The sequence below is a fragment of the Pelecanus crispus genome, chromosome Z, assembly GCF_030463565.1.
Source record: "Pelecanus crispus isolate bPelCri1 chromosome Z, bPelCri1.pri, whole genome shotgun sequence".
Taxonomy (NCBI): Eukaryota; Metazoa; Chordata; class Aves; order Pelecaniformes; family Pelecanidae; genus Pelecanus; species Pelecanus crispus.
The window spans coordinates 45057113-45201291 of NC_134676.1; the positions used below are offsets into that span (position 1 = coordinate 45057113).

The window sequence follows — 144179 nt, forward strand, 5'->3', positions numbered from 1 at the left end:
TCACTTTGATCCTCAGCAGCTTTCTCTGCTCCTAACAGAAAATAAGTAACTTTGCTTTAACGAATGACCAGTACTAAGGGTACTACTGGTTGCTATTGAGACTTGGGTTGTTTCTGTGGAACAGCCCATCTTAACAGAAAAGCAGGGGCAAAGTGCAGTTGCAGTTCTGTTTGAACTAGGCCATATTCAGCCTATGAGATGATAAAACCTGGTCTTAATGAGTGCAATAGCACCTAGCTCAATGAGTACTCAAACTCCACTAGGAATCCTGGACATAGTTTGTAATAGATCGCTCTCTTCTAAGTTCCGATCAGCTTTTTTTCCTTTTGCACTCCTGCAGACAAAAGCCAGCAAAAATGAGCACAGAAGATCAAACAGACAGCAAACATGGATGTATTGCAAGACACTACCTAAATGTGAAATGGGTACATTTAATATATTGTACAGTCTCTCAAGGTGCATGCTCCTAAATAAACCAACTTTTTCCCTATGGATGCAATTCGCAGTGGGTTGTGATGTATTTAAAAATTAATAAATGGTAGCAACTCTCAAAGGGTTTACATGTGGACATACACTGTAATCACACGAGAAGAAAGTGATGCCAGCAATTAGCAGGTACCCGAAATGCTGATTCTACTGTATGTCCAGCACTTAAGCCCTTCAACAGCTCACCTGTACCTAAGTGTGCACATGCACCCTCTGCAAAATCCCCTCTTTGCCTTCTATTTGAGATATAACCCATCTTCCTATTTTCTCAGCAGGTAGTGCACAGTACTGCCAGACTGGTGAAGGTTTCAAATCTATTCGTTCATTTGAAAAGTTTGTGAATTTGTTTATATTTGGGGACGGGCTATATATGGAGCCTATGAGTAAAATGTGTCTTCCTGAAAATGCTGCCTCTTCATGTACATACACACACACAGAGAAACCAAACCCAAAACAAAACAAAAAAAGCATGCATAGCTGCACAGGTCCAACACCCAAGGCCCACGTTTATCACAAAGGAAACCTCAGCTACAGAGGAAACTGATACATGGCAGCACAGCTCCAGTGGACACCCATGGGGCCATGTACAGCTGAGGTAAGGTCAACAGAAAAAGCAAAGGCATGGGGAGGAAAAATGCATTTTTGTTGTAAAGCAAAATAATCAAGATGCAGTAGACTAAAACACACACATAGAGAAATGCACAAATTTCCAATACAAAGCTAAGAATTGCAGAAATACGTACAACTTGCACAGACTATTCTCCTGCTGTGCCATCCTAAAAGGAGCGCCTGAGAAGTACAGAGCCACCTCACCTTACAGAGATTCTACAAGACACAGTGCATCATGCCAAGTGTTACTTGAATGTACTCAATGCACTCAATGTGTGCTTGCAGCCCAGAAAGCCAACCATATCCTGGGCTGCATCAAAAGAAGCGTGGCCAGCAGGTCGAGGGAGGGGATTCTGTCCATCTACTCTGCTCTGGTGAGACCTCACCTGGAGTGCTGCATCCAGCTCTGGGGACCTCAGCACAAGAAGGATGTGGACCTGTTGGAGCCGGTCCAGAGGAGGCCACAAAAATGATCCAAGGGCTGGAGCACCTCTCCTAGCAAGGACAGGCTGAGGGAGTTGGAGTTGTTCAGCCTAGAGAAGAGAAGGCTGCAGGGAGACCTTATTGCGGCCTTTCAGGACTTAAAGGGAGCCTATAGGTAGGATGAGAACAATCTTTTTAACAAGGCCTGTTGTGACAGGACAAGGAGTAATGGATTTAAACTAAAGAAGAATAGATTTAGACTGGATCTAAGGAAGAAATTTTTCACAATGAGGGTGGTGAAGCACTGGAACAGGTTGCCCAGAGAGGTAGTGGATGCCCCAACCCTAGAAACATTGAAGGTCAGGTTGGATGGGGCTCTGAGCAACCTGATGTAGTTAAAGCTGTCCCTGCTCACTGCAGGGGGGTTGGGCTAGATGACCTCTAAATGTCCCTTCCAACCCAAAGCATTCTATGATTCTATGAATAAAATAATTGGTATTTTCCTCCTAGCAGTCAAAAATAGAGAAAGTAGTCCATGTTACCAGCAGCAACAACTCGCACTGGAATTTAACTACTGGATAAATATATGGAACCAGCTGTTTAGCTCAAAAAATTTCAGAGGCAAACTAACTACATTGTTCAAAGGAAGAAGGATTAGTTCACCGTGCAGCAGAAAACACAGGGGCAACACCATGTTAAAGGAATGCTGATACATGTACTGAGTACACAAATCCAGCTGCCTCAGTGACTCTTCTGTTTTCAGCTATTAAAAACAAGCAGGCAAGAAAGCTTTGATTTCACTAAAGCACATTTGACCTGTTCTCTCTAGAAAATCCAGTGTTGTTTGCCTCTAAATAATTTATGTTAATTGGGAATATATTTTTATACTCAACAGAAAGAAAGGCAAAAGGAAGAGGAAAGAGACAAAACACAAGAAGCATCTTCCATCTGAACAGCACAGACCCAAAACATTACCTCAGTTGCAATACTGATATTCTCTGTCTCATCAGTTTAAAAATAAAAACTGTTTAACTTTCTATCATTGATACACACATGCATTTTGGAGAAGGGATAAGCAAATCAGCTTAGTAAGCACATTTACATGGAAATGTATTTGTACATGCCATTTTCCAGGAAACATCTGGTTTGGCACAGTTATCTGAGTTGAAAATAAAATATGTTTCTGATTTTATGGGTAAGAAAGTGATTTTACTAAACATGAAGGAATCCATCTTTCATGAATGTTTACTACAGATGTGAAAATGAGATGCTGTATCAAGTGCATAATGCTCTACATTTAGTAGAGCATAAAATTCCTGACTTCTGAACAGCAGATTTCATCCTTCTGCTTTGCCAACCTAGCAGCGCTTCATCGAGACAGAGATGCTTTAGACTCTGAGATGTTCAAGCAAATTAATATATAGCATACTTTTATTTCCCATATTAATATACTACCAGTCTGAGCGATTCCTTCTTTTACTGTACTCAGCCGAAGTAGGATAGGTGGTATCCTGCAATCTTCCACTACAAATAATTACAACCGCGCCCACGAAGTCTCAAGACTAAGACATTAAGAGGCAAAGATAGAGCAAAACTTGTGCATTTCAGGCTCCCAGAAGGAAAGCCAAGACTCTCCGTTCACAAGGTCCAGCTCTGTGTATCTGCATGAGACCTGCTGAGCAGAACAAGCAGAACAGATGAAGAATTCAATAAAAGCAGCGCACAGCTGCGGGAAAGCAAAAGGAGTCCCTTATCCCCTGCCTACCTACCAACTGCTTCCTCCAGCACCCAGCCACCGCATGGTGCAAAGCCAGCATAAGCCACAGCAGCACGCGAAAACCATGTGCAGCTGGAGCAACCACTGAAAAGTGAAAGGCACATCTTACCTGGAGGTCTGCACCTCCAAGTAAGGACAGAGCCTTAGGAAAACCGCTTTGGAAAGGCAGGGCCATAACCAGGGACAAAAAGGAGGATGAAAACTGACAATGACCGGGGGGCTACCAGACAGCACTGAGAGGACACACAACCCCATCCCAGCAGTACTGGCCAACAGGCGACTGCTCTTGCCCAGGCTGGGGAAACCTCCTCCCATTAAGAGACCCCTGCAGACAGACAATGGTGCTATCCCCACCTTCTGCAGGTTGCTCCCCAATTTCTCATTGAGGTTCTGGAAGAAATTACCTGTTTTTTTCAGATATTGCCATGAAATTCCTATGTCTGACTGCCTGAATAAAAATGTACCAGCTGAACCAAGCAAGCTAATCAAAACCTCTTCACTGACAACCGTTATTTAGTTATACCCAGACATGACCAAATCAGACTAAAAGGTACTAGAAATCGGCTTTCATTACAACAACAACAAAAACTTTTAAAAAAATAATAAAAAAAGGTGAATCAGAGAACAAACATCGGCGCACCCAGTCTTCCAAAAAAAGGTGATGGTTTGGGGGTGGGTGGAAATGGAGAGGTGACAAAAATGAATCAAAACCTTTCATTTTTAGTTTTATAGATGGTTAACATACGGTAGTGATCATCCTTGAAAGATAAATCCAGTTGTTGGTTCTCACTCACAGCTGGATGTCAGCCAGAAGTACCACCATTCACAGTCACACAGCGCGAACCAGTTACAGCCAGCAGCAACCCTGACGCTTTCAAGGGCACACTGACTGCCTACAGTGGCAGTAGGGTCTAATACACTGTCACAAAACACAGCACACAGATTTCTTACCATCCCCTGCAGCAACACTGTTTGGGGGTGGTTTTTTCAAGTTTGCAAGTCAAAAGAGGTCAAACAAACGTTCTTCCAAAGGAGATTTACAGTTTATACAATGAACTCAAGCCTGCTGACTGCAAACTTTCAAAATACCTTTCACAGGAATCCACAAACTGCAGACTGAAAGAAATAAAAACCAAAGCTGAAACATTCAGCAAAAGCCACTTTCAAACTTCTGTACTTTGGACAATTGGCTCACTTCAAAGTGGCAACCACCCAAAAAGCAATAAAATTCAAACACCAATGCTGCAGATGTCGTTGAGTCACCATTTGCCCAAGTTATCAAGTTACACTTTTTACTGGAACAGGAAGGGGAGAAGCATTTACGGCACAACATTCAGCAACTGCACTCTCATCCTTCTCAGGGATAACCATAATTTGATACTCAATTCAGATCTTAGGTCTTCCTTCTCTAATGCATTTTAAACTACAAGTAACAGATTAGAAGAGCATGAAAATACTGGAGAAGAGTTATCTGTTCAGTGGGAGGGTGACTGTTACCACCTCTCCACTGATTCCTTTTCAAACCGGGAAGTGTATCTTTCAAATTACTGCGGTACAAGAAGCTAATAACCAATCACCCACAATGTCCTGCTCTTTATCTGATTAAAGAGAAATCCCAAATAGGTGTCTAGCTAAAAAGATGTCACAGGTTAAGGTAGGTATCTATTCTAACAAAGGAAGTTAGGTAATCAAAGGTAACTTGACAAAATCTTCTAAAATACCCACACAGTTTCTGGACATGCTCTCTAGGTGTACTTGTAGACAAGAACAAGTACTGAAAGCACTGTGTATGAAAACAAAATTGAAAAAGCAAACTTATACACCAGAAGGATCTCAACAGTTAGTCAGACTGGTGATGTCTTTTTAGGAAAACAGTTTCTTGTGGTATTCTTCCCATACAACACAAACTACCTTGTTAGGATCACAATTAATAGGACACCCACTTGATCTTAAAAAAAGACATTAGGAAACAGTACTCTAAGTTTAGATATCGGGTGAGAAAACCACAAAATTGCTACCATCCCCCCATCCCTGTAACACTACATATATGGTTTCGCTGTAAATCATGCAAACCTCCCCCTAGGAAAAAAAAAAAAAAAAAATCAACATTGCAAATAGTTCTTTATAAGCAAAGTGCTGTTAAGATGAAGGGCCATTTAAGAAGACTCAACCCAAGAGCGAGGTGTTGTGGTTCAACCTGGCAGGCAGCTAAACACCACGCAGCCACTCGCCTACTCCCCCTCTCCCCAGTGGGATGAGGGAGAGAATTGGGGGGGGGGGGGGGGGGGGGAAGTAAAATTCATGGGTTGAGACAAAGTCAGTTTAATAGGACAGAAATGGAAGGGAAAATAATAATAATAATTAATAATAATGATGATAAAAGAATATACAGAGTAAGTGATACATAATGCAATTTCTCACCACCTGCGGACCAATGCCCAGGCAGTTCCTGAGCAGTGGTACCACCTGCCCCAGTCAGCTCCCCCCAGTTTCTATACTGAGCATGATGTCATATGGTATGGAATAGCCCTTTGGCCAGTTTGGGTCAGCTGTCCCAGCTGTGCCCCCTCCCAGCTTCTTGCTGGCAGGGCGTGAGAAGCGAAAAGTCCTTGACTGGTGTAAGCACTACTTAGCAATAACTAAAACATCAGTGTGTTATTAACATCATTCTCATCCTCAATCCAAACCACAGCACTATGCCAGCTACTGAAGAAGGTAAAAAAAAGAAATTAACTCTAGCCCAGCCAAAACCAGGACACAAGGTTAATTAAAAACCAGATCAACTACTCCCACCTTCAACTTGACAAAGGAATACAATAAAGCAAAGCAAGGTAAACCTCCTGGGTACAAGAAAGTAACCCAGTATTTATTGTGTACCCAACAGCTGAACTGAAATTTCCGATGAGGTGGGGGAAACACTTTGCCAAGTAGAAGCAGGAAGGCCTCTGGAGGCACGAACTTGCGAAAAGCCATCAGCCACCCCAGCAAGGATCAGAAGAAGAGAGACCTCTGCAGCTCTGCCTGCGGGGAGGGAAAGCAGGGAGCCGGCTGAAGCCTGGCTGGCTCAGAAGATGGAGGAGGGCGAAGAGTTTCAGGGCACAGCCCTGGTTGGAAGGGACCTCGAAAGACCATCTGGCCCGATCTTTCCCGGGAAGGGGAGCCTGGAGTTTCTCTCACACCCTGCCTTATTATGGCCCTTTCTGATTTCTAACATCATAATTATTTCCACCTCCACTGTGAACATCCAGAGCTGTTTCGCACTCAACAGACTTCTCTCTGTGCAAAAGACCCAAGGAGGGAAGACTGACAGCGGAAAAAAGAAGTAGTGCAATGAAACGCTGTAAGTGTCGGGCATGCACGCAAGCTGAGCCCAGACGAAGCGCCCCGGTACCTCCGCTGGCCCCTACCCGCGGCGAGTGGGAAGTTCCCGGGGGGACGGAGCCCGCCCGGGGGCACGGAGCCCGCCCGGGCCGCACTTGGCCGCCCGCTCCGCCGGCCTCACCGCCCGCCTCCCCCCGACACCAGCGGCTGCCGCCCCCCCCACCCCGCCCCAAAACCCGCGCCGGAGCCGCCGCTCGCCTCTCCCCGCCGGCCAGCGGCTGCTGGAGCCGGGCGAGAGGAGCCCGGCGGGGCAGAGCCGGCCAAGCGGCGGCAGGCCGCGGCCCGGGGTCCCTCACGCCGCGCCGCCCACTGCCGCCCGGCCCGGGCCGGCCCGCCTCCGCCGCCGCAGAGGCCGCCGTGCGGGGGGCCGGGACTCCCGGCAGGCCCGGCCGCGGCAGCCCCCAGCCCAGCCCATCGCCGCGGGCAGCGGCGGGGGCCGCGGCCGCCCCCCTCACCTTGCCGTGCCGCTGGCGGCGCCTCCCGCCGAGCAAGGAAGGAGGCGGCCGCTGCCGCGCCTCCCGCAGCCCCCGGCGCCCGCTACGAGGCAGAACGGCGGCGGCAGGAGGCACGGCGGGCAGGGCAGGAAGGGCGGGGCGCGGAGGAAGTCTGGCGGCCGCAGGGGCAGCGAGCGCTGCCGGGCAGCCCCCGCCCAGCCCCGCCGGCGCCCCCGCCCGGGCCCGGGCTGGGGAGGGGCCGTCGGGAGGGGACTTCGGGAGAGGCCCTCGGGAGGGGACTTCGGGAGAGGCCCTCGGGAGGGCACTTCGGGAGAGGCCCTCGGGAGGGGCCCTCCCGGCGGCTGCCGCCGCCCGCGCCCCGTCCCACCGGCGCCTCCGCCCGAGGAGCGCCCGGGCTCTGCAGCGGGGTCGCGGCCGCGGCAGCGCCGTCCGTCCCCCCCGCCGGCCCGGGGCAGAGCGGCGGGCAGCAGCGTCCCCTGTCCGCCCCTCCCGCCCGAGGGGCTGCGGCGGAGCCCCCCGCCGGCGCCTCAGCCGAGCGCCGAATTCCCAGTCCCGACCACGGGCGCTGGAGCTTCGGGACAGCGGCGTGAGGGAAAAGCTGAACGTCCGAAATCGCAGACGAGTGAAATAAAGCTCAGGAAGGCTGTTTTAATACTTATCTTTGACAGCCAAATGGATGAGGCGGGTATTCTCTTCGTTCAAAGCAAAAGGAAAAAAAAAAAAAAAAAAAAAGTTAGGCGACGCGTTTCTTCCGTGGTTATTAACTCAGCTGGGCACTTTTCACCTTCGAGGTCTGCACGTCGTTTCTGCGTGTTAGCTTTGGCAAGTGGAAGATAATCAGAGTGAAAGAGTATAAAAACTGCTGCCACAGTAGTTGTCGGCTATGAAGAACTCAGAAGAATGTATTAATCTTTGGCAGAAGTTCTTATTTCGAGATCAGTTTCCTTAATGGCACTGTAGATTTAACAAAAAAAAAAAAGAAAATTCTAACTGAACGAAGAGCACAACCTTGACAAAAGTGATCTTCCACGTGACAGAAGATAATGCCAAATATGAACCTTTCTTCCAGTCCTCGAAGACCATTTAAAATTTCATCAGTGTTAAGAACTGCATTTTAGCTTTTTCATGGGAGAGAACAATTTTTTTTTTTAATAATACAATAGCTTTGTCTGTCTCAGAAACAGAAATTTTTCTTACAAGTTCAAAGCCATGTTGGATCACATCCTTCTAGTTGGGGAGATACGTGATTTTCCAAGTGGGAGCTTTTTTTCCTTCAATTTTTAAGGAAAAGTGGGTCCTTCTTTAGCAGCCCAGCACAGCCAAAGTCTAGAGTTATCATTTGACTAAAACCAGCTTTTCAAATGTTTAGGGAACTGAACAGTTTGTTGAGATTCATTAAAACACACTGAGACTCAGAAAATAGCTCATTCGTCTTTGTCAGTAAGACAAGATGCCATGAAAAATGAAATAATATTCATTAGGAATAACTGTGCAAGCAGAAAAAAATGAGGACTGTCTGCAGCTGGGACCACTGGTTGACTAATTTTGCACTGCTTGCTTATAGGCAGCTAAAAATTCTGGCTATATAACCCCATTATTTTTCCTGTCTCATGAGGTTGTCTTGAGGAGAGGCAGTTCTGTCGAGAAGATCGGGTGGGGGAAGAAGGAAAAAAATCATTTAGATACAGAAATGACTGACAAATCTCAAAAGCTTATTGACTATTAAGCCTATCTTTCATAGGGAGAGCAAAGGTTTGATTAAGTCCAGCACTGTCTGCAGTATGGATCCAGTGAGAAGAAATTAAGTTAATTGAGTTAAAAAAATACAGCACTATGCAGTTTGCAAAAAGTGGTTCAAGAACATTTAAACACATTGATGGTGACAGAACTAGTTCAAAATGTTTATCAGCAGTCATCACTTACTAGTGCTTCAGAAAATACCGGTAACTGATACTGGCAGAGAGGAGGTTGTGAAAAGCTCAGATGTTGCAGAGCAATGGTTCTTACATACAAAACCCAGCTGCTCTATTTAATGTTCATAGCCATCATTTCTTTCACTATTAATTAATACTTTAAACTACAACTGTAACCAACCTTGCACAAAAATTAGACCATGCAACATTAATAATAATGTATCTTTATTTAAATAATTAATAGCAGCCATGTATTTTAACAGAGAACTAACAAAAATACTAGTCTTGTCTTTAAACATAATCATGGTAAAGCAAAGAATTCTTGAAAGCAAGCCACTCATTTTGGTTTGGAAAAACAAAATGGATGCCGTATAGCAGCCAGACCACTCAGCATAGTTTCCTGTTTGCTACATATTCACAATCCTACAATGGTCTTTCAGAACTATATCCCAACACTGCTTTGAAGCTAGTAGGAACACACATCTACGTACGTTGAACTGCGGAAAAGTTGAGGATGTCAACAAGATCTCTTGGGTCTGGTACTAGAAGCAATACACTTGATACGGAATTGTTTAGATGGTCTTCACAAGACAGTGTGACCCTCAACCCAGGACAGAGCTGGCCTTGAGAAGGAAGCCAGGTTTGTACGGAAAAACGCTACGTACTACAACTGAGTGTTAGTGACTTACTGCTGCCAAAATACTGTGTCTGAAGAGCGTGGTCTAGAAGCAAAGCAATTTGCAGAAGGCAGCTGGAGGTGGATCGCCTGCCTAATTTGTATCTGTTCCAGAGGTATTTGTGAAAATCAAAACTGTTTAAACTGAAGTAAGAAAATTAGACATGCTTTGAGAAAGAGGGATTAAAAGCACCCAAATCTGTATAATAATGGTTATTTATCATTAGATTAACTGGAAACACAGCAGCAGATGTGTGACCATTGACATGTACATATATAGAGCTGGCATAGCACTGAAACTAGGATGCATTCACGTGCAAAAATTGGAAGTCAGCAAATTAGTCAATGGTAAAGAAACAAATGTTGGTTTATCTATGCCAGAAACATTACAACTGATGGTGGTGCACATTTTTTTAACAGTGAGAGGTATCCCATGAAAGATGACGGTAGCCAGCAGATGCCTTTATTATATGAGTTTTGTCATGTTGCTAGGACTCTGCACAGAAACTTTGTTATAAGCAGTAGGTTTTAGTAGGTGTTAAAATGTCCCTAAAAAGAAAACACCTGAGGTACAAAGCACTTCACAGTTGGTGCTATGGAAGTAGTACATCTGGTTTTTCTTGATCTCCTGGACAAATAAATCAGGAGAGTTAATCCATGTGAAAGATTGTTCTGAAGTGTGGGTGTATATGTTTCCGGGGGGAGCTGGCATGTAATTGCTTGACATGTGCAATCTACAGTTTTTAGATATTACCAGCCCAGTGTTATGTGTCTGTGCTTTATGTGGTGTTTCTGATATCTCCATGAATGAACAAAAGTAATGCTAAAACCCCCCAATACCTCTTGCTCTTTTCTATTTTAGAAAATATATTCTAGTTTTGCATTGTGCTTTTTTCATTAACTGGAGTACAAGGATGCTAATTATTTAGCTTTCTAACATATAGGGAAAGAGCTATAGCATTTTTAAGTGCCATGTTGTGACTATTAAGAAGGGATCGGTCAAGCCCTGCTGAATAAGCCCTGCTTGATTAGTTCAGGCCCCTCTGAAAGTTTCATAGTTAATTAAGATGTATTATTACCTCAGTGGCTTGGACACAGAGTACATCTCAGACACAAAAAGTGTTTTCCACGATTCCATGCAATCTTGTATGTTACCTGAATTCCTGAGTGCCTGTAAAATGGATTGTAACTGTAATCATAAGAGCTGTTGATCGTGTTAGCAGCTGATCTCTTCTTTGACCTGCACTGTTCAAACACATGTGAGAGATGTGGATGTAGCCTTTACTTCAAATTCCATAGTTTTCTGCCTACTTGTGAGGAAGTGCATTTTTTAAGTCACACTGCCTTGCAGTCAGAAGAGAAAAAGGAATGTCTTACTATTCCTTGCAAAACCAGCAGCTTAGTAATCTTGATCCTGAGGAGTTCACTCACAAATTAATTGGGTTTTTTTCCTGACTTTCCCTATGGTCATTTGCACATACATACAAATGCACAGGTAATCCATAACTGCTGTAACCAAATTTCACCATGTACACTAGAGCATTCCTATTTGAATACATGTACTCCCACAGACTGTTAAGATGTGAGCTCTACCTCTCGTCACCTCTCCAATACTACAGAAACACTGCCTCTTCATCTTTAAAAAATACTAAAAGTTTTGTTCTAACCACATTGGTCAGGCAAGAAAGCATTGGTCTAGCAGAGAGAGAATAGATTTTAAGAACTTTGATTCGAATCCTGTCCCTGCCATTGGTTTCCATGCAGCCTCAGGCAAGTCGTTTAAAATCTTAGGTTTGAAAAATGAGTATCTGTCTCATAGCCAGGAAGATGTTACGGAGCTGGTGTAGAGTGAGTTTTGGTTTCATTTTTTTATATATATTACTAGTACCCCTGGATATTTTTAAAGTGAAATTAAAAATCAAATGCTTACATACCATGTTAACTATTTCCCTTACTACAATGTAGCTCATGTGTATCCTACCTTTTAAAACTCCTTGAACTGGTAGTCTTTCAGATGATATTTCATGTCTGTACTGGAACAAAAGGATTGACAAGGATTTGTTTTTTATGGAAGCTTTCACAGCACTACTGATTGAAACTTTGGATTCTTTCTTCTCATAATGAAAACACAATACGTATGTATAAAAAGATCTGTCATGCGAGCTAATGAGAAAAGACAGAGTCTTACAGTGATTTCTAAATGCTGAAGAACTGTAAATATAATTCCCAGCTGCTCGCATAGATGAAGCAAGATTTAGGGCATGGTTTTTAACTCACCTTTTTGGTCACACAGAGTAGCATCATAACAATAGAATTGTTCTGACTGTCCAGGTTGCACAGCCCTCCCCCTGCCCCTCTCCCCATCCCTCCACCGCCCTAAAAAAAAAAAAAGAAAAAGGATTATGTTGCAGAGGAAGAAAATGTAAGAGCAATTGTGTTGAAGTAGACCCTCATCTTTAGACCCTACACTCATGCTGAAATTTAACATAAACTATGATGTTAGCTGTGCTTACCTTTCCATCAGTAAAATCCTGTCCCTCCCAAAGCCAAAAAAGTGTAGTCACTCACTGGTGAAAGGCCAAGATTTTATCTTGCGTCTTTTCTAGTCAGAACATCTTTTCAGGATCAATGGGGAAAAAAATCCTAAAAGACTAAGCATAAAAAACCGTGCTTCACTGTGTTAAAAGTGCTGATTGCACTTTTTTTGACACCAGCAGACTTGTTGCTGTACTCCTCACTTCTTTCTCTCCAAAGCAAACCAAAAAAGACGGACTTTACATCAACAAAACAAACTACACACATATATGTTTTACCTAAAAGTTTACTACCATCTAATAGTAACTAAAATAGATCTGACTTCTTCAGACTTCCTTATCAGTCCTACATCCCAGACTCTTTTCTGTTTGATCCTCGAGGATCTTTTGGTTTTTGTATGTTTTTTAGCTTTCCTATCACATGACAGAGAAGGACCAACTCTCAAAACTTTGCAGAGAAATAGATTACCTTGAGCTATTTTTTATTTCCTAACATGCTTTTTCTGCTAAATGATAAGCTAAAACAATCGAACTCTAATTATGCTTTCACTAAAAAACCCCAATCAAACCAGAAGAATCCAAAACATCATTCTGCTTCTTCAAAGCTACTGAAAACTTTCTGGTAGAACAAGTGTCAAAACCAATTATGAGATCACCCTCTGGACACCCATAGTTAAAGTAATATCAGAAGATTAGTATTAGCCAGCAGAGGCACAAAAATTCAAACTACTGGAGAAAGTCATTAACCATGTATTAGTGAGAGTAAGGTTAACTGTTTTACTGTACTATTACTCCTTAAGATCCTAAGCAACAGGACTGTAACTCCGCACAGCATCCAATGAAGTTAAAGGTTTAACACATTCCCTTTTTTCCATATACCATTAACTTAAATAGTAGCCAGACATTTTTCTCGACTCTTGACAAGTCTCATCTGTGCAATGTCATGCATTGTAGAGTTTGAGGATCCTACCTTTGAAGGTGTGATTCTCTTGAACATCTGATCTAACCTGAAGAAATGAAGTTTTGTAGTCTAAGCATCCAAAAGGTTTATAAAATTACCAAAAAGAATTAACATGAAAACACAACAGGGTCTCTTTTTTTTTTTTTTTTTTAATTCCATTAAGTCAGGACTATACCAGAGAGGGCTGAGATGCTGAAGGCAGCTGCTGGGAGATGGATGATCTCCCGTGCCTCCTGTCTCCTGCTATCAAGGGAGGGCATCTTAAATCCATGTTACAGGGTATGAAAGACCACATTTGCAACACATTTCTCAATGGCATACAAAAAAGTAATAAGAACCCTGTCTTTTCTTCTGCACAATACTTGTGCATTTATTTTTTGTAAGTGCATACTGACATGCAAATTCAGGGTCTGATCTTTTATCAAAAAAGCTTATGGGCTGTTCAATCACTGGATGTCATTCTATGGCCAGCACTTTACACCTTAATGATGTCATTTGGCTTTGAAAAAATATATATCCAATGAATCTTCAACTAAAGTGGCTGCAGGCTGAAACATTGAATAAAAACTAACACTTTCACAAACCAATGAATCTACCTAAGCTTTGAAATTCACTTACGAAGTGAGAATTTTCTAGTATATATACTGCAAAAATTAACATTACTATTCACTACTTAAGTCAAACAGCATGCCTAGTGTTATGCATGTTTTAATATTCTTACTCTTTAGGACTAGATTTATGTACAGTGCTTTGTATTGAGCTGGAATTCAGTTGCTAGTTGGAAATGGGAGTAATTATTTGCTTATATAGGAATTAGTATTAGGTGGTATTTTCTACTTCCATTTTAAAATAAATTATTCTGAGAGGTTCATCTGGATTCCAACTCACATGTGTGTTTCCAGAGATAGAAACCTTCTATTTAGGTAATCACTTTGTCTTGTTAAATCAAAACAAGGCATTCACAAACAAAACAAGCAATAAATAGGAAGCAGAGAACAGTTCATATGGCTCTACAATGGTTCTCAGAAGAAACTGTCATCTGAAACCTCACTGCAGTCTTGCCTTACCAAAGCACAGACATGTTATCATGGATTAATGATAAGGGGTTTTCTTTGCCTTTCCCAGCTTTCGTATGCTCTCTCTGAGTAACCCAGGATGCTGGCCTGGGGCATAGCTTCTGTAAATGGCAGCATCATTCTGGCTTCATCAGCTCTGCAGAGTTTGCCTCAAAGTATCAGCTCTCTTGCTTAATTGCACAACCTCTTGTAAAGAAAATGCCCTGTATGCTCTGATACGAGAACGTACAGCTTCATGGGAAATCCAGGCTAACTAAAAATTGCAGTTAGGCAGACTGGTCTTGCTAGAACAAAATCAATATCTACTTATCATTTGAAAAGACAGTAAAATGCTGCATTAGCAAAGAACATGTTGGCTTGGAGAGCTGGATATGTCTGTCCAGGATCCTTACCAGATGTCGTGGTTTAGCCCCAGCCAGCAACTAAGCACCACGCAGCCGCTTGCTCACTCCCCCTGCCCCGCTGGGACAGGGGAAAGAATCGGAGGAGTAAGAGTGAGAAACACTCCTGGGTTGAGCTCAGAACAGTTTAATAGTTGAAATAAAGTAAAATAGTAATGATAATAATAACAATATAATAATAGTAGTAATAATACTATACAAAGCAAGCAATGCACAATGCAATTGCTCTCCACCCGCTGACCGATACCCAGACAGTTCCCGAGCAGCGATCGCTGCTCCCCAGCCAACCCCCCCCAGTTTCTATACTGAGCGTGATGCCCTATGGTATGGAATAGCCCTTTGGTCAGTTTGGATCAAGTATTCTGGCTGTGCCCCCTCCCAGTTTCTTGTGCACCTGGCAGAGCATGGGAAGCTGAAAAGTCCTTGACTAGTATAAGCAGTACTTAGCAACAACTAAAAACATCAGCGTGTTATCAACATTCTTCTCCTACTAAATCCAAAACACAGCACTATGCCTGCTATTAGGAAGAAAATTAACTCTATCCCAGCCGAAACCAGGACAACAGATTATCTGTCAGCTTCACGGTGTGACTTCTTTCTGTTCACCTTAATTCTGTGCCTTTGTTATGTTGACAGCTCCCTTGTCCTGCTCTGGGAAATAGGTTTTTCATTCATAGAATATCTCTGAAGGTTGCTTCAGAAGGTTCATTGATTAATGTTACCCTTCAGTATTGGTTGCTGCCATTTTCTTGGGAAAAGTAGTACCTGCAGGCAATGGCTGTATTCACTCTTAATGGTTCACCTTGGATACCTATATAGCCAGAATCAAGTAATTCTTTTGTTTTCCAAATATATGAAAGACTGAGTCCCTTATTTTCAACCTTTTTAGCTTCCATATATGTAAGCCAGTAAGAGGAATGGAACACATTCTTTTCTATGGATGTTATACTGATGGACTGATTTCCATGATACCAATTGCATATGCAATAAAGGATGCCAGATTTGCAAGCATTTGCTGCAGCCTTGTGCATATATGTACAGTCACATGAACAGATCACAGGCTGAACCTGTTTTTCCTAGAACATGGGCTGCCATTTGCAAAACTTAGGCCTGTTTGACTGAAATTCAGAAAGTGCAGGTTCAAGCCTGACCTCTCCTGTGCACAGTTAAAATACAAGTCAATCTTCTCTGTTCCTCAATAAGTCAGAACAATAATGCTTTTTCTATCTAATGAGGGCACTGAGAGATGTAATTTACTAGGGACAGCACATGGCTAGTCCAATATAAATACATGAAACAGGGTAAAAGTTACAAAAACTCTCTCCAGATCTTGAATGTCCACCTGGGAAACAATGGTCTTGGTCCATATCTTCTAGAAAACCTGTCAGTGACACAAAGGTACAATTCTGCAGGGAAAGGCAATGGTAACTAATATGGTAACTATGTACAGTTTTGGCTAACTTGCCTCACTTCAGCTTATAGGAAGCTAGAACATTTATCACATCTTCGTGCCAGGGTTCACGCTAGGTAGTGGGATATGGTAATGTATGATAGACTGCCTGTGTAATTACCTGTCAGCCACAGTATTTAGCTCTGATGGTGCATCTTGGTAGAGGGTTCTGGTCTCTATAAAGCACAGGCTGATTTACACCTCTTTACATTAATTCTGCACTACCTTGTATGCAATATATGTACTGCATATGCAGGTGTAGGGCAAAAAGGGAAACAATAGTAGAGGTCACATGGGAACTGCTAGCAGGACTTTGGAAATGCAGGTGGGAAAGTGAGGATTATCCAGCAAGGCAGTCTATCTATAAATGCAGGAGTAAGACAAAAGTAGCCAGACAAAAGAAGAAGTATTTTCTGTTGAATTTACAGAGGTTCGAAGCACAAGTTTCATACAGTGATATTTGTTTATGTGAAGGCAATGCTGTTTTCTGGGACTGGTGCCCATGAGGCACAAGTGCCTGCCTGTGAACCTGATTTGCCATCTCACGGGTCACAACAGGGAGCTAACAGAGAATGACAGCCTTACCAGTGATTTAGCACCAGATAAAGCAAAGCATTTCCACCACGGCTGCTAGCTAATTGTCCACACTTGGGCTGAGACTGCTGCCAGCATTAACTCACTGGCTGCATGAGTCAAATCTCCCTTTGCCATCAGCAGTTCAACGACAGTGTGTATAGGATGCCACTGAAATTGAGCAAATGGTGTTTCTACACTCTCAACATAGCAGCAGTGATAAAAATGCATCACCTTTGGAATGTGTCATGTCAACAGCATTTCCAGCTTTTGCACTGTAAAAATATGGGTACCACAGCAAAGTCAGAAGGTTCGGATTAGACACAGCCTCTGTGACAGACCGTTGCTCCTGCAAACCTGCAGGAACTGATACTGCACAACAGGCACATCGTTTAAAAAAAATCCATTAATTTTGCATCACTGTGATTTGAAGGGACAGAAATAATTAGCAAATAAAAATGTAGTGTATGGAGATAGCCACCAGATGGTAGCAACCACAGAGTGTGGGTATCTTGAATTTTCTCAGTTCTACTGCATTTCTTGAAACCATGAACACTTGTGCATGTGTTTATACACACAGGCTCAACAGGCTGATCTGTAAAAATACCACATAAATTGTGGACAACTGCTCACACTCTCCTACATCAAAAAACACCAATAAGAAGCATCCTCCGTGGTCACTTTGCTCCTTTTAGCAGAACACATCCTTTACGTTCCTTCTGACAAAGAGGTGAGACAAAATTAGCATGTTTGCAAAAATCAGCAATATGGTCAACAGTAGTCTTCAGTCAACTGGTTGTTACATTGTCAAATTCAATTCTCAATCTAAAGTTAAGAAGCCTCTACTTGCTTACTAAACTCCTTTGTCTCATAACTTCTGCATAAAGGTTGTAAAAGTGAATAGTGTGCAGTGGAAGGAACTTTTTCAGACTATTCATCCACTACTGTATGCTAATACCATCTGCTCACCAAAGCAATAGTGAGACCATGGCCTCTAGACTGTTCTAGGCAAACATAAAAATCTGCCCTGTCCCATAGAAAAATAAATACAGAACTCCTAATCAAATACTGTGTTTTCCTATGTTTCTGCTGACCCTGATTTACACAGCTACAGGGACTGCATCAGTCTTCCATAGTCACAATCTCCCCATATATCAGAACAATGTAACATTTAGGAAGCAAGGCTTTTCAGAACAGTGTGTGTATAAGGGAGAGTGCATCAGGCCTTGTGGGAGCTTTCTCCACCCTTTTGTTTCTGGGTGAAGTGCAAAAGCTTACATCTGCATGGGTTGTCACCATCAGCTGGCAAACAACAACCAACCCAAAAAGTCTTGCCAGCACTCGAATCCTATGCCATCACCACCCTAAGAATTACTATTATTTTGTTTCTAGACCTTCCTGACTTAAGAGTTGAGGTGTTGACAGGAAAGAACGTGCTAGGTTTTGAAGAGTTCACAAAGTCTCTGCCAGCTCTGCACAACGATGGCAATGCTACTTTGCTTGACAAGTGGCCCATGCCTCTATAAGATTGACATTTTACATCAGAAGTATGAGATATCATTTTGGATCCTTTGCTTTTGAAGTATGTAGAAACAACAGTTTTGGTTTCTATACTTAGGGGTAAATTGCCGTAAATTGCCTGTCTCCAAGTTCTTTTTGGTCCTCATGCTCTTTTGGGTCTCATCTCTACCTCTTCCCTTGATACTGTAGTGGCAGCCAGTAGAGCTGTTGTGGAAATATGTATCCTCCATGACAAGATCCCATCAGAGCCTCCACATTAAATGCTTTGTCTGGATTGCTTTGTTGTTTTCTGAACAATGATCATAGTAGTGGAAGTTGGAAAGATACAGACTTTATTATAGACAATCCAGAAGCTCCAGCTTCTGTCATCTTCTTTGTCATGACAGAAGTTAAGGCATATCTGCAGTTGTCTTCTTCTCTTCACCAGTGGATATAGTTCCCATAGAGAAGAGGTATTGTTTAGTGTTATGTTCCATCTTTCCCCTAGAAGATTAGATGGGACTACTGATACAAACAGAAGCAGTGGTGGAAAGTATAATGCTAGCAGTGGTAAGCGTATCATTGAATTTGTATAGGAAACAGCCAGCAAAAGATTATTTGGAGCAGCAGTGACGAGTATATCATGCACGGCACAGAAATGTGATCCTGCTGCTCTATCTTGAAAGAGGAAGTAGCGCAACAGTTGAAACACAACTATGCATAGGGGCTGTGCTACCTTTTGCCTGCTTATGGCATGCTAAGGCTAATTCCTGAAGTCAATTCACACTCCTTTGCGCAGTCATGGACTGCCTTAGGTCCAACAATAAACTGCACATAAGCACCTTTCATGAGCTAGCTGCCCTGCAGCACAGAAAAGCACAGCTGGCCCAAAATAGTCCAGGAGCTCATCAGATCTGCATGTCATTCACTGCACTACCCTGAATAGCTCTTTGTGACCACCCCTTTTAGAAGTGCAGTCAGAGCTGGCCCTGATCCAACATCCATAGGCCTTTATAGACTTGAAGGCTCTAAAAGTAATGCATTTGAAATAATATACTCAAAGCAAGAATGTGACAGCCCACTGGAGCATAGCTCAGCACAGAATGTCTCTCTTGGTGCCTGAGGAGCAGTCAAGTGGGGACTAATTGCATTGATCGTTTCTCTTCTCTGATTGTATGAACGTGATTTTTAAGAGTCTGGGATCAGCTGCAAGTACAAGCAATTACAGACCTGAGAAGCGTTTCCCAAGCTATTGCTGCCAACAGACCTGTGCCTGCTCCAGAATACTCCAGGACATAGGGAGAGTGCAAAAATGTTCTCACTTTTTTTGCAATGACTGCTCAGCAGTTCTCCAGGTCAGCAGACCTACTGTTGGGCATGATCTGTGTGCCACTCACCCTGCTTATATTATTCTCCCATCTCACAAAGACGGAACTTTTCAAAATCTTCCCTTATAACAAAACAACCTGAGCAGGAAAAAAAAAAAACACCAAAACCCAAAAAACAAAACCCCCAAACATGAAAGAAAACAGGGGGTTCCTGGCTAGACCTGTAATACTTTCCTATGTCTGCTCTCTGAGTGATTGCCATTTCACGTGGGAAAGAGGATCCAGGTTGTCTTTAGGTGTCTCCATTCAAATTTAATTATCTCCCTTCTCTGTATAGAAGGCAACCCCATGAAGCAACTGGAAGAAGAGCCTAGCAGCTGTTCTTTTGCAAATCTTAGTCTACCTGCTGTGATTTGTGCCACATCTCCAACCCTTGCCATGCTTCAGGCTTTAGCATTTTTTTTTTTTTCAAAATGCAGCCTCTTACCCTTATTCTCTGCAGTCCCTCAAGAAACCACAGACAGGGCATTGCACCTGCATTATATAGAATTTATAACTGTTAGTTGTGACAATCATTTATGTGTAGCCCTGTTCATGCTGCTCTGGCAACGCACAGGGACATCTGTAATCAAGAGAAGCATAATTTATAACTGCTTTGGGGCAGTGCATAATTTTCAAGGTATAATAAAAGAGGCTAAAGACTCCTGAATATTATTTCCAGCTGTGATGCTTTGTGTGATCTTGGGAGACCAGACTCTATATTTAAATTTCCATGCATGTGTTTGTTCCTTATAGTGGCTCTAATGCTTTTTAGGTAGTGAGGTCAGTAGTTGAGTGTGTATATGTGCACCATGTGTATAACACAACAGAAATGTTAAGCTAGGACTCACACAAAACAAAACAAGTACATTAACAAGCTAAAACTAACAAGACAGAAATATTTAGTTGTACACTGGAAAAACAACAAAAACAAGGATACTACTTTGTAAAAGTTTTTGAAACTTTCCCTTACACTGCCCTTTTCATGCTCACAGTTTGAGTCACCAAGTGCCTGTTTCTGAGAGCCTGGGGACAGCCAGGGAAATCCCCACAGAGATTTCTAAGTGGGTGCATGAATGTGGGAGAACACTGCCACTGTCACTGTCAATCATTACTTAAAAAACAAACAATCACACAAACTAACAAACAGTGGAAACTTGTTACACATTAGAACAAATTGTTGTGTGTTGTAACTTATTAGATATTATAGCAAATCTGTACAAGGCAAATAGTTACTCCACTGCTTAACAGAGGGGAACTTCTGCTGCATCATGCCACCACTGCATGTTACTCTTAAAACATAATGTTAAAGCAAGATTTCAGTGAGGATTATAAAGTTCTGGTGGGGATGGACCACTTCTTTCCAGTGTAAGAAATGTCCCTGGTTCTTCGTGTTTTATACATAATTCACAGAAGAGCCTGGTCTTCTGTCCCTCTACGATGTAATTGTATGGTGAAGCTGTGCTTCAGATGTGGGAAAAACCAAAGCACTGTGACATAGCCATTCCTAAATACACAAGCTGTTACAGTACTGATCACAGAGCAAAGAAAACTGCTGTTGCCGCATTTTTAGATCAGAGACAGAAGCACCCTTAATAGGACAAAAAAACTGCTTTTTGTTTTATGTATCTTATTTGTTGCATGAAAACCCACACTGTGTTTTTAAGCCTGAAATGTCAGAGAGCTAAAGAAAACTTGACTAGAGTGACTTGGGGGTAAAGAGGGAAGAGAGGGGAGAGGTTTAAGATCAGCTTGAAAGATGTAACTTCAAATTATCTTGCTGCATAGCAGAATTCAAAGACCCACATTAGACAGCGAGGCTTCCCCTGCAGTGCGCAGGCAGAGTGCGGTGAGCCAGCTCCAACACCCTGCATGGAATAAAGCACTTCAGAATTAAACATCCAACATCACAGACATCCTTGGAAGTTAGACTTTTACGTCTTTTAATAAAGGTAGCTACAGGTGAGGGGTAACAGCTCAAATTACTCCTCAAAAGGTGTAGCAGATACTGAAAGCTTGGAAAAATAGTCTGTTTCTCCTACATAGCTTTTCGTTACTCAGTTTCAGCAATGATGTTAGAATAATTTGTATTAAACTCTTCACACTTGACAACTACTACATCAATAAAAACATTGATACAGAACACCAGTTGGAGCACCTTCCTCCTTGTCATTTGCTTTCCCTCCACAGGCTTCTCCAAAGACTCTTAAGCAATTTTACTTCTTTTAGCTTGTCTGTGAATCTTAAGCATCATAAATAAAGACAGCCTAAGCTGACCTCCTGGACATTATGCACTCTTTGTTTTATACTAGGAAATCTGTCTTTCCTGCAAATTACAGACAGTGAACAATTATGGTAGTGCTACAGCTGAAACACAAGCACTAGTTTCCTTCTGTTTTATAGGGACTTGTTCTAAGACCTACACAAGGTTTAATTTGCGTTACATATTCTACTCCAGCAGTATGAATTCATCTAAATAGAGGTAAGATTCACATTTTGAATGTGTTTCTATGCACAGAAGGAATCAGAGGTGTAGAGTCTGCTTTATCATTCTGTAGATCACTTTGTGAGGGAAGGACAGTCTGCAGTGTGACACCACCATCAGGCTGTAATGCAAGAGTCTCCAGGAGCTAAGGCACAGTCTTGCCTTTCGGCTGCATTAAAACACCTCCCCTTTTTTAAAGGAATCATTTCTATATCAAATTTATATTATCCTCCTTCAGCTAGAACCCTTTTGCACACTGATTTTCAGAGGCAGTGCTTTCTCCCGGCAGTACATGTCTGGGGAACCAAGCTACGTGTCCTTTCAAACTAAAATTCTAAAGCAGGGACAGCTATTATAGCCAGGATACTCACTGAATAGTTATCTTTCTTATATCAGAAGAAATCCATTTCACACTTTATGGTCCTAACCCAAAGTTCACTGAAGCCTGGGGGTTTTCATTAATTTTGATGGATCTCAGATCAGATTATTGAAAAAAAAAAAGCAACCACACAAAGTACTACTTCACCACCTAGCTGCCAGCCTCTGTGTGGGGCTACAATTAAAAGTGAGCAAAGTAGAACCCAGCTGAGGTTTTCACTTGTCTCTTTCCCACACCCTTTATGCACCTGAGAAGAATACTTTACAGCTTTAGGATCAATCTGAAATTCTTACATAGTTCTCACCCAGTGGGATTTCTGAGAGAATGACTCGTGGTGGGTAGCTAAGGCAGCTTCGGCACTCTTTCTTCAGGTATCTTCATAATCACCACCTGGTGCAGCGGGACTGCACCCATGCTTGGTATCTCATCCTTGAAGAAATTACTGTTTTCATCTGCTGTGTTTAACAGTCACATGTGTCTCCAGGGAATAACTTACTTGCGTGGTGAAGACAGAGCACAGTTACCAGGCAGCAACCAGCAGTGGAGACCTCTGAACAGCTTGAAGAGAATGGTTGTGGCTGTTCTGGGCACCTGGAAAGAAGGGAGTCTTTTTGGTGAGGCAACACCACTGGACTGACTGATTAGCAATGACAACCAGGAAAGCCAAAGAGGTTGCTAACAGTTTGAGGCAAGGTTGTGGGTCTGGCAGAGAGATCTCCTTTCTAACCAGGACTGAGGGAGTCCAGTCTTAAAACAGGAGAGTCTGATGGGTCAAAGGAGAATGGAAGAGGAGGGAGAAGTACAATTGGGAAATTTATCCCTGAAACAAAACAAACTGAAAGAGGGGCTGTTCTCTGGGCATTTGGAAGAAAGACTGCTTCATGACTGACAAGAGTAGACTCTGAGAGAAAAGATGATTAAAAAAACCCAAGGCGTTGTTTGGAAAGAGGGTAGAAGACAATGGAGAAATATGCATAGAGAGATGAATATACAAAAATAAGGATAGAGAGAGAAATAAAAGGATGAGAGAGGAGGAAGGACCAACTTGAGTTCCTTAGGCTTGGCAGGGCACAACCTGGTTAGGTAAGTGGGCTGATTAACCCCAAATATGCTTCATCTGAGGATCACATCTGACCAAGGAATATCTCATACAGCAGTTAACTAAGCCAAGCTCTCTAGACTGGGAATTGCATTACATTACTGGGAATTAGAGACACCTACTTTTTTATATATAAACAGCAACTTACTATCTTCTTGCAGAGACAAAGAAATACATGTACTTTGTCTGAAGGCTTATGTTTCCCCCCAGTTGCTCCACATCTGAGGAACAGTAAAACGTTTGGGAGAAAGAGTCATTTTGTTCTGCTGTGTTTGTACAGCATGAGGAGGTTATGCTCCAGGCTCAATTTCAAGCTACTACTACAGCCTGAAAAATAATTAAAAATAATGATAACTTTTTAATTGCCTACAGCACTTACAGTTTTATTTGCTTTCTCTGCTGAACTGCAGTCATTCCCATTTAAATTCATGACACAGAACAGGATATGCAGGATAAACAGAGAAAATTATTGAATCCTTAAAAAATCAAAGGGAGGACATAGTGTGCCTTCTGAGTTGTTCCCTCTAGTATCTTGAAAGGTCTGTAATTTGCTTCTCTTAAAAAATTTTGGAACAGCTCTTTCCTCTTCACAGTGCCTTTATACAATTCCCATTGCAGTCCCCTCAGATTGTGGAAGATCACATGTAGTATTTCTGACACTGGCGAAGAAGTATGTATTATGTTAACACAGATGTAATAAAACTTTTTCTCTAAAATAAGTGGAAGTATACCATAACAAGGCAGAAAACTGACCTCTGCATGCTATAATTAAACTGATGTTCAGGACACAACTCTTGCAGTGAGCTATCCACACTGATAAATGCCTACATTGCTTATTGTTGTTTTTTAGAAAAAAATATAGGCCTAGTTCTGTTTCCGTTGAGATGAGTAGAGAGATTTTTACAGCTTACAAAGTCAAGAGGAAAAATAATTCACATCATCATCACTGTTTGGCACTCGTATCACCAGTCTCAGTCACTACGCTGAAAAATGACTGATGTCAACACTTAACAATTGCACGCTCTCACAGATGTGGGCTGCTGGCAGTTCAGAGAAGACAGGTTTGCTGCCCATGTTGCATCTGCTATTTGAAGTAAAAAACAGATCTTAGTTCAGTTTGTTTCATTCTCTCCCCATGTTAAAGCCTCCTTGGTCATCTAGGCATGGATTTCGTTGCTGTTGGCCTCTGAGGAACATCTTGGCAGAGGCAGCATGAGAACCAATTGAAACTAGCTGCCTAAACAGTTGTCAGCTTCTTGAGGGCCGTAAGGAAGTGGATGCTATGGCAGTCTTCGGGTGCAGACTCATTTACCCAAAAGTATTGTAACAGTGGAAAACATATAGTCTCCACGAAATTGTTCCTTGGGGATTTGAGGTTGCATCTGAGAATCCAGAAGCTATAAAAATTGGTTTAATTTTCCCCCAGTTATGCAGGAATGCCACTTAGAGCCATTAACTGGTGCTTTGCTTAGATGTGTGTGTGCACACGCACACAAACACACACAAACAAACACACACAGGGAGTAATATATAAAAAATTCATATGAAGCCCTAAAGTGCTTTGCAGTCATGAAGATGGGGAGGAGGGGAGAAATATGGAAAGTGTTGCTTTGGCACAGATTCTCCCCTCTGTTGTTCAAGTGGGATCAAAGATGCTCTAGTGTGGTAGCCTCTCCATACAGAATGGTCACAGTGCATGCAAGCCATTAGCTACAGCAGATCCATAAAAGAGCCTGTTAATACACTTCAGAGCAGATGCAGAGTTAAAAAAACAAGGTGTCATTCATTTGAGAATCCAGTGCTTTGCTCAAATTAAAAGAAAATTGTTTACGTGAATCCAACTCCCACTGAAATCCAAGCCAAGTTTCCCACTGAATTCAATGTCAGGAGCAACTAACAAACTTGTAAGAATTAACTACCTCTGTGTATGAGGGCCAAATGTAACACAACATGGATCTGAGAGAGTTCCCAAATGCCTGCCATGATTTTGTATATGTTTTTGATATTTCTTGCAGGCTTTTGTAGAAAAATAAATGTTTGATGTAAATAAATGCAGCAGATAGTTTGCCTACTTTTGCTTTGGCAAACATCTTTTTCCATGTCCCAGATACTCATGTTTCTGTTATTTGGAAATGATTTCAGGGTGTTTTCAGAGACCTGTGTTCTTATATTCAGGAGCTGTCTCTTGAAATTCAGGCTCAATTATTTTCCTTCTTTTAATTTTTGTTCTGTTGTTCCTGGCTAATCCCATTTGTGCTATTCTGAGAGATCCATAAATAATTATCAGTACAGACTGCTCACCATCAGAAGTGTGGTGAGTAGAATGTAGAAATGGAGGAAGTCTTGAATGTTGGCTGGAGCCCTTTCTCTTTCCTGAAATGTTGTATCTTGCATAGTATCTTCCCATGAAAACATTTGTCTTGGATCAAAGAAACTGGCATAGGAAGGCAATTTTTGGTGGAAAACACATAAGGGAGTGTAAGTTTTTGCAGTGGGTCACAAGCATCAGCTTTTTTTGTGTCCTCCAGCAACAGATATTTTTGACTTTGACAGCTGTTTGACATCTTCAGATATGAAACTGTCTGGGATTCTCATTCCTGTTCTTGGTGATTCAGCATTTTTCTTTGCAACATCTATTTGTGAACAACTGCTACTAACAGATTCATTAGAAAGAAAGCTGTGTTTGTTACATGCTGCAGCATCCCAATTGTTAGATCTTGCTGCTGACTGTATAGTATAGAAGAGAGAGTGTGTGCTTGCTCCAAAAGTGATAGCTACTTTTGCTGGTCATTTTTAGTATTTGTGAGGGATGACAACAATTCTGATACCTGAAAAGAATACAGGAAATTTTTCACATTAATGGCACACAACCATAAAAATAAATTCTATGGGTGACTATGAAGCTTTCTTTTATTAATGTTATTATTGCTTAAATTTTTTAAAGACTAGAAGTTTTGATAAGAGTCATGGTTTGGTAGCCATTGATCTTCATACAGTACAAAAAAATCATCCTTGCCATAAAAATCTTACAATCTAAATATAGTAAAAAAGTAATCAAGGTCTATGTATGAAGATGATCACATAAAAGATGATGAACCATGTTCCCAGCACTCTACAATAATGACAGAATACATTCCCTTTGTATTGATTTGTAACATTATGTATGTCTTTCATAATGTTTATAACAGACTGTAGATGTCAACTGCTCTGTGAAAAAATCTCTTAATTTTCCACATCATGCCCTGATTAATAAAATTGTCCAAAACTAGTTTAAAAATGTAGTTTGTCTGGAACAATGTGTAAGGATACATGTACAAAACAGGTCACTAGGCAGGAGAAAGTGAACCTAAGGAAGCTGTAACATTGTGTATACCTCTGCTTAGCTTATGTTCAGCACCCAGTGCCAGACAATCTCTTATTAGGAAGCTGCGAAGATGATGCACCAAACCATGAGAGGGATGTGCTCTTTGTTTGCTGTCCTAGACTATTAAGTACTGGATCCAAATATTATGCATTAAAAATCATTTTATTTTACTGAAAACTCAGGAGCAACTGACCATTTTATATAGATGTAAGCAGCATTGCTTAGACTAGAAACTAGTCCAGGCAGAATGCCTGTTGTTGGGATTGCAGTGGCTCTTTAGTTTATTCAAAGAGTACTCAAAGTTTATGAAAGAAAGCAGGTGATCTGTTTTCATTAAGATAAATGACTATTTAAGGCCACACAATCCAAGGGACAAAGCAGAATCAGATACCTGTCTCTTACTGATCTTCTGACCAAGTGTACTGATACATACAGCACCACTGAGAAACAAAATCATCTTTTGATTTATGCCATGAAGATAAGACAATTTTTTTTTTTTTTCTTTCAGAATAGGGAAAATTATAGTAACTGAAATTCTGTGCTCATAAATACTGACCTTGAAATGTTCAGCTGCTGTAAATTCTGGAATCAATTCTTTTTTCACTACAAAAATTCAGTACAAACTCATGAAAAGGGAAATTTTGACCACAGGTTAACCTCTGTGTGTGTGTGTGACTCAGAACTGTCTGTCTGTGCCTGGGCAATTTGCTTTAGAGCTGGTTTTTGGTCTGTCTGTCTCTATGCGTGTGATTTGATTTAAAGCCCATCTGTGTGTGCAACCCTACTGTAAGTTTTGGGTGATCCTTGCCATTCCTGAATCTTTACCTAAGTTGCTATTTTGATTGTAACAAATTCCATTGAATCGCTCTGTTAAATTGGCTGATACTTAAGTGCTGTTAAGAATTATACAACCTAATTCTGTGACCTATCTCAAAAATGTTAATAAATCCTAAATTGCTGCTAAACGAAAGCCATTTAAAGAATCATACTCGTGACAATACTAAATATTTGACCTCATGTGAAAAATTCCTGGTTTTCTGTCTATTTTTATTCTCCTTTCACCTCCTGCCTAAAAGGCCACTTTCTTGGAATAAAAGTACCATGGTCTGTGGTGGACTTGCTTTAAACAGTGGGTGACTACAAGGGAAGCTTCTTGAGCAGGCAGGGCCAGAGGTATCAAGCAGAGCAGAAACAAAGCCACAACCTTCGCAGTGCACCAAAGCTTCCTCTGGGCAAAGCTCAGTGCTGGCAGGTTCCCACCAGAGTGCTGTTTTCCAGGAAATATTTTTCCAATTCATAATAAACCAAGCCTTCCATTTTTAGAACTGCGCACATGCAAAAGCCTCTTTATTGCAACATGTGGGCCTAATAATAATGCAGGGCTGCTTTAACTGGTTTAAGTACAGCCCTGGCAGCACAGATTTCAGTAGGACCCAGGATGGCAAATGTGTAGATCTAACGTCAATAGTTTTCTTTGAAAGCACACAAACCTGCAGTTCAAAACCATTTTTCTGAGTCTTTTTGTACTGCTTCACAGTTCCACAGTGGGCCATGTCCATCAAATGGGAATGGCAAAGATCCATGTTACATGTTTAACAAGCTTTGGGTTTAAGGGCTGCAAGAGCATTTTAATGTTCTAAATTACTTATAGAAACCAGAGGTTCTTCATGAGAAGAATATTGTGGGAGGCAACTTACGATATCCTTGCAGCAGGTATTTCAGGGTCCCTAAGACATGGCCAGATGATCTCTAGTTCTTCTTGATAGGGTTAAGTAAACTACACTCCCTATACAACTACTTATCACTTTGCTGGGGTTTTCCCACATATCAGCAAGAGTAAACAGGTTCCTTTCTTGGAGCAACTAAGTGCACAGTGCAACACGTTAATGTAAACTCACCCTCAATCATTGAGGCTCAGGCACTTGTTTCACAAATCTGCCATAGGAGTGGCAGCCTCAAACAGAGGGGACAAGTACACAGGAACTTCCTCAAACCAATTCAGCAAGATTTGCCAGTGGTTTTTTTGTTGAATCTCAGTTCATAGCTCAAATAGTAAAAGCAGAAATTCAGAAGATGCATCTCAAGGAGAAGCAATATGATTTCTCTTCTCAACAAAGTTTGCAAACAGCAGTTGTACATTATCACTTTTTATACGCAAGTATTGGATTTTCTATTTATTTATTTTGGGACAGTATGCATTAGATAGTCACTGGAAATAAACATTGACAATACAGCTAGTTCTCATTTGCAAATGCAAGGACCACACTCTGCAAATCTCTTGTGAAAACAGAGATTGACAGGAGGGACTGGTTCCCATTCCCTACCACCTATGTGCTTCATAAAATCCCACAACATTACATTCATTAGCACCTTGCCTTTTCCCCTTATTTGAACGCTTGCTTGCATTAAGCTTCTTATGTGAAACAAGCACAAGGAAGGAAATAATATTAGTAACAGCAAAGCAATCTAATTTAAACACAGTTTTGCCACACTCCATACAATGATTTAGTATTTAATCAGAAGGACTACTGTGATTAGGAGTGAAAGGTCTATGTGAGTGACTCACTGTGAACAAATTAAAGATTAAAACACATGATTGAAAAAGGAAGTGGCTGGCTGCAAAACCGCTGTATGAATTGGATTCTGCTACTCTGGTTATTTCAAGTTTTTGGAGGCTGTCTTGTTTCATGAGCTAGTAAGAGGTACTTATTCCTGCTGTCTGGACTTAGTTTCAGTTAGCTACAGAAGGAATTTTTCATTAAAATCATGAATAAAATCATTATGCAATCAGTACAAAAAACCAGATATGTAAGGTGTAGGGGATGAGAGTCTTGAATGGAGACGATACTGTTTCATGAGATTCTTTGTCCCACTGGACTGTACCATCCCAGCAAGGAACTTCTGTTGCCGTAGGGGTTCAAGGTAACAGTCAGAAACAAATCTGCAATAATTTGCAACTGGACACAACATTAATGAGGTCCGTTAACACACTACTAGCAAGGGGAGGAATGGTGAAAAAAACAGTGCTTCAATAGCCAAAGCTGGTCAGCCAGCCACGCTCCGCTTCTCTGCGCACCGGGAGCTCTGAAGTGATCTGGCATTTTGCATTTCTGCAAGCCATCTGCCATCCTTCAGGAACGGGTGAAAAGCATAGAACAGAACACAAGAAGGACAAACAGCAGAGCTGAGCAATAGTTTTCACCGGCATAAGCAGAAGGACTGCGGTATTAAGGAAATGCAACATGAAACACGGGTGTCGGGGAAGAGGCGATTTGCCTTTTGGAAGGCGTGGACTGGAAACTTGCTGCCACCCCGTGGCAGTGGGTCTCTGTTCCCACGCCCGGGCATTTCGAGTCGAGTCTGGGGAGAGGAGCAGGGGTGAGGACCCTGCCCCCAGACAGAGGTGGCCTGGGAGCCCTGGGCTGCACCGTGTGAGGGGCTCCGGGAGCACTGCTGCCAGCCGCGAGGCACACAGGCTGGCAGGGCAGGCCCCCTGACAGGGAGCATAAAAGGTGAGGGTGAAGGTCTTGCTTAAATTCAGCAGTTAATCTCCCCTTACCGTCTCTGTCTTCAAGAAAAACGCCAGGTATCGCATACAGGAATTGCTATTGAAACGCGGCTCAAGCCCACACGTACGTGGAGTTGTGCTAAGTACTTGCATTTTTGCTCACCATGCTGAAGCAGCCCATCTCACCTACATTAAAAGTGGCGGTAAAGAAAGAAGTAGGCCAAGCCACTCACTGTCTGGCAGATGGCTTTACAGACACAGAGCTGTGCTGGTCATGACAAAAAGTAATCTTTCAAGTACTCTTTTGAGGACTTTTGGGATGAACACAGAGGTGCACACTCTGCCACCTTAGACAACTATGGAATTCTTCTGTCAGAAGAGACTGCAAAATTTTATCATCATAAAATTTTATCTAATAAATGGCCAGGCAGCCAGTGTAAGCATAATAGTGCTATAATTGGAGATTTTTTCCCACTAGTGAAGGCACTGATTTAAATAAACGGGGAGAATAATAATTACAGTAAAAACCCCCGAACAACAGAAGCAACCGCCAGCAGATAGGATTTAACTCAAAAAAAACCCCAAAACCCCACCAAAAAAAACAAAACGAAAAACCCCCAAACAAACAAACAAGTATGTTTCCTTGACATTAAATTTCACAGTCCCATTACTTGCATCTCATTTTTTATTTTGGAGTTCAAATTCATTTTGTCCCATCACCTGTTGTCAGGATGGCTCGCATATTGAGCTGCTCAGTGTTTTCCCAAACAAGTTGTTCTTCCTGAGCCGCTATTCAAAGAGAGCCATAAAAAGGGGTGGATCAGGAATACTGACTTGCTAGTGCAAGCAAGTGGTTTTTCACAAGTTCCATAAGCAATCCAACAGAAAGGTAACTGTTGCGTTTCCAGGCTCCTGACTGTATGGAGGATTTGGTTCTCTCTCTGAATATGCGACTGTATCAACAGTCTCTAGCATTTTTCCAAAATTCCTTACTTCACTCCCTATCATTCAGAATCTTCACGTAACAGGAAAAGGAAACCTAGCTTTAGAGGCAGAAAGACTATAATAAAAGATACCTAAGAGAAAACCCCAAATGTATCATAAACAGAGTACACTATGGTGTATCAGTGCCATTACACAGCACTGAAGCGGAATAGCCAGGAATGCCCATTGACTCTCAAATTGCCTAGCCAATTAAAAACCTTTATGTCAACAGTTACTTTGATCAAAATCATTATCCTGCATTAAAGCATACCACAATGACTTCTTGGCATGCAGAAGCCTTCAAAATAAGCATCTTGCTTGTTAAGAATTTTTACCCAGAGAACAGTGTGTCACAAAGTTTAAGTCTACACATTAACAGTCCACCTTTCTGGTATGTGTAAATACCTCTCTGTACATAGTCAATTAATTTACCATATGTTTCTATGCTATTCCAATGCTTTCAACATTTGGACATGTTTTAACATTTGGACATGTTTTAACATTTCTAAGAAACATTAACTCAGGTAACAGTAGTATTTTATCTACTTTGTAATCCCAGCATACAAACCTATTCTCCCCCTTGCCCCAGTGCTTGTTTATTATTGTGAACAGAATCACTCAAGATAGGAATATTTCCTGTTTACCAATAGACAATATTTATTATTATAACTCAGAACTCTACATACAGTATTGCACAAAATTATAGTGGACCAATCAACAAAACCATGTTCCTATGTAACTGCAAATAGCACTTTAACAGAAGTTTAACACATTGTGCGTTAGGTGTCCTAGTAAAGTGACAATTTAGATGATCATTTCATGGGCATACGAAAGTGCAAACTTTCATTCAAGGCATATACACAAACACATGAAAAGGATTGCTATACGTGCCACAGGTCTAAAAAAAAAAAACAAACCCACCCCCCAAAACCCCAAACCACCCCCCCTGCAACACACCAAAACAAGGTAAAGGAATAAGTACTAGCACTCTTAGCAACCACCAGTGCTACCACATTCGAAGTCTTATCCTCTAGCAAGAGCCAGGGAAATGCAATCTGAAGAAACACCCTTAGCTTGGAGTTTTAGACATATTAACGCAGCTGCATCACATTAACTGCATTTTTTTTTGTTTGGCAAGACTGAAAGACTTACAGCACTATAAATGCACCTAGCCAGTGTATTACCAGTGATTCCTGAATCATTACATAAAGTAACTGCGTACAACAGTTGACTGTTGAAGGAAATAGCGTTTTTAATCAAGAGGTGATGTGGTGTACAACCAAAATTCAAGTATTTAATATTGAACTACAGGCCTGGAAATTCTGACCTTCTGTTCCTGTGCACCACATGAAACAGATCAAGAATTATTTTTTCATTTTTATTCTTCCCTCTACACCTTTCCCCAAGCCGTTTGGGGAAAGGTGTAGAGGGAACATAGCTGCAGTCCTGTGTCTTCAGCACATTACTATTCCCAAGTTGTTGACAGAGACGTGGGTGCAACAACTGTCCAGATCAACGCAACCTTTGGATTTTCAACATGCAGCCTTAACGCTCTCCGTTCTCTCCCATCTCAACACCTTCTTGTCCTTGACTGCAAGATCCCCGTCCCTGTTGTCCCCTACTTTTATGTGCACCCTTGTAACCAGCTGTTCCAATCAGTTGCCCAGGCAGACACATTACCTCCCCTTCTCCACAAGTGAGCAGCTTAGCTGCGTAACGTCCTCTTTGGACAATCAGGGAAACATGGAGATAAAAGGATGGAGCGGTACTTCTCTCATACCAGCTTTTGGGAAGGCCTGGAGAGACATTTATATTTCTGCCTGAGCACCAGCAAAGAAGTGCTGAAGACTTTGTAAGCTTGGAAAACACTGGTTTACAAAAACAAAATTCTGATTAGGAGAAAGTAAGTTTAAATTCCAAAGAAAAAAACCAGCCTCCTATAAACATAGTATTTTAATTACTGTCTGGAGTAATTTAAACCAATTATGAAATACTAGGGTTTTTTAAATTATAAATGCTTTTCTCCTGTTACCAAGTTAACCTCAAGACACACGTTAAATAGAAGTTACCATAAGCTTTGGTGAAAAACCCTAGTGCCTACACAGTTACAAAACAGAGCTCAAGCTGTAACAAAACTAGTAGCAGACATGACAAAAAAAAAAAAAGGTAATGAAAAGTGTAAAATTTCTCTCTCAGAAAAAATGTTCATAGCTTTTGGTGCACAGACAGCACATTCTGTGAGCACGGGGAAACAGAATCTGGAGGCAGTTTTATCAACTTTGCAATTTAAGTCAAGAAAGATAAACAACAGAAATGTGAGAAAGGAGGCCTGTGTGTATCCTGCTTTAGTACTCCAGTGCCTGAATATATTTCATGCTCTTGAAAATGACTAAGTACAGCAGAGACTGTGCATTCAACAAGGAAAAGAACAGAATTAAAATTGGGTTAGCCCATTTTGAAGTATTTCTACAAGCAGTGCTATGGCAGCCTACCACTGTATCAATACCTGAACTTGTTTTTGGACTTCCCCAGATGTATGGGAAAATAAACCACCAGAAAACCCACACATAAAAAGATGAAAGCATCAAAAAGCTACGAAAACAAAGCAAGCATCTACATAATCATCGTGAACTCTGAAGCTGAGGGCTGCATGCCTGTGTATATAAATTTTTATAAACAAACACATATAAATGGTTGGGGTTTTTTGTTTTTTTCCCCCCAAATCAAAGCAGAACATATAGGCAATATATTCTTTCAAATGGGTTTTGGGTGCAGTAGAGTGGACAAAGAAAATGACAAGGGGAAAGAACAGTGAGATTTTATTTCCTTGGCATGTGAAAGTACAGAGATGTTGCTACAGCACTTACTGTTCTTACCTTTTGGATCCCAACTCATCACAAATTACAGCATAACTACATCAGTGGTGGAATTTAACACAGTTTACATTTTCAGAATTATTTAACTTTATTTTTCTTAACAGTATCCACACTTTACGCAGCCTACGAACCTGAAGAAAATGCATTTGCTTCCAAAAGCTGTAATAGTGTGTGTTTTGGGGTGTTCAAAGTCAAAGTAGTAGTCCTGAGATTTCAGATGTTAAAGCTTTCTCCACAGCCACATGTTCCTTTGATGTTTGGATTATTGAAGACAAATTCACTGGACAGTTTGTCTTCTACATAGTCCATTTCAGTTCCTAGAAGCGTCAGCTGTGCCTTCTTCTCAATAAACACTCTAACCCCTTGAAGACAAAGAAAAAAATTACATACAGCAAAATCATCAGTCATTTTAAAATTCTCTTTTGACCAGTAATAAAAACCAGAAACTAAATATGAAGACTACCAGTATAACTTGGTTTGCCTGGCCTAACACAGGGCACTTTCATCACTGTTTTTACTCTACCTATAAAACTCTAGCAACAGTCTAGCACTGTCTTCCATGCTTGCACATGAATGTATGTATTTGGGGGGAGGGGCGGGGGGGGTGGGGGTGTGCATATGTTTTAAAAATGTGATACCCAGGGAAATAAGCTGTAGAACTTGGGAACGAATCTCAGCTTCAATACTTAACTCCCATACATTACAGTTAGTAACCCATTTCCTGCCATTCTTAAAAGTCTGTGCATCCAACAAGATGCCCCAAAACCTTGAAAAACCAAACATTCCTCTCTCAAAATGATTATTTTTTGCTCTGGCAAAACTACTGGGTCTACATTAAGTATTAACAATACTGAATCCTATAAGGCGGCAAATGTGTGAACTTTCAAAGATATCACAACCTCTACAGATTAAGAATTACTAGTTCATCTCAGGAGCTAGAAAGAGCTCCTTTTCTGAAGTATACAAAGTATCTACCTCTCTGGAAAGCTACTGAACTTTAAAATTGCAAATCTGTCAAAAAGCTGTGAGTGTGCTGCTTTAGCTGTCCACAGACTAGGAAATAAGAAAAATAAAAATGTAAAATCGTATCAGTAAACAGCAACAAGAACTCACTAAGTTATATGAGATTGCTGGAAAGCTGTTTCATCAATAGTAGACATTGAGACAAAACATATTACCAACACAACCCAAGTCTGTGGGCAACTGAGTTGAATCTACACATTTTAGGGTCAATTTGGATAGTAACTGACAGCGAAGGCTAAACCTAATGAAAGAGTTTATGGATCTGATCCCCAAAGCAGTCACGTACTACCTAAAAGCCAAAAAATTTGTGCTGGGATCCAAAGCCACCAGCTCAGTGAGCACAGAGCTATATTAAAGTCAGAGCCTTCACTGGAAATCTGTCTAGAAGCAAGCAAAACAAAACAGAAAGCACACAGGCACACCTGAAATGCTGCCTGGCTTTGGAACTTAAGGTCTCTGACCTGACTGAGGGAAACTGCTTTTATCTTCCTCAAGATCCAAACCAGCAAATGCCTGCCAAAACACATGTGTTTTCAGCCCTGCAAAGCTAGAGGAGCTCCGAGTCAAGCAGAAGAGGTAACTCCAGAAGCCAGCTGAATCTGAAATCAAGAGGCCCCTGCAGAATTAGGTGGCAGTCCCTATCTCACATACTCTGGTTCAATGTAATGATTTGCTGAAGTTCCAACTAATGCTCTGTTTAAGAGAACAAAATCTACAAGTTGGACACAGGTATTTTCAAAATAGAGAGAGCTGGAAGATGGGCTCTGCCTAGCAGCATAGCTTCTGTGAGAAAATAGTTGTGCTATCCCACTTATATTCAAATCTCTTACTTTGCCACCAAATTAAAAGTAATATTCCTGAACATAGTATAACTGAGTTCAGTAATGCCTAAAAAACCCCAAAACCACCCCCACAGAAGGAATTTTAGGAACTTCTAGAAAAAGAACAGAAACCAAAACAAGCACTATTATGCTTCTGTAAAAAATCCGTATTTGACAAAATGACCACTGACAGAAATTTTTGTAAAAATTGGAAAGAAGTATAGAACTCTGCTGGTTTTGGCTGGGACAGAGTTAAATTTCTTCATATAACTAGTATGGGGCTCTGTTTTGGATTTGGGCTGGAAACAGTATTGACAACACAGGGATGTTTTAGTTATTGCTGAGCAGTGCTTACACAGAGTCAAGGCCTCTTCTGCCTCTCACACCACCCCACCAGTGAGCAGGCTGGGGGTGCACAAGAAGTTGGGAGGGGACACAGCTGGGACAGCTGACCCCAGCTGACCAAAGGGATATTCCATGCCATATTACCTCATGCTCAGCATATAAAGCTGTGGGAAGAAGAATGAAGGGGGGATTTTTGGAGTGATGGCGTTTGTGTTCCCAAGCAACTGTTACGTGATGGGGCCCTGCTTTCCTGGAGATGGCTGAACACCTGCCTGCCGATGGGAAGTAGGGAATGGACTCCTTGTTTTGCTTTGCTTGCATGGCTTTTGTTTTACTTATTAAATTGCCTTTATCTCAACCCATGAGTTTTCTCACTTTTACTCTTCTGATTCTCTCCCCCATCCCACGGTGGGAGAGTGAGTGGCTCTGTGGGGCTTTGCTGCCGGCTGGGGTTAAGCCACGACAGGAACTTTAGCAATAGACCTATCATGGGATGCTCAATGAAATTATCAGGCAGAAAGCTTAAATACCAGCATATGAAAACAATTTTAAAAATACTCTTAAAATCATCAGAAGTGTTGTTACAAATGTAAAGGTCAAAAGCATAAAGAGGTTAAAAACAAATTAACAAATCAATGAAGAGTAACACTAGTTAGAGAAGATAACTGGGGAAATCCCTTGCAAATAAAATCTTTACTTTGGCAAGCCTTGTTTTAGGCATGCTGATACAGTATTCCTTTATATATGCATTGTTCTGTATTTTTCTCTAAATGTCTGCTATTAGCCACCTTCGAAGACATGAACGATGGAGTAGACAATTCTGGTGGAGCAGTCTCTGACGCAGAGACTGCAAAGCTGCACATTTTAAGTAACTGGTTACTTCAAAACAGAAACTAAGGTGACAACAATTCCTGTAACAGAAAAGTAGGACCTCTTGCTATAACTCGTTACTTCAAGTAATGTTCTAACCTGTACCTTGACAAACCTGTAGTAAGTTATTCTTCACTACCACCACAGAAGTTTGCTGCATCAGAAACTCACCGTCTTGAACTACTTCTTCATCAGAGTCTCCTTTCGATTTTGTATATTCTAACGTGTAAGAAAGTCCATTGCATCCTCTTGTACGAACACCTACTTTCACACCTACCTAAAAAAAAAACAAACCAAGCCCACATTCATGACTTTCTTAAAACTTATCCTGGAACACCAAGATGAAAAGTACACAGAACAACAAAATGTTAACATGTATTATTTTCCACTGCCTCAAAGCAGAAGTGAATTAGCTTAAGCAGATTAAAAGGTAACATTTTTCTCCTTTTACAGAATTGACTGCCAAGGTAAAAGCAAACATCAGATGTTTGCTACTGTGGATCAAGCCCTAAAGTATGTTAAAGTTTTGAAGTAATAAGCTGTGAAGTAATAAACTGTTGGTGCTCCTGTAGGTGCCTGGTCTCATAAAGACAGTCAAATTTCAAAGACAGATATTTTTGTGACTTCAAACTAAAGTTCACTCAGATGCTAATTCAGGTGCTATGTTAAGCTTATTGACAGTAATGTAATTATGAAGCTGTGAGGCCAAGACAAGGGCAGTTACTAGATTTTCATAGAACTCTTGTAATGACACCATCAGAACACTTTCTTCAAATCAAAGTTTTGAAAAATGTACTTTGGTTTCATTACCTCTATCACCAGCCTCACTGGAAAAGCAATCCCCTCCTTAAATCAAGTATGTTTATTTGCTTACTGTTTTAACCGACCTTAAAAGCCAATCTAGTCAACATGTTTGTAACATCCACAGTAACCAACAAGTCTGGCAAAAAGAACACCTGTGTCAGTAAAGAACTGAGGAAAGGTTTTCAAGAAACAGAAAACTATTTGTGCACAACGATCTTTCAAAAGTATCTGTACCACTTTCCACACACCAATGCTTCATAATTGGAAAGTATATTGTCTACACCAGTAATCAATGTTACAATACAAATGTATCAAAATATATCACTCGTTCTCAAGTGGGATCTCAGACAAACAGCATTTGACTGTTTCAGACTAAATATCTTTCTCTACCGGAACTGCTGCAAATAATGGGCTGGAAAATGCAATGTATAGCAAGGGGATGACCAACCAGCTAAGCTGTAAGCTTAGGGCTTCCTTAGGATGGTTTAAAACATTAAAACAAAGAGTCTAGTTAGTTGCAGGTGTGCAGGAAGCAAAAGAAACAATGGGCCTTGTATGAAAGTTAAGAGAGACATATTCTTCTTGAAATAATACTTACTGTATAGAAGAAAATCTAATGGTTGTTTTTATAATGGATAGAAAGACAGACTCTGGGTGTTTTTCCCCAAGAAGAAAAGACGACAAGCTCAGTCAGTTATTTGGAGAAAGACCAATTACTTAAAAAAAATACATGGTCTGGGAAGTTTCCCAAGAATTAGAAGTTTTCCAATGGGTATGAATCTAACTTTATTATTATATACTTCAAAATGAGAATTCCTACAAGTATTTTGAAGCTTAAAATTTTTTCAACTTTATGTATCTCAAAAGTAACTGTACAGTGAAATGTCCTATTTCTTGCATTTTGTTTTATAAAGAAACAAAGCCTGATATATAAACAAGCTTACGCATTCCCCTCCAAAAAAAAAAAGATACCAACATCTCTAATAACCACCTCAGAGTTTATTTCAAACTTCTAAGCCAGAAATGCTTTGCGATCATGAGCTGTGCTAACACCTTAGCACAATCTACAGGTTGGCCCTGTTTATACTTACATGCTCAGGTTTATCTTTAAGAAGCTGTTTTATCTTCTGAACAGCTGATGGGGTCTGAAAAACAAAAACATATACATCTAAATCTAAAATGTTTTTTTCTGTTTATTTGCAGTGACTGCTAGCACATACTAAAGCACGCAATGTACTTAGTTGTACTATAAAAAATTTCTATTCCAACTCTTGTGCACTCAGATTTTCTTAGTTTACATTTGTCTCCTATCTGCAAAGACCACCTTCAGCATCAGCCACCCATCAGTATCGGCTAGCCTGTGTTCTACTTGGAACTGATGTCTGATCTGAAGGTACCCACTCTGTTGTAAAACAGACGGTCGCTGTATCTAATCCATGCAGAACACAACACCTCTTCAATCCCCTCCTCACCCACACTGCCAGCACACAGACAGGTCAAGAACTTCAGTCCCTAATATTAGGGTGTTTGGGTCCCTCCCCACCCCCAAAATCACTACCACAATCCAATTAAGTAGTTCTGCTCTTGTGAAACTTTTGTCACATACACATTACAAAAATCAATTAGGTACAGACGTGTTTATTGCCTACTTCTCTCTTCCCACTCAGTTAGAATCACAGAATTGTTTAGGTTGGAAAAGACCTTTAAGATCATCCAGTCCAACCTTTAACCTACACTACCAAGTCTACACTAAACCAATCAAGGGTAGACTAGACTAAACCATGTCCCAGAGTGCCACATCTACCCGTTTTTTGAACACTTCCAGGGATGGTGACTCCACCACCTCTCTGGGCAGCCTGTTCCAATGCTTGAGGGGAACTGTGACTTTACAGCAGATAAATTCACTGTTCGTGCAGATCTAGTGGTTGCAGAAATGCAAGAACACAACACAAAAACTTCCATTGCATGCTTACGGGTTTCTAAAACACTGAGAAAACAAAAAGCATTAGTTCTTAAATGAAGTTCTTACCATAAGCAGACTTAAACACACAAAGCAAACTACCGGTTAGACTTACAGTGGAAAACCTTTTCTAATTACCGCTGCTGATGTTCGTTACAGAATCACCACTGAACAGGAACCACTCGCCCTGACAAACGACTGAACTATACGCACTGAATCTGCTCCTGTTCGCGCAGGGAACCGACTGTTCTTTCCTCTGCAGAAATCCCTCTCGGCAGCACAGACTCCCCAATACTGCCGCTAGTAGCGAATGCGCTTCCTCCATTAACGAAAGGCTACAAAGCCTCCTTGGAAACAACCTACTCGTCAGCCTCTGTAGATAACGCATTTCCCTTTTTTTTTTTTTTTTTAAATAAAAACACTTCTTCGGGTGACTCTGCAAAAAGGCCCCCCCGCTTGAAGGGCCCGCAGCGACGTCCCGCCTCCTCCCGCTGCCGGCCCCCCGCGGCCCTGCCCTCCGCCAAGGCCGCCCGCACAGGGGGCAGCGGGCGCCGGGCCGCCTCCCCCGCGGGTCAGCAGCTCCCGCCCCGTAAACCCCCGAGGGCGCAGAGGCCCCGCCAGCCTCCCCGCGGCCCCCTCCCACCGAGCCCGGCCGCAGCGCACAGCCGGCAACCCGCCGGGGCGGGCGGGCCGGGGGAGGCCCGGCGGCCGGGCCGGGCCCGTGGCGCAGTTCCCGCAGCCGTGAGCAGGGCGGGAGGCGGGGGCCGGGCCCTGCCCGCCCGCGGCACTGACCAGCGTGAGGGCGGCGCGCGTGGCCTGGATCTTCCGCTTGCTGACGGCGCGCACGGTGGCCCGCACCACCGAGGAGGCCATCGCCCCCGCCGCCCCGTCCTCTACCCTCTGCCATGGGCACCGCCGACGTCACGCCGTGACGCCACGGCGCACGGCGCGCTTCCGGCGCCCGCCCCCATTGGGCAGGCGGCGGCGGCGGCGGCGGGCCCGCCCCCCCTCGCCGCCGTGGGGCCGCGCCCGCGGCAGGGCTGTTGGCGGAGATAAGCGGCGGGCTGGGCCGGGGCCGCGGCGGCGGCAGGCTCGTCCCGGGAGGCCCCGTAGTCCCCGTCTACGGCAAACACGGGCAAAGAACGTGGATATTCGCGGATGGTCGCGCAGACGCGCATTGGAACGCGACTTTGCGTGAGGGTCTCCGACAGGCAGCGTCGGCACGGCAGGCCGCGCCGTGTGCGGAGCGCTCCGGTTGGGACCAAGCCCTCAGCGAAGGGTGCGGAACGCGGGGAGGGTGGCGGGCCCGCCCCCCCCCCCCGCCGCCGGCCCTGAGCCCAGCGCGGCGGTGCTCGCCCAGCTGCGCCTGGCCACGGCCGTGGCGGGGTGGGGGGCGGCCTGGGAGCTGCTGGCGGCACCGCACGGCCCTTCCCCGGCTGCTGGTGAGGAACCCCGGCAGCCTCGGCCCAAGGAGACTAATCCCACTGCTTTAAATTGAATGACGGCTGTGCCAGAAGGAAGACAAGTACCCATTTTTAATTTCCTCTGACAGCGTCCTTAAATACGCTGAATAACACTTTTAAACCTGTATTTACAAAGTCCAAGCGCAAGCAACACGCCTACATCCCACCACCGCATCTACTTTGGGCACCGGATCGTGGGCTCAGCCGTTTGAAGAGCTGGACAGTAAATGTGCAGATGTTTTTTCTTTTTTTTACATACATCATTATGCCACTACTCTTTAATGAGGCACAGTACTTACACCTCAAATATAAAGACAGCAAGGGTATAAAAAAAAAGTTGTATTTACTTTAGCTACAGAAAATGCTTCTTTCACACACAGTTCGCACAACTTTGGCACACGTCCTCAACTAAAACACACCCACTTAGGGGTGGGGGGGCTTAAGTGCACTACCAGCCTGAAGCTGAAGTCAGTAATAAATATTCTTGGAGGGAGGAAGTTTGTGTATGGATGCGACTAATACCTTCTTCATCACCCACAGTCTACCATGCAGTCATAAAGAGCTTCACCTTCTTGTACTGCCTTAGGATACTTCCAGTCACTACTCTTCAGTCACCCATCTGCTGAATGAATCTCAGCATGGAAGACTTGAGCATGGGCTAGAACAGCAGCCTTTTTCTAAGGTGCCTTCCATCTTCAGTACATTAACCAAAAGAAGATAAAAGCAAAAGTCAGTATTAAAATCTAAATAGTTCAAGTGAGTAACAAGAAATACTGATAACTTTATTAGTATAGGAGAAAAAAATATTTTCTTTGCTAGCAAGCTCCCATTCTAAGTAGCTATTTCAGGCCCCACAAAGTTACTAGAGAAGATAATTTTTGATGTGGCTTCTGCATGAGGTTTCAAAATGTGATAAGGTTTATAAAAGAAATCATTGTGTATTAAATACATTTAAATAAAATTTTTAAGGGATGAGAAACCGGTTTTAAATATAGCTATGAAACAAACCCCACCAGAAGAATTAAATTAGGGGAGATGGACGTGTGCTAATCTCGTAGTTATATAGCTAACTGAGATTAAATTGCCAGTTTAAGACAATTAACTGTGCTGCATTACCTGAAAAAGAATGTTGTCCTCCTTTTTTCAGCACTGATACCTAAGTACTCATAGCACAAGACATTTCCAGCTTTGGAAACAGGGACATTAAAAGCATGTGAAATTCCTGTGAAGTATGATAATCATGCTTTTTTTTGCAGCACAAATAAACAGTGCTAGCAAGTGTCTCTCCATATCATTAGAGGGACAGAGTATACAGGTAGCTCAGAAGAGGTCTTTTAAACTATTAGTTTACTAGTATGTATTATTACATTTTATTAGTATGAATTTAGTTGTAAACTATTATTTTAGTTTATTACTATTAGTTCTGATACTGTTCTTTTTCTAGAAACTTTATTAATGCAGTGTGTCCTTTCAGAGTTTTTCTTTGTATGCGGATAGTTGCTTCCCTTGAGAACAGACTCCCACAAGGCAAGCAGGATCTTGGATGTCAAGAATTGTTATGAAGAACTTACTTTTCTTCCATTTTAATTTTCAATCTATTTACTAGATTTTACAACAAATTAATCCAGCAGATACGTAAGCCTCCTCAACTGTGTTTATTCTGTGTCACGTATCATTCTGTAAGTTATGACTATGCTCTTTAACTACTCTTTAAGCAAACAAAGGATTTATTAGTTACTGGTTTAATGCTCGTAATAGCTAACCCAAGTGTGGGGGTTTTATTTTAGGGCTATGAGATTAGCAACTATATAGAATTTGTAGTTGCATAAGGAAGCAGCAGCTTCAAGTGAGAAGACTGGTGCACCTGCAGAATGAAGTTCTCATTCAGATGTGAGCTGAGAAATTTCACAGTTGAAGACTTCACTGCTAAACTACAAAGTATCATGCACAGAAGAGGGCAAGTATGCATAAATCTGATTTTTTTTTTTAGAATAACTTCTATCTTTGAAATTATGACATAGTCCCTTAGAGGCTTTTAATATTTCATTCCCGTCAGCACAACTGAAAGTAACTCTGAATAGAGGGCTAAATATGGCATATAGAAGGCATGCCAGCCTTTCTTTTTTGGGGGGAATATGAATGAAAAACTACTAGAATGAACCTATTTTTGGGGGAAGAACTGACTTAATTGCATACGCTGAAATATGCTATGGAAGACAAAGTTGGAATTATTTTCTGTTTGTTGCTAGCTACTATTTTGCTTGAAAATATATGGAGGAAAGAATATAAAAAGAATTTTTTGCCAAAGTTGCACATCTAGAAGTTTACAGATAGCTGGCTACAGGTGGATGAAAACCAAAACCGGAGTTAGGAGCCCAGTTCCCTAAGGCCACTTTGGCAACTCTAGCTTTCACCTTTAATAAAAATAGATGGGTAAGGAAAAAAATTAAACATGACATTTCTAAACCCAAATAATTCTAATAAGTTATCATTAATTCAACCTTTAAATCAGGAATACTGAAAACTACAGCCTAAGAAGAAATACAGAAACTTAAGTCTGATTTTTGTAATGTTTTTTTTTTTTAAATTTATTTCAAAGTCATAAATAACAGTGGTTTCAGTTTTACCATGTAACTAATTATTTCCTGAACAAGATAAGACGGTACATTACCAGCTCTGGAAGGACTTCAAGTAAAGCTCAAGTTCATACTACTAATGAAATTCTTGGCTGGTACAAGGATCCTCTTCACATTTTATAAAAATGGACATGTGTTTTCCCCAGTTGTCAAATATAATACCTCTATTCCTTAAAGCATTTTTGTCTGTATCCCCAAGGCTGTGAAAAAGATTCTTAGCAGCATCAAACAGGTCTGACCTGTTTCTTTGTCTGTCTGTCTTCTTGTACACAAGCACAGCAGCAAATGAACTCCCATAAATCACAGAACAGAAAAAAACCTAAGAAATCTCAATGGCACTGCTTGTCCAGAGATTGTTTTACACATCTTTACTAGTGTCTATGTCTTCAGTTCTCTACAGGAAAAAAAAATAATGTAGCAGTCTACAAACATTTCAAACACTTTTACACAAGAATTCAGTAAACAATCAACATTAATAAATATTATTTGCCCCTTCAAAAAATCAATTTTTGAAGAAAATATAATGTATTTGGCTTGCACACAATTTTAGTGCATTTTAAAATGGTCAGGTGGAACAACAAAACCTTGAAAACGGTCCATTTTTAGTACCTGCCCTTTTCTATACGATTTACCTAGTAAACAAATAAAAAACATCATGGCTTTCTATTAAAATGCTCAAACAATCTATTTAAGAGCAGGGGTCTGTATTAAAATCCACAGTTGCTTGTACCAGTAATCTAAAATAAAACATCCATATTTCATTAAACTTAAGTCAAAGGTTGTCTGTGCTGCTGTCCTGTGAATCAAGATGCTTTAGCCAAAGAAAATTTTTTAAATGAATGAAGGGCCTGTATTGCAATTTAACAGTGCTTAATATCCCTCATGATTCTTGGTGGGTCCTCTTCTGTGAGGCTTTTCCCTGAGTCATGTATTTATTGGAAAGGCTGCCTAAGATTGGGAGGAAGAAAGCATCACACTTTAAAAGTTTAAAAAAAAAAAAAAAAGACACAGACATAAAACAACTGAAACAATCAGACAGATGAAATTAGTGTTAAGTCAGACTATAATGAAAGCATACACAGATCAACTTGAGATCATTACCTGCTGGAGGACAGTAGGAAATACTAAAATGCAAAATTGAAAACTAGCATTTTTTTCAACACCTAATGACATATCACTTTGTTTTTAAAATCCCCAAACTTAGATTTGAAAAAGCCTTGCAGTGAAAACAGAAAATACCGTGTCTTCTCAACAAAACTGAGAATTTAATTTGACATACTTAAATGCAGTTTAGTTTTTGCAAAGTTTGTAAAGACTCCTTAGGTCCTCTTTCAGGTGCCCCGAAAGACTTATATATTTTATTGAAAACACCCACGCTGCTAAAAGGTTTGCAGAGTTGCACTAGAAACTCTAATTAAAAAAAAAAAAAAAAAAAAAGCAGTTGCTTTTAAAATCTTCATTGTACCTGTTAATAAGTGTGTGAAATTACTGTAAGGAAGCTGCATTTGTAACCATGCATCTAACACAAAACATCTCCGATCCAGACAGAGTACATAAAGGCCTTTCTATTATCATCTGACTGCTACTTATAACTGTAGTTTTAACTTCCTTGAATTTTGGCAGCTCAGACCAAGGATGTGCTCTGATAGTCTGTAAGTTAGTTGATCATGTGGAACTCTAGACAATTACTCTGAGGAAGCCTCACAAGAAAGTGCTCCACATGTCACCCCTGGAGAAACACAGAACCCCATGTATGCTGAAACAGGAGAGGAAGAGAGATTGATAAAAACCCACCATATCCTTCCGCAAAATAAATCTACCAGAGTTAAAGAAAAAATGCACAGAACTGACATGCCTGTTTTGCTTCCAAAACAAAACTGAAAAAAATTGCACACTTTCCCAGTAAAAAAATACAGCTTCACTTCAGGATTATCTAGCAACCTGTCCAGACTGCTGCTGTGTTCAGCAAATAAGGCAGAGTTCCCATAAGGACTGACAAGGAAAGCAAGTTAAAAATACATGCCTTTACACAGAATTTCTGAATTGAAATGAAGATATACAAACCTGACTGGGGACTCAAAAATACTTTTCCTTTTTGTTTCTTTTTTTCTTCATGTATAAGCATTCCCTGTAAACAACATACACACATTGATGAACCAACAAGATTGAATTATGGCATTCCACAATAAAAACCATAAAATATTCTCCTTGAAAGCTTAAGTAAAGTTACTTTAAACGGACTTTAGAACACTTAAAAAGATCTAAGAAAAGAGACACTTGGTGTTTACCTGATTTAATCTGCCAGCATGTTTGGCAGTGCTGGGCAAAGAAGGGGATCCACACAACACTTCTGGTTTTGAACCACCTGAAGAGATCATAATATAACAAAGACTTGCTAATTTGAAACTAGTTTCCACTTCAGATATCATAATATATAAAAGTACAAAAATATTTGCAATCCACCTTCATAGTGCATAGAAGGTAGGACATTGCTATTTTCCTTAGTTTTACAACATCGAAAACTGGCACAATGAGGCAAGGTGCAGCTATAGTTAAGCATCTAAGCTAGGAACCTACAATAAATGAAGCTCTCTATCCACCTCCAGAATCAGAGGGCGACAGGGAACTTCAGAGAATGAATGCAGATATGGTGATAAGTGAATTGTCCATAGTCTCACAAAATGTTTGTAGCATAGCAAAGAAAGAAGTCTGATCTCTTAGGTCCAGATCTCTTAGGTCCAGTTGTTCATAGTCCTCTATCCAACTAGAGAGAACACTTCAGGCACTAAGCAAGCACAAAAAGACAAAGCCGAACCTACAGCAATTCTCTTCAAATTAGAATATAGTCATTCCCAAAATACACATAACAGACAAAAACTACAGCCTCAGCATAGGTCTCATATGATGAATGTTGTAAAATACACCAATACCACTGACTACAGAAGTCAGGCATACTTCCCCTCACCTTAGCAAACTCAGCATCATGGCAAACGGAATGGTAGAAAGAAACGCTCAGCAAGAAAGGTCAAAGATAAAGAAACTCAGAAGTTGGATTTAGACTTGACACACACCTTCAAAAGGTCAGAAGCTGAATAAAATGTGGCTTCAATTTTTAAGCATGTTTTCTGTCCACCCAACACTTCCAGCAGCCTTTTGAACTATGAACACCTCTAAATACCTTGAAAGTTCTGAATATATTTGCACCATTTTCATCCTCCTTCCAGTACTTTGTTAGCACAGTCTTATGCCCTCTTCCACCACCTACATCTAATTAAGAGGGGTCTCCTGATCTAAGCCAGACAGAACATTTTTGCTAGTAGAGAAGAGCTGGTTTGAAATTATATTTATACAAAGGATTCCTGTTTGTTACTTTACGAGGTCAAGTCATGAGTAATCTGCAGAGCAAATTTATCCAGCATGAATTTAAATGCTCCTAGGTTTACCTACAGGGAAACAATAGTAGTGTTCCTTCATAAGCTAACTAGAGTACCATTCACTGTCTTAGGGAGTCTCAATTTTATCCTAGAATGATTTTCCTTTACAACACAGATGATGAGAGATCTGTCTTATCTGAGGAATGACTTAGATACCGCTAAGCAAGTATTTCATTATGTCATTCAGTTCTGCCAGTCAGTATCTGGATTTGGGAGCATTTTTGTAGGTTTTGTTTTCTTTTTTTTAAGCCAAAGTTGCAAAATTACTCCATGAAAAATAAGACAGATTTCTGTATCCCTTCAACTTCTGACTTGGCAGGAACATTATTTTATTTCATTCACAATATTCTACCTGAGCAATTTGTACACTTTTATAGTGACTTCAGGGTCTTTATGGAATAATTCTGGTTTAGGTGATGTGAAGAGCAATAAAATTGGCTTTTGTTGCAATTATGATGTACTGAAAGAAGCTGTAATTTGAAATGTTAGCACACTTTATAGTGAGGACAACGGAAGCAATTTCAACATATTGGACACTCATATGCTTTCTATTTCAAGCATCTTACCTACTAAGAGAAACCATGTCAAATCTCTTGGGATACAGCAAAGTTCTGAAAATGTAGGTGAGGATGAAGGGAAAACTGACTAAATGTGAGTACATTTAAAAAAAAAAAAGATAGCATTTACATGATGTTGTTCAAAGCAGAACCCTTACCCATTAGTCAACCCTGTTAAAAATACCAAAAAACATAAGCTCTGTTTAAACTACTCAGCTTGATCAGTTTCATACCTGCAGCTCCTCTATACTGTGGGCATTCCTTTTTAATATGACCTTCTCTTCCACAGATAAAACAACGTTTTTCTCTTAAGTCTCTGTCTTCTAGGCGCTTCCACTTCTCTGCTGACTGCCTGGGTGTCTTTTCTCTTCCAGTTTCCACTATTACCCTTGCTAGTTTTCTCTTCTGAGGTGTACATAGATGCAACTTTCCTTCCTTGATTGAGCTCTCCTTTTCTGTTGTTTTATTCTGAGTTTCTTTGTCCTCTTTGCTTCTTTTCTCCTTGCTTTCTGTGTACCTCTGGTTTTTGACTTCTTCGTAATCACGACGCCGTCTTAGTCTGCAGGAGCAGAAAAATGCTGCAGAGTTCAAAGGCCTTACATACGTACACAGAGTAAAAAAAAAACCAAACCAAAGCAAGTGCTGTCTACAGACAATAGATGTATTTCATATATTTCTTCAATGGGTTAAATAAAGTGAATTAATGTACCTGTCCTTTTGACTCTCCTACCAAACAGTGCTACAGTGATGTAACATATATTTAATAATTTAACTTTACAATTAGATTACAATACAGCCCTAAATGCTAACAATTGTATCTCAAAAAATATAAACACAACAGAAAGTCTGGGTGCTGGAGTTGCGAAGACAGTGGAAGAAAAGAAACACCAAGCAAGATACTAACAAAGTATAAAAAATAGGCCTATAGTTCTATTTTTTTTTCCCTTCTTGTACAATCAATGAGAAATCTCACTTCCTTCCTTCTGAAACTGTGTATATTTGCAGTATCTCTAAAAGTTTCTTCTACTGGGAGAAGCTTCTAGCATTCTACGTGACTTAAAGACCTAGCAGTGGGGAAACAGCTACCACTGCCAGACTGGTTTTATCTAACTTCTTTATACATGACCTACACAAGGAGACATCAGTGAAACCTCCAAGTCTGAAGATGGTACTAGGCTCCTTTGGTCAGTCAGATGCAGTGCTAATGGGAAGCAACTTGAAAACACCTCACAAAACAGTATGAAGGGGCAAAAGAATGGCAGATGAGCTTTAAGGTGAGCTTCCCTTTTTTTAAAAAGGAAAAAAGGAAGACCTGGGGGACTACATGCCAGTCAGTCTCACCTCTGCCTAGCAAGATCATGGAGCAGGTCCTCCTGGAAACTATGGTAAGGCACACAGAAAACAGAGATGACTGGTGACAGCCAACATGGCTTCAATTAAGGGCAAATCATGCCTGACAAATTTGGCGGCCTTCTACAACAGGGTTACAACATTGGTGGATAAGGGAAGAGCACCTGACGTCATCAACCTGGACTTGTGCAAAACATTTGATATGGTCCCGCACAGCATCCTCATCTCTAAAATGGATAGATAGGGATTTGATGGGTGGACCACTCAGTGGACAAGGAATTGGCTGGATGGTTGCACTCAAGAGTTGTGGTCAACAGCTCGATGTCCAGGTGGAGACCAGTGATGAGTGGTGTTCCTCAGGGGTGTGTACTGAGACCAGTATTATTTAACATCTTTGCTGGGGACATGGACAGTGGGATTGAGTGCACCCTCAGCAAGTTTGCCAATGACACCAAGCTGAGTGGTGCAGTTGATACTCTAGAGGGAAGGGATGCCATCCAGAGGGACCTTGACAGGCTGGAGAGGTGGGCCCATGTGAACCTCATGAAGTTCAACAAAGCCAAGTGCAAGGTCCTGCAACTGGGACAGGGCAATCTCAAACATGGATACAGCCTGCATGATGAGTGGATCGAGAGCAGCCCTGTGGAGAAGGACTTGGGGGTATTGGTGGATGAAAAACTGAATATGAGCCAGCAATGTGCGCTCACAGTCCAGAAAGACAATCCTGGGCTGCATCAAAAGCCGCATGGTCAGCAGGTTGAGGGAGGTGATGCTGCCCCTCTATTCCACTCTTGTGAGACCCTGCCTGGAGTACTGCATCCAGCTCTTGAGTCCTCAGTACAAGACAGACATGGACCTGTTGGACTGGGTCCAGAGGAGGGCCACAAAGATGATCAGAGGGCTGGAGCACCTCCCCTATGAGAACAGGCTGAGAGAGTTGGGGTTGTTCAGCCTGGAAAAGAGAAGGCTGCAGGGAGACCTTATAGCAGCCTTCCAGTACTTAAAGGGGGCCTACAGAAAAGAAGGGGAGGGACTCTTTTTCAGGAAGTGTAGCAATAGGATGGATAAAACACTAAGAACAGGACAGAAGACATCATTTTGTTGCTACATAAAACCATGGTGTGCCTACATCTGAGTACTGCATATTGGTCTGGTCTCAATATTTTAAGAAGGAAGTAGTAGAGTTAGAGAAGGTACAGAGAAAGGCAGCTAAAATGATGAAGAGAGCAAGTGTTTCAGGAAGAGATACTAAAAAGGCCAAGACTCCCCAACCTGGAGAGAAGCTAGAGGGTGAACACAATCATGGCTCAAAAAATCTTCAAGGCAGTATCATTATTAACTTAATCCCCCACGGCTACACCTATGGAATGTTTATGAAATTAAAATCAGATTGTCTTTAAACAAATGAAAGAAAGTCTTACTTTACACACCAGTTAGCATACTTATGGAACTGGTTGCCATTGACAATTGTTAAAGGAAAACAGGAGAATGAGGCTCAGAAAGAAACATCCAAACAAAAAGGACAAAACCAGGTTGAGGGAGGTGATTCTGCCCCTCTATTCTGCTCTGGTGAGACCCCACCTGGAGTACTGCATCCAGCTCTGGAGCCCTCAGTACAGGAAAGACATGGACCTGTTGGATTGGGTCCAGAGGAGGGCCACAAAAATGACTGGAGGGATGGAGCACCTCTCCTATGAGGAAAGGCTGAGAGTTGGGATTGTTCAGCCTGGACAAGAGAAAGCTCCAGGGAAACCTTATTGTGGCCTTTCAATACTTAAAACAGGGCTTGTAAGAAAGATCGGAACAAACTTTTTAGCAGGGTCTGCTGCAACAGGACAAGGGGTGACAGTTTTAAACTAAAAGAAGGTAGATTCAGACTAGCTATAAGGAAGAAATTTTTTATGATTAGGGTGGTGAAACACTAGAACAGGATGCTCAGAGAGGTGGTAGATGCCCCATCCCTGGAAACATTCAAAATCAGGTTGGATAGGGCTCTAAGCGACCTGATCTATTGAAGATGTCCCTGCTCATTGCAGGGGGTGCTGGAGTAGATGACCTTTAAAGGTCCCTTCCAACCTAAACTATTCTATGATAAACAACTCCAGTCCACAAATGAGAACTATGAGACCAGAGCAGGTATATGCTCTAACATCTCTTAAACAGCAGCTGCAGATGCTGGGGGAATGCATGAGAAGAGAGTACAGAAAACAGCCAGCTAGTGTGCCCTCCATAGACAGCATCTCCTATTGCAATGGCTGGACAGAGGACTCTGATATATCAGTTGTCTTACCCCGTAAGGCATTTATGTTCTTAGATGCAAAATCCCATTGACTTTCACTCTAATGTTGTATAGAACACAGCTATGTATGTGCAATGAACTGAGCTTTCACTCCAGAATTCAAGATTAAAAATCCATTCCATCTGAGACGGCAGTTTAGACATTGAGTAGATTTTCACACCACCTTCAGCTTTATTTTCAAACTATCATCAGCTACCGTAACTGCATTTGCTGAAGTTGAATAAATTCCAAAATTAATAGTCTCAACAATGTAAGTTCACAATTCTCTATTGTGTAGCACAAAGGCTACTTCATCCAATCCAATGTAAGTAGCTTTTAAGCTACTTACACAAAGTGCAAGTGGTTTTTAATTACAGCTTTTAACATAGACAGACTCTAAACAAAGGTTAGAGTTTTCCATTCACCTTACAGGTGAGCACAAAGGCTTTCAGGACTTCATCCTCTTGCAGTTTTATTTACTGATTTTCACTATTTTAGAGACACGAAGTCTTTAAAGAGCTTTGTCTTAACTAGGAAAAAAAAAATCAGTGGATCGGTTTTAAGTTTAGACAGTTCATAATATGAAGAGCAAGAAGATCAGTTTAGCATTCATTTGTTACAAAAATATAGTTGCTGAATTTTGGACATCAGGTTACTCAGGATCAGGAAACCTCTTGATGTAAAACAGGACATTGTTCTCATATGTGTGTACTTAAGAAAAGAATGCTGTGACATTATTGCCTTGCTTTTTGACATGAATTGCATGATTCTGTGAACACGACAAAAATGTGTCTTGCTGGGAGCAGCAGGATTCTGGAAGTAGAAGCTATTAAATGAAAACATATAAAATGCTTTTGTGAGTGCTTTTCACAGCACACAGCTATTCAAGCTCTGCATTTAGATTCTCTTTGACTACTGCTTTCCTACATAATGAAGTGCAGAGTCAGCATTACTACCTTATGCTAAGTAGTTTTGCAGCCTTCTATGAAAAGAATCTGTTTAAAAACACTCCAGATGATGCTGGCAAAAGTTAAGTAACGACTCAATACAGACCAAAAATTTAAAAAACTAACACCATCCACCACTGCCAAAACTGATTTGATCATTTTCATTTCAACAGTAAAGGAAATAATCTGCAGCATATACAAGTTTTACTTCAGCATTACTATCCCAATCTTTCTTCTGAACAAACCTAAGGAAATGTTCCAGACAGATGCCAAAACTATACTCACTTTCTTCTCATGGGACAATCTTTCATGAAATGGCCAATTTTACCACAAATTCTGCAGCATCTATCATTTGGTGCCAATTCTCCTTCCGTTAGTACCTCTGGATCAAAAAAGTACTCCTGAAGAAGAAATCATGCATTTAAAATGAAAAGCCATACACTTGGGAATCAAGACAGATAACTGCTGTTTAACACTTGCTTAAGAGTCACAGAGAATAATAAACCTTGTGTCGCTGAACTCCTGAAAGACCTAATGAGATTAACTGGCCACTGGCCTCTTCTTTACAGGCAGTCTGCTGACCACCAGGTCTGCAAGCTGTTTTTTAAAACTGCAGTTTTAAGAAATGGTAAGCTGGTTTTGATAGGGAGTAAAATACGTTAGCCTGTACAATGAAGCTCCGACTTGATTAGTATTCTGCATGCCAAAACATTTTACATGCAAACATCAAGAAAACAGTAGTCAGTAATAACTCCCATAAAGATTTTTAAAATGCTGTTGAACTCGAAGAGAGAAGAGCTTAAAGAGAGTGTAATCATATTCCTGCAAGTGGTAAGTTATACACCCAAGAGCAGGCACATACTGCTCTTAGAAGCAACTTACCATTTTTGATGAATATTCTTTAGGAAATATTTTTACAGGGGTACCAAATACCCTTCTGCCATTGATAAAAGCCTTCATTATAAAATTTGTCACTGGGGAAGGGAAAAAAAAAAAAAAGAGAAAACATCATCCAAACATCAAACAAGCCAGAAAAAGAAGATCCAAGACAAGATCTTCACTTTGTACCCAAATTTGTTAACAGGAGACTTACTTTTTCTTGACAATCCAGCTCCAAGATTGTGGTTCAAATCAAAGGGGTCTGTACAAAAAGCATTACAGGCTTTACTCAAGTTCAGAACAAGGTCAGCAATGTATACATACACATGAACAACCCAATGCAGCTATTACCGATGCAGAATTAATATACTGAAATTGAACTGGACGAAGGATCACAGCCGTCCAGCTCTGAACTGACTGAAGTATTGTAAAAGAGTAAGTTGAATGTGCAGGCGAGAGAGTAGAAATTCTTCCCATGAAAGTCATATGGGCCAGAAAGTAGTTTAGGGAACATTTCTAGAACATGTCACTGCATTTTCTTGATAGAGACCATAGTATTACTTAACAGCGTAATCATATGCAGGGTTAAATTGGTCACGTAAATATGGACTCAGCTAAACTTAGTATTTGTAAGAAAACCTCAACTGCATTACAGCTAATTTCTTTTCCAAAGGATTTGGTTAAATCTATTTTTCTGTCAATTACTGTCATCGTGAAAAGTATGAAGTCTGCTTTGCAGCTTCTTTTCAGTAGAGGGGAAAAAAAACCCCTAAGAATAATTTTTAGCACTACTGAAACTCAATGGGAATTTTGAGATGATTTCAAAACATAAGCAAATAACAACTTATAATCTAGTAATAGATAAATAAATAAGCCTTGTGGAAAGACCCAATTTTTCATGGGGTCATTAAAGAAATTCTGCATATTCACATAATTCACATGCTTTTACCTTCAATTACAATGTATTTGGAGGTCCACTGCTTCTTGAAAGTTGTAAGTAGATTTTTTCTCCTAATGCAGATGACGTGCTCTTTAAAATCAAATTCTTCTGTGTAGAAACGGAGAAGTCCGAGCCACAGTTGCCCAACAGATTCAGTGTTTTTGCCACAGTCTGGCCAAACAACTGACTGAAAATGACAGAAGCATTTTTACTTCCAGTGCTTTAAGCAGAATAATTTTTGTAACTTGGAAACTCAAACAACGTAGGTCTTATTTTGTAAAGAAACACAGTTGAGTTGCACCAGAATACTTGCCTTCCTTTCATAATTGGTATTAATAACCCAATATTGATTTTAAAATATTTTTTAAAATTTTAACAACAAAAATGGAGAACTAGTAAAGCTTCTAACATAAGGTTTTGCCTGCTACAAAAAATAATTTATTAATTCACTTATGTGCCTATTTAATATGAAATTAGTCAGTAAGATTAACCAGCTATGACTAGATATGCAGCTGGCACTTGTAGGAGTTATCTCCACCCAGTAATGTCACACAGAGAGCAATTAATCATCCTTAATGCCTTAAAAAAAATTTTTTTAATCTATTTTTTCAGATTTTGCAGATTTTTTTTTTCCCCCACAGATCAATTACAGCCAACAATATTCTTAAAACTTTACAGCATGGGATTGAGATTTTCAAAGCAATAGCTACTCCACTTCCATTTCTATATTCAACCACCATATTTCTTAAAAGGAATTCCTTTTAATTTGCAAAGTTACAGGTAAGACCTTTCTGATTTACTCACCAACTCCTCTATCTTATCAAAGAAATAAACGTTCCAGCCATCAACTAAAATTTCAGGCTTTTTTGGTTCTTTGTAGATCTGAAAGCATAATATTAAACTCATTAGAAGAGCCCTTCAGATTCAGCACTGACATTCTTCTGGTCAATACTGTGTACAGATACTCGTTTCTTTCTTGATATACTGTACCTCTTGAAGAACAGGGATGACCGGTGGATTTCTCTGTTGAAGAAAATAAAGCACCATAAGAGTATATGCATAAGAAGAAAGGCTACCTCGAGATGCATCTCCAATGTCACATATCTAGAAAAAGAAACATGATTTGTATCTTTTATGGTTATCATCTCTTGCTGCAGGCACTACTGCTGCTAGAATGACTGAAATATACTTACCTTCGTAAAGACTTTCATTGTGTAACACAGATATTTTACTCTAGGATCAATGGCTGCATATGATGACAGGAGTCTTGTGTTATGCAAGGCCTATAAAATAAGAAAGTCACACAGAAAATACAGGAGCTCTGAAGAAATGAAGGAATAAGCTGAAAACACGAAAACCAAAAACTCTTAAGTTGTGTGCTCAAGAAATGCAGATGCCAAGCCCTGCATCGTAGAATGCATATTGAGAGAGGAAGCATTCAACGAAGAGGTTATATCACCTGCTCTGTTAAAAAGCTGATCAACAACCTTAATCTGCACAGAAGTTGTACAAAGCAGCATTCACAGAACAGTACTTCAGAAAGGGAAGCATTAATCAACTACTGCATTTTCAAAATATTTGGTAGAAGGTAAGTTCTTGAACTAAGAGATCTGAGCCCAGAAATGTGAAAGCTATCAACTGACCCATATGGATGCATAACTTCAAGAAGAAAACTTTCAGACTTAGTTAGTGTTTGAGGTATCTTCCTCAAGACTCCCCTTGAGCTCATACAAAAACTTCAGAAAGTTTAATAGTTGGCTCTAGAACTTACTTTCCTTTGATGTTTCAAGGAACTGGCTTTTGAAGTTCAGAGACATTGAATAAACCCAAAACTTGTTTTTAAAATATTTGGCCAAGAACTTGTGGGTTTTTGTAAGTTCTAACACATATTCCAGTTCAGGCAAGCTGGGTTCAAAATCACTATTTCAGGTCTCAAGGCTAAGCAAAAGCCATGATGGGAAGTGGGGTGTAGGCAAGCGGAAGTTATATTATTTTGTCTTTCTCATTCACAGAAAGACTTAAGCACCTAAATCACTATTTCTTACTATTACTGAAGAACTAATATATTTTCTTAGAGAAGTGACAACTCTAAAGTCACAATTGTGTAACTGACCTCACTCATAGTCAAATAAAAAAAAAGTTTTTTTTGGAAATCTAGAACTGCAACAAGTAATTAGAAACAGTTGATTATTGAACCTCAACAAACAATCACTTCAATCTCAAGAAGCAGACTCACATATTTCTGTTAAAAAAAAAAAAGAAAAATAAAGAGGAGATAACCTTACCAGAGTATTATACAAACTGATGTCCACTTCAAGACCACTTCTGACATGGAAAAATTTGACAATCGGGACTTTAGCAGTTGTTATAGGCAAGACATTTCTTAAACCTAGGATGAAATGTGTGTTTACTGAACGACTGCAATACAGTCTTCACAGTATCAAATGCTCTACAAATAACTCCATGCTGTAGTAAAAAGGCTACAAAATAAAATCCTAGTTGACACCAAAATTGTATTTCAGTTGTATTTTAATATTATTTTAGGCATTTGTCAAACATGATGAATCTACTAAATATGTACCAATATACGTTTAGCCTCCCAATAAAACAAAGAGCAGTCTAACTGTTACAGAAAAATAAGCTTAAGAGATTGATAGTTCACTCCAATTGCATTAAATTCATGTGAGATACACCAAAACAAGCACTATAAAATGATAATTTCTTGTAGGAAAAAAGAGAATTCCCATTGCAAACTTGTATCAGCCTACCTTTTACTGTTAACTTATTAGGCACTGAACATACAAATACAAAATAACTACTGACTTGAAACCTCAAGCTTTAACTTAAGGTTTTTTATTATGCATGTAGGTTATAAATATACTATCTGTCCAATTCAGATGTGGTCCTGTAACATTATAACCTCATAGACACACCTACATGTGCAAACAAAAATAAATCCAAATGTTAACAACATATAACCTCACTCTTACTAACATTAAGCTCTTCAATATAGTTTTATCTTAATGGTTTTCATCTACAGTGCTCCAAAGCATTCTCACTACAGCAACTGAAGTCATATAAACAGAACCACTTATTTTAATTTTCAAGAAAGTTACCTGACTGTTTCTTGAGAACTTTTGCTAAATCTTCAATGATTCTGATGCAATCAAGTCCCTAAGACATCAAGAAAAAACAGTTCAAAGTTGGATCTGCTGCAAGTATTTAGGCAAACCTTTTATTACTTGCCATTAAGCTTAAAGCTGTATAATTGAGAGTTTTATATTATACAGAATTATGTGAATACCAGAAGTTGTTTTAAATTAGCACTTGTAAAATCACCACTAGATAGTATCTTAACATAGGCTTATAAAAAGTTTATATTAGGCATGAAAGGAGATTGATGTTCTATTCCACTGTCTCCCATTCTAGCTGTTTATGCTACAAAGCAGGTTATTTATCTGCAAAGCTAATGCTAGAAGTAATGGTAGTGCAGAATTCAGAAGAAAACTGAGTACTGAGAGTAGTTCTTAAACTCATGCCTAGACCAACAGCAAGAGCCCCTAAAATAGTCTGCCTTTGTGGCACCAATTTGTGTTTTCTTCTAATGCGAAAAGCTTTTATAAAATAATAAATTTGTTACACTATATATAAAATATAACCACAAAATTTTGCATTTATTAAAAAAAAAACCTTTTCAAACTACCTCAGCAGTTTCCAGCCCATCCATTGTCATACAGATATCAAGGTCACTTTGTCTGAAGCCAAAGCCATTTTTTGAGGAGCCAAACAAATTCAGCTTGGTTCCTGTAAGAGATGTGATGGGTTATAACCACATATTGACACAGAATCTCAAATTGTATATAGCTTCAAACCACTGCATGTCTTTTAATACAGGCATGAAAACATTACTATCTTTCTATGGTACATCAAAACTTATTTTCTTATCAATTTTGCTGATGAGGAAAGAATCTCTACTTTTATTGGTTCCAATGAGCAGCCTGACAGATCCAGGAACAAGTTATGTTTTCCAATAAATCATGAGCATGCAGGTCCAAGCTGAAATGTGATAAAATACGTAAGACTGCTCTCTACAGAGATTTTCAGGGTAAGGAACTTATCTGCCAACATAGCAGGCTCCAGCTAAAAAATCTTTTGCTAATTTTAAAAGACTATGAACTGAAGTCCAGGTGTTGCAGGTAAGAACTCCAGAAACAAACAAAGAATTCAAATAGCTAAGTTTTGCAGATAGGTCAGACGTTGTGCCTGTATTTTAAAATATTCCAAAACCGGTGAGTTTCAGTAGGAAGGACTACAAAAAGCTTGTTGTTTGTTAGAGCAGATACAACAACAAGAAGCTTGGCTAATGAATAAAGCTAAAATAACAATTATAAAACTGTTCCACTACTGCTTTGATCGTTTTCTCCTTAACTTGCCACTGTTCCTTCCTACTAATGTGTTTTATATATGACTAAGTCAAAAAAGACTTAAACCAAAGCCTTAAAAGACTTAAAACAGAAGTTAATGTAACGAAGTATAGCAATGCTGAGCAACAATATAGGTTAAACGTTCAAAACCTAAAATGTTTATTATGCTGATATGATACGTTTTCTTGGAAAACACTCAAATATGAACACACCGAAGTATATATATAAGGCTAGAACTGGCTAATTACCTGGGAAATCCTGTCTAATGAAGTTTTCCAAGTTTTGTCTTATATGTTCCCGAGCCTGATCCTCTACAATATTTGGAGCAAAATCATCTTAAGGGAAACAAAAAAAAAAAAAAAAAAAGAAAAAAGAAAAAAGAAAAAAAAGGACAACAATTCAGGCAAACTGATCTGTAGAAAGAGTCAACAGCAAAGATTCAAATGAAATATGTGAGGGGTTTAAAACCAGGGCAGGGGGGAGAGAAAAAGCAAGAGAAGAGAAGAATCACATGTGAAGGAAAGAAAGCAAGGATGAAGTAGAAGAGAAATACCTGTTCAAAGAAAAACATTAATTAGACAAATAATGCATTTTGTCTGGTCAGAAATGGCGAGAGAGAAAGGAGGAAAGTTGGGTCACTCTGAAAAGAACAAAAGTGAAAAAGTATTACAAAACAGTATTTTGACTCAATTTTTTCTAGAACACTGAAGTCTTTGTTTACTAAAAAGCACAAGTTAAGGAATAGTAACGAAATTCAAAGTAAACAGAAATGTAAAAGTCAAAAAACCCACCCAAAGTTAAACCCATAGAAATTATATTAAGATGCCTAAATGAGTAATCAGCCAGCCAGTGTGTGGAAGATAAACCTAAACATTTTGTATTTCTCTAGATACAAACTACTCAGTAGCCCTGTTAAAGCCCTTACAAATCTTAGAATTGTACCTAAGAAAGTTGGATGCAGTGTAGCAAATAAACTGTCCCCTTTATAATACCGCTAGCCTGTGGTTATTTCTTTTTTTTTTTTTTTCAATTATTTTTCTACCACATAACAATATTCAAAGGAAAAAACTTACAGTAACATTGGACACAAACTTGATCTAGAATAACTGAAAATTTGGGTGTCAGCGCTGGCAGTGGGTCAAGCTCAATTTTCTTGAAGTCTTCTGGACAATCCCTCTTTAAGTGACCTTCCCGTTTGCACAAGCTACATACTACTGTGGGAGACTGCATGAACAGAAAGCAAGATTGGTTTTAAAAGCCATAATGCTTTAATAAATTTGAGCAACACTTTCATATAACTGATAATAGAACATAAGCGGTATGTTTATGTTCCGATACAGCTTGCTTACCTTGCCCTTTGTAAAAGCTGGTTTACTGAATTCATAAAAGAGTTCAGATTCTAAACACTGTTCTATTGCTGTGTTCTCTTCAAAAATGCTTCGTTTTTCAGTAAGATCGTCTTGACTCAAATTGATCCTGAGAGGTCCATCCACATTTTCTTCAAAACGTTTGTCCTCGTATTTATTTGGGATGGAGAAATCTTCTTCTTCCTCTGACAGTGCATCATCATCTCCAGATCCAGTGTATGTGTTACCTAGTTCATCTCCAGATCTTATGATAACACCACAGTTTCTCTGGTTTAGAAGACTTGGTTCTTCCTCCTCTTCCTCCTCATCATCTGAGTTAATCATTTGGGATATTTGACTCTGAGCTGAACACACAAATTTTTTGGGCGACTCATCCACTTCATCAGTACCTTCAGTGCTCTCCTCATCAATGTCAATCTTGCCATCCATTATACCACCACACTCTAAGCCAAACTCATCACTCTCTGTAAGTGCAACATTTTGAAAACCTTCTAAGTCTGAAGTACTACATGTCTCTATATCATGCTCATTCACTGTAACAGGGAGATCTCCACTATCACTTTCTTCATCTATTCCCTGCTCAGTAGTCAGGATATTATTCCATCTTCTTTTTTGTTGTTCATGTTCTTCCTCTTCCTCCTCCTCTTCCTCTTCATTTCCACTCTCTGTCTCTTCACAACTTGGTTTAAAATCCTCATTATCTCCAGAAACAACTTCCTCAATTATACAGTCTGAATCTTCATGGGCAATTCCCAAATGATTTATATCATCAGCCAGTTCTTCTTCTGTGAAGCTTTCTGAGCCATCACACAGTTTTGAAGAATCAATTCTATGTGCCTGGGGTGTACCTGTAGTCTCCATTATGCAATCTTCCACTACGGCTGTGTTTGTTCTACCATCCAAGTTTTGCAACTCAGAATTTTCATGCTTTATAGCATCTTTTTCATGGTCCAGCATTTGGGATTTCTCCTCACCGGCATTTGGGGAGGATTTTTTGCTCACTTTTGCACTTTTTTTGTGAGGCAACGCAAAATACTTGTAAGTTGCTCTCAGGCAGTGAAGAATGTACTCATACACTAGCTGGCTGTTCAGAGTTCTTGCCACATTCCTTTTGACTGAATATGGGTCTAGTAGAAAGAAGAAGTGAGCCAGCAGTGCAGGAGTTAACTTTTTAAAAAAAAAGTATACACTTACATCTTACCAAATTTCAATATGCTACTGTTAGTTACTCTAAAACATTCTGTAGGGACATAAGATCTATGAATTGTGCTGAAGACAATTTTTAAGTCCACTTAATTAGTTCTGATAACACTGAAAAAAATACCCAAGAGAAATAGGACTTAAATTGATTTCTTTTTTCCAAACAGATTCTACTATATTATTGGGAATCACAGTCCAATATTGAAAAATTCGAAGTTACTACACACAATGTCAATAGCCAAGACAGTACCCTAGAAAATTAAAGTAACAGTTCTTTGAAGTTTGTTGATATATATACCTTCCACAGCAATGCGCTTTTTAGGCCAGTCCTTTGATTCACGAGACACTGTTTCTTTGAGTCGTATGCTAATAACCAAATCAGCCATATTGAACTCCAAGGCATAGAAACGAAGCAGTTCTACCCAGAGCTGACCAGCAGATGCTGAACACTGCTGTCCTGAACCAAATACTAAGGGAACCTGTCAATTACAGAAGAAAAACTTAAATAATATTTAATGCACAGTGTTTAGCTGTTACACTTCCTTGTCTTTCATCTGTAATGTAATACTACAAAATTTACAGTTGCTTCTATAATCTTGCAATTGCACTAAAACCTGCAATTAAAAAACTGGAAGAGGTAGTATAAAGTCAGATTATGAAACTTCAAAATGAAGGACTGCAGCATGGCATCAATAAAGAACAGCATCAATGATTAATAACAATTCCTTATTTACGTGCTTAGGCCATAGTTTATAAATTTCCAAGAAAATATCACATCTAGTTTAACTGGACAAAATAGATTATGTAGCCTATTTTTTAGCAAAGCCTAAGCTGTTTTGTTAAGCATCATAACATGCAATCATATAGTGATACTGTTTCTTGCTAAGTATTATAAAATAAATAATTTATAAGAATAGTTCAAAGCTAAGAGGAAATATTTTTCATATGCTTAACCTAATTCTGAGATAAAATTGCTTCAACTCTATAAACTATATTCTCCCCTGACAGATTAGGGCAACGAAGCTGGGGAAGGGTCTGGAGCACAGGCCTTATGAAGAGCGGCTGAGGGAACTGGGGTTGTTTAGTCTGGAGAAGAGGAGGCTGAGGGGAGACCTTATTGCTCTCTACAACTACCTGAAAGGAGGTTGTAGTGAGGTGGCTGTTGGTCTCTTCTCCCAAGTAGTTAGCGATAGGACAAGAGGAAATGGGCTCAAGCTGTGCCAGGGGAGGTTTAGGTTGGATATTAGGAAAAATTTCTTCACGGAAAGGGTAGTCAAGCATTGGAACAGGTTGCCCAGAGAGGTGGTGGAGTCACCATCCCTGGAAGCGTTCAAAAAATGGGTAGACGTGGCACTTTGGGACTGGTTTAGTCTAGTCTACCCTTGATTGGTTTAGTGTGGACTTGGTAACGTTAGGTTAATGGTTGGACTGGATGATCTTAAAGGTCTTTTCCAACCTAAACAATTCTATGATTCTATTATTCCATGATTAAAACCCCTGGTCTTATTAAAGAGTTTGAAATAACACCTAGTTTCCTGCTAGCTTGTTAGCACCAAGAAGTAAGCATAGTAAGCATGGTATCAAGCAGTCATGCAAACTTTTAGTTCGGCTTGTGGCTTTGCAACATAAACACTAAACAAAAATAGAAGATGGTTCTTTTTTCAAGAACAGCAATGACTGCTAGACTACTACAGAAATAAACTAAATAGTTCAGACCTTGCCCCTTCTAGGGGAAGTTTCTTGTGGCAAATCAGAATCATCAATGGGGTTATGCTCCCAAACCACAGCATCATTCTCAACTTCTTTCAGATGAAAATTAGTTAATTTGTTTAATGAAAATCCTCCAATCTAAAGGAAACAGAAAAACAAACATAAAGCTAAACATCATATGAACTTTAAATCTCCCCCCCCCCCCCCCGCCATGGTAGTAAACCAAATTAAAAACAGAACAAAGTTTAAAAATAGCTGTTCCAGGCCTAGAATATATCCCAATCTGCTTTGCTCTTCTCCCTATACTTCTCTATAAAATACTCTCAAGAGTTCAGTGCTTGTGGAAGGGTATTCATATGTCACAGAACCTTGTCTTTGCACATTACACAAGCATAAATATGTATTTTTTAACTACATGGCCATATACTGTAGGACTGTTCTTTTATTCAGTGCAGAGAGTGGAGAGGCTTTGGGAATGAGTCAGTCACGTGCTGAAGGAAATTGTTAACTGCAAGGCCCATGTAATTGGTTATGGAAACTGGACCATGCACACTAAATATAACAGGTCATTATAAGAACAAAAATGTGTGCCATGAATATAACACCTGAATGGTGTCCTGGAGAATTGGATTCTGACTTTGTGTCCATAATACAACGCCTGATATTAAGATGCATTTCAGCTTCTAAACCCAAGAAATACGTGCTCTAAACCCCTAGTCTGATCCCTCGGGCAGAAAGCACACCACCGTGCCCCCCAAATGTGGTCTACATTTTGAAGAATTTATGTCAAAATTCAACACATTGCTTTGGGATGTAGCTATGTGAATTCAGAGTTCTGAAAAGTCTGGAAGAAAGGTTGAAGAAATGAGGAAGTAGGTTGTTACAAAGTACATTATTCAATGCCCAGCTCTCCTTACTCACAAAATGGGCAACAGAGCACTTAATGACTACAATTGTGAACTGCATCCTTACAGCCAAGCATACAAAGGTTAGGAGTAGTCTGGCTGAATTCACATTCTTCCTGAATTCCTGCAGAAATAGCTGGCTTATGGCTTGCTCAGAATAGCAAGAAGCTGACAGGTTACACACCACAGGTGATTGGTCCTCTCATTCATACTATTCAGTGTATTAATACACATACCCATGATCCCAAATAGACAGGTAGAAAAGGCTCTTTCCTCTGTTGTAGAAAGAAAATAACCATTAAAGCGAACACATAAGGTGACAAGCCTCCCTCTTCAGGACGATCAACACGGCACAACTGTAAAAATAAATTGTGCAGTCATTAAAGTTTCAAGTGATACCGTGAAAAATATTCTTTTAATTACTGTTCAGAAGTCTGTCACATTAAATACTGACAGAAACTCATAAGTCTTTGACCTCTTGTGAGACTGACTTTGTTCTCAAGGCCTGCATATTTACTGGAGTCATATTATTACCATAATATTTTCAGTGTAAGAGCCATAGGATACAGACTGGCAAAACAGACAGCATACAGCACATTTGCAAAAATGATGATTTATTTTACATAGATATGGTACAAGCCAAAAGTTTTTCAATGTTGGGTTTTTTTTAAATCATATTTTAATTGCAGGTACACAAAGTTTTGGAACAAGTTATTTTAATTCACAAGAAAGTTTTCATTTACGTATATAGAAACAAGCAGCTTTTTCTTTCATTTTTTTCATGATGGATTAAATTTATGGGAAACTGGTAATTCCATTTCATATACATTCTTATGACTTGTTTGGTAACAGAGCAGGATACTTACAGTCTGCATGCCACTGGCTGAAGCTTAAAATTCCACTTTTGAAATTTAGTGGAACATTCTAATGCACAAATGATAGTTATATAATTTATAAATTTACAATTTAGAAAAAAATTAAATATCCTTTCACCAATTCGTTTTCTAAAGACTGTTTCAACAACTGTTTTCTAAACCATACCTACAGTCTTACCACCGTATCAATATTCATTCAATATTTATTCACAGATAGGGGAATACAAATGACTCTTACCTTTGCCCAGTACCTGAAGGCAATCACTAAAGGTACTACAGTAGGTTCCAGTTTTCCAAGTGTAGCCAAATGATTTGTTGTCAGACAAGCATTCTCATTCCCGGCACTCACTTTACAAATAAGGCCACTAAAACCCAAAAAGAAACAAAGTAAAAGATCTTGGAGGTTTTGTAAGAACAGCCATAGGTCAGATGACATCTCACAAAACAGTGTAGCAGAAGTCTGTAAGGAAAGACTTAACAGCCTCTCAAAGACACCGTATCTACATTAAAAGAAGCATGGAAAACCAATTTGATTTATGGTTAGGTTGAAAACATATGCATTATAATTTTCTATAAATGTGTTTTCAAATACAATTCAAATTTAAGTATTTGTTTCTAATGATACTAATTCACTGAACTAAAAAAAAAAAAAATTACAGTACTAATTTCCTTCATGAATCAAAACCATCTTCCCATACCACACCCATCAGAAAACAGTTTCTATGCTGCTTCTACAGCACAAGAAACATTTTCAAACAGTGAAAGATCAAGGCAGCAGCAAACAACTGGTAATATTTCTGTATCAGTAGCTGTTTGTAGAATGTTTCATGAATCTTAAGTGATATCCATTAAATGGGCAAAATATTAAAATGTCTTTCACTTGTTCTTAAAATACTAGTGAGGCTAAGCAAGCTGATCTTGCCCTTGCAGAAATCCATAATTTAATATGGTATTTACATTACCTATACAGAAGGAAAGTTTCTGCTTAAGCAGTTATCCCAAATGGAAGGGTAAGGGTACATGCTGGAAGCCGTAATGGTTGAAGGGATTGGGAAATACACAGCTGAGGACAGAACAACCCTTACCCTCTTATTCTAGGCTAGGAATGACTTGCCCATGAGTGTTAGTTTGTGTTTCAAGATCCATGGAACTGTAATAATTTAGTACAGAAACGTCATTTTTCAGATGTTGGTACATATAATTTACATTGCTATATACTATTAGAACACACAAAGTGACAACCGAGACCTTTGCTTTTCTCTGCACACCACCACTGGTATTCTAGCATGGAAATCTGCATCAACTTCCGTAAAAGATTCTAGGGGGGAGAAAGAAAAAAAAAAAAAAAAGAAGCCACGTTAAGCATGGTGTTGACAAAAAATATGTTGAACTGGATGCAACTAGGGGAGCACAGCTAGAACCTGAGCTTCTTTATATAATGACTAATTTTGAGACAAAGAACTCAGTACATCTGATAGATTAATCCCATCACTCCTTTAAAGCAAGTTTTTCATATGTGGTGGAAGGAATATGGTCTGTGCTCTATGATAAGCACTGTTAAGAAAATACTCCAGAAAAAAAGGAACTTTTCAAAATTCATATACACAGTAGGTATAATTAAGCAGGTATATTTTGGTTAAGTTCTGGCTTCAGTAATCCCATCATACAGACAGACCAATGACATCTGTAAAACAATGTTAGTGTGAAAGACGAAAAAAAACAGAGCGTTATGTCAGTACTAGACAGAAAGAAAATATCCAAGTTTATTTTCCCTGGTAAGCTAGAAGTGATCTATGTAAGTATAGAACAGGCTTACTGACATGATGTAATGTCTTCTTGCTATGCTTAATTTTTTATTTTTTCATCTTATTCTTTATATAGGTTTCCGAATACAATTTTTATCTTAACATTAAAAAAGTGCACATGCCACTGCAGTCCCTTCTTCTAGTAGGGTTTATTGATCCAAACTGGGCTTATTTTTTGATGCCTCACTGTTCCACTGGGCCAGGTAGAGAGGAAACTATGAAAAAACTTTAGATACCCAACTCAAAAATTCTGAAATGACAAGTTTTCTTGATGTTACCTAGCCATTTGGACATCTGACTTCTTTGACAAACATCTTGCTTTTGCCACTGGGGTACCTCAAATGCCTAATACTCTGTCCCTCTATCTTCTGACTCACAGAAAAAGGCTTTGCACCAGATTTTAATACAAATATTCCTTGCTTTCAAAACACATTAGAGATCCTAACTTCTCGGTCATCGTTCCTCCAGTCTGGCTGTACAATACAATATTCTCAAAACTGTGATGGTCATTTGACCAGACAAGAAAATGCACATACAATGGGAGGTAGGGGTGGCAATGAGAAAAATCTAGGTCAGTAAGTATATGCATGTTTAATACATGTTTGGAACCATACTGTCTGATTCAGGGAAGAATGCTGAAAGGAATGGGAAAACTCACCTGATTAACAGGTAGCTCAGAGGCTGGTGCAGCCAGTGGAATTCTGGTTTTTCCAATCATGGGGAGGTTTACACAGCACCAGGCCTGCTGGAGGCTGATGGAGATCAGCTGTCTCCAAAGAGGAAAAGGATTCTCACCCATGAGTTGGCAGGACTCATTGAGACGGCTTTAAACTAGGTTTGAAGGGGGAAGGGGATATAAACAGGCCCGCTAGTGAGGAGCCCAGGAGCAGCATGGCAACGTTGGGGGCGAAATCGATAGCCCAGCTCAAGTGCATGTACACCTATGCACATAGCATGGGCAACAAACAGGAGGACCTGGAAGCCCTTGTGCAGCACGATAGCTATAACATAGTCGCCATCACAGAAATGTGGTGGGACGACTCTCATGACTGGAGTGCTGCACTGGATGGCTATAAGCTCTTCAGAAGGGATAGGCAAGGAAGGAGAGGCGGTGGGGTGGCTCTGTATGTTAGGGAGTGCTTTGACTGTATAGAGCTCAACAGTGGTGATGATAAGGTCAAGTGCTTATGGGTAAGGATGAGGGGGAAGGCCAACAAGGCAGATGTCCTGTTGGGAGTCTGCTATAGACCACCCAACCAGGATGTAGAGGTAGATGAGGCGTTCTATAAGCAGCTGGCAGAAGTCTCGCAATCACCAGCCCTTGTTCTTGTCAGGGACTGCAACTTGCCAGACATCTGCTGGAAATACAACACAGTAGAGAGGCAACAGTCTCGGAGGTTCCTAGAGTGTGTGGACGATAACTTTCTGATGCAGCTAGTAAGCGAGCCTACCAGGGGAGGTGCCTCGCTTGACCTGCTGTTTACAGAGAAGGGCTTGTGGGAGATGTCGTGGTCAGAGGCCATCTTGGGCTTAGCAACCATGATATGATAGAGTTCTCGATTCTGGGTAATGTAAAGAGGAGGGGCAGAAAAACTGTTACTGTGGACTTCCGGAGGGCAGACTTTGGCCTGTTCAGGATGCTGGTTGGGAAAGTCCCTTGGGAAGCAGTCCTGAAGGGCAAAGGGGTCCAGAAAGGCTGGGCCTTCTTCAAGAAGGAAGTCTTAAGGGTGCAGGAGCGGGATGTCCCCATGTACCGTAAGACCAACTGGTGGGGAAAACGACCGGCCTGGCTGAATAGGGAGCTTTTGCTGGGACTCAGGGGAAAAAGGAGAGTCTACTGCCTTTGGAAGACGGGGCAGACAACTCAGGAAGAGTACAGGGGTCTCATTAGGCTATGCAGGGAAGAAATTAGAAAAGCAAAAGCCCAGCTAGAACTCAGTCTGGCCACTGTTGTAAAAGATAATAAAAAATGTTTTTATAAGTACATCAACAATAAAAGGAGAGCCAAGGAGAATCTCCACCCTTTGCTGGATGGGGGCGGGGGAACATTGTCACTAAGGATGAGGAAAAGGCTGAGGTACTTACTGCCTTCTTTGCCTCTGTCTTTAACAGCCAGACCGGTCATCCCCAGGGTACTCAGGCCCCTGAGCTAGAGGATAGGGATGGGGACCGGAATGGAGCCCTCATAGTCCAGGAGGAAGCAGTTAATGACCTGCTATGCCACCTGGATGCTCACAAGTCTATGGGGCCAGATGGGATCCACCCGAGAGTACTAAGGGAGCTAGCAGAGGAGCTTGCCAAGCTGCTTTCCATCATCTATCAGCAGTCCTGGTTAACAGGGGAGGTCCCTGATGACTGGAGGCTTGCCAATGTGACACCCATCTACAAGAAGGGCCAGAAGGAGGACCCAGGGAACTACAGGCCTGTCAGCCTGACCTCAGTGCCAGGAAAGATTACGGATACTGAGTACGCTCAATGGACATGTGCAGGTCAACCAGCAGATCAGGCCCAGCCAGCATGGGTTCATGAAAGGCAGGTCCTGCTTGACCAACCTGACCTCCTTTTATGACCTGGTGACCCACCTGGTGGATGAAGGAAAGGCTGTGGACATCATCTACCTAGAATTTAGCAAAGCCTTTGACACAGTCTCCCGTAGCATTCTCCTTGGGAAGCTGGCAGCTCATGGCTTGGATGGGCGTACTCTTCACTGGGTAAAAAACTGGTTGGGTGGCCGAGCCCAGAGAGTAGTGCTGAACGGAGTTAAGTCCAGTTGGCAGCTGGTCACGAGCAGTGTTCCCCAGGGCTCTGGTTTGGGGCTAGTTCTGTTCAATATCTTTATTAACAATCTGGATGAGGGGATTGAGTGCACCCTCAGTAAGTTTGCAGATGACACCAAACTGGGTGGGAGGGTCGATCTGCTGGAGGGGAGGATGGCCCTGCAGAGGGACCTGGACAGGCTGGATCGATGGGCTGAGGCCAACTGTATGAGGTTTAACAAGGCCAAGTGCCGGGTCCTGCACTTTGGTCACAACAACCCCATGCAATGCTACAGGCTTGGGGAAGAGTGGCTGGAAAGCTGCCTGGCTGAAAAGGATCTGGGGGTGTTTGTGGACAGCTGGCTGAACATGAGCCAGCAGTGTACCCAGGTGGCCAAGAAGGCCAACAGCATCCTGGCTTGTGTCAGGAATAGTGTGGCCAGCAGGAGCAGGGAGGTGATTGTGTCCCTGTACTCGGCATTGGTGAGGCCACACCTGGAATACTGTGTCCAGTTTTGGGCCCCTCAATACAAGAAAGACATTGAGGTGCTGGAGCGTGTTCAGAGAAGGGCAAAGCTGGTGAAGGGTCTGGAGCACAGATCTTATGAGGAGCGGCTGAGGGAACTGGGATTGTTTAGCCTCGAGGAGGCTGAGGGGAGACCTTATCGCTCTCTACAACTACCTGAAAGGAGGTTGTAGCGAGGTGGGTGTTGGTCTCTTCGTAGTTAGCGATAGGACAAGAGGAAATGGGCTCAAGCTGCGCCAGGGGAGGTTTAGATTGGATATTAGGAAAAATTTCTTTACAGAAAGGGTGGTCAAGCATTGGAACAGGCTGCCCAGAGAGGTGGTGGAGTCACCATCCCTGGAGGCGTTCAAAAAATGGGTAGACGTGGCACTTTGAGACATGGTTTAGTGGGCATGGGGGTTTGGGGTTGATGATTGGACTGATGATCTTAGAGGTCCTTTCCAATCTTAATGATTCCTAGTTTTTACTTTCATTATAAATGATCCAGCCACCAAGCTAGGAGGTGTGGGGTTGCTACTCTACCCTTAATTGGTTTAGTGTGGACTTGGTAATGTTAGGTTAATGGTTGGACTGGATGATCTTAAAGGTCTTTTCCAACCTAAACGATTCTATGATTTCCCATCTGTAGGCATAAAGCAGGGCAAGAAGTAGTAAAGCTACTTTTTACAATCTGCATTTAAAAGGACAGAGTTTCTTGCCCATCTTTTCATTTTTTGCCTGCATATGCTCAAATTGGTTTGAGTAAGTGCATTGTTTTAAAGATCTTAAACTTTAATTGCCTGCATGAGTGCATAGAGTTGTATTCATTACCTGAAAAAACACATGCATTTATGCAGAGATTTGTACGTGGCCTTACTGCACTAACAGGCATGTGCACATATTTATAGGAAAAGAGACCACAATCCAAAAGTACATTACCAAGTTTCTGATCACATGTTAGAAGAGCTTAGGCTACCTTCTGTACTATACATGGCTAATAGCGCAGTCCGGGGAAAGAAAGGCAGCACAGTCTACCTTAGGTTTAATGACATCTTAGAAGAAAACCTCCCACTAGGAATTTCTCTTATCAACACAAATAATGGGACTTCAATAGTCATAAAACTGAATACCAAACCAAAGTTAGTTCTGCCAATGTATTATCTCCTGCAGTATTTTTCAGTCTCACATCTTTCTAAAAATAGATTAACATGTGGTTTACCTGTTCAACAGAGGTGGAATTCAATAATACTAAGCAGTAATAGTTTAACAGAATTGAGAAGGCAGCATTTTTTTCTTACCACTGTTCTGGAGACTTTCTTGCACAAGTAAGAGAACATCTGGTTGAGTCATCTGTCAATAAAGGTAATAAAGCTGTTTTCATAGCCGTCAAAAAGGTGATTTCCCACAACTCAAAAAAAATTTTAAAATACTGCCCCTAGGCCACTTCTGTTTTTCTTCCAGAGAGGGGATCAAGAAGGAAACGAAATAACAGCAACTGAAAAAAACCTGCCTTAAGCCCTTGGTTATTGCTAAATTATATAAAAAGGAATACGAACTCTGCTTATTTTGAAGAAAAAAAAATAATACTGGAGTAGTTGTAAGTAAAGATACTTTTACCTCTATCAAAGACTTGGTTGTGGGGAAAAAAAACCCACCAACAGAAATACTATTTCATCAGTGTGCTTAAATGTGATTAACTTCTGACATAGTGGATCTACCTCTCAGCAAAGATCGGAATCATAGCTTTTTTGAATTATATGCACTTTATGTACTTGGATCCTTCTTTTCCCCTACAACATTGCCATCTTTGCTGCCTAGAGGAAATGCTGAATTGTCACTATGAGACTGCCAAATCAACTACAGCAGGAATAAGTATGGAATCAAAACCTTTTTACAGTCCTTAATTTCTTTTCAATGTTCAAGCACAAAGATGCATAGAAACAGCTGGCATGACAAATCAAGACTTTAAATTACTTCACATATAAATGATGTAAGCTGGTTTCATGGCTGAAAAATAACCTGGCTATCAAAAACTCTGATGTGCATATATCAGTACAGAAACAAGATCATGGAAGTGCCATTTAATCCAGCTGTAAGAGAAGACAAATAATGATCTGTCTCATAGGACTGCTAGGAGTACAGATGTTTAAAGTGTTTTCAGTTTTTCGGAAGGAAGGTTTGATAAAACACAAAGCTGTATTATACTGCCTGACCATTACTGGTGTATGAAGCAAGGAATGTTATTTTAAGACCATTTTAATGTGGTAGCTCTGTTTTACCCAATACATTTTCATAAAAAGTGCCACTACCACACTGTAAGTTATATTTAAACTATAATCTACGTAAAGGTGCAAACATTCAAAACCACTCAGACATACTTAATAAAACGGTCTTACTTACATTGGCAGGAAACTGGATATCTATGTTTATGTCTGAAGTTTTGAAACCAAATCTGCTACAGGAGGAGCCATACAATCTTAATGAGCACTCTGCAACAAAAAGAATTATACTGCATTTACTCTATATCTAATTCTAAGTCTGTAGCCACTTTACAGCATTGTCAGTAGATCTTAAACCTACATCTAGTTTTGATAACCACCAGAAATGGAGAAGGGTCTTCCAACAGCACAGAACTGTGTTAGTAAATCCTGCCTTCCATGCTGTTGCTAGTAAAGGCTTATCATGAAGGTCAAACGCCCCTCATGTTCTGTTCATCTTCACTTTCTACTACAGGTCTGTTTGGGTCATGAGCACCATTGTAATTTAATTCTGGTACAGGGTTATATTGCCACATCATGTCATTTAACAGACTAGTAACTGAATACACTGTTTTAGAATTTAGCTAGCCAAGGTTTTTAATTAAGTTTTCACTTTATGAGCTGTTGTTTTCTTTTTTCTTTTTTTTTTTTTTTAAAGTTGGCATTTCTAGAATTTAAAACAAATTGCAAATAATACCTGGCAATTTTTGACGCAGTAAGTTTTCCATCACTGTTTTAATGTTGAGCCTTTCTTCTAGATCTTCATTATTTAAGCCAAATTCCTGCACTACATTTTCAATAGCAACACCAATAGCTTGTATCTGGGAAGCCGTTGGAGGAGGCAGAGCGGTCAGCAGCTGTTCTTCTTGCTTTTCCTTTAAAGATAGTAAGACTGACATTTTAATCATTTTCTTGAGTTGCTTAATGTGCTAGAACGAATGCCTGCAACTCACCCCAAGTAACACCACCACAGGTTTTCCAGACAAAGGAGGTAATAGGAAGCAAGAACATCAAGAGAGTAACTGTGACAGGTATAAAGAATTAGATATTCCAGGAGGCTTCAGTAATGTGCAGAGGTACATATACATGTATTTGGAACATTAAAAAAAAGTCACCAATTCTTTCATCACCTATGAAGTGAGAAAGGGTAGGAGTCAAAGAGGAAGAAATAGAAAACCTGCAGAAGACAAATATTTCTGTCCACTTCACGCTGAGAAAGTAGAAGGAACTCAAGATATTTAATTAAAAAAATAGAAAGCAAAATTGAGGTTATGCTGGAAGCTATTTTGACATTTATGTTCAAAACAAACCTATTTCCTTTACCTATAAACAAGTCTGTAACACTCCACAAGTTCTTAATTTAATTTACAGTATTTCTGAATTGAAATCTTCACCCTGACATATAGGTTATGATTTCTAATTCTGCCATACCAATTATATTTGCTTATTGCTACTCCTCATTGCTCTGGACTTGATCAAAATTCTTCATTGTTGAAATATGCCAATGAAATATACACTAAGAAGAATACACATAACTAGTCTACAAGAATAATTACTGAACAGCAAAAAAGAAGAGTCAGTTGGTACAGCTTTTTTATTATACTTCAATCACCAGTAACAAAATATTACTGAGTTATACTTCAAATGAGGACTTCTTTTAATAATAATAATAGGCATGGAAAAGTACAAATTAAATTCCAAAGCTGAGGGCAGAAGCTAAGTCCAGGTCCCAAGTTTACTCATTTTTAAAAAGATTCAAACATGGTAAAAAATAAATGTGGAATGATTTTAGAAGCAGTGCAGTTTCACTGACATTAGTAGGGTGAGGACAGTTTCATATATCTGCATTTTATGCTTTTTCTTGTCCTTAACTCACCTTTAGGCTTTTCTTGTGTCTTTTCTCTTTAATATGCTTATGAGCAAAAGCCACCGACTCAATCAAAACATCACACAATTTGCAGGTATATTTTGCTGATGGGTAGCTTCGAGGATGCTAAAATAAAGATAGTAAAAAACTCTAAAATATGGAAAGATGTTACCTTCATTTAATTCAATACCTTTGCTAAATTGAATGACTGTAACTCTGAAGTCCAGAAATACTCACTTTAGGTTTCCTACCTCCATCTTTACAGTCAAAAAGTTTGCATATGAAATATAATGCCAGAAGAATGGTGGTACTGGGTCAATCAAGCCCAACAGCTTGTTTTTACAGTGGAAAATACCCAGTGCCCATGGAAGAATATATTAACTAAACAAACATACAATAAAACTTTTCTGGTCCACTGCCCCAGCATCTACTGATCTGATGTTAACTCATGAACTAAAGGAGCAGCCATTTGCCAAACCAAGATTTATTACAGTAAAAAACCAAAGGATAACCTGCCTTCTCTTCATAATTCATTAACAGCACCCATTTTGTATATTACATCAATTCTATAACTAGACTTTCTAGCTACAGTCAAAGAAATTGCCCAAAGTGTACCCTTTATATTGTATTTACAGACAAAAAAAACATAGGAGACAACTATACAAGTAAAGACAGTGGCACCTTCTTCAGTCTATAAATGCAGTCTCGCTTCAATCGTTCTTCAGCTTGCTGCAACCCTAGAAGTTCTTTTGCCGACAGCACAGATTCGTCTATGACAGGACCATCCACTTCATCTTGATCATACTCATCTTTTCTAGTTCTTCTTGATCTTCTTGGTTTCCTAAGCTTCTTCATTTCTTATAAAGAGTTATGAGAGCAAATTTGTCAAATAACTTCAGATTACCACACAGCATTTTGTTTGGTTTTTTTCTTTAATTACCATTCTACTTATGTGTGAGTCAAAGAAGATACAAACCATCTACCCTGCATGCTTTCATAATCTGTTCTGTGCAAGTCTCATAATAGCAAGAGTGTATATTTATGTCATAACCTATAGTACCTTCATTCCGAACTACTAAAACACACTCATTTGTCCCACTGAAGTCACCGACTTTTTTAGATAGCTTTGCTAAAACTGGCAAAAAACTAAAACTAAATGCAACAGACTTCACTGCCTAGTTGAGACATACCTGTATGTCATTATAATGAAAAGGTAAAATATATCTGTCCTGGTTTTGGCTGGGATAGAGTTAAATTTTCTTCCTAGTAGCTGCCATAGTGCTGTGTTTTGGATTTAGGATGAGAAGAATGTTGATAACACACTGATGGTTTAGTTGTTGCTAAGTACTGCTTGTGCTAGTCAAGAACTTTTCAGCTTCCCATGCTCTGCCAGCTGCACAAGAAACTGGGAGGGGGCACAGCCAGGATAGTTGATCCAAACTGACCAAAGGGCTATTCCATACCATATGACGTCATGCTCAGTATAGAAACTGGGGGGAGTTGGCCGGGGGGTAGCAATTGCTGCTCAGGAACTGTCTGGGTATTGGTCAGCGGGTGGTGAGCAATTGCATTGTGCAGCACTTGCTTTGTATATTATTACTATTATTATTATATTGTTATTATTATCATTACTGTTTTACTTTATTTTTATTTCAATTATTAAACTGTTCTTATCTCAACCCAGGAATTTTCTCACTCTTACTCCTCCGATTCTCTCCCCCATCCCAGCGGGGCAGGGGGAGTGAGCGAGCAGCTGTGTGGTGCTGAGTTGCTGGCTGGGGCTACACAATAACAATATCCAAAGATTTCAGAATGCCTGGTCAGACTTAGGTAGACAAACAAGCTAGAAGGTGAACTGACCCACAGACCACTACAAATATCACAAAATTAGCGAGCGTAGGCCAATCTGAATGATTTGTAAGAGCTAACAGCACTATGATATAGCACTGCCACAGCTTAGCTGACATACAACAATTTATTATCACCAGTAATAACTGCCTGTTAATGTCACTTGCCTTTCAATTAAGCCAGCATTTGGATCAGTATTGCCTTCACATTATTAAATAGACAAGTGAAAAAAAAAAAACAAAAACAAAAAGACCCCTATTGGCTATGTAAGTCAATAAAGAATGAGCTTGCTAAGTATTTGCACACATTGCTTAATAAATCTATACAACTGGCAGAATAAACATGCTTAGAAAGCTTGTTATGTTTACAGCAAAAGTTCTGGAACAAATTAATGTAAATACCACTTTTACTCTTCAGCAATCTTTGTCATCATTTTGAAGCAGGAATTGCTACTGGTCCAAAGAATACCTGTAAAAATCATCTCAGCAATGAATATACACAGGCCAGATTTTCACACATGACTTTACATCGCATCTTACCTTTCACTTGAACAGCTATACAGGATGACTAGATGCATGGAACTTCTGAAGTTCCCTGCTTCTGAGAAAGTTCACGCAACTTCCTTAGACTCCAAAACCCTTATCATAGCATGAGGTTTTAATTTGTAGTAATTAAAAAAAAAAAAAAGAAAAACCCAACCCACAACTGCTCTACCAAACACATTTATAAAGTTTCTTTCCTGAGACCACAATTTTTGTCTCTAACAATTGGCAAAAGGGAAATAGCCTGGCTGTGTATTGATTCAGGTCAGGAAGCAGCACGCATGTGCTGGTGGTGTAAACAGGAACAGGACAAGAATGGTAATATAACTTCTTTCAGCAGCAGTACAAGTTTATGGTGGAATAAACAGAACTAAGGCTTAAGAGGTTGCAGGGACAGTACTCAAAAGGAAGCTCTGAGGAGTAGAAACAGAAGTCTGAGTCTCTGAACTTTACGCATCCCTTCGTTTTCCATGCTGACTCTCCTGCTCAAACTCCTAACACGCACCACAGTTGTTTGACTACATTTTTGCTGATGGGTGTAGATAGAACTTGGAGAAAAATCTATTAAATTAACGTCTTCGCAGGAAAGCGTGTGACAACTACCTACTTACCAATTATTTCTGCAACCACTAAGTAACTTTAAAAAAACCCTACAAAGTAAATAAATACTTCTAATATTTGATAGTTACAGTACTGACAATCTAATTATAGGTTAATGAGTAAATAAAGTACTAAAGGCAAGTTAAAGTTCAAGCTCCTGCAGAAAAATCAGTGCCACAGAGATTTGGCAAACTCCTTCCTTACGAGCTACAATAGAAAGGCATAAAGGAAAGGGACAACAAGATTTCAAGTAAAAGGAAATGCTGAAAGAAACATTTTTAGTAATTGTTTGCTACTTCACATAGAATTAGAGCTTTTGAAGGGACCTCAAGAGGTGAGCTATGGCATGCCTATGCTTTGCAGCATGATGAAATGAACTTTGTCAATCCTGAGCAATGCTCACCTAACCTGTTCTTAAAGGCCTTCAGGCACATACTCCATGAGCTGTCCTGACAACCTCTTCAGTACTTCACTAGCTTTACCATTAGAAACTTTCCCTTTATTCCTCATCTGAACCTTTCTTGCTCAATTTTAGGCCCATTGCTTTGTGCCCCATCTATTGGAAAGATGCAAGCCAGATTACTACACCAGCTTTTTAATACCTTTCTAGACAGCTCAGGACTGTTATCATGCCTCCCTACCCTTTCCTTTTGCAGAAAGATTGGCAATTGTTTACAGTTCACGTAGTTTCTGTCTTCTGTGTGTCCTGGCATTCTTCTTGCCCTTCTTTGGACTGTTCCCATTTTATTCATTCCAGTGGGGTGCCAAAGCTGGACAGAATACTGCAACTGAGTTTACCAAAGACTGACAGAAAAAGGAGTACTTCAGGCTGTGAATCTGTTTTCATGCCTCACAAGACCATGACACTGCCTACTCACTATCAACTTCTGATTCACTAAGATTTCAGATTCTTCTCTGAAAATACTACTAGTTTATAACAACTTTTCTTCCTTTATTTTTACAGCTGACATTCCTACTTAAACAATGGCATTTGCACATAGTTCTTTTGTATTTCATCCTATATGTAGGTCATTTCTCTAATTGTGCAAAATTATTTTAATTTACCTTCCTGCTTTTCCACATTCAGTTCCCACCAGCTCCACAGCATATTCAAATTTAAAAGCACACAATTAATAAGCATGCTGTCTTCCTTCATCATCAGAATAGCGTAATAAACACTGAACAGAACAGAATCCTTGTAGATGCTTGCTCAATGCTTCCTATCATGTTGACAAAATCTTTGTTAAGTATTTTCTGAATATAGTTATCTAGCTCTGCAAGTCTCTTGTATTAACTTCATCTAGAGAATTTTCCCCTAGTTTACTTACAGGACTGTCACATAAGAGTGTCTAAAGTACTACCGTACTAGTACTAGCTTCTTCCACATCTACAGGGTACTGATCATCATTTTAAAGAAAGAAATTAGAAGGACTTGCATACTTTTCTCTTCACAAATCCATGGTTACTGCTACTCACCTCTTTGTTACCTTTCAAATACTTATAGTAGGTTACATTATTTGTTCCAGAACGGATTCCCAAGATAAAGTCGCGTACCATTTTTTTAATTCCACTTTTAAGAGATGCCTGCCCTTTCCTACATGCCAGTAGCTCACTTCTCCTGAATAAGTTTTCAGGTATGATTGCTGGTGGTTCCAAAAATATACTTCAGTGAGTTCCTGAAGTTTCACAGAACAAAGTTCATTAGACCCCGCAAATTTGAGAACAAACTTGCGAAAGCATTCTACTCTGCTCTCTCCCCATCGGAGGCTGAGCTTAAGTGTGCAACTTACTTCTCACAATGAGAGACACCGGGCACCTGCTCACAGTTTATCTTTTTAGTGACAGCTGATATATCAAGGGAAAGGACATCTAATTCCTGGACTTCCTGGTATCAACAAGCAATAGCTTTCCTTCTCAGCAGGGGGGCACGTCAATAGTGTCTTTGGCCCCCAGTCTTCACTAAAAGAAGACAGATCTCTTGCTAACAGAGAGGTTGTTCTGTGTTAGCAGCACCTCATCTGTGCCTTAGACTTTTTTATTTTATCTAATTACATTCTTTCTAAAACTTCCTCTTTCTGCTTTGATCTACTTACACTTCCTTCTGGTACTTACACTGATTGAAGATCTTATGATATTGATCACTTTATCCTCCCTTAGCCTGTTCTTTCTTGCATTTCAATACTTAGGTCACGTACTCTCATTATTAGTACCAGTTGCCCATAGCGAAGTTCAATATGCATGGAGAAATACTTTGCATTACTGCTGTATTACTGTTGCTAGTATGAAGTTCTCACCATACCTATGAGGCATTGTTTTCAATTTTCATTAAGATATGTTGTCGCAGACCTCATTGGTAGCTCCAAAATCTTACCCTGTACCAAATTAACTGAAACATCCCTTGCCAGCCTTGACAGATTCAATCAAATTGTACCTGGAAAACTGCAAACAGGGACACTACACAGATGTTGCAATCTACTTGCTCCTGCTGTTTATAAACCAACTTACAAAGACAACACAATTTATAAAACAAGTTCTGTATCATTTGCTGTAACAATTTGTTTGAAGTGCTGCAGTATAGTACAGTCAATAGTTTGCAATATATGACAGAACAAAAATGATTTTTTTGCTTTAACAATGAATCTTGAAATTTTACTTTTCAGTAACACACAAAGAAAGCTACTTTACTGGATAGCGATGTAAAAACAAACGTGTTGATTACCAGAGCTTCCTTTCTGCATATCTGGCACATCTTCACTCATTAAGTCTTCCTGAAATTGTCGTCTTACATTTCTGTTTCCACCACCTTCAACCTCATGAAAAGAGTCCTTTCTTGTCCTGCAATGTACAGGAATCCAGGCAACAGATCTGTACTCTCTCCAGCTGTCAGACGTACCACGGTGGTCATCAGATACCCACTTCTTCATTTGGTCTCTTTGGGTATCATTTAACTTTGACCCTTGACTGTAAGTCGTGTTTTTAAGTGAACTTGGGCTACTCAAAACACTACGTGGCCCTCGCCTGGGACTGCTTCCATAATGACCCGGTGTTGCCTTTTTCTTTTGCAGGCTGGTCTCTGGTTTATTGCTATGGCCATTTCCGTATTCATCCATGACTCGGTAGTCTTTCTGTAAGGGGCTTCCTTTTAATTCTTCTTGATGTAAAATTTCCTGTTCCTTATTTTGCTTGGCAAAACAAGGTTTTGCAACATCTCCCATGGTTATTGCTGTCCAACTCAGTGATTCCCGCCTAGAAATTAAAAAGTTAAAAACTGTATTTTAAAATTAATCAAGCAATAAACATGGGTTATTATTTGTTATGGAAATCTCAACAATCAAAGCCTTAGCTCTGTAATACCATCAAGGAAGGCAAGTCTTGGTGGAAAGCAAAATTTGCTCCAACCAAAAAAAAGGCAGTTCAAAACTCAGCTAGGTTTCTCCCCTTAAAATGTCTAATACCTATAGGTGATTCACAAAATGCAGAGACAGCCTATGGCTTTTTTAGGCATTAAGGTCTAGACCCCTTTAGGACAGATAACGACTTTTAAGAGTCCACATCAGAGTTTCAGCTCAGTACAGGAAAGCTTTGAAAGAATGACTGAAGTAACATTGTAGCATGTAGAACATGTAATGTAGAACATGTAGGAGGCAATAGCAAGGATGGCCCCAGTGCCATTCTGTATCATCTGAATAGTCTCCTTTCCTCACAGTAGACACTGTTCACCTTGTTAAGAATGAAAATTGTGATCAAGGAGAAGACAGAGATGTGGAAGTTGAGTAACAATCCATCTGTCAGGCAAATCTGATTCAATGATTAAGAAACAATGCTGTACTGCCCAGTGCACTCTGCACGTTTTACCTAAGACCAGCATTCTGAGGTCTCTCATTACTGGGTATTAAAGCACTCATATTTCTTATTATTTTAGTATTCTCTAAACATCTGGGCTACCAATTTGCTCTCTCACTTGGTCGTGTCCATGTTCTTATTGTACAAGAGGGAGCTGTAAGTCCAGTGTTATCATAAACTCATGTGGACTGTGAAAGGGGAAGTCACCTGGAAGAGACTGACTAAACACGTGTAAGCAGCAGCAGTCACATCAACACCGAATACTGTAAGATTTAAATATAGACACATACAACCAAACAAAAAAGGTTTTTGCTTTCAAAAGACATGTATGTGCTTAAGGATGCAGAGAAGGCTGTAGGGCATTTAGAAGAAGCACCTAAAGAGCAGGAAATGCCCTTCTTTTGCCTTTAATATGGGAGTAGGGTACCTCATTTTCTTAAATGTTTTTTTTAAGTTCTGCAGGCCCCAAAGGCACCCTTAGGCATCTCAGTGTCTGCTTTCTATAGGCTTGAGGCTTTTAGTGTTTATCCGCCTCTTAAGCAGAAGAGGTTTTACATGAGTGACAAAACAAGTAGGATTCCTGTCCTAAAGACCTGACTTCATAGCCAGTTACATACGACTGCGGAGATGCAGCTATGCCAGCTGAGAGCTGAAAGAAAAGTTTCAAACGCGCAAAGGGAACGTGCTTCCTATTCTAGGAAAGAAACTGCTGTCAAATCTGAACTTCAGAGTGACCTAAAAGCAACTCGGTTTAGAGTCATCCCTAGAAGCAACGCCTACACCCAGCCGCCAGGCTGGATGACGACACGCTCCCTGCACTGGAAAGGAGCGCAGAGTCAAAGTTTACACTCGCCTCTGGCTCCCAACCACGACGGGAGGTGCGCTGGTCTGGCAAAGGGGGGCGGGGGCGGGCTGCCCCGGCGGGTCACCAGCAGCGCAGCTGGGGGACGACACGGCTCCCTGCGGGGCCACAAGCAGCGGCCAAGTTGCCAGCGGGACGCAGGCGGTGATGTTACGATACCGGCCCTCCGTCGCCACCACGCAGGAAACGCGGGCCGGGGCTGCCTTGCTCCCAGGCGGCGGCCCCCGGCCCCCTCCTTCCAGTCCTCCCACCGGCTGACGAAGGCCCCCAGCCCCCTCCTGCCTCCCCCGCCACCCCTCGAACGAGCCGAGGCCCGGGGGACGGCCCGGCGGAGGCTGGGGGGACAGGGGTGCAGGGCAGGCGGGGACTGCGTGGCGCAGGAGAGCTCGGCCCGGCCGCCTCAGCCGGGCGGCCCGCGGCCCAGGCAGGGGAAGGCCGAGCAGGGAGGGAGGCGTAGGCCGGGGGAGGGGGGGGGGGGGGACGGGGGACGGGACACCGCTTGCAGCTGGGGAAGGCCTTGCCCGGCCACCACCCGCCGAGGGAAAGGGCACTCACCGGCCGCCGACGGCCCGCCTCCTACCGCCGCCCCGCCATTGTGCCGCGGCGGAAGCGCGGCCCCGCTCCCTCCGCGCGGCCGATCCGCCCGGGTCTTCCGGCAGCCACGGCCCCGCCTCACGACGCCCGCCGGGGCCTGGCCTCGGATCGGCGGGGCGGGGCGTGTGTGGGAGGCGGGGGGGCTGTATTTGGGGGTGGGTTTTGGCCGCGGGGGGAGGGACGGCGGGGGGGCGGGAGGGGCGGCCGGGGGCGGCCGCCCCTCCCGCCCCCCCCGTCCCTCCCCCCGCGGCGGAGCGGGGGCTGCAGCAGCCGCGTCCCCCCCACGCTGCTGGTGGCGAAAGCCTTATGTCACGGCCAGCCCCGCCAAGGCAGGACCCCCCCCGCCCCCGAAGTAGCTAATGTTCAGAGCAAATTACGAGAAAACCGCAAATTACAGGAGGTGGGAAAACCTGGGGCAGGTGGGGAAGTGGACACACGCCGCGTGTCCTCTAGAAGAGAAACTTGTGCTTCCCTTGTCGCTAAATCTATATTTCCATTCGCTAAATTTCCCTTCTCACGGAATGAAGTGACCTGTGTGTTTTGTGAATATTGCTTGCACTTGCTCAGCCTCTTCCTCTTACAGCTTCCTCCCGTTTCTGCATGCCCTCTTCGTTACCTAATTACTGTCTCATTCAGGAGGGTCTCCTCCTACCACTCTTTTGCATCCACACTTACGGAAAAGAGGTGCTCTTAACTCGCCTTATGAGACGGTCGTCATGACAATTCACCTTCCTGTTCCAATCCAGACTTCCTGAGCAAAATGCGTACAAGTATACAGATTTTGAAGGGAGGTAGAGACTCCCCAAAATTACTTGCGGTACCTTTCAAAGACAGGGCGTTACAGCTCTATAGCCTAGCGCTTTGTATCAGCACTTAGAAGTTACTTCCGCCTTCCCCTCTGTGACCCCTTCAAAATAAGAAAAGTCTCCTGGCAAGATGCCGTCTGGAGAGGGCCTGGCATGGAAAGATAGCTTAACTTACCCAAATCATTGCTGTGAGCGCACGTGGCTGGGGTGCCCAACGCAGAAACATTTCTGAGCCCTGTCTTGCCTCCTTCTTCCATAAAACTGTTTGAGTGGCTGCAGGCTGAGCTCGTTTCTTGTCATACTGACTGCAGCGGGTCAAACAGTGTTTTGGTCTTACGGAAGCTCCTCACTAGTGCACCTGTGCAAGACTGTCTCAAGTTCCTGTCATTTTTATGAAACTAAAATTCCTGTTGTTTTTATGAAACTCATAGATTCTATTTTAGACTTTAATTAGACAGATAATTGTATACTCAAATACTAGCATTTTCTGTGATCAGACAGACACAAGAGGAAGTGAGCTAAAAGGGTCATATGTTCTAAATATACATGATACTTGTATAGTATCTTGTATATAGATACTATATATCTATATAGTATATAGTATACTACTATATCTATATAGATAGATACAAGTATATAGATACCTGTATAGATACTTGGAAGACCCAAACTTTGATTAGCTGAGGTTTTTTTTCTAAATAGGTAGCACAAAGAGACAATTAGTCAGCTTTTGTGAGAAGAAGTAAACATAGTGTACTGAATACAAATATACTGAAATGGGAAAGAGAATTAGCAGATCTTGCTAAATTTAGCTGGAATAAAAGAAAAAAGAGAGAGAAATTAAAAAACATTAAAAGAGCACACCTCACTAAATCAAAGTAAGATGAGCCAGATACATATAAATGGTAAGACTGAACTTAAAGAACAAATGACAGTACTGGACATCACAGAATCATATGTTATTTTTTAAGAGATGTAATCTCTGGAATTTCTTGAGCACTACTCTTGAATCTGCCACAGACTTTTTGCTCCAGCTTAAGCAAGTCATTACATTTCCAGCGTCTCCGTAACTACTTTTACTTAGCTCAAACAAGTATTTGGTACATTTTTTAAACAGCTTTTTTTTGTATGTGTAGTGCAACAGATACTATTTTCCTTTAGGAAAGCTTGCCCACCAAGAAAAAAAAAAAAGAAAAAAAGATTGAGGTTTTCTGTGGTTTTGTGCGATAAACTGGGCCAAAGAGGGATTGGAAACCTCCCATACTGGTTCTAATGGGGATGGGATTGTCCAGGCATAGGAGTGGTAGGAAGCAGAGGTGGAGTGCCTGTTTTGACTGTGACTCAGCCATCTCTTGGAGCCTCACCCTGCTGTCTTTGTCACCTCAGCATTTCACTGTTGCAACAGTCTCCAGCTTGAAAAGCTACTAAGAAGTATTGAAAATGTTGCTGCTTGTCTACATCAGTGGAAGTCTGCAGCACTTACACGTAAGTCAGAAAACCTGTCTCCCAGATATTTTATAGTGAGATTTTCCTGAGGACAGTGGAGCTGACCCATTTACACCTGAAAAAGACTTGGCCCAAGTGTCGTGTCCCCTCCCAACTTCTCGTGCACCCCAGCCTACTTGCTGGCAGAGTGGTGTGAGAAGCAGTAAAGGCCTTGACTCAGCACAAGCACTGCTCAGTGGTAACTAAAACATCCCTCTGTTATCAACACTGTTTTCAGCACAAATCCAAAATATAGCCGGATACAAGCTGCTGTGAAGAAATTTAACTTTATCCCAGCCAAACCCAGTGCATTTTCCGCCCCTTACTCCATGCCATTTATGTCATGGTCAGGTCCCACCCTACCACAATACATCCTCATTAACTACCCCTTTCCCTGTAAAATGCTTGTGAAATGTCCATAAATATCCATAAAATGTTCATTGAGTTCATTTGGTCTATGACTTTGGGCTTCATCTGTTATGGTATTCAACTCAGGACAAGAGAGGTGGTGTACTGCATGGAGTTACTGAGCACCAAAACCAGCTCAACTTGGGTCACTGCTGCACTTGCACTGCTTCTTGTGAGGTTGGTCCTTCATTGGTTCAGGTGGTTTCTGCTGTAGTACTTCCTGTAACACACAGCTCAAATCACGGGTTACAACAATTTAAAGGTATATCCATTACATTTTCCACCCCTGATCCTTTTGGACTAGGCCCTAAGTTTTAACATTGCAATGAATTCCTCCTCTTGCCTCTAGCTTGGCTAGCAGCAAGAGGTTCCTGCTATAATACCTTTGATATATGGCAAGCCACAGTAGTGGTGACATACAGCATCATGTAACACTGCCATCATACAACTCACACCATGGATTATTTTCACCTAGGATTAAATCACCTTGAAGTACAGGTTGGACTTCCCCATCCTTCCACATTACCCACCAAGTGCACTCAAGTCTTGAGCAAAAACAATTCTATGAATAGGTTTGCCCTTTCATGAGGAACAAATAACCCAGACTGTGTTCCCCCAGCCAGTTCCTTATATGCGCTACGGGGACCTTATCTCCTTCCACAGTGCACAGGGGTTTTGACTGGGCAGGGCCAGGTCAACTGGCAGATCCTCTAGTGTTAGCTAGCCAAGTGGCTTCTGCTAAATATGTATCTCAATGCTTGAATGTCCCAGCTCCCATTGGTCTCAGTGCGGTTTTTGACAACCCACTGTATCATTTAGCTTTCCCTGAGGCTGGTGCGTGATAGGGGATGTGATACACCTAGCCAATGCCATGCTCCTTGGCCCCGGTGTTTATGAGGTTGCTTCGGAAATGAGTCCCATTGTCTGATTCAATTCTTTCAGGTGTGCCATGTCACCATAAAACATGCTTTTCAAGGCCCAAGATTGTATTCTGGGCAGTGGCATGGGTCACAGGGTATGTTTCCAAACATTCAGTAGGCGCTTCTACCATTGTAAGCACATGGTGGTTGCCAAGGCAGGTTTGTGATAGTGTGACATAATTAACCTGCCAGGCTTCCCCATATTGATATTTCCACCATCGTCCTCTATACCAAAAAGGCTTTAGCCGCTTGGCTTGTTTGATTATGGTGCACATTTTACATTCATGGATAACCTGAGCAAGTCTACCCATCAGTCATAAGCCCATTTGTATGTTGCATCCCTTCCTACATATCCTGATGTGTCATGGGCCCATCAAGCTATAAATAGCTCACCTTTATGCTCCCAGTCCAGATCCACCTGAACTGCTTCAATTCCAGCAGCCTGATCCACCTGCTGGTTGTTTTGATGTTCTTCAGTGGCCCGACTCTTGGGTATGTGAGCATCTACGTGATGTACTTTTACAACCAGGTTCTCTACCTGGGCAGCAATATCTTGCCACAATGCGGCAGCCCAGGTGGGTTTGCCCCTGCACTGCCAGTTGCTGTGCTTCCATTGCTGCAACCACCCCCACAGGGCGTTTGCCACCATCCATGAGTCAGTACAGAGATAAAGTACTGGCCACTTTTCTCATTCAGCAATATCTAAAGCCAGCTGAATAGCTTTTGCCTCTGCAAACTGACTCGATTCACCTTTTCCTTCAGCAGTTTCTGTGACTTGTTGTATAGGACTTCACACAGCAGCTTTCCACCTTCGGTGTTTTCCCACAGTATGACAGAATCCATCTGTAAACAGGGCATATTGCTTCTCATTTTCTGGTAATTTATTACACAGTGGAGCTTCTTCAGCACAAATTACCTCCTCTGGCAACACTCCAAAGTTTCAGCCCTCTAGTCAGCCCATTACCACTTCCAGGATTCCTAGGCAGTCAGGGTTTCCCATTCAAGCCCATTGCATTATCAGTGCGACCCACTTACTGCACATAGCATCAGCTGCATGATGTGTAGAGGGGACCCTCCCTTTGAACATTCAGCCCAGCACTGGCAGTCACAGTGCCAGGAGGAGATGTGCTTCTGTACCAACCACTTCTGAAGTGGCTTGAATTTCTCCATATGCCTCTAATATTCCTTTTTCAGTTAGAGTGTAATGAGCTTCAGGTCCTCTATATCCCAAGCTCCAAAACCCTAGAGGTCGACCTCAAGTCTCTCCAGGTGCTTTCTGCCAGAGGCTCCAGGTGGGGCCGTTATCCCTGGCTGAGGCATAAAGCACTTTTTCACATCTTATCCTGTCTAGTAAGAGCTACTGCACAAACTACCTCCCATTTAATTTATTCAAAGGCTTGCTGCTGCTCAGGACCCCATTCAAAGTCATTCTTCTTCTGGGTCACTCGATAGGGCTTACAATCAGACTATAACCTGGAATATGCATTCTTCAAAAACTCATGACATGGAAGAAAGCTTGTGTTTCTTTTTTGTTAATTGGTGGAGACATAGCTGTTATTTTATTGAATACATTCATTGGGATGTGACAATGCGCATCTTGCCATTTTATTCCTAAAAACTGGATCTCCTGTGCAGGTCCTTTGACATTACTTTGCTTTATAGCAAAAGCAGCTTTCAAAAGAATCTGGGTTATTCTTCTCCCCTTCTCAAACACTTCCTCCGCTGTGTTGCCCCACACAATGATGTCATCAATACACTGCAGGTGTTTAGGATCTTCATCTTGTTGCAGTGCACTCTGTATCAACATATGTGTGGTGGTTTGACCTTGGCTGGATGCCAAGTGCCCACCAAAGCTGCTCTATCACTCCCCTTCTCAACTGGACAGGTGAGAGAAAATATAACAAAAAAGCTCGTGGGTCAACATAAGGACAGGGAGATCACTCAGCAATTACTGTCACCGGTGAAACAGACTTGACTTGGGGAAAATCAGTTTAATTTATTACCAGTCAAAACTGAGTAGAAGGGAGGAGTGAGAACATGTGTAAGGTAATGAGAAACAAACCAAAATCTTAGAAGACCTTCCCCCCACCCCTCCCTTGTTCCCACGCTCAACTTCACTCCCAATTTTCTCTACCTCCTCCCCCTGAGCAGCACAGGGGGAGAGGGAGTGGGGGTTGCAGTCAGTTCATCACACGTTGTCTCTGCTGCTCCTTCCTTCTCAGGGCAGGACTCCTCACACTCTTTCCCTGCTCCAGCATGGGGTCCCTCCCGCAGGAGACAGTCCTCCACAAACTCCTCCAATGTGGGTCCTTCCCACGGGCTGCAGTTCTTCACGAACTGCTCCAGCATGGGTCCCTTCCATGGGGTGCAGTCCCTCAGCAGCAGCCTGCTCCAGCGTGGGTCCCCAACAGGGTCCCTAGCCCTGCCAGCAAACCTGCTCCAGCGTGGGCTCCTCTCTCTCCGTGGGTCCACAGGTCCTGCCAGGACCCTGCTCCAGCACAGGCTTCCCACGGGGTCACAGCCTCCTTTGGGCACATCCACCTGCTCCTCCACCTGCATGGGGTCCTCCACAGGCTGCATGTGGATATCTGCTCCACCATGGACCTCCATGGGCTGCAGGGGCACAGCCTGCCTCACCATGGTCTTCACCACAGGCTGCAGGGGAATCTCTGCTCCCGTGCCCGGAGCACATCCTCCCCTCCTTCTTCACTGACCTTGGTGTTTGCAGAGTCATTCCTCTCACATATTTTCATTCCTTACTCCAGTTGTAGACTTTGTGTCCTGATGTTTTGGTTTTTTTTTTTCCCCTTCTTAAATATGTTATCACAGAGGTGCTACTGCTGTCGCTGATTCGCTCAGCCTTGGCCAGCTGCGGGTCCATCTTGGGGCCTGCTGGCATTGGCTGTATTGGACATAGGGGAAGCTTCTAGCAGCTTCTCACAGAAACCACCCCTGTAGCCCCCCTGCTACCAAAACCTTGCCACGCAAATCCAAGACACCATGACAAATGATAGGGCTGTGTTTCTACCCCTTGGTGCAGTCGATTCCAGGTGTACTGGATAAGCCTCCAAGTGAAAGCAAATGGTGGCCTGCACTCCGCTGCCAAAGGCATAAGAAAAATGCATTAGTGATATCAATTGTTGCATAGCATTTGGCAGCCTTTGACTACAGACATACTGGAGTTCTAGCAGGTCTGGTATGGCAGCACTCAGCGGCGGTGTGACTTTGTTCAGGCCATGATAGTCCACTGTTAGTCTCCACTCCCCATTAGATTTTTGCACTGGTCATAAAGGACTATTAAAGGGTGAATGAGTCTTACTGATCACTCCTTGACACTCCAGTCACCAGATTAGCTTATGGATGGGAACCAGGGAGTCTCAACTGGTGTGATATTGTCACCGATGCACTGACATGGTAACAATTGGCACCTGCTGTTCCTTAACCCGCAGAAACCCCACAACAGAGGGATCCTCTGAGAGACCAGGCAAGCTAGGCAGCTGTTTAATCTTCCCCGTGCTTAAGGCAGCTATACCAAAAGCTCACTGGTACCTTTTTGGGTCCTTGAAGTACCTTATCCTGAGGTAGTCTATGCCAAGGATATGTGGAGCCTCTGGACCAGTCATAATAGGATGCTTTTGCCACTCTTCCCAGTTAGGCTTACCTCAGCCTCCAACCCAGACAGTTCTTGGGATCCTCCCTGCTCTCCAGAAATACAAATGGATTCTGCCCCTGATGGTAATAGAGTACACTGTGCACCAGTGTCCACTAGAGCGTTATGCTCTCATGGGGCTGATGTGCCAGGCCATTGAACCCACACAGTCCAGTAAACCCACGTGACCCTTTCCTCCACCTGGCTGAAGACAGGGCCCCACTATTCCTAGTCGGAGTCTTCATTACTTTATTTTTGTAACTGCAAAACAGAAGTCCCTTCATCATAGTCGAAAGTACAATCAGCTCTTCTGGTCTGCCCAACAGACACTGGAGCAGGAGTTTTCCTGGATGGATGCCTTTTGGCTGTTGTTTTTCCTTGCAGTTCCTGTACCTGAGCTTCTAGTCTCCAGGTAGGCTCACCATCCCACTTCCTCATGTCCTCCCCCTGGTCACACGGGAAGAACCAGAGGGTTGCACATGGTGTGCGCCACTGGTACACTCTCCCTTGAACTGAAAAAGGCTGACTCTTAATAGCTGAGACATTGGTTGGTGTGTGTGAGGAAGACCTATTCTTCTTGGATTGCTCACACAATTTTTGGGTCAGTTCCTTCACAGCCAAGACACAGGCCCAGAGCGAGGAAGTGAGATTATCTTTGTATTCTTGGAGTTGTCTGGCCAATCCATCCGTGCCTTCATGTCTGTCCAACTCATTATTGCCAGGGTGTTGGCGTATGATGTCGGTGCACTTCGTATAAACTTTCACCGCATGGACCATGTGCATTGGATTTCATCCAGGTCTTCGGGTACCTGGTTGTCATCCAGGTTGTTATGGATCACCACCATGGCTCATTTGCTCAGACACTGGGTACCTCCCCCAGAGCACTCTTGCTTTGGGAATTTGCAAGTTTTTCCTTGGGATATCAGTCCATCACACTTGACAGGAGTCACTGCCAAAGACTGAGGACTCCTGCCCCTTTTTCCAATCCCTCTGTCAATGGCCTTATCCTTATCAAGGGGTCCCAGCTGCTGGGGTTCCTTACCCTCTAATTCCTGACTATTGGCTCCAATATCTCAGCATTGGAGTAACCATCTGGGAATTTCCTCGGCTTGTTGACAGCTAAAATCTTTTCACATATCTTGCAGCTCACTTAGGGATAGGGATTGGGTAGTTTCTGTCTCATTTATGATCTCAGTCTCTTCCTCTTCCTGTCCTTGTGACTACTCTGCTGCAGAACAGGCTGCTGCCTCTGACTGTTTCTCCTGCTCCCTCTTACGAGAAGCTTCTCCATCCCTTACTAAATGAGTTGACTTCCACTTCCATTGTTTCTTTTTAATTGTAGAGGCAAATGATAAAGTATATGGTTTAGCCATAGTGTCTGTTGGTATGTTTTCAGATCCAGAGACCCTCTCTTCTCCTGAAGGGTGCTGCATAATATCAAGCAGGGTTTGGTAAATGCTGGCCATGCCCCGGCACAGTGCAGTAAGTTGTGCCTCTTTGGAATATCCAGGGCATTTTTTTTCAAGCATTCTATCACTTCATCAGGATCCTGCCCTTATTTGGGAGTGAAGTTCTAGACCATTGGAGGTGAGAAGTGTTCTAGATACCTGCCCATATTCTCCCACATGCCTTGCCACCCATGACCACACTGCCACAGGGCCTGGGTCATATTCCTAAATAGCTTGTTAACCTTATAAAAAGCCAAAACAATATTCCTAAGACATACCAATAGAAGCATGGATGTTCAAGATACTGAAAAGTTATTGTAATGAGGGAGAAAACATCAGAGAAGAAGATGGTGAAGGCACTATTCTGTATGTCCTCCACAAAAAAAACCTCTCAGAGGAAGAAGTACAATTGTTAATTGTCTCCATGAGAGGGTACCTGAAGTACAGTAACGGCTTCAGTACAGAGCCCACATACCAGGTTAAGCTCAAGGGCAGTGTTTTAATAATAAATCTCCCAGGCAAAGCATCACTAAGCACTACAGAGCACAGCAAACTGCAAAAGCCACCATCAGTCTTCAACACATACAGCAAAAAAAAAAGAGCATGGCACAGATCAGATAAACTAATATCAAGAACAGATGAGTCAATATTGTGACCCACAACTGTTAACAGATATAAATTCCTAATATGCTCTGGTCACATCTGTTAATTATCTCAAACCCTTTGTGCCCCACGATGGGCACCAAAAAGGACTGTTTTAGTTTAACCCCCACGGGCAACTAAGCACCACACAGCTGCTCATTCATGCCCCCCAGGGGAGAGAATCAGAAGGGCAAAACTGAGAAAACTCCTGGGTTGAGATAAAAACAGTTTAATAATTAAGAAGAAATAACAACAACAACAGCAACAACAATGATGATGATGATGTAAGGAAAAAAGAAAAAAAAAAGAGGGAGAAAAATAAAACCCAAGAAAAGACAAGTGATGCAAATGAAAACAATTGCTCACCAACAACCAACAGATGCCCACCCAGTCCCCGAGCAGCAGCCCCCCCACTAACCTTCCCCCTAGTTTTATTGCTGAGCATGACGTCATATGGCATGGGATATCCCTTCGGTCAGTTGGGGGTCTGCTGTCCCAGCTGTGTCCCCTCCCAACTTCTTGTGCACCCCCAGCCCACTTGCTGGTAGGGTGATGTGAGAAGCAGAAAAGGCCTTGACTCTGCAAGCCTGCAGGACTCTGCAAGACTCTGCAAAAACATCCCTGTGTTATCAATGCTGTTTTCAGCACAAATCCAAGACATAGCCCCATACTAGCTACAGTGAAGAAATTTAACTCTATCCCAGCCAAAACCAGTACACCCAGTCAAAATCCTGGATGTTCACAACTTTTTGATCGAGATGTTCAGATATGGATTTTTTAGTGGAAAGCAATCAAATGAAAAATCTCCAGGTGTTAAAAATGAAGTGATTTAGAATTAGCCAGAGAGGGCATAAGGTATAAGGCAGAGGAGGTCTTTTATTAGTTATGTCTTTACATCTGGGAGCCTACTGGGGAAATGCATGCAAACCCTACCGTAGGCTGCACCTTGACACGGAGGGAAAGCAGAACAAAATCCCGTATGTCTTAGAAGCTAGAAACACTGCTGGCTGCAAAACCCATGCATCTCAGCTTGATTTCTGCTCACTAGATGGCAGCAGATTCAAAAGAATTGCTGAAAAACTACTGCTCAAACTGCCCATGAAAACAGAGTTTAAAGACGTGCATGTAAGCAGTAAGATAAAGGTGCGATAATAAAATGTGATAAAAATTTTAGCTAGTCTGGGTAAGAACAAAGGCGGGGCGGGGTGTGTGTGTGTGTGTGTGTTAATGACAGCACAAGCTTCAGCCTGGTCTGGCAGGTAGTCTTCTGCCACAGTTTCCATACAACTTGTGCTTTGCCTGCCCTCCCAGACTGAGGTTTCTGCCATTCCCCAGGCTCACTAGATTAAAGACAGCGTGCCTGTGCCTCCCTATGCCGCAGCCAAGTGCTCATTCTCTGTGTCAATAGCATCTAAGAGAATATTTTAGAATAGTCTCCCACTCTGTGAAAGACTTTCTTATTCTAATGTACTTTCACCTGAATACTTCCTTTGCCCTGAAGCACAGAGGCTTTAAAAGAGAGTCAAGTGAAATATGTTTAGCTAACTATCATCATTATCTTAAAAAGCTCTAGATGACCACCATATGTGATCTTTTCTTGAGAATGTATTCTGTTGCCTCAGACATACAACATGCCTATACCTGTTCTAAAATTGATAACTTGAGAAATAAAGGGCCTGAGGAAAAATTTCATAAATGGAAAGGCTAACACCTTCTGCTGGCATAGATGGAGTTAGAATAGACATCTGTCTAGGGATGTGGATCTGTAAACTTCATTCCAGTTCCCAAAGGTTTGTCAATACCATTGTCACAGAATCAGAATGTCTGAGGTTGGAAGGGACCTCTTGAGATCATCTAGTCTACCCAGTTCTCTCAAGCAGGGTCACCTGGAGCAAATTACCTAGGACCATGTCCAGCTGGGTTTTGAGCATCTTGAAGGATGGAGGTGCATGTACTGATGCCTGGGATTGTTCCTCCCCAGGGGCAGGACCTTGCACTTTCATTTGTTGAACTTCATGAGGTTCCTCTGGGCCAATTTCTCCAGCCTGTCCAGGACCCTCTGGCATATCAGCCTCTCCTCCCAGTTTTGTACTGTCTGCAAACTTGGTGAAGGTGCACTTTGTACCAGCATCCAGGTCACTCATGACAGCGTTGAACAGTAGTGGCCCGAGTATCAGCTCTTGGGGCACACCAGCAGGAACTGGCCTCCAACTGGACTTTGTGCCACTGATCACAACCCGAAAGCTAGAAAGTGAGAGATGTCTATGCAGGCAAATCCTCCTAGCAGAAGCTTACATGGCAAACCTGTGGTGCAATGTAAATGGCAGAATGGTTCACGTGCTGATACAGCCTGCAGTCATTCCCCACATGAACTAAATGATACCAGCAAGGGGACTTTCTAATCTGTAGGACTGTGTCTACAACAAGGCTTTTGCTGGCATAAGCAAAAGGTGTGATTTTTCCATGGTACTGTGAAGTATAAACCAGGCTTAATGTGTGAAGAGGTAATGAAGCCTGGTTGTGACGCCATCTCATGGCAGACATTCCAGGATATGTGCTCACCCCATAAAACAGATGTCTCCTACTCTCAGAGCAACCAGGGGATTTTGACAAGATTGCTGATGTTACGGAAAATATTAAGCAATAATCCCTTCCATCAACATAATTCCCAGTTCCTCAGCTAGCTAAAAATGCTGTAAGTCTTTTATTATAGTGGATAGTTTTACAATCCCCACATGTTTTTTAGTTCCCAGGTTAACGGATTTTTTGAACATTATAATAAATTAGAGGTACAGAACATGACAAGTTGCTCATTGTGAGAATTTCTTGTTGTAAAAAGTATATAGATACTATTGACTTCCCTAATTTACTGTTTATAAGAAGCATTACTTTGTAAAAAGAATTAAATTAAGTACTTTCATTAAATACAGCCTACATACATGCAGGTAAACATACAACATATATGTGCATATGTGAATATGTAAATATGAGGGGCCAGATCAGTTGAACTGATGTATTTCTATTGACTCCAAAAGTAGAAAATAACCACAATTCAGGAAACAGTGTGGACCAAAGATCCTCTTACGCCAAGATTTTCTCAAGATTATTGCCTAAAACAACTGGGCTGTAAAATTCAAAGTTGTGCACTGCATGTAGTCAGAAGTACCAATCTTCCTCCAATTCAGTTCCTCCTGCATTCAGTGGTGGTGCTTAGTATCTGTAAAAATCAGGCTGGCTATGTAAGACCCACATGTTGTCTTTAGGTATTTAAATCAAAAACGTTTGCTTACATTTTAAAGTAAACTCTTGTTATGGCTGTGCTTTTGTACTACGGGTTGTTACAAGTGAGAAGCTACAGGCAAATGAAGAGGAGTAAGGCCTTGTTATATTGTTCATTTTTGGGGGAGTTTCCCACGTTCTTCCTCCAAAACCCACTTCTAGAGCGCTAACAATCTACAATTACACAGCAGGACAAGGCCCAGAAAGTTATTAATCTCTGAACGTTACCTTGTGTGTCATGCAGCAGCAGAGCACAGGTGTGGGTGAACAGAGCTGTGTTGGAATTGGTCCCCACAGACTAACGCAAGGACCTGCTCTTCGTCCTGCACTTGTCCTGTGGCACTGGCTCCTGAGGCAGGACAGCTTCTCCTCTGTGCCCCTGCAGCTGCAGCTCCTGTCCCTGGCTGCTCTGGATAAACAGGGAAGGACAGGCTTTCCACTGCAAGTGTGTTGGAGGCCAGATGCCCTGCTTGTGCCTGAGGGGCATGTGGAGGGTTTCCCGGTGTCCATTGGGAACAAGCACTGCCTCTCCGCAGAAGCTGTCGGATGCCTGAAAATCTAATGTAAATATCCAAAGTCCCCAGAATATCCCCAGAAAAGACTTCAGGCTGGAAAAGATGACATAATGAGAAGAGAAAATCAAAGAACAGCTCTCTTTGGAGGTAACAGAAAGGAATAAAGAGAATTACTGAATAAAATCACTTTTTTGGACTAGTTTTCCCTTGCAAGTCTATGTATTCTTAAGAAGGCAGCTGACATGCAGAAATGTGTGTTTAGCTCCAGTCAGCTTTAACTACACGGTGCTGGCATTCAGGGAATTGTTAGCATCATTATGGGGTGGTTTTCCAAGCAGTGGAGACACATTCTCTCTATGTGGAAAACGTCTGCCTTCCTCCTAAAGGAAGCAGGACAACAATTATGCATAAAAGACAAACAAATTCTACTGTATTTTTTGTATTCCTATCAAAATATACCTCACAGAACATCCAGTGTTAGAAATATGTTGTAGTATCTTTTCACATGCATCAAATTATTTGTATTTAGGCAAGTTTAAAAAGCCCCTTGAGTATATGAGGAATGTAGGAAGATGTAAATATTTCCGAAATGGGGAAACTAGGAAAGTGGACGCTCTTAAGCCAAAAGCTTTAAGATTGCCTTTCTGATGTTGGGTCGTTAGATATGTGGATTAGAGGATTATCTGGAAAGAAACAATGAGGTTTTGCCTGGACATATTGATATATATTGTTATTTATAGTTTCCAAGAAAGTGTGTAGACATTTTGGTTGCCAAAATCTGGGATGCAAGTTGTTACACACAGCACTGCCGGTTTGTTTGATATATGTACTAGTACATTCGCCCTTAGTCTGGAGCAAATCAGTTCTGCCTTTAACAGTTCCTTTGTGACAAGTAACTGTGAGCCAACATTATAAATAAACTCAGAGTGGTTTAAGGCTTCTCTGTAGCATAGGGAAAACTGAGTTTTGCTTCCCTATGGGTGAGAGCAAGGTAACTCTTCGGGGACAGAAGAGTGATTTTGTGGTTGTGGTAGAGCTGGTGCTGGGGAGAAGGATGCAGCTAGGGGAAAAAAGTTGGGAGGGATTAGTTGGACATAAGAGAAAGGGGCTCAGAGGAGTCCCTGGCAGTTTTGGGGAGCTGCTAAAGTGGGAAGGAGGGATGAATGGCATTTCAGGAAAGTTTTTTGAGGAAATGGCCAAAGCTGCACGAAGTTATGTCTGGGAGAGGAAAGTGATCTCTGAGGCCCTGTGATGACAGGCACTCAGGCAGTAGTAAGGACATGAAGTTGTCACACTCCCCTTTAGTTAGCAAAGGTGAGCGTGGTTGCAGTCAGTGCAGGCAGCTGGGTGATAGTGAAGGCAGGGCTGCAACAAGCAGCATTTTCGTCTGGGGTGATCCTCCCTCATTAGCACACACTCCTCCAAACCCACAGTTTGCTGTTCTTTATGGCTTCAGATGTTGCACTGGTCTCTTTGCGCAGCTGTTGTCTTCATATCTCTTCGACCCTTTCACACCTGCTGAGGATCTGCAGTAGTAGTGGGAGCAGCTGGAGGGAGGACACAACACTGTTTAGGCTCCTCTGAAACACCTTGCCTCCAAGACCTGATGGTGCATGCCTTTCTTGTTTCACCCCTTGGTGCTTAGATGGAGACAGGTACCAAAAGGAGCTTGTTGCTCTGGCCAGGGCCACCCATTTTTAAGGATATGTTCTCACTCCTTCATCTTCCTCCTGTCTTCCCCAAATTTGCAACATCAAACTACTGTCTACTTGTCTGAAGTTGTTCCTGAGGTTGTTAGCTTGTAAATAAGCTGGCGCTCAGAGAGAGTGGATAAGGTTATTTGTCGTATTTCAATCATTAACAAGATTCACCCCAAAGCCAAATTTATATTGACCCAAACTACCTTGCGTTGTAGTAATCCCAAAAGCTATGCTTAAGAAGAAGAGTGCCTTCAAAATCTTGACTATACAAATATATGAAATACAAATTTTGATTATACGAATTCTTGAGTATACATCTATTCAAAATCTTGAATATACAATCTTGGATATATATCTGGAAATTATGTGAAACACAGTCATGTCCTGATACCCTTTATGCATGTTGGATTATAATCTGCAGTAGTTTCATTATGTTTATGTGATACTGTGGAATAAAGTAGGTTTCAACATGAAGATGGAGTAGCGCTATTTGGCTCTATGTAGTATTTCCCTGGAATCTCAATAGTTTTAGTAATAATGAGAAATGGGCTTGGACCAGCTCTTACGCAGATTACCAGCATCTTTGTCCTTTCTTTGTCTGTGCCGGGTCTGGATGTGTCTCTGGGAACATGCACGTCTCCCTGTGCGTTGCTGTGTTTGGGATCATGCAAGGGTGTGTTGATGATGGCCGCTTGTTGCTGCCAGACCACGAGAGGGACCCAAAGACACGCACTGCTTTCTAGTAGCCCCTGTGAACTCGAAGGATCATTAGCTTCCAGCCTGGGTTTTCAGAAAGTAGCTTATTTTCTTTTAGTTTAGTTTTCAGGAATTTGACTACAACTCACTTATAAGCTTTCTGAGGGAAAGTCTGAGAAAGGCTTTTAGCAAAAAGGCTGTTTTAGATAACTGATGATTTTAAACAACTTTGTCATGGCTGCCTAGTGCACTGAGAAAGGCTGTGTGGCATCTAGACTGATAGTCATAAATCATATGAAGACTTTAGGAGCAAGGCATCTGCACTCATGTATTATACTGTGGGTGCATACAAGAAAAATATTAAAGAAAATTACCATCTGGAATTTTCCTTTCATTATTATTTTTGAACATTTAGCCAAGCAGACAACTGCCAATATGATGAGACAGTTCCATTGAGGAAAACTTTATTAAAAATGAAGTTGCTCCATAAATATAATAAATTGGAGGCAGTCTGTATTATGCAGCTTTGCTGCTGCAGTAATTCACTGTCCCTCCAACAGCTGTGCTGTCTCTAAATTGTACACTGGATATGCAACCAGGGCATCTCTTCTGCGGCAGTGAAAAACATCTTTGGTATGGGCTGGTTTGGTCTGGAAAGAGCAGCACTACCTGGATTTAGGCTGCCTCAGCAGCCTCATTAAGTAGTCCTGAGAAATGTCGTCCTCAGCAAAGAGATCTCAGGTGCCTTCTGCTTTGGGACTGTTACCCTTCTTTCTATCTTACACTGTGGTCAGGAGACACGAGGCAGGGTTTCGTCCATCGGGCTGACTCCTGGTGCCCATGTATACTATTTTAGTCAATGTAGATGATAGCTATGTTTTTCTATTTACAAGAGTAATTTCCACCAGGAAAGTGGGGGGATGACTAGGGATTATTTTACCGCAGTGACAGCTCCTTATTCTTCAGCTGAAAATCTAATGCTACTGAGTGGTGATGTGGTAATTTGGCATCATTGCCAATGACAGAATACTGTAATACCATGCTGCATCTGGGTAGCACCCTCAGTCGGAGGTCAAGTTGAATTACTATTGTTAACAAACCCACCTGATGTGTTCTTGGGGGAGGTAATACAGTGTTATCCATGATTTACTGATAGGGCAGGTGGGCCCAGAGAGTGATTTCCTTGGAGTCAGGGAGTGAGTCAAGAGCAGGGCCAAGAGGAGTCCCCTTCTTGGCTGGGGGGGAGAAGAGGTGGTCTTCTCCATGGCCTCACTCTTTTCCTTCTGCTGTCACCCTCCAAGTCACCTCCCCAGGCTGAGAGGCGCTACAAAGCCACATACGTGATTCAGATATGCATCCACCACAGAGGTACCGCAGGGACTTTTCTCTGACCTGTACTGCGTTCAGCATAGGCCATGCTGAATTCTGTCCAGTGCAAGAAGGCTGTGAGAAGTCAATTTGTATTTTCACCTCTGTGCTGTATACAGGGAATATACAGTATAAAGTGCGATGATAGACTGACATTAAAGACGGTTCCCTTCTCTCTCTGCTTTTTCTGGCAGCAGCTGAACATGCACCGACAACACACCTTCCATTACTAATATTTTGAAACCTAGAGCAGGAGAGTGCCTCAAACCGCAGCCTTATAACGTAATGAAGAATACACACAGCTGCAGTAACAACCACATAATTATTTAATTAGTTTTTGACAGCTTCCAATTGCATAGGCGAAGGAATGCATGAACCGCACATGGAAACCTGCCAGCAAAGGTTTTACACGTACGCAGATGGTTTTAGCTATTGTAAGCGCAAAGCCAGATTGCTATACTTTTACTGCAAAACCTAATAGCACATCATGCACTGCAGAAGTTATATCAGGGGAATAAAACCGGCATATGTAATTATTTCTTCCCCTTTATGTCATAGTGTTGCTTTTGTTGTATTTAACTTCCCGTAACTGAGCCCCGTGAGACCAAAGATGGGGATATTTTAGCGCTAATTTAAATAATCTGTAAAGTAACAGCTTCTTTGGGCTTTTGGAATAAGCAATTATAATACCACTAATTAACATTATATATCACTTTCTATTTTAAAGTCCTCTTATGCATATGAACTAATTAACACCTCTGTTGGGAAGTTAAGTATTGATATTTTTATTTTGAAAAAAGAAGACTGATGATCAGAGAAGTGTAATAAATTGCCAAAGGCCACAGTGTCATTCAGGGACAAAAGAGACATCAAATTAAGGATTTCCTCAGTTTTCATTTGACTCTGTGGAGAGCTAGAGCAAGCAATTTCAATATAGAAATGAAGGAAAAATAATTGCCTGCAACAAAACGGATGAGGAGGGCACCAGCATTAGTAGCAATCTGTCTTTGGAAAACAGATTATTCCAAAGGGGAAGATAATAATTTAGAAGTGAAGCAAAGCCTAATGTACTGTAAATATTTGCTCTTCTGCTGCTGCAAAGCCAACACCCATCTCTCAAGTCACTCCAAAGTGTTTATAATTTCCATGTGTCGCGAGCTCCATGATTTTATATTAAAGGGGAAGTGATTTCTCCTGAGTGCACCTAATTAAGGCTAACAGTTAAAATAAAACACGAATTAATTCAAAACTTCACTCCATGCTCTAAATGAACACAAACATTGTCTGAGTTTTAAAAAGTTAAGTCCCCCTTTTTTCCACATAATTGTAGTTTTCATATTTTCCAGCCTTTGCTTTTTATGGTTCTGGCTGGGATAGGAAATGCTAAAAGCCCACAAGAAAAGGCTATTCCCATAGAGCTGTGGAAGATATTCACAACAAAAACCTAAACCATGTGGAACACGTGTGGTTTCAAGTTTCACAAGAAAGTCAAAACCCAGACACTGTTTGTTGAAGTTTGTAACACGGTTTGAATGAAACTGGGCCCATTTTCAAGCAAATCTGGTCAAATTCCTGGTTTCGAGTTGAAACCATCCAAAATTTGCAGTTTGGCAAGGTCTGAGAGGAAGTCTTGGGGCCTGATCCGGCTGTAGCTTCAAGGGGAACTTGCTGCGGACGGGTGGTGGGTGGAGGGGGTGGCGGGGCTGTGGTGCCCAGACGGTGGGAGCGGGGCAAGGGCTTTGGCTGGGGCGTTGGGGACGTGAAAACAAGCACAGGATTGGTGGGTCTCCTGGTGTAGAGGACTGTAGTCAAGAACAGTTGTGTGAAAGTCGTGTGGCTCACATCCAGTGCGGGAGATCCTGGAGAGCTCCAGCACACCTCTCAGAGGGCACATTGCTGCACCTTTTCATCTACTCCCAGCACAAGCCTGAGAATAAAGGTTAGGAGACCCAAAACACTTCTGGACTGTATCCACCACTATGTTGCATTTTGCAGGATTTATGTGGCTATCATTGCAGCCACAGGGAAAACACAGCTTTATTTTACTTACAGAGATCTCTCTGACTAAGGAAATGAAAGACTGTGAAGAAATACTTAGCACCTGTGATGAAGCCATGCACACAGAAATCCTCAAAAAAGCTAATTCTGGTTAAGAATATTTGCTTCACTGTCCTGCAATAACACACTGGATATTAGTGTCAAGAAGTACATACTTTTTTAAGAGCTGTATATAGGAAAGAACCACTTGCTGATGCTTCAACCTCAGTCTCTAGAGGTGCTATCAAAGTAGAAATCAAGAGCTAAATTCTGGTATTGCAAGGATAGATATCAGAGCAGAATATTTTCTTGTGTATTCCTAGAAACATCTTCAGCTGAGCTACTAATACTACTGTAAATTATTGAAACTGAAAGGTTTTAAAATCAACCTTACCTTTAGCCTTCTCTGCTGCTAATTGCTTTTAAAATTTCTGTCACTGCAAGCAATGAAAATCATCTGGAAAACTTATAACTAAAGTTTTAATAATATGACTAGAATGGAATATCACCTTTATAGACAGGTTTATTTCTTGATCTTATACACATGGATGCCAATACATTCGCCCACATATATTGCTATGTTTGGGAATATTTAACTGAGAAAATATAAGCTGGTTTTTTCTGAGACCAAAATTTAAGCAAAGAGCAGAGCAGATGGTTTTTGAGTACATGGAAAAACAGCATATGTCTGTGTATAAGATAAGAGCTCCATATCAGACTAATGAATACTGAACATAGTTTCCCTGTTTTCTCTAATGATATTTTGTATGTGTAGTTCTGTGAGTTCAGCATAGTGAGGGCAATAGTTATGCTCACAAATGAAATATAGCTCATTACAGCTCCAGTTCTTCCATCTGCACTCACTTTGATTAAGCATGGGTCAGTCCTGTGTGTGATAATTATTTATTACCCTGTCACTACTTCTTTTTTTTTTTTTTTTTTTTTTTCTTCCAGGTGCCTGTATTTTGGCTTTAGATGACACGATGAAGTCCCTTTTGCTAACAAATCTTCTAATGCAGCATAATTCTGCTCTGAATCTTAACAAATGTCCACAGTGTGCCACTTTCATTATTCATGTCTTCTGTTGTTCCTCTTAATAAAAATACTAAAGCAAGCAGACACAATCATCCACCAACCTGCTTTCCCAAGATCCAGTCCGACCACACATTCATCTTGTCCAGAACTAGCTGAAAATGGGTGGTTTTCACCACTTCCCTAAGTGACAAACAAGTGCCTTTGTGGTTTCTGTCATGATGCTGTTCTCTTGTTCAAAAAGAACTTGTGGGAAACACCCCCAAAACAGCCTTGTTTTCTTTTAACACCATCCTTTTCTCTGGTGCCTCCAAGAAGCAGACAGCAGTTGAGCCGCTGCTAGCAAATTATTGCTGCCCTGCACTCACGATCTGTCTGCATCTGCTTCTAACCTCTTTCCTTGGTTGCAAATCTTTTCAGGCAGAGGCTGCTTGGGCAGCAAGTTCCCAGTGCAACAAGCTGTGAAGGAGCATCTAACACCTCATGGACGTCCACTCCAGTGTCTCAGTTGTCTTCACACTGCCCCGGTGCATGGGGCTGGTTCTGTGCTGGGCACCCACTGGGTGCACATCTGGTTACGCCGTCCCTTTGCAGGTGATCAGAGATGCCATGTGAGCACGGATACAAAGTGCCGCAGGGGTGTCCTGAAGTTTTTTTGAGGTGGAGGTGACTGGTAGGAATGAGAATTGCAAATGCCCATTTTGGCTCTGCTACCCGGGACGGTAGCCTGAGAAAGTCGCAGAGTGTGAAAACTCCCTTTTGTTCATAGTACAGTAATGATCTTAAATGTCTTTAGGAATAGAAACAGAAAATGTAAGAGTCCAATTTTGTTCACCATGGCAGAGTGGAAATGGAAAATTCCATCTGTTCTGTTTCACCACCAAAATTTATTTTATACTTGTGCTGCAATATTTGTCAACATAATTATAACAAATAGAGAAGAGTAATTCAACAAGTGATTACAAAAACCCAGGAAGGGCATATTGTTTTTAAAAATCATATTAATTTGTAATGATTGCATTGCAGAATGGCAATATTTCTGTTTGGAAAGTTTCTTACTCAATTCTAAGGCTTGGTTATGCTGAATTGCTAGTATTTAACAATAAGATCAGTAGACCTTAAAAAAAGAGAGAGAGAAAAAGAGAGAAAGCAGAAGCTGCTATGGATACTGCCAAACCACTTCTCAGCTTTGTATAATCAAGCACATGGGCAAGTTTCCCACCACAAAATCAGCATAAATACCTTTTGAAATTGCTTAAATTTTTTTTTGGCAGTTTCCATCCCAATATTCTGATGGCAATTTGATAACCTATCAAAAAATCTTAAAATAAATTTTCTTTCAAAAGGAGATTTAAAAGTATTTTGTTGCTTGTTTGTGCAACATATCTTTTGTATTTCTTGATGCTGTATCAAAGGTCCTGGCATAGCACTGGCATTCTCTTGCTTCTAGGAAGCCTGATTCTGTCTCCTTTCCTCAGGTTGACTAGCTTCTTACTCAACAAACAGCTTTATTCGCTTCAGCAGCTCAGAGGAATTAAACATAGCACAATCTTACCTTAACAATTAGTGTTTATTATGTTGCCTGTTTTTCTCCAACAAAAATGAAATATCACTATTTCACAGATTTTTCCAGTGGGAATTATTGTGTCGAGTTCCACATTTAATGTCACTCCATGGTTGAAAACTATTCGCAGTGCTTACTTTGGATTACAACTAAACAGCAAGTTTTGATTGAAAGAATGGCTGTGACCCAATCGCTAACTACCATGCATGTCAATTTGAAATGATGGAAATAATTGTCATTGACAGTTTTACTTTGTAGAAACCTCTTTTCCTCCCTTCAGAAACTTTTTTATCTTGGTTTACTGGAAAAAGTGAACAAACACAAGGAAATGCTTTCAAAATTATCAGCTTCTAAAGAACACCAGTAATCACTTTGCATAATTCACATCTGGGCTCAATCCAGTTTTCCTTAATTAGCTACAAATGCAATGCCTGCTGCTATGTCTCAAGTTTTCAGTGCATGTACCTATTAAAGTGGAAAATGAATTGGATTCTCAAGTTAAAGAATATTACTTAGGTGGTTAAGTGGATTTAGAAACTTTGGCATTCCTTGTACTATAAATAGTACAAAGGTGATTATTTTTCAGCTTTTAGAACCAGGGCACTTCCATTTTGTGAAGATCACAATGGCTATGTACCCTAGCAAACAGATATTTAACAGGTCAGTAAACAGTAAATCACATACAGACACTCAGGCTTTCTGTTCATCCTGTAAATACAAGTGTTATTGTGAAACAGTGAGTAACTATAGCTTCTCTGAGTCTAAGGTCCATATGACTGCCTTTCATGTTTCCCTTGTTAAGGCTGGATGCGTTACTCACATCCATCTAAAAGTCCATGCTGCGTTTATATCAAGGTGCTCCAGTCAGCTGGCCCACGCTGCTCCAGAGGTGACACTGTTGTCCAAAGGATAGGAAGATAAGGAGCCAACTTGCCCTAGAATATCCCACTGCTCTGAGATCCAGGATAAAGGATATATGAAGTCATATATTTTGCCTGCACTGGGAAAAGAAAACAGGTCGTCCTCAAACTTCTTTTGAACTTGTTATCAAAGGAGAATGTGCCCTACTAAACAGGTGAGTGGTGTAGAAGTAGTGCAGGTAGGTGGATAGCAACTTCCAGCCCTCTACCACTACTAGTTTTCATTTCTTACTATGTCATTCATGTCTATATGCATATGTACTGCCTCAAGTTGCACCAGGGGAGGTTTAGATTGGATATTAGGAAAAATTTGTACACTGAAAGGGTTGTCAAGCACTGGAACAGGCTGCCCAGGGAAGTGGTTGAGTCAGTAACCCTGGGAGTATTTAAAAGATGTGTAGATGTTGTGCTTAGGGACATGGTTTAGTAGTGGACTTGGCAGTGTTAGGTTTATAGTTGTACTTGACGACCTTAAGGGTCTTTTCCAACCTAAGTGATTCTATGTTCTGTCACTCTGTGCATCGCTGTCCAGTGACAACATCCTGTTTTTACCAATGGCCACTCAAACAAGAAATACAAGAGTGTCCCTTGGTGCCCTGTTGGCTGGAGAAGGATTTTGAAGTGCAGCACCACGTGCGTGAGACCCCTGGCATCAGCATTGCCATTACCATCCCCCAGCACTCCCTTCTCTGAGCCTGTGCCGAACCCTAGCTTTGAAAAAGGAAAAATTATATGCTCTTGAAGATAATTTTTTTCTTTAAATTCAAAGCTGCAAGAGAAAACACAATAAAACTTGAAATGATTTCCTGTCTCTGCCTCTGCTTTCTTTTTCCGCCAAATTTTTTCTCACTGATGCATTGTTAAAGGCATGATCCAACCCTTAGTCAAGCCAATGGAAGCCTTTCCAAGGGCTTGAGAATATGATAGATCAATATCTAAATGGAAATGTAAAAATGGCTTAAAAGCTGATTTTGCTAAAGGAAAACAATGAAAAAGCATTTGGCACTTAGACCAAGAACCATGGTTGCTAGGTTTCACCTTGATTTCTAAATCCCTGGGAACAAATCTGGGAGGCAACTGTGCTCCTTCAGCTCCTGGCTGCAATGTGCAGAAGAAAACATAGTCCTCAGGTTCAGGTCTGTGTGCATGTGTCCGAGAATCTGCTTCCCTTCCCTCCCCTCCTGCTCCCAACCTGCATGTGCTATGCGCCTCTTTGTGAAGACAGACTCAATAATGTTTGTAGATACTTTGTTCTGGAGTAGTCCCTGGGTACAGAAATGGCTTAATTTAAATAAAATAAACCATTCTTTGAATCCTTCCCTCCCGGCCACCCTAGGCCTGTGTAAAGCTGATGTAGCTCTTTGAAAGTCAGTGGAGTTGTGTTGCTGTAACTACAGGACAGTGCTGGAGGGAACAGCTAGCCTCTTTCTTATAATTCATCATGCAGAGGCAGCAAAGTGGACCCAGAAGGTTTCTAAGGAAGGAGCACCGACACAGCCATCTCCACTGCAGTGGCATGGGACAGAGGCGAGATGTGGAAGTCCAGCCTGAAGGAAGGACTCTTAAAGCTGAAAATTTGGAAAATGTTTCTATTCTGTTCTACAATAACTTCTTTTTTTTCCCCCTAAATGGTCCTTCCTGTCCTTCAGAACTCAGCACACAATAATCTCACACTCTAAATACATGTTTATGAGGTACCCGATCTCTTCTTGGGTGTCATGGGACAGCTCTGGTGATTTGACTGGAACCAGGCTGATTTATATGAGTGGAGGCTCTGGTTGCTCAGAGCTTGGCCCATGGCTGCAAAAGTGTGCAGAAAAATCTGTCCCAAAGTATGCTGCCCAGCTGTTTCATACCCCATTTATCAGTGACAGCGGTTGGGATGTACGCTTTTCTGCTTTCCAAAATGTGCTACTAAGGAACTGAAGATTGAAATAATTTCTTCTTCTGTTCACAGTTTCAGTTTGTTGTCTTAGGTAAGATGTTCTTTTGGAAATGTTGTTTAGTACTACCCACAACTATTTCCAAATTAACTAAGTTTGTTTTCTAAAGAAGGATTTAAAAAAAAAATTAACAACAAATTGGAACCTTATGGACTATTAAAACTCTCTGCTAGAAAGAAATGTCAGCATGATTGATATGTAGAAATTCTCTTTTTAAAGCCATTAAAAAGCTGTGTTCCAATCTTTGAGCTCTTGGGAGAAACTTCGCTAAATTGCTTCCTGTTGTCTAATTTCTGAAAATATCCTGCCCAGAAGTAACACAATAATAGAATCACGTCAGGAATACAAACACCAGGTGAGCCACATGAATCAACAATTGTGGGGAAAATGGCTTAGTTTGTTTGTTATTCAAACATATTGTTAGTAAGAAGAAGGGAAAACAATAGCTGGAATCTCTAGACACTCCAAGTAAGTCACTCACTTCGGAAACATTGCCGTGTCAAGGACACTAACTCCCGTGTAACCTTGACAACCCAAAACATACCTGGCTGAACTAAAATTAGAAAAGAAAAATACATTACAAATCTACTTGGTAAAGACAGAGGTCATCCCACTGGAGTCATTCGGTGATATTTCAGTTTTGATGAAAAGCTTTTTCCCTGAAATACACACAAGGGCCTTGGTGTTTCTTACAGATTTCATGCTAAGTTGACGCTCTTTCTTCGGGTATATTTCTAATTCAGCAAATAAACCAAGGGCTGTAAGGGATTTTTGCTGAAGACCTCAAAAATGCTGGGCTCAATTTGTTCTTGAGACATAAATGTGAATTATGCGTGCTTGTTGCTACCTGCGAGCTGGTTGGAGCTGATGGCAGGCTGCGAGCACTGTGGTGCCAGCCTGGTGAAGTTACAGAAGCAGCAGGCAGCTGCCTCATTTTCTGGCTCGCAGCAGTATGTGGGTGAAGAAAAATAATGTTAGCATTTGGCTAACATCACATGATGGCTTCCAAAATATCAGTTCAGCAGACTTCTCTCATCCAACAAAAATGGGCTCTCGCTGGGTATTAGCAGTAACAAACACACACACATGCCCACACCCATAATCAGTGGGTGTAAAATGTGAAAAGGATGTTTGCCAGGGAGCTTTCAGATCCAGAGCTGTGAATGGGAACTGCATGCTTGGAACGGAGGCATGAGAACGCTCTTGCTGTTTGTGTCCTTTTGTTCCTCTGACATTTTGGGATTTTATGTGGGTGTGATGACAAATCCCCCTAAAGCCCGCAGAACCAAGTCACGGGTTTCAATGCAGGCTACCAGAGAAGGATTGCTCCTCAGAAACATGGCTGTGAGGGAACAGAGAGCAAGCCCTGCTATGTGCTGGAAGGATTAAATTGTGCCCAGGCACCCCTAGCTGGTTGCACTCAAAGTGAAGGCAGAGGGGGAAGCACTTCAGCCCGCTTCCACTGCTGTCCCCCTGCCTACATCCGATTGCGGCTGCTGCTGCCATTGCTGGCATCTGCCCAGCTGAGAGCTTCCCACAGGATGCTCGAGGCCCATGCAGATAAGCACATCAGCACAGCTCCTATCTGTACAACTGCATTACCGTTTGCACAAAAGCATGTTGCTTCTATCTTGTGCTGAGTGGTAGCATAAATGAAAATCGGCTCTAAACCACTTAGGAACACTGGTCCAGGAGGATTCATTTTGAACAAGCCCTACTGACAGCAGGATTAAGCTATGCATGTGGCTTCATGGGCAACTCAAGAGATGGAGAGAGCAGGGAGACTGCAAGGCTAGATAGACATGTAATAGTTTAGCTTAGAAGAAAGGAAGACAGGAATCGGGGTGAAATTTGGGGATCGCAAGTCTGAGAACCCAGCTTGGAATATCATCCCAGGGAGGGTCATGCAGCAGAGGGCAAGGAAGGGTGAGCGTGACACCATGGACCACTGCCTGGGTGATGTTTGTGCTGGAGCACTTCACAAGTCCAGGGAAGGACAGTGAGAGCAGGACTTTTAATCAATTATCTATTCATTACTATACCAGACTTTGCAAAGAGGAAAAAAAGACATGTCTCAGTTATGGAAACATTTCCTGCTCCAGCTGAACTTCAATTTAATACCATCAAAAAGTGAGCTAGGGGATTTGGGTGAGACTCACTCACCAAGTGAGGATTTTCACATCTGAAATTGTCATCTGTCAGCACTAGATAGACTATAGGTCTGCAAAAGAAGAGAGAAAAAATGCTGTCAGTTGACTGTAGATGGAAGAAGAGTAGAATTCAGTTGCAGTGGACCAGGCTGCTGTGTTTTAGGTCTGAAATCTATTTTCTTTAAACACTTCCTTAGCCCTATGGAAAGAGAAGTCTCCATCTTTTTCTTTCACAATGAAAAAGAAATTACTTTTGACTTAAAACCTCAAATAAAACATGTGAAAGAGACAAAAATTTAGAGCAATATTGCCGTATAGACAGAAAGAAAACTGAATCTGTTATGATACAATTATATGCCTGAGAGTTTTATTAATTTTAGAACTGTTCTGTAGCATACAATTCCAGGATATACATGACTGTGCTGATATCCAGGGTTTTAAATATATAATCCCTGGCACATGAAAATAAACATAGACCTCCCTACACTTTAGGTCATATTGTGTTTTGCCTAGGCTGGCAGGGGAGAGAAAGAAAGGCAGAAAGAGGAAAATGGAGACAAAGTGATCAAAAAATTGAAAATAAAACACTAAGTAAATAATAAATAAAACCCCTCTCACTGAGAGTGGTGAGAGGGGAGAAAAAGCTTACTACAAAAATAATGGAATCCAAAGCTGTAGAAAACATTCTTTTACAAGTTTTCTCTCTCCGTCAATTTTAAGGTAGAATGCCCTTTGTTTTCTTTCAGTAGGAGGAAGAGGAGACTCAAAAGTTGAGCCTCCATCAGTGTCCCAAAGAGGGTGCTGGGCTCTAAGAAGGAAAGCTCTAAGCTGGACTCCAGGCTGAAAGCCTGAGGAGGGTCCTTCTCCCCTCTGGGAAGGCCTGCCTCCGTAAAGTCATCACGTCATGCTCATAAATCAGAATTATGCTTGTACTGGGAAGAAATCCAGACTCAGGCTTCTAAATGCACAGAGAAAGAAGAAAGCCATCCCTAACTGTGCTAGCAGTGATACAATGCAAATGTTTATGACTAGGATTAAGATACTTTATGGCCTACATACAGATACATTATCTACTCTCCAACCTATTGGACAGTAACCACTATTTTTGTTACCTGTTTGACTACTTTATTCCTGATCTCTGTCATAAACCTCAGATGTATGTCATCTAGAACAGTTCAGATGATAAATTTGCTTCCATGTTTTCTTCTGACACCTCCATCTTTGCAGATATTTCATTGTTATTACTAGATAAGAGCTGTGCCAGTATCTTTAGCAGTGAAGATTGATGCAAAGAAATTGCACAGCTTCTCATCAATATCTTAATCTCCCTTAATTACCCTTCATAGCCTGCCTAGTCATCAGACCTCTCCCATTTCTTTCACAGGTTCACTGATTCAGGTACCCCTAAGTGATCAGGTACTGTTTGTTTTTAAGCCTTACGCTATTTGCCATGAAAAATACAGATTAATCTTTTTCTTTTCTAGATCCTATTCCAATTTATGTTCTTGCTTATTGACTTCATCTGTGCCAAATTTCTAAATTCTGAAGACTTTGTCTTTTCCTCAAAGAACCCCACTGCTATCTCGTTGCATTGATAAGTCTCTTGCCTCTCTGGTTTCCTTCCTTATTTGGTGGTGTATACAGTATTCTGAGTCTCAGTAGTCATCCTTCATATCTAAACTACTTTTGGGGGTTTTATTCCCTTTAAACTATTGGTCCTTTCAAACTGATCTCGACCTCTTAGTAAAGTCTCCCCTTTATAAAACATTGCTCCTTTCCAACCCCTTCCTGGGTATCAAACATAACAGCTGCTGCTAGTCAGTAGCATGAATCCTCTTCTTAGGTGAATTAGGTCCTGTACGTTACTTAAGACTAGATCAAAACTAGCTTTGCCTTCTGCTTCAAAACTTCTCCAAATAGCATAAACTTTGAGTGTTAAGAAATGAGGTGTTTACCTTTGGGGCCACTTGGGAAGACTGTAACAGCAGACCACAGAACTCTGTTACGAAGCTGAAAAGCTCCTTCTAGTTAAAAGGCCTATGCCTCTAGGTGCTCAAAAACCACTGCCAATTTTGCTAACGAAGTAACTGATAGCAGTGTCAGGTTGTCCTCCCCGCTGTGGAGCCCACACTGGAGGAAGATGAAATCTAGCTGAGAGAAGAGGAACAGTGGGACAAGGGGTTATTATCTGGGCTCCAAGTCAAGTGTGCACACCCTCTGCCTCTGCGAGTCTCCCCTTGGCTTCACACTGTCCTTATTCCTGCTCACCCTCTTCCTGGCAGCTTTGCCAGCAGAGGAGGTTCAGCAGCAGATGCTGCAGCTTCCCAGTCTGCTGGAGCAGCCAGTGGGACCTGCTGCTGTGGGAAGGGAGGCTCCCCAAGAGGGGCTTGCCCTCACCCTGTCCATGAGTTAGTTTTCTGCTCTGTTTTCCTTAGTCTCCTTCTGTTCCCCTCTGCTCACACACATCTCACCCCTGCCCCAGCCTCTTGGCCCAGCCAGCCCCTGCCTCGGTCCCAGCTCCCAGCCCCCACCCCAGCTAGCCCAAGGCTTCCCAAAATCCTTATGCCCAGTCCCCATGCCTGCATAGCTCTAGCTCCACACCCTCACTGCCTTCCCGAGTCCTCTCACTCTGTTTCAGGCCTCTGGTTGTGTCCTGTTGCAGCCCACATGGCCAAACACTGCCCACCCTGGCTTGCAGCATCAGTGCCCACTGCCAGCTGCTGCCTGGTTATCTCATTTAAAACACCCATGCACTTGACATGCCAGGACTCAGCTGGCATTTTAATTACATGCAGCAATGAATTACAGCTGGCCATTATAATTGCAGATGAGCACACCCTTTCTGCAGAGGCTTTGCTTTCTGCAAGCAGTGATGGATGGATTTAAATCCTTCTTGTCACCACCTTCTAGCTAGAAGGGAGGAGGCCCTGACATGTTTTCCACCATGGTGGATTTGCATGTAGATTTGGGTGCATGTCAGAGAAACATTGTGGAGGCCCTGGTGATAATGGCCCTATTAACTAATGGGAAATCTAACCCCCCAGCTCCTCTGTCCAGCTTCTTGCATCGCAGCTGCCGAACATGAACCATGAGCTTGGGTTCCTCCTCAGAAACCCGTCTAGGTGCCTTTTGAAACTAGCCCTGTTTTTCTTCCTTGTTGTGAACAGCCAATTTAGTCTGGTGGTGCACAGGAAAAGAGCAGGTGTGTTCGACCTGGCATCCAGATTTAGAAGTTATGTAGCTCATTTTGCATTGCAGACCTCTCAGGGGCTGGGGCATAGAGGAGCATGAATGAATCTCCACACAGACCTTGTTGGCCACACTTAAATGTCCCCCCATGGGCTGCGTATTTCTTGTAAACTTAATTGCCTGGGATTAGGGTCTATTTCCTGGCACTTCTGTTGAGGTTAGAAATTCTTTGGTGCCTGGAAAACTTCTGCTCAGCAGTTCACGTCTCATCCATAGGGAGTCTGGGGCTGGCAGTGGCAGAAGTCACCGTTTTTTGCACCAGCCACCAAGGTGCCTTTCACAGGGAAGAAATGGCACGGGTGAATTTGGAGCAGAAATCCCAGTGCCAGGGATTTTCCGGACCTCAGGAACCTGCTGGGATTCCTCTAGGTGGCAGGAAGAGCATGCCCTGCTACCGGGGTGCCGCCACCGCAAACGCTGCCGGCTGCGCTGCTTGCCGCAGCTCCCCAGCCGCAGGAGTTTATGAACTCGTAAGAGTATAAGTGAGGGTTATTCTGAGACGGGGATTACATTTTAAGAGTTGCTTGTCCACCAGCAATCTGACTGATGGGCTCTGACCACGGAGCTTGTTTGCTCTGTACCACAGGCTTTCGGTTTCGTGCTAAGGTTAGCCACTAAGCCATTCCCTTCCCTTCATCCTGGGTAATGCCATCCAGGGTTTGCTTACCTACGTAGCAAGAAGAGGTTTACATGTTTTCAAAGCAATAAAGTCAGGCTGTAGCAGGCAGATATAATGAGCACCACATGAAACAGCTGGAATCTGGGTGCCTGCTCCACTGGCATGCTAAAAAAATGTTGGTATGAGCTTTAGTGGATTTGATTTTAAGGCACAAGTCAAAAGATTGGATTTTTTTCCCCTAGCTGTGAACTTTTTATTTCTCTTGATCCCAATTCATGTTACTGATGAGCACCAGAACATGTCCTTCAAACGAGCCTGAGCATTAGTTTGGAGGGTGTCGAAATGCGTAAGCACTACTAGGATGTGGTCTGGTCCAGCTGCTGTGACCAGAAGGGAAGACGAGGATGCCTTTTTACCCCCACTAACCCTCACCTGGGCCGGGGCTGACACAAACCCTTCACTGATGCAGGGCCCTTTTCTGCCCTCTCTGTTCTGTATCCGCTATCAGAGTCTCTTCCCCAGGACAGCTCTCTTCCCTGGGTGCTCTGCGCGTGGTCTCAACCTGAGCTCCAGCTTCTCCCCTAACAACTCCCTGCCCTTGCAGGAAATGGCAAGCAGATGATGGAAAGCGATGTGCTGCTTTATGTGCTTTTTTGTCCTGCAGAAAAGGTCCATTTGGGCATCAGCTTTAAGTTCTCTTTTCTCCCAGGAGCATGACAAAGAGGACTTCAGAAGGGCTGTGGCTCTGGATGTTTGGCGTGGACCAAGTTATGCAATGCACTGCTGTGACATCTGGAGATTATTTCTGGCCCATTTCTTGGGACTGTAGTTAACATCCACATGGGGAATTCTTGTTTTTAAGAACAAGAAACACTGTTCTGATTTATAGTTTTTCTGTGACCTCATTCAATCTGAATTGTGTCCAATATATCTCTAGCTGCATCATTTACAAGGATGAAGGAACTGGGTTTTTTAATGGTGGCACAGGTTGCTTAGGTGAGCTACGTATTGATAACACAAAATGTTCCTGATGAATAAATCATCACCAGAAACTTAAGAACAATAAATACTACTTGTTCTGTTTAGTTAGAAAATTATGTTCTTTTCATTGCACCTGTCATTTAAACCCTATGATTATTCCTCAAAATGATATTATAGAAATTTGTAGTTATTAAAGTTGTTTCAGATGGGACCAATAGTAATATTATGCACCTGCAGAGTGATCATCAGTCCAAAGAGCACAAAGAGCTTTGCCAGCATTATTTTGGCCTCCCAGCACCACTGTCCCAAGCAACATCTAGATGAGCTAATCCCAGGTTTTAAGTTGTTCTCAGGTCTGCAAAGAACTGAATGCTAATGGTCCTGCTCAGTTTACCTCCACTCTTTACCTATGAGGCAATCACCTACTCATTCAAAAAAGCCTAAAATAAAAGGTGCTGGTTTTGAGTCAGAGGGGAAAGTAATGCTTGTGTTTGCAAAAAGCACATCTGTGTGAAACTAATGAATTCAGACCTATGCAATACCGGGCCTGATATATAACTCGGTAGTGATCAGACATTCATGCTGCCAGAAACCAAGCCCCAAACCACATAGAATCATAGAATCATTTAGGTTGGAAAAGACCTTTAAGATCATCCAGTCCAACCATTAACCTAACATTACCAAGTCCACAGCTTACTCTGTCCTGTCACCTTTATTCACTCTCCATCTCTGTCACTGGTCAAGACGTGCCCCTCTGATAGGTCATGAACTTGTAAATAACACAAAGATGTTGCAGGTTGTATCATTTTTTAATGACATTGCTGGTATTCTCAGGGATTCAGGGATAAGTCCCTAACTTTTGAAGGAAAACTCCAAGAGCATGAATAGCAATTTTAAAGCACAGATAACATGGTCTGTAATTTAGTCTTCATTAACAAGCACAGCATGCAATACAAGTCAGCTGCAGTGCAGTAAAGCAAGTTCTTTACCATCTCTTCTATCACATTTCATAGGAGCATTTCGTTTACAGTAGATTAATGTCCTAACCTCTTAGCTTATTAGTGTGAAACACAATCAACCCTAGGTAATAAGATTAGACAGTAGGAGCTTAACCCAGTGCTAATTTTGAATTGATTTTCCACCAGTTAGAACATATGATGAGAGCTAATAGACTGGAAACTTTCCTGCACAGTAGGAAAGTCATCATGACTTTTCACAAAACTGACCAATTGCAAATAAATATTTCTTGTGCTTTACATTTTTGTGCTGCTCCACCCAGATCTGAGCTCTTAACTTTAAGAGGATAATAAAGCTCAAATGGTTGGACAACATTACTGAACAAGACTCAGTAAGAACCTGGGATAGGATAGGTCTGATCTGATTACCCTGCATGCAGGATTAAGAAATGATGGGCAGGTAACTTCAGTTTCTGCTGGAGACAGTATTTCATGTTGCCAGTTGTTCTCATCTGTAGCTCTTTGTAATGAATGACAAAATGCCCAATGACTTCAGCTAAATATTCCTGAAACCCTGGAGTGGTAACAGGAAATTTTCACTGTTGCTTGGTGCTGCATGTGATCTGATTTCTACTGTTTGCCATTGTTGTCTTAGACCTGCTGTTATGAAATCAGGATTTTAGCACGTTGCATGCAATGCTGTCTGCTGCATACTTCCCTGCCATCTGTCCTCAGAGGGCTGCGTTCCTCTGATGGAAGCCCCCTGTAACCTTACTATCAGGAGGGAGGAGATCATTTTCTAAGAGGTGCACAAGGGACAAAAAGCTAAATTCCTTGCATGTAATTGAAAATTCCCTGTTGTAGCTCTGAGAGCAGAGCTTGCTTACCATGAGGCTTTACAGTTCCAGGAAGAGAGGAAGTTAGCTTTGCATAGTGGGAAACCACTGTGGCTACATAATAGTCCCTTTAAAGAGGATTGCATGTTCCCTTGAATTTTTATATAAAAAATTGCCTCAATAACAAATCTATCATTTTTCCCCATGGCCACGTTTTCTCAAAAGCTTTCAGTATAACAAGGAGCTTTTCAACAATGGGAAAGTCATTTTGTCAGTTGAACATGCTATATAATTAAAGGATTAACATTTTCTCTGAAATGGAATTAAGAAACAGAAACAGGTATGGAGTTAACTCCTTCATGGTTAGGTGACTGGCCAGGGATTTAAAGGTGTAAAATTTCATTGGGAAATGTGCATCTTGGCTAGAGCTGTGTAAAATACTGCTGTGAAGATATTTTAGACTGAAATATTTGGAAAATTTTCTGTCAGAATTTTGATGGAAGGAGACTATTAGAGGAAGAATGATGTGAAAAGCTGGAAAGAAGACAAAGAAACGTGTATTTTCCAATCCAGCAACCCTTCAGTCTCCTACTGCAGATGGTGATCTCAAACCCATACACATACTCACTGGCATACACATTTACCTAACTTTGAAAATATGCAAATACAAACTTTGAGAAAATACACCTTTTCAGTTTTTACATATTCAACATGGCAAGTCGCCAGCACTTCATAATAATTCTGTGTAACTCATTACTGGGGCAACGCGCGTCTGAGCATCACGTGCCACTTGCATGTGGATTTCTGGGCCTGCCCAGAACACTGGGACACCTGTCAGTCCTAGCAAGGCCATATGTCTGTTTTGTTCCTGCCATAGTTATGGTCTGTAAATACTGAGACTAATTTTATCTTTCTTTTCAGAGGAAGTTAAATCTCTTGAAATTATCACTATTTCTTCAGAGAAAAGAATGGCATGGAAATGCATGTATTTTTAAGGTGAGGAGTTTCTCACAAAAATTTTAAGAGCTTTTTTTACACCCGGATGACTAGCATCTTTTCACCGTTCTGTTGGCCCTGTAATAAATTGGAGGATTAACTGGCGAGCACCTATTAGGAGAAGACTGTGTGCACATTCCTGCCCAGAATACTGTGAACAGCTTATGTTTCCTCTGGCTTTTGACTATTAGGGTAGTGCAGTTTCCCTGTCACTGGACTAAGGACACCGATGGGTCATACCATCTGCACAGAGATCTCTTGCTATCACTTTTTCTCTCACCTCTTCCTTTGTCACTACTGATGTCACCACCATTTCTTTGCCACTGAGGTTCATGACTTGAATGATATCTCGATGCCACCTTCTGCTTTGCTTGTGGCCTCACTTTTAGCTTGACTTGCAGCCCCTGGGTCTGTACCTCAGCTCCTGCATCTTCCTTCACACTGGAAGAGGCACCTTTTTTCTCTTTTTCTCTTCTCAGGCAAAGCGGTTGTTGGGGCTGTCCTCGGATCCTGCTGTGCTCCCTGCTGCCTCCTTACCTCCCCCCACACAAAGCTCTCTAGGCACAGGCTCTTGGAGATGCTGTGGCTCCCCTCCTTGCCTACCATTCTCATCACATCATGTCTGCCTTTGGGTGTCTTTGCTGGCCTCCCCTAAGTCACCATGGGGCCTCCCCTCATGTCACCATGGGTCCACCATGGGTTTCTGTACATCACAGGGTCCAAGCTAGCTCTGAAAGGGCTGGTTTGGGGATCAGGAGCTGTGTAGTCATAACGGCTCAGGGACATCTCTTGTTATCAATCCCTGCTCCGCTTACCCCAGGCAGAATTTGTGCTTCCTTCACAACTACCCTGGGTGCCTTTGCATGGTACTTTATTATGCTGCACTGACACACTTTGCACTCCAAATGTGTAGTTTTCTCACTCAAGGCCTGGAGAACTGGTCTTTCTGCTTGTTCAGTGGTGTCCTTTACTGTTGCATGTCTCCCACTCAGTTTTCTCTATGATGTGTGACTGACACACAGTACCAGAAACATGAAAAATATTCTCTGTCAACTCCAAAGATTTTTAAAAGATTGTCATGAAGCTGGAAAGGTGAAAAAATACATGTGTTTTGTTTGTGGAATGAGACATTTCATTTGATCCCCATTTTAAAATGTCACTGCCATTAAATAAACCTAAGACTGAAGTAAAATTGAAAGACTTCATTTTTGAATTATCAAAATGCTTTAACCACATCTGCTGTCTTTGCACTACAAAAGGCTCCAGGCATAAAACTCCAGTCACCTCTGTCCAGTAGAAGGGCTTGCACACTGATTTGTGTGTCTGCTTGTCACAGATGTGTCTCTCTGCTATCCTTTGTCCCCATCACTAAGCATGAAACACCTGTAGCACTGTTTCAATTGGTCTTGGCTTTCCCTCAAGCCTTTGCCTCAGACCAGCTTCTATCACAATGTCTTGTGTTAAAAAATGGTAGCTAAACAAACATTCATTTTGGGAACATTTTGTTTGTAGTGTTTGATCTTGACATAATGCTCTTTGTATTCTTCATCAGCCCTTTGCATATACCTTGTTCTAAACAAACAGTTTGCAACAAGGAAGGAGTCTTTGGATAGTGCCTATTGGTACTATGCTGTCATTTAAATGGAAATATTAGAGTAATTTATTAATCTTTCAGTTCCTCGTCATAAAGTTAGGTGTAGGCTCAACATGAATGGAAATCACTGGCCCACCACTGTGGAGCATGTCATGCTCTGCAGGAAGGGCCGGGTGGTGGTACAGGTGTTCACACACACACTCAGAGACATGCATGCACACTCTGCTGCTCTGCAACACTACAGACTTTCTCCAGCTTTTTGGAAAGAAGACGCACATGTGCACTAAGGGGAAAAGGGGTCTTGCATGAACTGCCCGTGCTCCCATAGCAGACATTTCATTGCATTATAGACTTGCACTAGAAGAACTAACACTGGTGAGGGGAAGGATTAAAACCCTTATTGATCTCCTTTTTGGTAAACCTAGGCCTACTTACTTCAATAAATAGAGAGGGGCCTAGCTCTACATTCTTTCTGCTTTTATATGAGTAAAACTAATGAGGGTTTACAAGAAAATTATAAGCTTCTGCTGCCTCCTTTCTTTTCAATAAGGAGTTCTAGTTGTCTTAAAAATCTTAAAAGAGCCTCGGCAGCTAAACAGACCTCATGTTTCCCCATTTACTTATTTGGAGAACCTAATTAAGCATAAGAAGTCCTCATGTACAGAAAGGAACAGAAAAAACAACTGATAAAGTTTGTGAACGGTTAGCTGATGATTCTGCCTTGATCCATAATTTCGGTGCAGAACCGTGTGGCTGCTCACTTCTAAATCCGAGAGAGCCTAAGGGTTTAGAGGATAGACAGCAGTTCTGCTTGACTGTGTCCAGACAGACACAGACAAGAAGGATTACCTGTGCAGTACTAATGCCCTCTAGATAGGTGATTAACGTGGTGCAAGATAATTACTTCTGACATCTCTCATTCCTACTTTGAGAAAAACAGAGTGATGGTCTGGTGCAGTTGTGTATGGATCATGATCATGTGGCTCCTGACACTGCTGCAATGTTCCCTTTGCTCTGATTCAGCTCACATTAAAGCCAATCAGAAATTTTCTGCTGGATCTAGAGGTAGCCAGCTGAGACCTTGCTGTAGAAAAGTCTTAGAAAGTAGTTGTGAGATAGGAACAAACCAGTCCCAGCACCCTTAATTTTAATGCATATAGTGCTTGCTGATTGCTAAGGCAGAAGATCTCCCCCCACACTTTGTGCAGGTGATTGATAGACATGATTTTCCAGCATATTACTGTGCTGTTCTGACCTACTTCCAAGAACGGCCAGTCTTCTTTTTTTGCCACAGCAACTTCAGGATCTGCTTCTGGCAGGCTGGTTACTGTGTGTAATCATTCTGGTTAAATCTCTAGCTAGCAAACAGCATCAGGTCAGTCTTAGCAAACTGAAAACCAACTGTATTGACTGAGCCAATCAACTGTAAGCTCCCTGCAGGAATTTACATGGCTGCTTACTATAATCAGACATGAAATAAAATACCAAGAATTCAAGTTGTTCTATGCCCAGCTTTCTGGCCCACAGTAAAGTCCAGGTAAATGACATCCACAGCCTTTATAGAATCGTTTCGTTTAGGTTGGAAAAGACCTTTAAGATCATCCAGTCCAACCATTAACCTACACTACCAAGTCCACACTAAAACAATCAAGACTAGACTAGACTAAACCATGTACCAAAGTGCCACATCTACCCATTTTTTGAACACCTCCAGGGATGGTGACTCCACCACCTCTCTGGGCAGCCTGTTCCAATTCTTGACCACCCTTTCCGTAAAGAAATTTTTCCTAATTTCCAACCTAAACCTCCCCTGGCACAGCTTGAGCCCATTTCCTCTTGTCCTATCGCTAACTACATGGGAGAAGCTAACTACATGGGAGAAGTAATGTATGCTATCCCTAATTTGAGCTGTGATAGTGCACCTATGCACAGTGCAACCATACTGCCAAAAATCATGGCTCAGAAGAGGCCTCTGATGACCAGTGAAGGTATCTAGGGAGTGGAGGTCAGTGTCAGGGCCTGAGCATGTCCCACCTCCCAGACTGAGGCTCTTTGGCTGGAAAGAGCCATCATGGAGAGGCTGGAGGCAAGGGCTGTCCCTCCATCCCTGGGGAGCTTTGTGTCATTGGGAATGCTCACCCTGGCCCTGCGGCATGGCTGTGGACCAATACCCCTCGATCTTGACCCTAATCTGGACCTGCTGCTGCACTCTGGTAGAGGTCTGGAGGTGCTGTGACAGAAAAAGAAGACTCTCCCTTCCTGGCAGACCTAAAAAACCACCTGGATGCATTGCAACAAAATCTTTGTGTGTGGTTAGTGGACCATTCTGGTGGTTGGAAACTCATGTGACTCTCACATCTTCATGAGGATGTGAAAAATAATTTTTTTTTTCATCGTTTTTTGACATTACAGAGATAGATCATGCATTTTTAATGTCAGCTTTCTGCTGGTATAAATCAAGCATAGCTTTGGGTTTTTACCTCACCACAAAACTGTTAACCTATATCCATACTGGGCCAAAAACTATATTGCCGAAACTGTTCAAGTACACTGCAATTTCACAGAATCATAGAATTGTTTAGGTTGGAAAAGACCTTTAAGATCATCCAGTCCAACCATTAACCTACACTACCAAGTCTACTCTAAACCAATCAAGGGTAGACTAGACTAAACCATGTCCTGAAGTGCCACATCTACCCGTTTTTTGAACACTTCCAGGGATCGTGACTCCACCACTTCTCTGGGCAGCCTGTTCCAATTCTTGACCACCCTTTCTGTAAAGAAATTTTTCCTAATTTCCAACCTAAACCTCCCCTGGCGCAGCTTAAGCCCATTTCCTCTTGTCCTATCACTAACTACTTGGGAGAAGAGCCCAACACCCACCTCACTACAACCTCCTTTCAGGTAGTTGTAGAGAGCGATAAGGACTCTAGGACTACTAGAGTCTTAGGACTACTTCAGAATAAAATAGTTTCAAAGTGGCTGAACTGGCCAGGATTCATGGGGCCAAACCATTAGTCCACACTGACTGTTAAATTATATTGACCCATTTAAGGCTAGGGTAATTCCTTCTGGTGTTTTGAACCCTTTCAACTTAAACAATTTTAAAACAAATGTAGATTGAGTCTTAGGAGGTGAATTCTACTCTAGAACTAGGATTTTTCAGCCCTTGAACCATTTTTAATAAAGAAGATGTTCTTTGATGAAGTTAAGTAAGATGCATAGAGTTTGCTTTCTGCAAACTTTTTGTCCTGAAAGTGAAAATTTGAGCCTGGGAGGGTAAGGTAAAGACTGGTCCAGCTCTTTCAATTTGGAAATATCAAAACACTTCTAATCAAAAGGATTTTTTTTATGTCCTGAATGGGAAACATTACCTTTTTGATCCATCCAACATTAAAAAATTTCTGCATTGGTGTGATGCTTTGTGGAAATTGTAGTTCAGCTGCCACATGCCCCCTCTCATCTGCCAGGACATTTTGGTGGGACGCATAATGCATACAGCCCCCCATGATACACCATGAGCGATCAGTCAGATTACAGTGCTTAACAGGTAACACAACACAGTCATATACTTGTTATGTGGGAGCAGATGGGTCATACAATTGAAACACAATTTTCTCCAAGCCACAGAGTTTGGCCACAGTTTGTTGTCAAACTGCTTCCAAATGAAACATTTCTCCCTCGTCCAACAAGCTGAAATCTTTTATGTAAGTTTTCCCAAGAGAGACTTCTGATTTTCTGTTCTGTTCAATGTTCGCAAGACCATATAATCAGCTTGGTATTTGGAAAAAAGCGAATATATTGCCTGCAACTAGTTCTTTAAAAAAAGGCAGCTCAATCTATTTAGTAAAATGGCAAGCAACTGTTTTGCTTACTTCTCCTTGATTCTTACAAGAAACTCTTCTTTAATCTGGAGTTAAACTCATAGTTCATAGCATATTATCCTTCCAGTAATGCATCATTTATCCAGGTGCAATACTTATCTCAGAACCCAGGGTAATGTGCAGAAAGAGATACTGTGAACTCACACACCATACTGAATTATATACTAGGGTATTAGCTTGAGATGGTGAGGAGGTGTTCACTAACCTCAAGAAATCACATCTGCAAAATTTAAAACTTAATGGAGTCTTAACAACTGCCATTTTGGCTGTGTAGAAGAGGTACAGTTACATCACATATGAGTGATTTTAATCAACTGTACAGCACAGTTGAAATAGTGGAATCTCTCTGTTATTTTACGCATTAAACTTAATCTGGTGCCTCCAGCTGAAAACAATATTCTTAAACATTACTCCTAATTATTAGTATAATATGTATAACCTAATGCCACAAAACCATGTTGTAACTTGTTAAATATTTATCCTATCTTTACGGTAATTTATCTTTGTATTTTTCATTGAGTTTATGTAACATAATCTCCTCTAGAATATCTAACCAAAGCAACAAATGTATTAATTGAAGTATTTTAGAAATGCAGTTTACCAAAGATAACCTTCACTTTGCTGGACCCTCTACCCCATCTTTGATCTACCATCCATCTTTGAAGAGATTTGACTGTCTCTGTGGATGAAGGAATAGCATGTTGTCTCATAAAGTTGTGGTTTTCCAAGGTGGTTCACTAGGAGTACACATCAGGTGCATTATGTGGCCCTTGGCCCTCACTTGCAAGGTTACTTGAGACATAGACTCCCAAGATTCAGCTGAAGCTATGGTTTAAATGCACAGCTGGTGCTTAATTGTCAATGGATTAAGTAAAACACCAAGAAAGCGTAAAAAGGTGGAAACAAACAAAGTGCCTTGAACAGAATTAATTCATGCCACATAGGAGCTGTGCTTATGCCTTTCCCCCTTGTTTTTTGTGGTTCTCCTCTTGCTAATGGCAGTTTCTGCCCAGGCACAATAACAGCATGTCCCGCTTTGATGGTGTTTCTCATGTGGCCAGAGGACATATGGATCTGTGGCACATCGTTCACTCAGTGTGGTGCAGGGAGTACTGTTTCGTGTGAACTGGGTTAGGTAAACACCTGGATCGCAGGGTGTTTATCCAAAGCAAATGAAGCCCTGAAGCTTAGATTATGGCAGGTAAGAGATGAGATCAGCTGACGCCAGCAGAGCCTGCAGGAAGGGACCTGACTGAGTGACAAGACATGCCCACAGTTCTGCGCCGAGGCCACCGCTCTCTCTGACGGGGGGGAGCACTGTGACGCACAGGAGGTGACATACCATCCACTTGCTGTCCGTCCCCAAACGCATCAGATGTGGTGCAAGGGTTCGTGCCCTGACACCTGCGGCCTGCTTTTATGATGAGAAAGTTGCTGTGCTGGGGCTCCAGGAGCCTGCTCACTGGGTCCTGCTGGCAAATAACAGCTAAAATGAACAAACCGTTGGACAATAACAATAAACAAATAACCCCATCCACATGAAAATATTATGGAAATCACCTAAGATGCTCACGGGTAATCAGAACTTGGAAATGGAGGCATCTGACAAGGAAGACTAAAGCTATTAGTTAAAAAAAATCTCTGATGAATAGGGTTGGGATAAAGGGAGGAATTATAAAAAAAATTATCATAGTGAAATGGTCACGTAGGATGCACAGAATGGAAGGATTTCATACAGCTCTCTAGGGCTGGAAAGACCTTTTCTAACCTGCTAATGTTGATTTTCTTACAAACCAACCCTGCGAGAGTAGCAGAGGACTGAAAATTCTGATTTAATGCCAATATTTGAAAAAGTAAACAGGATAATCACAGTATAGCTGGGTAGCCTGGCATAGGTGTTGAATGAAGTTGCAGAAAGGTTGTTACAGCAAATCATTTAAGATAGTTTTTTGATAACAGGCCTTGTAACATAACCTTTGTGTCTTTTCTGAGGAAATTTGATGTTTGAGAAAGATAACTATGCTGCTAGCTTATCATCATCATCATCATTGTGTTTCACCATCATTGCCCAAAACAGCCCTAGGGTTTGCTCTGTGCTACTATGACATCTGTAAGTGAAATGTGTGGGAACTGGCAGCAGCCATTTAAGCAGTTTGGTAGCACATCAGCCAGTCTAAGATCTAAGATCTTTTAATGCAGAAAACAATGGCTCCCAGCAGACTGACCGAAGTCCTATGGAGCTAGATCTGGTATGTTTGTGTCCTATAGTCAATAAGGACGGTTAGTGTGCTGCAGAGTCTATGTGAACTTCTCATTATTAGTGTTGCAGCAAAGAGGAACAACAGAATATTTGACTGAGTCCCATTTGGTGTGCAGATAAAAAAAACACATTCCAGACTTAGCACTGTATTAAAAATAGAGAGTATAATAGACAGCACTGTATTAAAAATAGAGAGTATAGTAGACATATATTAAAAGTTGTTTGAAAATAACTGAAAATGGAGAAATAGTGTGCTAAAAGATCATTCCCAGTATTCTGGGAATATCCCAGCTTCTCAGAGATCTGATTCTGTCCAAATGATGCTCAATGAATTTTTCAGTGTATGCAGAGAACTTATGAAACCAGTGCTAGTGAAAGGGGGAAAGAATACAAAAAGTGGAATTTGTAAGTAATTGCATGGTTACATCATCTGTATGTACTGGTAAGAGTCAGTTGGTAAATAGAGCAATATGTCAGTTCTGGTCCATAACGCTAGAAGAACAGTAAGAATAGAATATCCTTCTAAAAGATGAAACTTTACCCTGTGGATCAATCTGAAAACCACAAAAAAATCATATTAGACAGCCCATGAAGCATGTGTTCTTATGGCAACATAGCAGCTAAGTTTGTAAATGCCATCTTTCATTGCAGATGCAAGAGGTGATCAAAATAGGAAAAGGGGTATTATCTCTGTCTCCAACATGAATAAAAGCATTACCAAAGTATAGACCTTGTGTCCTTACTTCAAAAAAGGACACTGAGAAACTGGAGTGTGTTCAGAAAAGGTTTATAAGCACAACTCAAGGCCTATAAAACATACCTGACAGATTAAGATTTAAGAGACTTAGTCTATTTTATTTATCCAAGAGAAGATTTAGAAGTGAATTAATTACAGCCTACAAATACTGACATGGAAAAATACTTCAGATCATGGCAGACTCTGATTTAACAGAAAAAATCATATTGAGATCAAGTGGTTGAAAGCTGGAATGAGACAAGTGGATGAAAAATTAAGCTCTAATCTTTAAAAGGGAAACTACCTAAGCTTTGGAGAGATTTGGGTATGGATGTGGTGCATTTTCCCACACCTGATGCTTTTAAGTCATAAATGGATATTTATTCTAAAAGATATGAATAAAGCTCAAACAGAAACTATAATCTCAGTGCAGAAGTTTTTGGGCAAGGTTTTCCTAGCTTGCAAAAGGAAGACTGCATGATCCTAATGTTCCCTTTGGGTATTCGCTTTGGGTGTCTGGCTCTTTCTGTTGGCCACATGAACGTGGCAGTAATATAGCTAAAGAGGATCTATGGTTAATTGTGAAGCTTAAAGGATCTTCTAGGTAACGTTATTCTAGAATTCCTGATGAATGCCTATACAGCATTTTACAAAACTTTAAAAAACAGCTGCTCCATATTTCCAGAGGAGGACCAGCTGAAACTCATCAGAAACAAGATATGACCCTAACATCAGTTATGATGACTACTCTAACCTCATGTGATCATGTTTCCAACGACTCAGCATGTGTGACAAGCCCTTTGTCCTGCTGCTCTCCTCAGACTAAACTAGGATTCACATGCTTCACACATGAACTGTGAACTTCAACATCCTGAATTCACAGGAGCCCCCCAAACATCTCTAATGTCCTTGAATTCAAGACATCTCAATATAACCCACCACTAATCCTGAGAAGCTTAATGCAAGTATAAAGTGCTCTGAGCACTTTTGGGGGACGGATGAGAAAGTATTCTGCAAGGCTATATATTGATGGGTGTATACATTAGGTACAAACACATTGAGTGATGGAGAGAAGTTATATGGCTTGTAGATTCAGAGCTATGATTTCATGGCCAAAGCACAGTAAATCTGCAGATCTCTGCAAATCCCTAAATTTTCCTACAGTTTTGCTCTTCCTGTTATATAGACAGGGGTCTACAACAATTGTTTATCCTAAAAAAACCACAAAGCTACCTTTGAATCTTTCAGATCCAAGTAATTCTGCATGCAGTTAGTACAGCCAAAAGATGCTATTGGCAATACCCTGTCCTCCTTGCCAGACACCATAGCTGTCCCCAGCGGCCCCTTGCAGACCTGCTTTCCTTCTGGTAGGAGCAGATTGACTTTATTCAAGTCCATCCTACATCGCTGTGGGGAGATAGGTGAGATGGTAACAGCTGACCTGGATGGGTCAGAGGTCACCCAAAAGCTACCCAGGAGCAGTGGCTGAAGGATGAATCACTTGGACTGCTGGGGGCCAAAGTATTTCAGTGCAGCTCTGCTGATCACCATCCTGCTGCCTTCTCTGGAAAGACTTTTTTTCCACTGAAGTTGCAAGCTTGCCTTATTTTTTCCCCCTTCAGGGTGTTGTTGGTCCTAGCTGCAGTGTGACACATCCCAGCATCTGGCCAGCACATACCAACCTGCACTGCAGTACCAGCCATCTCTGAGGAAAGCTTTCACAGAGAAGCCACAATCTTCAGATGTTACCCACCACAATTTCAGATTTCTAAACAGAGCATTCTTTACCTGCCCTTTAATCAGATGAAGTTGCTTATTTGCAGGAAAAAGGATCTAGGGTCTTTTCTACTATTTTTCATTCCAAGTATTTCTGCCATGGTTTGTGAGCTGTGACTTGTTCACTCTTGCTGTCCTGTGCCAGGTTAGGTCTTTTCTTCCAAAAGAGCAGTAAACTATTCATGCAGAATATAAATCTTTGAGGAGGGCTGTTTTCCTGCTGACCGAGTAACTAAAGCTTGTTACATACATTAACTGGGTTTTATTTTCATTTTTCTTCTCCATGGTGGACAATTACCACTGTTCTCTCAGCAGCCTCATGAAGCAAGTCTGACCTGCCCGTTCCCTCATTGCCTATCACTGGACACAGAGACTCTTCATGACAGAGAGTAAGAAATCCTCTTAGAATCCAGACCAAACTATTCCTATTCTGCCTTTGGATGTTGTCAGTGAGTCTTTTCCACTTCTTCTATTTTATTTTGTGGTTGTAAGACACCATGGAGGGATAATCTGACTTCCAAAAAATAACAGCAAAGTAGAGAGGGGGTTGACATGGTCTAGTGCTGGCAATAATCCTGTTCTGAGGTGGAGCTTGGACTCAGTGACCTCCAGATGTCCCTCCAGATGACCGGTCACAAACAGTGTTCCCCAGGGCTCTGTTTTGGGGTCAGTCTTGTTTAACATCTTTATCAATGATCTGGATGAGGGGATTGAGTGCACCCTCAGTAAGTTTGCAGATGACACCAAACTGGGTGGGAGTGTTGATCTGCTGGAGGGTAGGATGGCCCTGCACAGGGATCGGGACAGGCTGGATGGGTGGGCCAAGGCCAATTGTATGAAGTTCAAGAAGGCCAAGTGTTGGGTCCTCCACTTGCGTCACAACAACCCCATGCAACGCTACAGGCTTGGGGAAGAGTGGCTGGAAAGCTGCCTGGCTGAAAAGGATCTGGGGTGTTGCTTGACAGCTGGCTGAACATGAGCCAGCAGTGTGCCCAGGTGGCCAAGAAGGCCAACAGCATCCTGGCTTGTGTCAGGAATAGTGTGGCCAGCAGGAGCAGGGAGGTGATTGTTCCCCTGTACTCGGCACTGGTGAGGCCGCACCTGGAATCCTGTGTCCAGTTTTGGGCCCCTCAATACAAGAAAGATATTGAGGTGCTGGAGCGTGTTCAGAGAAGGGCAACAAGGCTGGTGAAGGGTCTGGAGCAGAGGCCTTATGAGGAGCGGCTGAGGGAACTGGGATTGTTTAGCTTAGAGAAGAGGAGGCTGAGGGGAGACCTTATTGCTCTCTACAGCTACCTGAAAGGAGGTTGTAGTGAGGTGGGTGTTGGTCTCTTCTCCCAAGTAGTTAGCAATAGGACAAGAGGAAATGGGCTCAAGCTGTGCCAGGGGAGGTTTAGGTTGGATATTAGGAAAAATTTCTTCATGGAGAGGGTAGTCAAGCATTGGAACAGGTTGCCCAGAGAGGTGGTGGAGTCACCATCCCTGGAGGTGTTCAGAAAAGAAGTAGACGTGGCACTTTGGGACATGGTTTAGTGGGCATGGGGGTTTGGGGTTGATGGTTGGACTGATGATCTTAAAGGTCCTTTCCAATCTTAATGATTCCTAGTTTTTCCTTTCATTAAAAAATAATCCAGCCACCAAGCCAGGAAACACAAAATTGCTACTCTACCCTTAATTGGTTTAATGTGGACTTGGTAATGTTAGGTTAATGGTTTGACTGGATGATCTTAAAGGTCTTTTCCAACCTAAATGATTCTATGATTCTATGATTCCAACCACCATTTCTAGAAGTCTATCAACTCAGGCTAAAATATGTCAGTGGAAAAATTCAGGTGGATTTACGGAGGGATGATCGTTCTGAGCTAACCTAGCTTAAAATGAATCTGTGTTTTTAGTTACCTTTCAGAGTGCAGAAAAGACAAATGAAATTTTATTTACTAGGGTGAAAAAGCTAGGTTGTATGACAGAGCTGTGTGAGCCATTCCTATTTTTATCCAGAACAGGTTTGCCAGCTTTGTGTCAGAAACCGTTTACATGGATTTACAGGTCCTAAAGTGTGGAAACGTACGGATTTGAACAAATCCACCTTCCCCTCCTCCAAATCCTGTTGTGAATCCAAGGCAAGGTTCAGAATTGGTAGTCCTATGGATGTTTGCATAGGTTCACCTTACACAGGATATGGCCCATAATGAGTCATGTAGTTTGCAGAAGAAGGATTATGGAAGATTATGGTGTCAATGACTTTTGAGAACCACTAATTTCAGCCACAAATTCCTGTTAATTAGTTTCAGAAAGCTAAGTGGCCCATACTATGTTTGGATGATTAGTGTGGTGAAAACTGTTGGTAACTCACCTGTTGTACATCTGTAGTGCCTTCTCAAGGGGCTTATGTTATGTGGCTTGGCACTTCTGCATTTATTGGTAGCAGTCAGGCAACCCAAATACGTTCCTTTTTCATCCACCTAAACTGCTGTATGGGATCAAAGCCAACTAACATATCAAGTTAGGGAACAACAAAATACAAGAATAAGCCTTGCATTTCTTCTACTTTTCCTGCAAAATAATTTTAAAGGTGTGATACTGAGAGTTAGGACTCCCTTGGTAGAAGAAGCATAAAATGGTAGTGCTTAATGCATTGAGTTACTAGTATCTATGCAAAGAATTTAGGAAGAAAATAAATCACCCATTGTTAATTTATAACAGTGTAACTTGGTGATAGAAGAAGAGTGAGGTGAGAATCAGACCCATACAACTTCCTCTTTGGATTCATTTGGATGAGATCCCAAATGCCCACACACTTCGGCATGATTATCCTCAATTTGCTGTTTTGTGCAACTTTATTTGGCCAGCTCCATATTTAGCAGAAATTGGAGAATGTTCCACTGAAGTCGTATGGAGAAAGCCAGATGATCAGAGCTCTGTAACACAAAAGAAAGCTCAACACTTGTTGGAATGTATCAAGAGAAATCTCCCATCCCTCCCAAAACTCACATTAAAATCTGGAAACAGTGCTAAGGATTTAATTTAGCAAGTTTCTTTCACAATAGCCCACTCCACATGAAGACAATGGTGTCTTTCTACTATCATTTCATTAAAAAACCACTCTTCTTTTTTTTTTTTTTTTTGGTGCACGAAACAATAACAGCTATGCAAATTCATTTTCTAGCACAGGCCCAGGCTAAAATCCCATCTTTAGTGAGAATTTTGGTACTGACGTCAAAAGCAGAATTTTATGGACTGTGCGTGCACACTTGCATATGGATGAGAGCTTCATTCAGTAACCCACACCTTTCTTTCTTCTTTTGCTCTGACAGAGCACATATAGCTTCTGATAGAGATCCAGTTATCCTTTGTAGTGAAATTGCTTATCAGACTATAAATTCAAAATTCCTTTAGAAAAGTTTGCAAAACAAGACTTGTAAAGATATATGAAATATATCCCCAGCTCCCTATGTACACATGCTGTATGGCATACCATTATATCATTTTCCCTGGGTCTGCCATAAAAGGCAAGAACTTGAGTGTAGAAGACAAGGGACTGATGAATGTGTGTAATTTACTGAAACTATTGGGCTAATCCCCTTCCCCCCACCCTCTTGGCTGAGCTGTGAGAGCCATAAGCCAGCTGGATGAACTCTCTGAAAGGACGAACAGATACCAGCACTCTGATAAGAAACAGAGCATTCACTTGTCCTAGTTACAGTCAGAGAACAATCAACACCAGATCTGCTCTCTCACAAGGAGGGTGACTTTCTTGCACGAAAGATATGACCAGGGCTGTATTTAGCAGCAGGGCCAGATCCTTTGAAACATATGCAAGGACCTCTAGTGGCTTCATTATCTTTAAACAAGGCTTTACATGTTGTGACTATAGTTTTTGAGAGCCATTTGGACCCTGCATTACCCAAGCATTTCTCAGGTATCATATGTGAGGAAAAAAAGGCTTTTGGTAAATGAAAGGCAGAAGCATAGCCTATTCAAATTCTTATTTACATCCAAGTGTATCTCCATGGTGGTGGCAGGAACAGACAACAGTACATCTTAGACCATATCCAAACGGATTTTGGTGCCTAGATTAGAACTAAGGTGCCCATTCCAAAGCTGTGACCCCGAAACCTTCTGCAGCTACAGCATACAGCAGTCACCGAGGCGAAGGGCTCCGGAGTGGACGCTCGTGCCGGGGCACCCTTGCTGAGGCGGCAAAAAGCGAAGGGCGAGAACGGGCAGCCCAGCCCAGCCCCCCGCCCAAAGCGGGAGTGGGAAAGGGCGAGCCGCTGACGTGTGGCTCCAGCTCAGCTTGGGCGGGGACAGGAGTGACGGCAGCCTACACCCCACCTATAAAAGCAGCCCCCAGGGAGCGCGAGCGACCAGGACGGGCAAACAGGGCGTGGCGCGGGGGTTCGCGCGGTCAGGGCGTGCGGGGAGGGCCGAGTGCCCCCACTCCTAGTTCCAAAGGGAAACTCAGGCAGTGGTCATCGCCCTCCCAGGAGAACACCTGGCAGCCGTGGTCACCACTTGACCAAAAGCCGCCGCCAGAAGCAATGTGGCGACCCAGCCGGAGCTCCCGCACCAACACGCAGCCGTCCAGGTCTGGCTGCAGGGAGTGCCTGAGCCTGTCGCTCGTACCGCAGGGCAGCGGAGACGGCAAATGTCTTCAGTGTGAGCAGGGAGATGATCTGCTCAGCCTGGTGGCAGAGCTGAAGGAGGAGGTGGGAAGGCTGAGGAGTATCAGGGAGTGCGAGAGGCAGATGGATTGGTGGAGCCGCACCCTGCCCTCCCTGGGGCCAGGGCAGCAGGCGGAGGCCCCACAAGGAGCGCAGGATCCCCTGCCCGCTTGCCGGCAAGCAGAAGGAGGGGATCCAAGAGATGGGGGGGAATGGAAACAGGTCCCTGCCCGGGGAGGCAGGCGAATCCCCTCCCGGCCTCCCTCCCCTCCCCAGCTGCCCCCACACAACAGATATGGGGCTCTGGGAGTTGAGGGCCAGGCAAGCGGGGAGGGAGGTGAAGGCGAAGGTCCAGCCAGGGGGTTGCCTAGGGCCAGGCAGTCCACCCCAAGGATTACGACTGCCGCTATTAAGAAAAAAAGAAGGGTACTTGTGGTGGGTGATTCCCTCCTGTGCGGAACTGAGGGCCCGATCTGCCGCCCGGACCCATCCCACAGGGAAGTCTGCTGCCTCCCTGGGGCCCAGGTTAGGGACATTCCTAGGACACTCCCCGACCTTGTGAGGCCCTCCGATTATTACCCGTTGCCGGTTGTACAGGTGGGCAGTGATGAGATTACAGAGCGAAGTCCTAAAGCAATGAAGAGAGACGTCAGGGCACTGGGGCGATGGGTCGCAGGATCGGGAGCGCAGGTAGTGTTTTCCTCAATCCCGTCAGTGGCAGCTAAGAGTGCTGAAAGGAATGGGAAAACTCACCTGATTAACAGGTGGCTCAGAGGCTGGTGCCATCGGTGGAATTTTGGTTTTTTCGATCATGGGGAGGTTTACATGGCACCGGGCCTGCTGGCGGCTGATGGAGATCGGCTGTCTCCAAACAGGAAAAGGATTCTCGCCCATGAGTTGGCGGGACTCATTGAGAGGGATTTAAACTAGGTTTGAAGGGGGAAGGGGATATAAATGGGCCCACTAATGAGGAGCTCAGGGGCAGCATGACAACACTGGGGGTGAAATCGATAGCCTGTCTCAAGTGCATGTACACCAATGCACGTAGCATGGGCAACAAACAGGAGGAGCTGGAAGCCCTTGTGCGGCAGGATGGCTATGACGTAGTTGCCATGGTGTAGTGGTGATGACAAGGTAGAGTGCTTATGGGTAAGGATGAGGGGAAAGGTCAGCAAAGCGGATGTCCTGTTGGGAGTCTGCTATAGACCACCCAACCAGGATGTAGAGATAGATGAAGCGTTCTACAAGCAGATGGCAGAAGTCTCATGATCGCCAGCCCTTGTTCATGTTGGGGACTTCAACTTGCCGGACATCTGCTGGAAATACAACACAGTAGAGAGGCAACAGTCTCAGAAGTTCCTAGAGTGTGTGGAGGATAACTTTCTGACGCAGCTGGTAAGCGAGCCTACCAGGGGAGGTGCCTCGCTTGACCTGCTGTTTACTAACAGAGAAGGGCTTGTGGGAAATGTTGAGGTCAGAGGCCGTCTCGGGCTTAGGGACCACGATATGATAAAGTTCTCGATTCTGGGTGATGCCAAGCGGAGGGGCAGCAAAACTGTTACTGTGGACTTCCGGAGGGCAGACTTTGGCCTGTTCAGGATGCTGGTTGGGAAAGTCCCTTGGGAGGCAGTCCTGAAAGGCGAAGGGGTCCAGGAAGGCTGGGCCTTCTTCAAGAAGGAAGTCTTAAGAGCTCAGGAGCGGGCTGTCCCCGTGTGCTGCAAGATGAACTGGCAGGGAAGACGACTGGCCTGGCTGAATAGGGAGCTTTTGCTGGGACTCAGGGAAAAAAGGAGAGTCTACTGCCTTTGGAAGAAGGGGCGGGCAACTCAGGAGGAGTACAGGGATCTTGTTAGGTCCTGCAGGGAGGAAATTAGAAAAGGAAAAGCCCAGCTAGAACTCAGTCTGGCCAATGCTGTAAAAGATAATAAAAAATGCTTTTGTAAGTACATCAGCAATAAAAGGAGAGCCAAGGAGGATCTCCATCCTTTGCTGGATGTGGGGGGGAACATTGTCACCGAGGACAAGGAAAAGGCTGAGATACGTAACGCCTTCTTTGCCTCTGTGTTTAACAGCTAGACCAGTCATCCCCAGGGTACTCAGGCCCCTGAGCTAGAGGGTAGGGATGGGGACCAGAATGGAGCCCTCATAGTCCAGGAGGAAGCAGTTAATGACCTGCTATGCCACCTGGACAGTCACAAGTCTATGGGGCCAGATGGGATCCACCTGAGACTATTGAGGGAGCTGGCAGAGGAGCTTGCCAAGCCACTTTCCATCATCTATCAGCAGTCCTGCTTAACAGGGGAGGTCCCTGATGACTGCAGGCTTGCCAATGTGACACCCATCTACAAGAAGGGCCGGAAGGAGGACCCAGGGAACTACAGGCCTGTCAGCCTGACCTCGGCGCTGGGAAAGATTATGGAGAGGTTCATATTGAGTGAACTCAACAGGCAAGTGCAGGTCAACCAGGGGATCAGGCCCAGCCAGCATGGGTTCATGAAAGGCAGGTCCTGCTTGACCAACCTGATCTCCTTTTATGACCTGGTGACCCGCCTGGTGGATGAAGGAAAGGCTGTGGACATAATTTACCTGGACTTTAGCAAAGCTTTTGACACTGTCTCCCATAGCATTCTCCTTGGGAAGCTGGCAGCTCATGGCTTGGACGGGCATAGTCTTCACTGGGTAAAAAGCTGTTTGGGTGGCTGAGCCCAGAGAGTAGTGGTAAATGGAGTTAAGTCCAGTTGGCAGCCGGTCACGAGCAGTGTTCCCCAGGGCTCTGTTTTGGGGCCAGCCTTGTTTAATATCTTTATTGATGATCTGGATGAGGGGATTGAGTGCACCCTCAGTAAGATTGCAGATGACACCAAACTGGGTGGGAGGGTCGATCTGCTGGAGGGGAGGATGGCCCTGCAGAGGGACCTGGACAGGCTGGATCGATGGGCTGAGGCCAACTGTATGAGGTTTAACAAGGCCAAGTGCCGGGTCCTGCACTTCGGTCACAACAACCCCATGCAATGCTACAGGCTTGGGGAAGAGTGGCTGGAAAGCTGCCTGGCTGAAAAGGATCTGGGGGTGTTTGTGGACAGCTGGCTGAACATGAGCCAGCAGTGTGCCCAGGTGGCCAAGAAGGCCAACAGCATCCTGGCTTGTATCACAAAGAGTGTGGCCAGCAGGAGCAGGGAGGTGATTGTTCCCCTGTACTCGGCACTGGTGAGGCCGCACCTGGAATCCTGTGTCCAGTTTTGGGCCCCTCAATACAAGAAAGATATTGAGGTGCTGGAGCGTGTTCAGAGAAGGGCAACAAGGCTGGTGAAGGGTCTGGAGCAGAGGCCTTATGAGGAGCGGCTGAGGGAACTGGGATTGTTTAGCTTAGAGAAGAGGAGGCTGAGGGGAGACTTTATTGCTCTCTACAGCTACCTGAAAGGAGGTTGTAGTGAGGTGGGTGTTGGTCTCTTCTCCCAAGTGGTTAGCAATAGGACAAGAGGAAATGGGCTCAAGCTGTGCCAGGGGAGGTTTAGGTTAGAAATTAGGAAAAAATTTCTTTACGGAAAGGGTAGTCAAGCATTGGAACAGGCTGCCCAGAGAAGTGGTGGAGTCCCCATCCCTGGAGGTGTTCAAAAAACAGGTAGACGTGGCACTTTGTGACATGGTTTAGTCTAGTCTACCCTTGATTGTTTTAGTGTGGACTTGGTAGTGTAGGTTAATGGTTGGTCTGGATGATCTTAAAGGTCTTTTCCAACCTAAACGATTCTATGATTCTGTGATTCTACCTTATAGATACCTAAAAATCCTTTGCCCTTGATGCTGTTGTAATGCCCATGGTTCATAACAGCATGTATTGGTGAATGTTCATGGGCACTTCAGATATGATAGTGCTAAATAACTTGTAGCCCAAACAGCAAAGGCCACCCCTAATCCATGAAATCCCACCTAGGGTTCCCAAAGGCACATGAAATTTTGTTAAGCATTTGCAGAAAATTCCTGTGCTTCCAGAACAGAGCTTGGAACAACGACAGTGGCAGACACAGTTTTATATGAAAATAATTGTGTGTGAGTGCTAAACTGGGAGATAAAGGATAGTGTCCATTGCCTTTTATATAATAGTCTATCTGGATCACTCCCCCAAGAGATGGGAGGCTTTGAATTCCATTTTCTTTCTGAGGGTTTTGAAGATATGTTACTAAGGACACATTGCTTTTCTTACCCCATTGCAGGCTGGAATACCGTAGAAACACTCTCCAGTCTTCTAGCTGAAGCTGAGTAATTAGAAGGGAGTCCAAGATGTATTGGTCCAGGAGAGAAAGCCCATGAGAAGCACAAAGAATGGAGACTAAAATAAAACACATGATGAGCTATAGAAACTGAATTGAAGGTGCCATATTATATTGACTTGACATACCGTGTAGTAAAAATAATGAAGCACAGGAAGTACCTGAATTCTCTGGGTGACCTAACAAAGGTCTTTATCATTTGCTTTCCAGATAATTTTAGTTCTTTGACACAACTTGTTGATTTGTCAAGTTTCTGGTTAACTTTCAATTATAGTCGGATACCTGAGTACTAACCATGTACAAGTATACCAGGGACAAGAAGATGACTGGGAGTAGTCAGTATGGGCTTAGGAAGGGGAAATCACTCCTGACCAACTGGATAGCCTTCTATGATGAAATGGCTAGCTCAGTGGACAAGGAGAGACTAGTGGATGTTGTTTATCTTGACATCAGAGAGGCTTTTGATGCTGTCTTCCATAGCATTCTAATAGACTAGTTGATGAAGTATGGTCTAGATAAGCAAACACTGAGGTGGATTGAAATCTGGCTGAACTTCTGGGCTCAAAGGGTTGTGATCAGTGGCATGAAGTCCATCTGGAGGCCAGTCCCTAGTGGTGTATGGCAGGCATTGATACTGGAACCAGTACTGATTAAAGTCTTTGCTGATAACTGGGACCCTGGGACAGAATGAATCCTCATCAAGTTTGCAGTTGATACACAATTGGGAGCAGTGATTGGCAGACCAGATGGTGGTGCTGCCATTCAGAGGGACCTGGACAGGCTGGAGAAATGGGATCAAAAGAATCTCATGAAGTTCAATAAAGGGAAATGCAAGGTCCTGCCCCTGGGGATGAAAAACCCCAGCCCCATGGGAGCCTACCATCTGGAAAGCAGTTCTGCAAAGAAGGACCTGGGGTTAGACACGAAATTGATCATGAGCCAGCAATGTGCCCTTGCTGCAAAGAAGGCCAACAGCTTCTTGGGAAGCACATTGCCAGGAGGTCGAGGGAAGCGATCCATCCCCTCTACTCAGCACTGGTGAGACATATCTGGAGTGCTGGGTCCAGTTCTGGGCTGCCTGGTACAAAAGAGATATGGGAGTACTGGAGAAGGTCTAGTGAAGGGACATGAAGATGATTAAGGAACTGGAGTACCTCCCATACAAGCAGAGGCTGAGAGAGTTGGGTCTGTTCAACCTGGGGAAGAGAAGGCTCCAGCAGGGGATCTTATCAGTGTGTATAAATACCTGATGTGAGAGTGTAAAGAAGACAGAGCCGGGCTTTTCTTAGTGGCGTTCAGTGACAGGATAATAGGAAATGGTCACAAATTCAAATTCCTTAAATGTAGGAAAAAACTTTTTTGTTGAAATGGTGGCTGAACACTGGCAGAGGTTGCCCAGAGAAGTTGTGGTGTCTCCATCCTTGGAGATATTCAAGACCCGACAGGACATGGTCCTGAGCAACCTGGTCTAGGTGACCCTGCTCTGAGCAAGAGCTGGGCTAGATGATCTGTAGAGGCTGCTTTCTGTCTCAGCCATGCCGTGATTCTGTGATTTTGTAATGTTCAATTGCCACATGACATTTAGGAGGCATGTACGTACGCTCATGGCAATCTTTTCATCCTCCTTATCACCACAAAGACAAAACTGAAATAAAATTATTTGGAAAAATGTCTTTAGTATCAAAGAAATATCTTTGACAAATAATTCTTTTCAACTGTTGGGTGGACATGAGGATATTTTTCAGTGATGTGCCAAGCAGCTCCGTGGCTGCATATCAGTAAATAATTATGAGTCATGTGGACTGAAGGGAGGAAAATTGGAGATTCTCTTGGCAGCTGAAAGATTGGAGGAGAGATGAGAGAAAGTAGGAATGAAATTAAATAAATGACACACCATGGCTGATGAGGTAATACCATTTCTTTAACTGCATTGCCATTGTCTTTCTAATACTCTGTTTCCTCTCTTTTGTAATGCAGTCTGTCTTTGTGCTGTAAACACAAACTGTGTGTTGTTTAGACAGTTAAATTAAAACTAAAACTGAAAGTAAAATACTCATCTGGACCAACAACAAGTGCTACTTTCACTCTTGCTTTTAATCTGTCTGCAGTAAACACTGTTTCAGTTTTCACACAAAACAACCCCCAACTTATCTGTAGCATCCTAAAGAAGCACTCTTAGCTAATTCAGTACTGCACCGTTTCCACATGACAAAAATAGACAGCAGAATTTTAAAAGCCTTAAGTAGGTCATCTGGATTATGGGTTTTAACATTACATTTTTGGTCCTTACCTCATTCCAGGTTTCACAGAACATCAAGACTGATCATCAGGTTTTAACCGTAGTTCATGAGTGTTCGGTGATCTCCTCCTCCATCTCACAAAAGTGAAACAAGGGTCTGTACCCACCAAATTTCAAATTTGCCTTTGCCTTCTGGAGCCTTATACCTCCTACCCAGAGGGGTGTGAGGTCCAGCTGGCAGCGATGAACTGCTCATGTGCACTCAGCCCCAGACATGAGGCCCTGCCAGGGCAGAGGAGCATCCCACTGCCCCAGCATGGAGCTGGAAAACTGGCTGGGAAGGTGACTCCCACTTCAAAACAGGTCTCAAGCTTTGCTAGATTTTGCTGTCAGTCACCTCTTCTACAGTTACTCACTCTAGAATTTTAGTAGAAAGTTTCTACATCAAGCTTTTGGTAATGAAAGTGATTTTAAAAAGACAAATGGGGTAAACCACCAATAATAAAACCAAACCTCTCCCAACCAGCAACTGTAACTATGATTCTTTTTCTCGCCTTGTGTAACCTAAGAGACAGCCAGGAGTTGTTGCATAATAAGTCTTTTTCTTTTCCCCTATCCAGGCTGTTTTAACCCTCTTTGTCATTTCTAAGAGCTGAAAAGAACTGAAAAGTTCAATATTGAAGACAATTTCTTCCTTAGATCATGCCAAGGGGCTCTGGCAAAAAGCACATTCATGTAAAAGAAAATGTTGTATGTACTGCAATACCACCTAGCAGCTTGGAGGTTGGTCTGGGTATATTTTGGACAAAATAACCATTGCAAGTATTTTGAAACTAACAGAAGTGCTAAAATAATCTTCTCAAATGGAAGGAAACCAGTGCCTCTGTGGATCAGTCATTAATTCTCTGAGCTGCTTCAGATTTAAACAAAAAACTTTTCTTCACCTAGGGAAGGGTCTCAGTCATTTTCTGCCTTGTGTCTGGAGCCTTCTGAACAGGTCTTCTCCAGCATGGCGAGACATCCCCCCATCTGCCAAGGCAAAATTCCCTTTAAATTCCTCAGGTCTGCAGAAACCTTTATTGTACTAACAGGCATTTTCTTTCACTGCTTAAACTGGCTTCCCACAAGAGCAAACTAGGTTGATTAAAAGGCATTCATGTTGGGTTTATGTTTGGGTTGGTTTTTTTGGCCAACATAACAGCATCTTTTCAGGCATTGTGATATCTGCCAGCATTGAGGAAGCAGTTGCACTTCTGAGAAAATAAAGTAACAGAGAGACAGGCCTCGCTGCAAAATTGATTGTTTAGGGTAAGTTATAGGAACATAATTTCCTTTCAGGTAATCCTTCAGGCTACTGCTGGGATCTCTCTGGCACGAAATGGTTCTGTGCCACTGGAGCTACATGAGAGAGCTGAGGGGTATCACAGAAACCCCAGCGGGGTGCCGTGTCCGCTTTGTGGGGAGGAAGGTGGAAGAAGTGCCCTGATATTAGCAGTGAGGAACTGAAATGGAAATGAAACGCCACTTCCATAAGCACCAGCCTCTTGATTTCCTATCTGCTAGTGCATAAGACCTTTGGCATAGGCAGACGGGATTGAGACTGTCTGGCACACCGTGCAATGGGATGAGGAAGCAGCACAGGCTGCGACCCAAGAGGCTGTTCAATATCATGGCTTGCTAAGGGATTGAGCTCCTGCTAGGTGGCACATCTGAGGTCAGGGGTTGTGTGGCAATCTGCCTGAAAGTGTCCGAGATGGGTTACACGGGAGACTGAGGCAGGCGCTGGCTGTATTTACCTGGTGTTTAGTGTGGCAAGTATGAGCAGCCCAAAGTCCAGGCTTAAGTCCTTGTGAGCTGAGGTAATGAATTGCACAAGACAACATTGTGACTATAGGAAGGAATTTCGAGTTGAACCCAAATCTGATTTGTTTGTCAAAATATGACAGCATCTCTAGTGGGTAATGCTGTTGGAGAAAAATATGTGCATATATTCACATGCATGAGAGCTACTGTAGCTGCTCCAATAAGAAAAATGTTTTAAATTAAGAGTTGTCTATTTTGTTCATGACAGTGTGGTGTGCTACAAATAGTGAACATATTGAAGACTCAGAGTGCTTCTTAACAATATACTTGGAGACCTGACTATTTTTGGTATTCTCATTCTGCTGCTGCTCTGGAATCCACTCATAAAACAGTTATGTTTAGGAGCCTCTTTTCATTTTATATGCCTTTTGAGGTACAATTAGTTCTTAGAAGAAGGTATTTTGTATTCAGATGAAAATTCACAAGTCCAAGTGTATTTCTGCCCTTTTAACAGATTAAATTATCTACCTGTATGCCTGCTTTTTAGTGGGACAGTGTAAACCATTTTTAAGTCATGCAAAATATATTTTTATGGACCTAAATTGCTGGAAAGCTGCCAGAACCTCTTGTCTCATTTGAGTATGGTGTTGTGGGAAACAAACATGAGGAAGAGAAGCAGAGGAAGATGAGATATTGATAGAGCTTCTAGGAGATTATGGGTAAAATTAGACTGTTTTACAGAACATTCTAGGCAGGTTTCTAGTCCTGGATATAACATGTCTCTATGAATGGGAGGTTACACAGCACATAATGAAAAATGTTTTCCTGACTAGAAGGTTTCATTTATATCTGTGCCAAAAATAAAATAGTCTCTGATTTACAGTTCTGCTGGCTGAACAAATTGTTTGGTGTGGAAACTTTGACAAACTTTTCTGGCCTTACTTTTCTCATTAGGCATCTTTCTCTGTCCCCTGAAAACATACTTCATACTGAATTCAGCCCTTTTTATTCCTCCTTTCCTTTTGCTGCTGCTGAGTTTGATCTCTTCAACATGGTGAGTTAGACTTTCAGCCATTATATCTGCCTTTGTTGCCAAAGTCTTCTCTCCAAGAGTAAGACTTTTCCTCCTGTGCTCTAAACTATTTTCCTTTAAAAAAAAAAAAAAATTATTTAGCACATCTCTTGGAAGTCCTTTTCTTTTGGGCATCTCCATCTGTGTAAGGTCCTTCCAGTGCATCTCCCTGTTTAAGGTAATCTATTTTTTGTGACTGTATTAGCCCTGAACACATCTGCTTTGGCACCATTGATACTATTTAATGTGCCAGCTGAGATTTCAGGGGGTCCCATAGCTTCTGTCTCTGTCTCTACTAACTACTCTTCTCTTTCCGTGCTCTAATATGGACACTTTTGATTAGGACACCCATTCACGCTGCTGTGAATGTCATCTAACTGACTCAAGCCATCACACCACCCAGTGCACAGTCATGGTAAAGATTTGTGAATCTCTTCCAAATGAGCTTGAACCTTGTACTGTCTGGCAGGCAGTATTGCTACTTCGGCACAGTTGGACAACTAGGCTAAATAGTCTTACAATGCAGCATGGCTAGGTAGCCCAAGCATGGCTCTATACTAGTACAGCTATGTTCTTCCTGGGTCTGGGATGCAGTGCCATCAGTGCTACTTCATGGGCCTCTATGCTGATCTTGGTTGTGCAGTGTGGACATGCTCCTGAACTTCCAGTCCCCTCTCTTCACACAAGGACACACACATGCAGATGCACACATTTTACCCTTTTCTTAATTCACAAAGAGATTTACCTTGTCATTAAAATTTGAATCTATGTTTCTCAGAATCCTGACCTGGCAAGATGTTTCAGAACATGCTTAAACTCACCAAATTGCAATTTATAGCACTTGCAGCATCCACATAAGGCAACCTTTTCTCTTTTCATGGAGAAGAATGAACACCTGAATAAATACAATCATGACAAGTAACATAGCTCTCCAAGAATTATAAAAGGAAGTTAATATGTGGCTTCATCTTCCATAGTGCGGGTCATATTATTGGGTATATTCTTAAATCTCTGCTGTATTGCAGATCTGGTAGGTATGAACAATGAATCCTAAAATTTGACATCCCAACTTCTCTGGCCAAACCACGTAAATAGACACACATACATGTGGCACTGTGGGAACCATGTAACCTACATTCTTTCATCTCTTCTAGCAAAAGACCTTTGTGGATGTCCCAGGAGACAGCAGTAGAACTATGTGGGTTTTAATGAGGGCCGCCTTCTTCATTATAGATGGCTGGAATCACTGGCAGTGGAAAGGTGCTGCCCAGAACATGTCCCTCAGGTACAGTGGGGTCCTGCAGGCACCTCTGTCACTTCCATGTTGACTTCTGCAATAGTTTAGTCACAGGCTAGACTGATTTCACTAGAATTCCTCTTCTTGATGTCTGATTTACTAAGTATTTACAAATACAGTAATGGTTGGAGAATGGGAAAATGGTGTGGTAGAAAATCTTTTTGGTTACTTTATAATTTCTCTGGTACATCAAGAATGAAGTTAACAGACTTTTGGCAAAGGGAAAGGATGTTTTACTGTTTTAATTTGTCCTTCATATAACTGTGTTACCAATGTGTTTTAGTAGTCTGCCTATAAAAGACATTCAGAGAGGGTCTCACTTTTTCTGGATTTCAGGATGGAAGCATGAGACACCGATCTTAATAAGAACCCATCACCACTAACTAGACACAGTCTCTGCTACTGCCATCACCACTTAGTCAGAGGGTTATGCTCCTAAGTATTGAATTGCAGTCTGGAGGCAGAGCTCTTATCATCCTGCAAGATCTAGCTCACAGATACTCCCTTTTTTATTTTGGTGTAGGAACCACTGACATCTGGCCAAACCAGGGAACTTCTTCATGGTGGCAGGACAACAAGCACTATCTTCAGTTCATGAGTCATAATAAACACTTCTGAAAATAAATAAAGCAAAGCCAACACCAAAACAAACGGTCTGTCCATCAGAATTCCTTCTGCTGGAAGAAGTCGTTTGACATTTAAGTTCAATGGCAAAAAAAGCCCTTTGCCATTGCTCAGCTTTGCCCATAGTCTCAATAATGAGGACAAGACAATTGTGGGCCGCACTCTGGGGTACTTTGGTCATTGGTGTTTGCATATGCCTCAGTCCCCTACCATCTCTAGCAGCACACTAAATGCACTGAGACGGGACCCTTCAGTTCTTCTGCCTGCTTCAAAACAGCAGTAAGTGCCTTTTCCAGCTCCTTTTTGCTCTTTGTGTCAGGTCACTGGGGAACTGTCCAGCAAATGAGCGCCTTCTAAAATTAGGATGGCTTGGAGATTTCTTTTGTGCTGTTACATCTGAGGCCTGTCAGGGAGAGAAGAGAAATACTTGCAATTTTCAGGCTAGGACAAAGCTCAGTAATTCAGGACTGAACAATAATGAAAAAAAGAGGGGAATCACAAAAGAGAAAGCTGGACACAATCACTATTACAGCCCCTGCAGCTGTTCACACCATGTTCAGTGCCAGAGATAAAGAAAATGTCCCAAAGAGCAGTGTATTAGCACAGGGTACAGACCTTTAAGGACATTTGTACTTGGCGGCAAAAGTTCTCAGAGTCTGAACGTGATAGACACAAAATTCTTAAAATCATGGCGTGAGTATTAAGACAATTAAGGAATTCTTAATTCCTGTCTACTTCCTGCCTCTGGCAGCACAGGGAGTTCAGTGCTGGTGAAATGAATGTGAAGACAACTGTCTCCATCTGCCTAGCACAAGACTTTGGCTCAAGCACCATTTTCCTCATTTCAGTGTCCTGTGCTGGTCCTTGACATGCCAGCTGCCTTGGGAGGGATGTTGCAAAGCACCATGACATACTACTCCTCCTCTCCACTTTGGAGCAAATTGTTAAAAAGATTGAGGACAAGGTCAACTCAGCACCTATTTGAATCCTAGGTGAGTGGCATCTTCTTAAGGGGCTGTGTTTTGGGAGGTGTTAAGAGTCTGATGAAAGTCCAGCTGGAACCACTGGGGAACATTACACTTATTTTAGTCAAGTACAGATTAGTCTTTGGCCAGATTGTCTAGACTTAGATCATTTTGTGCAGAATGGGGCTGTTAATGGACATTTTGCTTATGGACAGCTCTTTTACCTGCCAGTGTTCACAAGTGATTCCTTCAT

At 42.0% G+C, this 144179-nt stretch overlaps 2 protein-coding genes across 6 annotated transcripts; both read right to left on the reverse strand.

Moving 5' to 3' along the window:
- Nucleotides 1-32033: 32033 nt before the first annotated feature.
- On the reverse strand, nt 32034-40988 carry ISCA1 (iron-sulfur cluster assembly 1). Of its 4 annotated transcripts, none has more exons than XR_012831855.1 (5): nt 40893-40975; nt 39232-39285; nt 37508-37613; nt 34409-34639; nt 32034-33197 (listed from the first exon to the last, which is right to left on the reverse strand). XR_012831855.1 is itself a non-coding variant. In XM_075726231.1 (4 exons), exons 1-4 carry the CDS (start codon nt 40971-40973, stop codon nt 34491-34493), a joined length of 390 nt encoding a protein of 129 aa, XP_075582346.1. In that variant the 5' UTR covers nt 40974-40988; the 3' UTR covers nt 32034-34490. The 4 variants fall into 4 exon arrangements, 1 of the variants encoding a protein (XP_075582346.1); XR_012831854.1 differs by having other exon boundaries at nt 32034-33269; XR_012831853.1 differs by having other exon boundaries at nt 32034-33290.
- A 3158-nt stretch (nt 40989-44146) lies between these two features.
- Nucleotides 44147-82541, reverse strand: TUT7 (terminal uridylyl transferase 7). Of its 2 annotated transcripts, XM_075726230.1 has the most exons (29): nt 82507-82541; nt 79966-80492; nt 74938-75113; nt 74266-74382; nt 73087-73264; nt 72532-72620; nt 71430-71481; nt 66314-66383; nt 65304-65430; nt 64427-64546; nt 63292-63423; nt 61874-62054; nt 60358-61502; nt 60082-60232; nt 59257-59343; nt 58288-58388; nt 57701-57758; nt 56870-56973; nt 55778-55867; nt 55575-55688; nt 55389-55466; nt 54594-54771; nt 53859-53906; nt 53648-53739; nt 53051-53166; nt 48424-48749; nt 46488-46564; nt 46264-46327; nt 44147-45147 (listed from the first exon to the last, which is right to left on the reverse strand). In XM_075726230.1, the coding sequence occupies exons 2-29, from the start codon at nt 80459-80461 to the stop codon at nt 45080-45082; spliced, it is 4635 nt and encodes a 1544-aa protein (XP_075582345.1). In that variant the 5' UTR covers nt 80462-80492; nt 82507-82541; the 3' UTR covers nt 44147-45079. The 2 variants fall into 2 exon arrangements, with proteins under 2 accessions (XP_075582345.1, XP_075582344.1); XM_075726229.1 differs by lacking the exon at nt 44147-45147 and having other exon boundaries at nt 45914-46327.
- Nucleotides 82542-144179: the final 61638 nt, after the last annotated feature.

What these genes read in the sequence shown, in the direction of transcription:
- ISCA1 (XM_075726231.1), bottom strand. Translation starts at nt 40,973, where the DNA reads ATGGCCTCCTCGGTGGTGCGGGCCACCGTGCGCGCCGTCAGCAAGCGG. An exon ending in CGCGCGCCGCCCTCACGCTG is followed by an intron (nt 39,286 to 40,892) that starts GTCAGTGCCGCG and finishes TTTGTTTTTCAG; the next exon opens with ACCCCATCAGCTGTTCAGAA. An exon ending in TTAAAGATAAACCTGAGCAT is followed by an intron (nt 37,614 to 39,231) that starts GTAAGTATAAAC and finishes TTTTTTTTTTAG; the next exon opens with GTAGGTGTGAAAGTAGGTGT.
- TUT7 (XM_075726229.1), bottom strand. Translation starts at nt 80,461, where the DNA reads ATGGGAGATGTTGCAAAACCTTGTTTTGCCAAGCAAAATAAGGAACAG. An exon ending in AGTTTGTGTCCAATGTTACT is followed by an intron (nt 59,344 to 60,081) that starts GTAAGTTTTTTC and finishes GTTTCCCTTAAG; the next exon opens with ATGATTTTGCTCCAAATATT. An exon ending in GATTGTCCCATGAGAAGAAA is followed by an intron (nt 48,750 to 53,050) that starts GTGAGTATAGTT and finishes CTGCTCCTGCAG; the next exon opens with ACTAAGACGGCGTCGTGATT.